General features: G+C 42.6%; 3 protein-coding genes across 4 annotated transcripts; 2 read left to right on the forward strand and 1 right to left on the reverse strand.

Moving 5' to 3' along the window:
- Positions 1-17,251: 17,251 nt before the first annotated feature.
- On the reverse strand, positions 17,252-62,639 carry esco2 (establishment of sister chromatid cohesion N-acetyltransferase 2). The gene is made up of 12 exons (XM_041187892.1): positions 62,563-62,639; positions 59,556-59,614; positions 57,927-58,959; positions 52,219-52,278; positions 50,490-50,565; positions 48,912-48,969; positions 39,931-40,069; positions 30,684-30,815; positions 26,226-26,315; positions 24,764-24,907; positions 20,983-21,167; positions 17,252-18,042 (listed from the first exon to the last, which is right to left on the reverse strand). The coding sequence occupies exons 2-12, from the start codon at positions 59,606-59,608 to the stop codon at positions 17,910-17,912; spliced, it is 2,103 nt and encodes a 700-aa protein (XP_041043826.1). The 5' UTR covers positions 59,609-59,614; positions 62,563-62,639; the 3' UTR covers positions 17,252-17,909.
- A 94-nt stretch (positions 62,640-62,733) lies between these two features.
- Positions 62,734-89,058, forward strand: ccdc25 (coiled-coil domain containing 25). Of its 2 annotated transcripts, XM_041187893.1 has the most exons (10): positions 62,734-63,263; positions 75,422-75,469; positions 76,561-76,600; positions 76,797-76,848; positions 79,739-79,814; positions 81,431-81,534; positions 81,918-82,120; positions 83,517-83,650; positions 85,262-85,307; positions 88,069-89,058. In XM_041187893.1, the coding sequence occupies exons 1-9, from the start codon at positions 63,239-63,241 to the stop codon at positions 85,279-85,281; spliced, it is 702 nt and encodes a 233-aa protein (XP_041043827.1). In that variant the 5' UTR covers positions 62,734-63,238; the 3' UTR covers positions 85,282-85,307; positions 88,069-89,058. The 2 variants fall into 2 exon arrangements, with proteins under 2 accessions (XP_041043827.1, XP_041043828.1); XM_041187894.1 differs by lacking the exon at positions 83,517-83,650 and having other exon boundaries at positions 62,737-63,263.
- A 50,317-nt stretch (positions 89,059-139,375) lies between these two features.
- On the forward strand, positions 139,376-142,470 carry LOC121277767 (60S ribosomal protein L37-like). The gene is made up of 2 exons (XM_041187404.1): positions 139,376-139,401; positions 142,170-142,470. The coding sequence occupies exons 1-2, from the start codon at positions 139,376-139,378 to the stop codon at positions 142,468-142,470; spliced, it is 327 nt and encodes a 108-aa protein (XP_041043338.1).
- The last annotated feature ends 1,709 nt before the right edge of the window (positions 142,471-144,179 follow it).

A 144,179-nucleotide genomic window follows, 5' to 3' on the forward strand; every position in this document is an offset into this window, starting at 1 on the left:
AGATCTGATTCTCCCAGTCTACATGTCATCCATGATTCTCCCGGTCTACATGTCATCCATGATTATTGCAGTACCTTTCTTAAGCATCACATATATTACTTCCTATATGCTTTGCCCTGCAGTCTAACTACTGTTAGGGGGCCTATAACCTACTCCCACAAATGACCTCTTTTACTATTTCTTATCTCTGCCGAAACTGATTCTACGCCCTGATCTTTCAAGATAAGGTTGCCTCTCAGTACTGAACTAATGCCATTCTTAATTAACAGAGCTACCCTGCCACTTTTTCCTAGCTTCCTGTTATCCCGATATGTCAAATACCCTTCAACGTTTAGGTCCGAGCCTTGGTCACCTTTCAACCATGTCTCTGTAATACCTATCAGGTCATAGATATCTTTCTCTATCTGTGCTAACAATTCAACCCTTTTGTTACAAATGCTACATGTATTCAGAAACAGGGCCTTAAACTCTGCTTTTTAACCATTTTTGCAATATCCAGCCTTATCTGCCAGTGCACTCTTTTGATTGTATGTTCTGTTCCTTCCTGCCACTCTCTGGTAATCATTATCCAAATTGTTGCCCTGCGCTATTACTTTGTTGTTTCCCTTTACTTTATTATATTTCCGCTCAAGTGATCCTTTCCTCCCACTATTTAGTTTAAAGCCCTTTCACCCCCCTAGTTATACAATTCACCAGAACACTGGTCCCAGCACAGTTCAGGTGTAGACTGTCCCAACGGTACAGCTACCACTTTACCCACTACTGGTACCAGTGCTCCATAAATCAAAACCCATTCCCTGCACATCAATCTTTGAACCACACATTCATCTCTGTAATCTTATTTACCCTACGCTAATTTGCTTGTGGCTCAGATGATATTACTCTTGAGATTCTGCTTTTTATTTTAGCCCTAGTTGCTCATCCTTCCTCAGCAGAACCTCTTTCCCAGTGCTACCTATATCATTGGTACTTATATCGGCCATGACAACTACATTGGTACTTACATCGGCCATGACCCCTTCCACTGCAAGTTCCTCACCAGCCCAGAGCAGATGTCCCAAAACCTGGCACCAGGCTGGCAACACAGCCATTTGGACTCTTGCTCTTGGCTACAGAGAACAGTGTCTATCCCCTCACTATACTATCTCCTATTACTACTACATTCCTATTTACTCCCCTCGCTTGAATTTTTTAAAAATTCATCCACAGGATGTGGGCTTCACTGGCTGGGCCAGTATTTATTGCCCATTCCTAGTTGCCCTTGAGAAGGTGTTGGTGAGCTTCCTTATTGAACCACTGCAGTCCATGTGGTGTAGGTACACCCACAGTGCTGTTAGGGACAGAGTTCCAGAATTTTGACCCTGCGACAGTGAAGGAACGGTGATATATTTCCAAGTCAGCATGGTGAGTGACTTGGAGGGGAACTTCCAGGTGGTGATGTTCCCATGTATCTGCTGCCCTTGTCCTTCTAGATGGTAGTGGTCATGGGTTTGGAAGGTGCTGTAGAAGGAGCCTTAATGAATTCCTGCAGTGCATCCTGTAGATGGTATGCACTGCTACTAGTGTGCGTCAGTGGTGGAGGGAGTGAATGTTTGTGGATGTGGTGCCAATCAAGCGGGCTGCTTTGTCCTGGATGGTGTCAAACTTCTTGCATGTTGTTGGAGCTGCACTCATCCAGGCAAGTGGGGTGTATTCCATCACACTCCTGACTTGTTCCTTGTAGATGGTGGACAGGATCTGGGGAGTCAGGAAGTGAGTTACTCATTGCAGGATTCCTAGCCTCTTGTAGCCACAGTATTTATATGGCTAGTCCAATTCAGTTTCTGGTTGGTAACCCCCCAGGGTGTTGATAGTGGAGTATTCAGTGATGGTAATTTCAATGAACATCAAGAGACACTAGTTGGATTCTCTCTAGTTGGAGTTGATCATTTCCTGACACTTGTGTAGCTCGAATTTTACTTGCCGCTTGTCAGCCCAAGCTTGAATATTGTCCAGGTCTTGCTGCATTTGGACATGGACTGCTTTAGTATCTGAGGAGTCGCAAATGGTGCTGAACATTGTGTAATCATCAGTGAACATCCCCACTCCCGACCTTATGGTGGAAGGAAGGTCATTAATGAAACAGCTGAAGATGGTTGGGCTGAGGACACTACCCTGAGAAACTCCTGCAGTGATGTCCTGGAACTGAGATGACTGACTTCCAACAACCACAACCATCTTCCTTTGTGCCACATATGACTCCAACGAGTTTTCCCCCGATTCCCATTTATTTCAGTTTTGCTACGGCTCCTCGATGCTACACTTGGTCAAAAGCAGCCTTGATGTCAAGGGCAGTCACTTTCACCTCACCTCGGGAGTTCAGTTCTTTTATCCATGTTGGACCAAGGCTGTAATGAGGTCAGGAGCTGAGTGGCCCTGGTGGAGCCGAAACTGGCATCAGTGAGGAGGTTATTGCTAAGCAAGTGCCACTTGATAGCACTGTTGATGACACCTTCCATTACTTTACTGCTGATTGAGAATAGACTGATGAGGCGGTAATTGGCCGGGCTGGCTTTGTCCTGTTTTTTGTGTACAGGACATACAATTTTCCACATAGCCGGGTAGATGCTAGCATTTTAGCTGTACTGGAACAGCTTGGCTAGGGGCGTGTCAAGTTCTGGCGCACAAGTATTCAGTGTTATTGCCAGAATATTGTCAGGACCCATTGCATTTGCAGCATCCAGTGCCTTCAACCGATTCTTGATATAACGTGGAGTGAATCAAATTGGCTGAAGACTGGCATCTGTGATGCTGGGAACCTCCGGAAGAGGCCGAGATGGATCATCCACTCAGCACTTCTGGCTGAAGATTGTAGCAAATTCTTCAGCCTTATCTCTTGCACGGATTTGCTGCCTCCATCTTTGAGGATGGGGATGTTTGTGGAGCCTCCTCCTCCAATAAGTTGTTTAATTGTCCATCAGCATTTGTGACTGGATGTGGCAGGACTGTAGAGTTTAGATCTAATCCGTTCATTGTGGGATCATCTCATTGCTGCTATCACTTGCTGCTTATGCTGTTTGGCATGCAAGTAGTCCTGTGTTATAGCTTCACCAGGTTGACATCTCATTTTTAGGTATGCCTGGTGCTGCTCCCGGCATGCCCTCCTGCACTTTTCATTGAACCAGGGTTGATCCCCTGGCTTGATGGTAATGGTAGAGTGGACAATATGCCAGGCCATGAGGTTACAGGTTGTGTTCAAGTACAATTCTGCTGCTGATGGCCTACAACGCCTCATGGATGCCCAGTCTTGGGTTGCTATATCTGTTCGAAATCTATCCCATTTAGGCGGCAGCGCCACACAACACGATGGAGGGTATCCTCAGTGTGAAGGTGGGACTTTGTCTCCACAAAGACTGTGCAGTGGTCACTCCTACCGATACTGTCACAGACAGATGCATCTGTGGCAGGTGGATTGGTGAGGATGAGGTCAAGTATGCTTTTTCCTCTAGTTGGTTCCCTCACCACCTGCCGCAGACCCAGTCTAGCAGCTATGTCCTTTAGGACTCAGCCAGCTCGGTCAGTAGTGGTGCTACTGAGCCAGTCTTGGTGATGGACATTCATGTCCCGCACCCAGAGTACATTCTGCTCCCTTGCCACCCTCGGTGCATCCTCCAAGTGGTGTTCAACATGGAGGAGCACTGATTCATCAGCTGAGGGAGGGTGGTATGTGGTAAGCAGCAGGAAGTTTCCTTGCCCATGTTTGACCTGGTGCAATGAGACTTCATGGGGCCCAAGATCAATGTTAAGGACTCCCAGGGCAGCTCCCTCCCGACTGTATACCACTGTGCTGCTACCTCTGCTGGGTCTGTCCTGCCGGTCGTTCAAGTCATACCCAGGGATGATGATGGTGGTGTTTGAAACATTATCTGTAAGATATGGTTCCATACGTTATGCTGTTGCTTGACTAGTCTGTGAGACAACTCTCCCTATTTTGGCATAAGCTCCCAGATGTTAGTAAGGATGACTTTGCAGAGTCGACAGAGCTGAGATTGCCGTTGTCATTTCCAGATCCTAGGTCAATTCTGGGTGGTCCATCTGGTGACTTTGTAGCAGTTTGATACAACTCAGTGGCTTGCTAGGCCATTTAAGGAATCAACCATATTGCTGTGGGTCTAGACTCATATGTAGGCCAGACCAGGTAAGGGTGACAGATTTCATTCCCTAAAGGGCATCAGTGAATCAGATGGGTTTTTACAACAATTGACAACGGTTTCATGGTCATCATTAGACTTTTAATTCCAGGTTTTTATTGAATTCAAATTCCACCATCTGCCATGACGAGATTCGAACCCGGTATGTTGCCTCCCTGGTGTAAGGGTCATGGATATCACCAAGTGGCTCCAGAGCATACTGTAGGGTGAGGTAGATAAAGGGATGAAGTCCTGCAGCTGAGTTCAGGGAGTTAAGAAAGAGATTAGCAAGCAAGACCTCAAAGGTAGTAATCTCTGGATTACCTCCAAAGCCATGTGCTAGCGAGTATGGAAATAGGAGAATACACCAGATGAACGAGTGGCTGGAGAGATAGTGCAGGAGGAAGTGCTTCAGATTTCTAGGGCGTTGGGACCGGTTCTGGGGAAGGTGGGATCTGTACAAGCTGGATAATCTACTTGAATAGGACCGGGATGAGTGTCCTTGCAGGGAGATTTGCTAGTGTTGTTGAGGAGGGTTTAAACTAGATTGGCAGGGGAATGGGAACCCGAGGGCAGATTCAGGGCAGGGAGCGGGAGACAGAAAATTAGTGGGTGACCCTGAAAGACAGAAGAAGCAAAAGTTAAAAGATTTACAACACAGGAATTTGGCAATGGAGCTGAGGGCACAGATAGGTACGGAGCAGCATGATGTCTTTGCTATAACGGAAACTTAGCTTAAAGAGGGGCAAAAATGGCAGCTCAATATCCCTAGATACAGGGTTTTCAGGCAGGATAGAGAGGGGGCTAAAAAAGGTGGGGGTGTAGCATTATTGGTTAAAGGAAATTACAGCTGCAAGGAGGGATTATATACTAAATGAATCATCAAATGAGGCCATATGGGTTGAGCTCAGGATTAAAAAGGGGGCAGCCACATTACTAGGAATGTCCTATAGGCTCCAAAATAGTGAGATAGAAGAGCAAACATGTAGGCAAATTTCTGAGTGCAAAAACAATAGGGCAACAATAGTTGGGGACTTCACCTACCCTAATATCAACTGGGAGTGTAGTGTAATTGGCACAGAGGGCACAAAATTCTTGAGCTGCATTAAAGAGAACTTTTTTAGCCAGTACGTAACAAGCCCAACAAGGGGGAGTGCAATTCTAGATTTAATGTTAGGAAATGAAGCTGGGGAAGTGGATGAAGTAGCAGTGGGTGACCATTTTGGAGATAGTGACCATAATATGGTTAAATTTAATATAATTATGGAAAAGAATAAAGACAGAACAGGACTAAAAGTTCTAAACTGGGGAATGACAATTTTTACGAAGCTGAGAGATGATCTGGCGAAAGTGAACTGGCTACAGCTTGATGGGAAATCAGATTCAGACATCTGGGAGCCATTCAAAAATGAGATTCTACGGGCACAATGTGTTCGGGGAAAATTAAAAATGCTAAAAGAGAACACTGTAAGAATTTACTGAAGAACACTTAAAATCTCCAGGCAGACATGGCTGCTAAGCATATTAAGAGTTGACAATTACCAGATGAACATTGCACAGCCTTGAGAGTCAGGCTGAAGACACAAGGAGGACATAAAATAGATTACGTGGACTCTCCTCTCGCATAGGGAAGGGGCAGATGGTTTTAGCTTAGATATGGAAAGATATACAATGGACAGAGGGGTCTTTGATGAAACACAAGCAGTCTTGAGTTGTGAGAACCAAGGTCTTTGCGTATGCTTTAATTTTGATTGAATAATATAATTATATACACACCCTTTAGAATGATTGGTTAGCAGAATCGCATGTTTATGTACTCAATAGGATAGTTTTAACATGGTACCCGTGTGTTGGTTACCAATTGGATATATTCAAATGTACTCAAATGTACTGTGAGAAGAAAAAGTACAAAAGTAATGAAATGTAATCAATCTGGGAGCTGGGTCATTTTCAGGGATGATTGCGGCTTGCTTGTATATGCTTGAATAAATCGGTGAAAGGAAGCCTGAGTCTCTCTGGTCGCTATGTGATCGGGGATTGTAATTTCTCCTCTTCAATTGGCTTATGTGGTAGTTGCAGTTTTGGAGGGAATACCCTCTTATAGTGAGAATGAGATAGAAGAGCAAACATGTAGGCAAATTTCTGAGTGCAAAAACAATAGGGCAATAATAGTTGGAGACTTCAACTACCCTAATATCAACTGGGAGTGTAGTGTAATTGGCACAGAGGGCACAAAATTCTTGAGCTGCATAAAAGAGAACTTTTTTAGCCAGTACAGAACAAGCCCAATGAGGGGGAGGCAATTCTAGATTTAGTGTTAGGAAATGAAGCTGGGGAAGTGGATGAAGTAGCAGTGGGTGACCATTTTGGAGATAGTGACCATAATATGGTTAAATTTAATATAATTATGGAAAAGGATAAAGACAGAACAGGTCTAAAAGTTCTAAACTGGGGAATGACAAATTTTACGAAGCTGAGAGGTGAGCTGGCGAAAGTGAACTGGTTACAGCTTGATGGGAAATCAGAGACAGACATGTGGGAGACATTCAAAAATGATATTCTATGGGCAAAGTGTATACATGTCCTCACAAAGAAAAAGGGCGGTACTGTCAAATATAGTCCCCTGGTTATCTAGAAGTATACAAGGTTAGATAAAGCAGAAAAAGAAAGCTTATGACAGTCACAAAAAACTTAATACTGTAGAAAGCCTAGAGGAGTATAGAAAGTACAGGGGAGAAGTAAAAAAGGTGATTAGGAAAACAAAGAGAGGATATGAAAAAAAATATTGGCAGGTAAAATCAAAGAAAATCCAAAGGTGTTTTACAAGTACATTAAGAGCAAGAGAATAACCAAGGAAAGGGTAGGGTCAATCAGAGATGTACATGGTAGCTTGTACTCTGATGCTGACAATGTTGGCAGGGTTCTCAATGAGTACTTTGTCTCTGTCTTCACTAAGGAGAGGGATGAAGCAGACATTCTAATTAATGACGAAGAGTGTGGAATATTAGATACAATAATAGTGAGAGAGGATGTACTGGAGGGACTGACATCCTTGAAGGTGGATAAGTCACCAGGGCTGGATGGATTGTATCCCAGTCTGTTAAAGGAGGCCAGGGAGAAAATAACAGATGCTCTGAGGATCATTTTCCAATCCTTACTAGATACAGGCGAAGTACCAGAGGATTGGAGGTCTGCGAACGTTGTACCATTATTCAAAAAGGGTGCAAGGATAGACCAAATAATGATAGGCTGATCATTCTGTGGTGGGCAAATTATTGGAATCAATTCTGAGACAGGATAAACTATTATTTAGAAAGAAATGGATCAATCAGGGATAGTCAGCATGGTTTTGTTGGGGAAGGTCGTGTCTTACTAATTTAATCAAATTTTTTGAGGAAGTAACAAGGAGGATTGATGTGAGTAGTGCAGTGGATGTTGGTCTTCATGGATTTTAGTTAGGCATTTGACAAGGTGCCACATGGCATACTGGTCAGAAAAGTAAACTCATGGGATACAAGGGAACGTGGCAAGTTGGATTCAAAATTGGCTCAGCAACAGGAAACAACAGGTAATGGTTGATGGATGTTTTTGCAAATGGAAAACAGCTTCCAGTGGCATTCTACAGGGGTCAGTATTGGATCCCTTGCTGTTTGTTGTATATATTAATGATTTGGACTTAAATATGGGTGGCATGATTGGGAAATTTGCAGTTGACACAAAAATTGGCCATGTAGTTGATAGTGAAAAGGATAGCTGTTGTCTGCAGAATGATATTGATGATTTGGTTGAGTGGGTGGAAAAGTGGCAGATGGAATTCAATCCAGAGAAGTGTGAGATATTGTTTGAGGGCAAACAAAGCTAGGGATAAATGGGAGGATACTGGGAGGGGTAGAGGAAGTGAGACTTCTTGGTGTGCATGTCCACAGGTCCCTGGAGGTGGCAGGACAAGGGGATAAGGTGGTCAAGAAGGCATATGGAATGCTTTTCTTTATTGGACGAGGTATAGAATACAAAAGCAGGATGTAATGATAAAGTACTGGTTAAGCACAGGTGGAATTTTGTGTGCAGTTCTGGTTATCATAGTACAGGAAGGACATAATTGTTCTGGAAGAGTGCAGAGGAGATTTACATGAATGTTGCCAGGGCTTGAAACTTGCAGCTATTAGGAAAGATTGGATAGGTTAGGGTTGTTTTTCTTGGAACTGAGAAGACTGAGGGGTGACATGATTGAGGTGTACAAGATTATGAGGGGCCTAGATAGAGGAGGCAGGGAAGCCCTGTTTCCTCTAGCAGAGAGGTCAATGACTGGGAGACACAGATTTAAGGTGATTGGTAGAAAGATTAGAGGGGGCATGAGGAAAAGCTTCTTCACCCAGAGGGTGGTGGGTGTTTGAAATTCACTGCCTGCTTTGGTGGTGGAGGCAAAAACCTTCAACTCATTTAAAAGGTACCTGGATCTGCACCTGAAGTCCCGTAACCTGCAAGGCTACAGACCAGGTGCCGGAAGGTGGGATTAAAATGGGCAGCTAGTTTATAAAATGTTTTTCTTTTTCGGCCGGCACAGACAGAGTGGGCTGAATGACCTCTTTCTGCGTTGTAACTTTTCTATGGATCCACCTTGTAAGCTGGCTTTGCATGTTAAGTAGTTTGTTCTGTCTCATTTCAAATTGCAGAATTTCCAGTCAGTTGATAGTTGAAAAAACATATTTTCAAAAATAAAGGGGCATAGCTTCATGACCCCTCCGCATCACAACGAATGAAATGAGATTAATTCTCCTTTCATTACAAGGCATAAAAAAATACAAAACAACAAAGAAGTCACTTCCATTCACTCTTTTAACTTTAGTCTAGATTAGCCCATCAGTTCCTACTGGGTCTCTAAGTTCTGGATAGGGCGTCTGCAATCATATTCGATTTCCCTGCAATGCGGGTGATTTTTAGGTGATATGGTTGGAGAAACAAACTCCAATGGAATAACCTTGCATTCTGAGTTTTGAATTGCTCTACAAAGGTTAGTTGTGGTCGATGTAGGCTGTGGTCTCTCTGAGATTTATGTCCAAAATGGGTACAATGTGCTTGAGAGCCAGTAATATACCTACGGTTTCTTTTGTTCTATTGTGGAACTCCGTTTCTGACGTTTATTCAGTCTCTCTATTCCTGATTCGTCCTCCTGGAGGAGGACAGCCCCTATCCCAATGTCAATAGCATCAATGGCTACTTTAAATGCTTGGTTAAAGTCTCACAGTATTAGCACTGGTTCATTTATTAAATTGGCTTTCAGCTTCTCAAAAGCTGTCTGGCACTTCTCGGCCCATATTACTTTTGCTTTTTTCTGTATTAGGTCTGTAAGTGGGGCAGCTACAGTGTTGAAGTTTGAGACAAACGTGCAGTAGAACCCACGTAATCCTAAAAATCTCATGATTTCCTGCTTTGCTGTGGGAATGGGAAACTGTACTACTGTTTGTCCTTTTGCAGCTCTGGGTAGTACTTGTCATTGACCCACCATGTCTTAGGTAGGTTAGCTGAGCATTAGAGAACTCACTCTTTGCAAGATTGTCCACTAGGTCTGCTGACTATAATTCCTGGAACAGGGCTTCCAGTTGTTCTTGAGTGAGTTTCCCAGGTGTCATTGTACACTAGGAGGTCGTCTAAGAACACTTGACAATTGGATAAGCCCACCACTATCTAGTTCATCAGCCTTTGAAAAGTGGCTGGGGCATTTCTGATTCCAAATGGCATGACTCGACACTCAAAGTTCATCCAGAGTCACAAAGGTGGAGATTTCCTTTGCAAGTGTGGTCAAGGGAACCTGTCAGTATCCCATGAGTAAATCTATCTTTGCAAGGTAGGGTACGTTACCTACCCTACCTATGCAGTCTTCCAGGTGGGATATCGGGTAGGAGTCAGCTCTGGTCACTGCATTAACTTTTTAACATAAGAACATAAGAACTAGGAGCAGGAGTAGGCAATTCAGCCCCTTGAGCTTGCCCCACCATTCATTATGATCATGGCTGATCTCATTTCAGCCTCAACTCCAATTTCCCACCCGCTCCCCATAACCTTCCAACACATTACTAATTAAAAATGTCTATCTCCTCCTTAAATTTATTCAGCATCCCAGCATCCACTGCACTCTGATGTAGGTGTGAATTCCACAGATTCATGACCCTTTGAGAAAAGTAATTTCTCCTCATCTCTGATTTAAATCTACCACCTGTTAGCCTAAAACTATGGCCTCTCATTCTAGAATGACCCACATGGGGAAATATTCACTCCACGTCTACTTTGTCTATTCCTTTCAGCACCATATATACCTCATTTAGATCTCCTCTCATCCTTCTAAACTCTAGCGAGTATAGGCCTAAACTGGTCAATCTCTCCTCATAAGACAAGCCCCGCATCTCTGGAATCAATCTAGTGAACCTCCTCTGAATCGCCTCCAGTGCAACTACATCCTTCCTCAAGTAAGGGGATCAAAACTGTGCACAGTACTCCAGGTGCGGTCTCACTAATGCCTTGTACAGTTGCAACAATACTTCCCTTTTTTTATACTTTATTCCTTTAGCAATAAATGCCAAAATTCCATTTGCCTTCCTTATTACCTGCTGTACCTCTATACTAGCTTTCAGCAATTCAGGCACAAGGACACCCAGACCTTTCTGCACTGAAGCATTCTGAAGTTTCTCTCCATTTAAATAATAAGTCGCCTTTTTATTCTTCCAACCAAAATGGATAACCTTACACTTTAGCCACGTTAAACGCCATCTGCCAAATTTTGGCCCATTCACCCAACCTGTCCATATCATTTGTAAATTTCTTATTTCTTCATTGCAACTTACTTTCCCACCTATTTTGGCATCATCTGCAAATTTAGCTATAGTAGCTTCCATCCCTGAATCCAAGTCATTAATATACATTGTAAATAGTTGGGGCTCAAGGACCAAACCCTGTGGCACCCCACTAGTTACAGCTTGCCATCCAGAAGAAGACCCATTTATCCTCTCTCTATGCTTTCTGTTGGTTAACCAATCCTCTATCCAAGCTAATATATTACCCCTAATTCCGTGTGATCTTTTTGGTAGTCAATGCAGAGCCTTGCTGAGCTGTCCAGCTTGGGGACAAGCACAACTGGGGAGCTCCAGCTACTGCTGCTAGACTCTATTATTTGGTAAAAACAAAAAAACTGCGGATGCTGGAAATTCAAAACAAAAACAGAATTACCTGGAAAAACTCAGCAGGTCTGGCAGCATCGGCGGAGAAGAAAAGAGTTGACGTTTCGAGTCCTCACGACCCTTCGACAGAACTTGAGTGAATCCAAGAAAGGGGTGAAATATAAGCTGGTTTAAGGTGTGTGTGGGGGGGGTTTGGGTGGGGGGTGAGAAGTGGAGGGGGTTGGTGTGGTTGTAGGGACAAACAAGCAGTAATAGAAGCAGATCATCATAAGATGTCACAGACAACAGAACACATAGGTGTTAAAGTTGGTGATATTATTTAAACGAATGTGCCAATTAAGAATGGATGGTAGGGCACTCAAGGTATAGCTCCAGTGGGGGTGGGGGGAGCATAAAAGATAATGGAAATATAAAAATAATGGAAATAGGTGGGAAAAGAAAAATCTATATAATTTATTGGAAAAAACAAAAGGAAGGGGGAACAAACAGAAAGGGGGTGGGAATGGAGGAGGGAGCTCAAGACCCGAAGTTGTTGAATTCAATATTCAGTCCGGAAGGCTGCAAAGTGCCTAGTCGGAAGATGAAGCGTTGTTCCTCCAGTTTGCGTTGGGCTTCACTGGAACAATACAGCAAGCCAAGGACAGACATGTGGGCAAGAGAGCAAGGTGGAGTGTTAAAATGGCAAGCAACAGGGAGGTTTGGGTCATTCTTGCATACAGACCGTAGGTGTTCCGCAAAGCGGTCGCCCAGTTTACGTTTGGTCTCTCCAATGTAGAGGAGACCACATTGGGAGCAACGAATGCAATAGACTAAGTTGGGGGAAACGCAAGTGAAATGCTGCTTCACTTGAAAGGAGTGTTTGGGCCCTTGGACGGTGAGGAGAGAGGAAGTGAAGGGGCAGGTGTTACATCTTTTGCGTGGGCATGGGGTGGTGCCATAGGAGGGGGTTGAGGAGTAGGGGGTGATGGAGGAGTGGACCAGGGTGTCCCGGAGGGAACCATCCCTACGGAATGCCGACGGGGGGGGGGGGTGAAGGGAAGATGTGTTTGGTGGTGGCATCATGCTGGAGTTGGCGGAAATGGCGGAGGATGATCCTTTGAATGCGGAGGCTGGTGGGATGATAAGTGAGGACAAGGGGGACCCTATCATGTTTTTGGGAGGGAGGAGAAGGCGTGAGGGTGGATGCGCGGGAGATGGGCCAGACACGGTTGAGGGCCCTGTCAACGACCGTGGGTGGAAAACCTTGGTTAAGCAAGAAGGAGGACGTGTCAGAGGAACTGTTTTTGAAGGTAGCATCATCGGAACAGATGCGACGGAGGCGAAGGAATTGAGAGAATGGGATGAAGTCCTTACAGGAAGCGGGGTGTGAGGAGCTGTAGTTGAGGTAGCTGTGGGAGTCAGTAGGTTTGTAATGGATATTGGTGGACAGTCTATCACCAGAGATTGAGACAGAGAGGTCAAGGAAGGAAAGGGAAATGTCAGAGATGGACCCCGTGAAAATGATGGAGGGGTGGAGATTGTGAGCAAAACTAATACATTTTTCCAAGTCCCGACGAGAGCATGAAGCAGCACCGAAGTAATCATCGATGTACCGGAGAAAGAGTTGTGGAAGGGGGCCGGAGTAGGACTGGAACAAGGAATGTTCCACATACCCCATGAAGAGACAGGCATAGCTGGGGCCCATGCGGGTACACATAGCCACACCTTTTATTTATGCCTGTCTCTTTATGGGGTATGTGGAACATTCCTTGTTCCAGTCCTACTCCAGCCCCCTTCCACAACTCTTTCTCCGGTACATCGATGATTACTTCGGTGCTGCTTCATGCTCTCGTCGGGACTTGGAAAAATTTATTAATTTTGCTTCCAATCTCCACCCCTCCATCATTTTCACGTGGTCCATCTCTGACACTTCCCTTCCCTTCCTTGACCTCTCTATCTCAATCTCTGGTGATAGACTGTCCACCAATATCCATTACAAACCTACCGACTCCCACAGCTACCTCGACTACAGCTCCTCACACCCCGCTTCCTGTAAGGACTCCATCCCATTCTCTCAGTTCCTTCGCCTCCGTCGCATCTGTTCCGATGATGCTACCTTCAAAAACAGTTCCTCTGACATGTCCTCCTTCTTCCTTAACCAAGGTTTTCCACCCACGGTCATTGACAGGGCCCTCAACCGTGTCCGGCCCATCTCCTGCGCATCCACCCTCATGCCTTCTCCTCCCTCCCACAAACATGATAGGGTCCCCCTTGTCCTCACTTATCACCCCACCAGCCTCCGCATTCAAAGGATCATCCTCCGCCATTTCCGCCAACTCCAGCATGATGCCACCACCAAACACATCTTCCCTTCACCCTCCCTATCGGCATTCCGTAGGGATCATTCCCTCCAGGACACCCTGGTCCACTCCTCCATCACCCCCTACTCCTCAACCCCCTCCTATGGCACCACCCCATGCCCACGCAAAAGATGTAACACCTGCCCCTTTACTTCCTCTCTCCTCACCGTCCAAGGGCCCAAACACTCCTTTCAAGTGAAGCAGCATTTCACTTGCATTTCTCCCAACTTAGTCTATTGCATTCGTTGCTCCCAATGTGGTCTCCTCTACATTGGAGAGAACAAACGTAAACTGGGCGACCGCTTTGCAGAACTTGCGGTCTGTCCGCAAGAATGACCCAAACCTCCCTGTCGCTTGCCATTTTAACACTCCACCCTGCTCTCTTGCCCAAGTCTGTCCTTGGCTTGCTGCATTGTTCCAGTGAAGCCCAACGCAAACTGGAGGAACAACACCTCATCTTCCGACTAGGCACTTTACAGCCTTCCGGACTGAATATTGAATTCAACAACTTCAGGTCTTGAGCTCCCTTTGTTTCTTCCCCCTTGCTTTTGTTTTTTCCAATAAATTATATAGATTTTTCTTTTCCCACCTATTTCCATTATTTTTAAATATTTTAAAATCTTTTATGCTCCCCCCACCCGCACTAGAGCTATACCTTGAGTGCCCTACCATCCATTCTTAATTAGCACATTCGTTTAGATATCACCAACTTTAACACCTGTGTTCTTTTGTTCTGTTGTCTGTGACATCTTTTGATGATCTGCTTCTATTACTGCTTGTTTGTCCCTACAACCACACCACCCCCCTCCACTTCTCTCCCCCCACCCAATCACCCCCCCTCCCCCCCCCCACACACACCTTAAACCAGCTTATATTTCACCCCTTTCTTGGATTCACTCAAGTTCTGTCGAAGGGTCATGAGGACTCAAAACGTCAACTCTTTTCTTCTCCGCCGATGCTGCCAGACCTGCTGAGTTTTTCCAGGTAATTCTATTATTTGGTGTTCCAACATATGGTTAATCTCCTCCTAAACCTGGGCTGGCTTTTCTGGACTTAGACAGTAGAGATGTTGCCTTATGGTAGGGGGCTTTCCCACATCCACATCACGTAGAGATAAAGTGGTGCAGCTTGGCTTGTCGCTACAGATGCTTTTAAATGCAGTGAACAGTCTTGTTAGATCTCCTCGCTGTTCTGCATTTAGGTGGGTGAATATGGTGTCCAGCCGTTAGAATTTTTGTGTTTGCTAGCAGGACGGTAGGAGGTTCAACGTGGGCCTCCCACATCTCCCTCTAATTCATCCTCACTGTTCCTTTTATCCTCCAGGTCTAAGGTTATTGAACAATCAGACAAATGTGCCAGGGCCAAACCTTTCAGCCAGGAGACAACCAATAAGGGATGAACCTCTAAAACTCAGGTTGTTACCTGCTTGTCCCCTTCTCGGCTGTGATATTATTTTATCACGCTGACATGATGCAGGCCTTTGCTTTTTCCTTGCGGTCTTGGGTGTCAGTTAAATAGTTTACCTCCTCATCCTTCTTTATTAGCCACTGAACCGGGCTTTTAGAGATTCACCTATTATTGGTAGGAGCACTAGCACCTAGTCTCCCGACTGAAAGGGTTGGGCCCTGATACATTTGCCTGCTTGTTTTTTCAGAGCTTTTTGGGAGATTTTTTTTAATGGTCTTGAGCCACATCACTGTAGTCTAACACGGAGACTTCTTCCTCCTTTTCTACAAATCTCTCCTTGATTAATTTCAGAGGCTCTCTCACTTTGTGTCTGTAAACCAATTCCAACAGAGTAAAACCAGGGACTCATTGGGTGAGTCCCTGGTCACGAACAGAAGAAAACTTGATCTCAGTGGGCAGTCTATACTGCATGTTATGAAGAGATATTAATGTATATAACATTATTGGAAATTATTTGTTTTTAAATCAAGGTTTAGTCAGTGTGTTAATTGGATTAAAGCCAGCTAGTCTGGATGCTTTGATGTATAGTAGTTTTGAGATGTAAATAGGAAGGTAGAGGGTTCATCTGCATTTTGTCACAATAGAGCATTCAAGAGTGAGAGTGAAATCTTGCACCTAGCTAGGAAATACCAAGCAATGTTTATATTGCTGATAAAATTAGTACTATGAAAGAGGTTCAAAGGGCCTGGTGATACAATGAAAATTTACATTCAAAGAGAAAGGCTGTGTATAACAGAAAGGAGTTTGTATGTGTAGGTCAGAGGCATGTAAAATCTAAGCCCGCAAGGTGAAAAATGCTTTGGCTGGTGTCTGTTTAAGTGTATTAGTTATTGTTGCTTAAGTGGAGATTAATTTGTTAAAAAGTTATAATAGTAATTTGTAGCCATGTGTATGTGTTTAATTTGTTGTAAATTAATCACTGTTTCATTTAGTTTGATATAAAAACTTTGAGAATTGGTGGTCTTATTCCTGCATATAGAGCTGCAACTTAAAACATACCAATAGAAAATATAGGTTATGTCAGTTGTTCAAAGTTTCCCTCTGGGATTTTAAATAACTCAGCCTTTACAAACTGCTGTGTCATAACACAGTGTAAAGAATTGCTTAATTTATTGGCCGCACCTCCACAAGGATGTAGTTAGGTTTTGCAGTTTTTAAATTGAAGGAACAATTTACTTTCCCCACTCCAATTCATTTGTGTCTGCAGGAACAATTCCAGATACGAAGCCCCAATTTTGTTATGGCCAGGTGAGAAGGGGTGAACTGACTCCCCTTTATTCAACCTCTTTGGTTGGTTACAACTAAAGTTCAAGTTTCTTTTTCACGAGGATGTGCTTTTTCCAAATCCAAATGTAACTAGTTAAGCTATGAGCAATATGGAACCAATAAAACAAGGTTTTCTTGAGTCAAAGAGAGCAAATTTTTTAACCATTAAACCAGAGGAAAAAAATAAAAACGTGACGTCAAACATTCAGCCCTCATGCAGTCATTCAGGCCCACACACAGGTAAAACAAAATACAGTTGTGCCTTTTGATTGTCCTTGAGGCGCAGATTTTTAACAACGTGGCCAATTTGGATTAGCTGGTTTCATGGATGTGGTCAGACGTGGAAGATGTTGCAATTATTACGAGATCCCAGTTCACTGGTAGATTTCTAGTAAAGTTGGCTTCCAAACTTATTAATTCACTTGTTCCAAGAGAGCCCAGCTTCATCCAGCTTCCTCTGAATTGGTTACAGCGTTGCCTGTTACACTTTACCTATTGTGTGTTTCCAAGGGGCTTCAGGCAGGCTTCTCTATGGTACCCATTGTTTCAATATCCAGCAATTTGCATTTTAATGTCTTTTCCTTAGACAGTGAAAAGTTTCAATGAGTCTCTGAATGATAGGAAATGTCTCTCTTTTCAAAATCCCCAGAGGGTGATTTGTTTCTTTTTCACCTTCACCTTGGAAGGTGGTTTTGTATTTTTAAGTAGTTTGTTCTGTCTCATTTCAAATTACAGAATTTCCAGTCAGTTGAATCATATTTTCAAAAACAAAGTGGCTTAAGCCTTGACACACAAAACATCGAAATAGTAATAGGAAAATAAAAATGACGATGAATACTTCATTAAAGATTTTATTGTGGTAGGACAAAAACGTTAATTTTTTGATCAAACAAGTAGAAAACCTAACAAGTAATTTTTACTGACACAAAATGTTACTTGAGAATTATGTTGGATTAAATGTTCTGAAGGACCAAAAGCTTTTAAAATATGCACAATAAGATATGGTCAATCTTCAGAAATTTACCAACAGTGGCAAGGCTATTATGCAAATATCTCAGTCTTCAAAACTAAATTTTATATTGGGAAACCTGCACTCAAGCAGCCTGTGCTATAGGCAGGTACTTTAATGGAGAGAAAGGTGAACAATAAAAACAAACAAGACCTATATTTACTTTTCCCGATCAATCCTTTCCATTTAGCATCTTAAAAAGTTTCCACAAACCCAGTTTAACATGGCATAATTAACATTCAGTAACCTTCAACATTGCAAAAACTCCCAAAACTTAATTTAAGAGAGCACATAGCAAACAGTGCAAAGTATGTCAAAAGAACAGTATATGTTTCTAAAATCAGATATTCAGAGATTAGTCTACATTTTATAAAGCCAAAGTGAGTTTTTTTCCAATAAATGTTATCCACAATATAACATGCAGAGGTAAAGCTGAATTCATCAGAAGGTAAATGGCTACTGAAAGCCAAACTTTAGTTTTTCCAGGTTAACCAATAAAATTATAAACAAGGAAATTTGGGGTTTGGCAGTATTTAGTTGCAAAAAGCTTGCCAGATGGTGTTGGGTCAGAGAAGGCAATTTCATTCTTATTTAGGCAAGTTCCATACATGAACGTATTTCTGAAAGAGATGGAAGTATGTTAAATTTAATTATGCAAAATTCAAGGTGCATTTAAGAAACAGAATAAGGTAATATAAAAAGAAAATCATTATTTGTAATGCTGCCAGTTTTAATTTAAAAAGGAAAAGTAATTCTCTGGCTGGTCATCAGAAAAGGATGAACAAGCTGGGTCTCTTTTTGAAAGAAGACAGGGAATCAATTTAATAGAAGTCATCAAAATTATGGAAGATTTTGATCGAATAGACATAGAGGCTGGGATTTTCCTGCCTCATTTTGGGCAGGACCCGCTGTGGGAGATTTGGTGGTCCAGTAAAAAGCCTGTTGACTTTCGGCAGGACCGGGCAATCCCAGCAGCGGGCGGGGGTGGAAAATACCACCCAGAGTGTTTCCACTTGTTGGCAAGAGTAAAACTAAAGGCCATCAATATAAGATGGTTACCAAGAAATGAAATAGGGAATTCATAAGAAACTTCTTTACTCAGAATGGTGAGAATATAGAACTCTCTTCCACAGGGAGTAGTTGAGGTGAATAGTGCAGATGTATTTAAGAGGATGCTTGATAAGCAAATAAAAAGCATAGAAGGCTATTCTGATAGGTAGATGTGGAAGAATGGGAGGGGGCTTAAGTGGAGCATTAACACCAGTATGGAGTGATTGGGCTAACTGGCCTTTTTTAATGGAAAAACTCAGCAGGTCTGGCAGCATCGGCGGAGAAGAAAAGAGTTGACGTTTCGAGTTAGGACTCGAAACGTCAACTCTTTTCTTCTCCGCCGATGCTGCCAGACCTGCTGAGTTTTTCCAGGTAATTCTGTTTTTGTTTTGGATTTCCAGCATCCGCAGTTTTTTTGTTTCTATTTTGGCCTTTTTTAATGTTTTATATCCTATATAATATGTGGGCAAACCTAGTGACCCTGAAATGGTGGAGGTGCTGTAACAGTTTTGATACAACTGAGCGGCTTGGCAAATCAAGTTAGGGGTCACTTAAAAATCAACCACGTAGGTGTGGGACTGGAGTCACATATAGACTTAAATCAGTTATGGGTGTGAAGTCTTCTTTCCTAAACAATATTATTGACCACTACCAGCATGGTAATTTGTTCCCTGGATTTATTAAAACTAGATTCCAATTCACAAAATAGCATGGTCGGAACTGAGCTCTTTTCTCTGGATTATTTGTCCAGACCTCCGGAATACTAGACCAGTAACATAATACAATTGTATATGACACCCGACTGTCAGGATTTATTAATTTTGCTGCTTTACTGGAAGTCCTTTACTGTGATAACTTATTCGTTGTGTGTGATGAGTTACTGGCTTAAACAGACAGTTTATTTCAATGAACTGAAATTGGCAGAATATGCTTAGGGAAGTGTGATTTCAGCAAGAACAGCAGACCGACCTACAACAATGAAGTAGGCTGGGGAAGAACCACAGATTTTTAAAATGTTGAATCAGCACCTGGCAGATAATATGTTTTGTGTTATGTTTCTTCATAATTCAAACCAACATTAGGAAAGGTTCTCAACGGTTCTATGTTGAGTTCTAGGGCATAAATATGATCATCCTAATATTTATGCCATAACTCCTTGTACAGAGGAACAAGCAAAACTACTAATTAAAATCTATTTACATCTGGTACACTTCAATGTACCTAACTGCTTAAAAGGAAAATACTGCGGATGCTGGAAATCTGAAATAAAAACGAAAATGCTGGAAAAACTAAGCAGGTCTGACAGCATTTGTGGAGAGAGAAAGAAAGAGTCAATGTTGAGCCCTTATGACCCTTCTTCAAAAGAAGCGTCAAACAGACACGAAATGTGAACTTTCTCTCTCCACAAATACTGTCAGACCCATTGAGTTTTTCCAGAATTTTCTGCTTTTACTCCTAATTGCTTCCCCAGTGAGAGGATTAAGTGAGGTGGTTTGTTGTTAGTTATCAATGGGTTCCATTTGGGATTGAAGTGGCTCTGGTCCTATGTGCATGTTCAGAGACTGTTCCAAGAAATGGCTCCATCGCACCTGATGCCGAAATAGTTGGCTGGTCCAAAACTTCCATTTGTAAAGCACCTTTAACATAGTAAAACCTCCCACAATGCTTCACTGGACTGTTAAGCAGGCAAAATTTGAAACCATGCCACATATTAGGGCAGGTGAACAAAAGCCTGGTCAGAAGTAGGTTTTAAGGAGTGACTTAGAGGAAGGAGGCATAGAGGGGTTTTGGGGAAGAGAGGGGATAGCAGGATTCCAGAGCTTAAGACCTGGGCTCTTTACCTGGCACTTTTTTAGCAGCAATTAGAAAAGTCAGAAGAGACATCACTAATAGGCAGCAGTTTCATTCATGCCTACTCCAGCCATGCTCTGTTAAGCAAATCCAGTTCTTTGCCTAGAGATGTACTCCCCAGCAATAAAGTTTATAAATCCTGCGTAATGTCTCATGCTAAAGGCAGAGAAAAGATCCTTTTGTACATTTGAATTAAGGTCAGCGATCTCAGCATTCATGGCAAAGACGCAGATTGCTGTTCAGATCACAAACTCTCTCAACACATGACAACATTCACAAAATTAAAGCAATATAAATGGAATGCACATTCCACAGCAACAGATGCTCATTTAGATATTCAACATAATTTGCCTTCAATTTAGTTGAAGTTCCTGCATTATACATGTTTTGGCAGTATGGGGTTAATTTTCCAAAAATGAGCTGGCAATAAGGGATGTCACCAGCCCTATCAGAAAATCAAGGGCAGGTAAAGTTCCTTGCTGGTGGTACGTGATTGAAAATTTGGATACCAGTAGTGCTCTTTGCATAGCTATTCTAAAGCAGATTGGTGACATTTGCAGGATACAATGACTTCAAAACATGTGAAAATACAAACATTTTAGCTATATGGACTAATCTGGGTTGAATTCCTGATACTGTAAAGCACACTGAGGGCTTACCTGACAATGTCAACCATTCTGCTGGCAATTTCTTTTCTCCGCATCAAACTGAAGACCCATATTCTGCTTATGCCACAGATAGCCTCTTCTGGCATTGTAGAACATCTCCAAGCACGATGATATTCAGATAGTTCATCGTTCTCAGAGTTTTTCTGATCAGTAGGCTCAGATAGCACTCGAAAGGCCTTTGGAGATACCACAGGAAGATTGAAGACTAAATTGACTCAAACAGTGAATCCCTAGAAATAGTACTCCCATCTCAACCATAGAAATTTACAACTGGACTTCCTGTACACAAAATAAGTTCACTGCTCAATTTTGGATAGCACATTGAAAGTTAAATCTCGTTTCAATAAACAGCAACAGAAGCAAACTCAGGATAACAAATTTTTTTCTTTAAGAAAACATTTTTTTAACGTATCTATCTAACCTTGATGTGTTGGTCGTCATTTTTGTAAATGTTAGTTGTGTTGATCAGATACATGAATTAATAGATGCCTTTGTTAACCAATAAAGGGGGGGACACAAGAAGAACTTGACACCTTTCACCCCCCCCCCCAAAAAAATACTTCTCATCTAGGGAGAAAAAAAAACCAATTCCACTCTACTACTACATTAATTGGGATATGTGCCATACTGCATTACCACTCTATCATTGTTTCACTTTTCATCTAACAGTCTTGCGCTCCATGACCAAAGTTACAGATAATGTACTGCTGTACTTAAGAGTCTTGGGAGAAGCTTGCCCAGGATCAGTGCACCTGACACAACCGAATAAAAAAAATGCAGCCTCCTTTGAAAGCTAGAAGATATTGGAGGCAAAGAGAAAACGCAAGGAGGGGAAATCCAGAGCCAGCAACTCATCCAAACACAGTTGTTTGTGGTATCCTTCAGCTGAACCTTCCAGGCTCAGATCAGCCTTAGCACTCACCTATGTACCCATCAAAACTCTATTAAACACTCCAGATGGTGCAAATGGTCATCTTTTCACCTCGAACGACGAACAAGGTACTGATGAAAAAATAAAGAATTTGCAAAATGTCCAAAGCACTTCAAGCCAATTAATACGACAATATGAAATAGGAGAAGTGGGTCATTCTGGAGACGTAGCAATATTGACACTGGACGAGTAATCCAGAGACCCAGGGTAATGATCTGGACACCCTGGTTCGAAACCCACTGCGACAGATAGTGGAATTTGAATTTTATCTTTTTCATTCATTTATGGCACGTGGGCGTCACTGGCTAGGTCAGCATTTATTGCCCATCCCCAATTGCCCTTAAGAAGCTGGTGGTGAGCTGCCTTTTTGAACTCCTGCGGTCCGTGTAGTGTAGGTACACCCACAGTGCTATTAGAGGGGGTTCCAAGATTCTGACCCAGCTTCAGTGAAGGAACAGTGACATATTTCCAAGTATGGATGGTGAGTGGCTTGGAGGGGAACTTACAGGTAGTGGAGTTCCCATGTGTCTTCTCCTTTGTCCTTCTAGATGGTAGCAATCATGGGTTTGGAAGGTGCTGTTTAAGGAGCCTTAGTAAGTTTCTGCAATGTATCTTGCAGATGGTACATACTGCTGCCACAGTGGGTCAGTGGTGGAGGGAATGTATGTTTGTGGAAGGCGAGCCAATCAAGCGGGCTGCTTTGTCCTGGATGATGTCAAGCTTGAGTGTTGTTGGAGCTGCACTCATTCAAACAGTGGAGAGTTTTCCATCAACTCCTGACTTGTGCCTTGTAGATCATGGTCAGGCTTTGGGGAGTCAGGAGGTGAGTTACTTGCTGCAGGATTCCTAGCCTCTGACCTGCTCTTATAGCCACAGTATTTATATGACTAGTCCAGTTCAGTCAATGGTAGCTCCCAGGATGTTGGTAGTTGGGGAGGGAGATTCAGTGATGGTAATGTCATAGGGTAACGGTTAGATTATCTCTTGTTGGAGATGGTCATTGCCTGGCACTTGTGTGGCGCGAATGTTACTTGCCACTCGTCAGCCAAAGCCTGGAAATTGTCCATGTTTTGCTGCATTTGGACACGGACTGCTTCAGTGTCAGAGTCATAAATGGTGCTGAACATTGTGCAATCATCAGTGAACATCTCCATTTCTGACCTTATGATGGGAAGGAGGTCATTGATGAAGCAGCTGAAGATGCAGTGATGTCCTAGAACTGAGATGATTGACCTGCAACAACCAAGACCATCTTCCTTTGTGCTAGGTATGACTCCAACCAGTGGAGAGATCACCCCCATCCGATTCCCACTGACTCCAGTTTTGCTAAGGGATGCCACACTCGGTCAAATGCGACCTTGATGTCAAGGGCAGTCACTCTCACCTCACCTAGAGTTCAGCTCTTCTGCCCATGTTTGAACCAAGGCTGTAATGAGGTAGGAAGCTGAGTGACCCTGGCAGAACCCAAACTCAGTGAGCAGGCTATTGCTAAGCAAGTGCTGCTTGATAGCACTGTTGATGACCCCTTCCATTATTTTACTGATGATCAAGAGTGGACTAACGGGATAGTAACTGGCCAGATTGGATTTGTCCTGCTTTGTGTACACAGGATATACCTGGGCAATTTTCCACATTGCCCGGTAGATGCCAGAGTTGTAGTTGTACTGGAACATCTTGGCTAGGAGACAAAGCAAGTTCTAGAGCGCAAGTCTTCAATAGTATTGCCGGAATATTGTCAGTACCTGTGGCCTTTGCAGTATCCTGTGCCTACAGCTCTTGATATCATTTGGAGTAAATTGAATTGGCTGAAGACTGGCATCTGTGATGCTGGGGACCTCCGGAGGAGGCAGAGATGGATCATACACTTGGCACTTCTGAGTGAAGATTGTTGCAAATGCTTCAGCCTCATCTTTTGCACTGATGTGCTGGGCTCCTCCATCGTTGAGGATGGGGATATTAGTGGAGCCTCCTCCTCCAGCGAGTTGTCTAATTGCCCACCACCATTCATGACTGGATGTGGCAGGAAATCCAAAATGGAAAATTCCAGCCTTTGTTTCTGTTAGTCTCTCCTCCTGCCTCTTGTCCCTTCTGCACACATTGTATATGGCTTCTGTTTCTTCAGTGATGTACAGTACTCAATATCCTACCAGTTAATAGTTCCACAGGCCTCAGTAAGATGGGAAGCAACACATACTGGGTTGGATTTGGGTCAGAATAATTGTGACAGTATATGAGTTGATGGCAGAGAAGGTTATGTTAGAAATTGAGTCAGGAGGGACTGGATTATACAGTAGGAAGGAAACAGGACAAAGTTGCTAGGGGTTGAGATAAACTGGAAGATGGTGGTGCAATAGGCATGGACTATGACCAGTCATGAGGAGTGGGAATGAAAGTTGAGATGTATAATTTGGAGTCTGGAGGATATCTGGGCTCTAACAGCACTCATATGAATGAGTGATCGAGGCATGAAAGTGATTGTGCTGTGGCTATGAAGTCTGAGAGCACAGTGGAGCAGAAGTATAAAAAGAGCTCAATTAAAAAATATATTTATTCTTGGGATGTGGGATGTACAGCATTTACTGTACATTTTAGCAAAAAAATTATGAAGATGAAGGCACATTAGTACATCAGCATGGTTTTTCTGCAGGTTTAAGCAAGTAGTTTAGTTAAGCCAAGTAATTTTGTTTTAATTTAAAACATTTTCTAGATGTTGATTTAACTTTAACACTACTTGACATAAATAATAGATTTTATTTCACAGCCCAGTTTCACCAACCACCATTTTTATGAACATGTACACCATCTCAGTTGTATGTGTACAGATGTGTATAGAAGCTTTACCTGTTTGATATGTTCCGCGATAAGACAGCCAACAATCTTCTTCTCATTAGACACAAACATGTAGGTTTTGCTGCGTCCTGGGTAGCTTAATGTGGCTTGCTGAAACCCCAGCTCATTATCGACCAACTCTCGCACTTCTTCTACCTTATTTAAAAAAAAGCATGCACATCTCCATCTTTGTTCTCTTAAATAAGAAGGAAGCAAACTTGATCTTACCATAGACACAATCAGCCAAGTGATCAATCATTAGATTTGGTTTGATCAGATTAAGCTTCTCTGTCCTACACTCTCTAAAACCACCAACTGTTCCATGACCATCTTGCAGATCAGTAACTCTTAGATCTTTGAATACATAACTACCTCCTCAAACTTATTTTTCTCCTGTCCCCTCTTATACCAAATGTGAGGAGTGCATTTATTTGTTTTTAAAAAGGAAACAATTCATGGAGCTACTTTGTTTCCCTTCTTCCAGGTCTCTTTCCTCACCCTTGGGTTGGTGGTATAGGCAGCAATCCACAAAGCTTGCTTTGAAGCGTCAGCTGAGATTATCAATCTATCCAAAAATCTAAGTTAACCTTTAACACATGGAAATAGGGGGTAGAATATGGAGTCCGGCGAGTGGCCAAGCGTAAAATGATGCGTGATGACGTCTGGCGAGCGTCCCAACATCATCGCATAGTCCCGTGATATTTCGTTCGGTGGGCGTGCACTGGAGTTGGCAGAATGCCCACCGACAATTAAAAGGCCTATTAAGGCCATTACAAAGGTAATTAAATTCAAACTTAAGCTGCCCGTCCAACCTTATGGTTGGCAGGCAAGTGAAAACGCTAAGCGGCCATTGCGCTTTTTAGGAAACCTCATCCATGGGCGGGATGAAGTTTCCTTAAGCAAATAAAAATTAAATTAACATTTCACACTTGCATTAAAAACATGTCCCTACTCATGTGAGAGTCTCATGAGGGGACATGTTTTATGACATTTTTATTTTCTTCATTTTTTTTAAAACAGCGCTTCATCTCCGAGGCAACCCGTCCTTCAGAGAGATTGAAGTGCTGTTTCGCATGCATGAGCAAAGTTCGCAAGAGGCCCACTCGCCTATTCCCCCCGCCCACACAGGCATTGCTGAGCTCTGCCGCTAGTGTTTCACACCAGGTGGGACTTAATTGGCCTGCCCGCTTAAAATTGCAGTGTGGTGTCGATCGTGGGTGGCAGCTGGCCCCACTGAGCACCCCTGCCAAGGACAAACTTCTGCCCAGGAAGTCAGTACTTATAAAACTGAATTATCAGCAAATTTGAACTAAATTATTTTGAACTAAAAAAAGAATAGATTGCATCAATTGATTTTATTCCAAGTGACATCAAGCCATTCTGTTGAAACCTGTGCTTAAGATTTATATTTAATCAATCACCAATATACTATAGGCTTTAGGAGCAAGTCCATCAATATGCTATTTTTTTTTACCTTTTTGAGAGCATATTTAGGGTCATCTGGCAGAATCAATATAATCTTTCCATCCAGATATTCTGCCACCACCCGCTCTTTCTTCCATCTCTGTCGTGTTGAATAGAAATATTTTTTATAAAACTGCAGTTTCAAGACTTAACAATTCAAAAGAATGTATGTTATAGTTAAGTGACATGGTGTGGTCCTCTCTTCATTCTGCTGACATTTTCTTCACACTTTCCTGCAGATAGGAAGGCATGTTTGTTTATCCTACCATAGTCTGTACCAGCCCTCTTAACATGTCACCCAATGGCACTACTTCATGGCTGGTCAGTTGACATTTGACTTTAGGGATAGTACAGCTAAATCTGATTCCATTCTAACCTATAGTTAACCACATCACCTTTGTTAAGGCTGTCACTGAATCCAAAGGTGGGGTTTTAGGCTCCCCGCCAGCACGTAGAATCCAGCAGGTGGCCTTCTCGGGGGTGGGGGCATGGGGAGGGAGGAGAGGACCATTGTAACTGTAAAATCCAGCCCTGAACTTCAGAACCTCACCAACAACAGAGCCAGGACCAATTAAGAACACACTAATTATTAACGCTAAAAATCAGAGTAATCCTGTCTTAAAAAGGCAGTTTAAGCCAGTCACCAGAGCAAGTTTTGTTGAGAACCATGCATAAAAACACTTCGTGACCAGAAATTAATGGTGTTGAGCACAAGACAAAATCAATTAATAAGAGGTTATCATAATCTAATATTAAATATCACACTATGGAGGCCGGGTGCTAACAATAATGGGAGAAAAAACTTTGAGTCAAGTTACACCCTAGTATTCCTCCACCATTTCCACCAACTCCAGCATGATGCCACCACCAAACACATCTTCCTTTCACCCCCCTGGTGGCATTCTCTCCGTGACACTCTGGTCCACTCCTCCATCACCCCATACTCCTCAAACCCTCCCACGGCACCTGCTCTTGCAACCGCAGAAGATGCAACACCTGCCCCTTCATTTCCTCTCTCCTCACTGTCCAAGGGCCCCAAACATTCCTTTCAAGTGCAAGCAGCATTTCACTTGCACTTCCCTCAACTTAGTCTACTGCTTTCGTTGCTCCCAATGCGGTTTCCTCTACATTGGAGGGACGAAACGCAGACTGGGTGACCACTTTGCAGAACACCTTCAGTCTGTCCGCAAGCATAACCCAGACCTCCCTGTCGCTTGCCATTTCAACACTCCACCCTGCACTCATAGCCACATGTCTGTCATTGGCTTGCTGCATTGTTCCAGTGAAGCTCAACGCAAACTGGAGGAATAGCACCTCATCTTCCACCTAGGCACTTTACAGCCTTCCAGACTGAATATTGAGTTCAACAATTTTAGATCATGAACTCTCCCCTCCATCCCCACCCTCTTTCCATTTCTTCCCCCTCCTTTTTGTTTTTTCCAATAATTTATATAGATTTTTCTTTTCCCACCTATTTCCATTATTTTTAAATGTATTTCCACCCATTGTTTATCTCTACCTTTTAGCCTTTTTAGTATTCCTTTACCCCACCCCACCCACACTAAAGCTATCTGTAACAAAATCAGAATTACCTGGAAAAACTCAGCAGGTCTGGCAGCATCGGCGGAGAAGAAAAGAGTTGACGTTTCGAGTCCTCATGACCCTTCGACAGAACTTGCGTTCGAGTCCAAGAAAGAGTTGAAATATAAGCTGGTTTAAGGTGTGTGTGTGGGGGGCGGAGAGATAGAGAGACAAAGAGGTGGAGGGTGTACCTTGTTTGTCCTGCTGTCTACCCTTAATTAGCACATTCCTTTAGATAATATCACCACCTTCAACACCTCTTTGTCCTTTTGTCTGTGACATCTTTTGGTTAACTCCACCTATTACAGGCTTCTTGTCCCAACAATCCTCCCCCTTAAACCAGCTTATATTTCACCCCTTTCCTATTTTTACTTAGTTCTGTTGAAGGGTCATGAGGACTCAAAACATCAACTGTGCTCTTCTCCGCCGATGCTGCCAGACCTACTGAGTTTTTCCAGGTATTTCTGTTTCTGTTTTGGATTTCCAGCATCCGCAGTTCTTTGCTTTTACACCCTAGTATTGATAGTCAATCATAGTAAACATGGTGGGGAGGCGTGGGTGAATCATGATTTCATGGGCTTTTATTTTAAACTAGGGGGTGACAGGTAGGGAGTGGGAGTGAAGCAACAAAAGCTTGCAAACCTTTAAAATCAAGAAGGATGATAAAACTGGTGCATGAAAACAGCATTACTTCCTAGTTCCCCAAGTCACACAGCATCCTGACTTAGGCTTACATCAACATTCCTTCATGGCCACTGGAACTTTCTACCTAACATTCTGGGAGCACTTTCACCATACACCTGGTGTGGTGATGCTGGATGAGGAACCAGCATTATCTTCTCAGGGGCAACTAGGTATAAATTATAAACATATTGCCAGTGACACACACATAACAAGCATTAATAAAAAGATGGACAAGAAAGGCCTTCATTAATCTAAAAACATTGATATCCCTGAATGTTCTAAAATCTGTTAAGTAAGAGACAAACAACAGTGCTCAGTAGCAAGATTATGTAAAAACAAGGTAAAACTAAGCTCAAGTGATCAAATTTTTTTTTTTAAGTAGTTTTACCTTTCAGCTGAAACTAAGCCCACTGAATATATCCAAACATTGTTATTCCCTGATCCAAAACTAATCTGTGCAACAAAACCCATTTTATAAAATCTACAGCTGCCAAATCTCTGAGTTGTTGTCACCAAACCAGCCACATTGGAAAATCTCCCCATGGTAATATCACTCCCTGTAAAAATGAGAAAGGAGGACTTTACCTCCAAGTTGATTTCCACATCGGGATGGCCACGGAAATCTTGTGAATTCCTATATGTCAATGTTATACCCTTTACCTTGTTCTGTCTCTATCCAGCTATACAGGATGGCTACACTTTCCACCACAAGCCTGGGACCACTGTCTTTGGCGTTCGCTTGCAGCCCCAAGCCTATATTTCCTAATGGAGATCTATGGTGGAATCATATCAGCTGCATAAAGTCTGAAGTGAGAGGACCGAGTGAAATTTGCGGCATGCATCAATTTCATGCACACCTTTTCCCAAATGGGTACCCACCTGCTACGCCCTCAGTTTTTTGGTCCCCTTGCTGCGTGTTTTTCATATTCCAACTATATTCTCATTCTGCTGAATTTGTGGTACACCTCTACAATCGGCAAGATTAAAACAGCTTACAGACTGAATGCAAGATTTCTCCTACACCTCACTCACCTCCATACCAATGATCTCTAGAGGCTTTTACTCATTTATTCTGAAATTGGGGCATACATTCTATAAGCAGACCACCCCTAGGGTGGAAGAGAGGGAACAGCTGAAGAAGAAAGGGTGCTGTTAAGAGAAAGAGGGAGTGGGAAAAGACAGACAAAAATAGGAAGAGTTTCTTTCTTTATGTAGGAAATATGGCAGCCAATTGAGGCATAGCAAGCTCCCACAAGCAGAAATGTGACAATGTCCAAATTTTTTCGTGATTTGATTAACGGATAAACTTTGACCACCAGGGACAACTCTCCTCTCCTTCAGAATAGTGTCATGGGATTTTTGCATTCACCTGACAGAGCAGACAGGGCCTTGGTTCAACATCTCATTTGAAAGCTGGCACCTCAGACAATATAAGTCTACCCCAGTATTTAAGGAGAAAGGCACAGGGGTCCTGAACATGGAGGGAAATACAGTAGCAGCACAGAATCATGGGTGACTGGAAGGAAGGGGGGGCAATAGGAAGGAAACTTATACGGATCTCACTTTTCCCCACAAAAGCAAGCAATCATAGCAACGTTTGTTTGCTTCATCATGCCATACCACTCACCAGCTTTATCTATGTCTCAATATTTATCTCTCAATCAACATCACAAGCACAGATTGTCTGGTCATCACAATGCTGTTTGTGGGAGACTGCTGCATGTAAATTGGCTGCTGTGTTACCTACCTTACAACAGTGACTATACTTCAAAAGTACATGATTGGCTGTAGAGTTCTTTGCGACAGCCAGTAGTCATGAAAAGTGAAAAATGTAAATTTTTCTTCTCTTTAACACCAGAAGCTGTAATAATGCTACCCAACCAATGGAGCACAGGGTTACTGCTGGTGTAACTGTATAATTAGAGTATGACAAATTTACAGTCATAGTTTCAATTATAAATGTGTACAAAGGAATTTATAGGATTAAGGACAAAATGCATGACTTTAAAATGGGGATTTGATAAAGCCTGAAAGTCTTTGTCCAATTATCCTAACCAATACTCACTCCTGATTCCTGGGCTCCACTTCATGGAGATCAACTAGTAGAATGTTACATTTTGGATATATTTTTGAAAAATTCAAAACCTGATTTTGAACAAAGTTGCATACAAAGATGCATTAAATTTAATAAAACCTTTCGTACCACGTAACGGAGCCCTTCTAGGAACCTTTGGTGATACTGAACATGTTGTGCTTCATCCTCAGGGCTGGCCGCTGTATAAATCATTCCACAGGACTTGCAGATGACAGCTCCAAAATGCTTTTGACCTGCATCCTGCAAAATAGCAATGACAAGAAATCAATAAATCTACCAAGGATAGCACTACAGGTGGCCATCAGCATTATTAGAGCTTCAAAAATTAATTAAAATACTTAAAATTCTCCTAGCTTTAATATTATTTTCTTTCCCTGATTAATTTCCTAAAATTGCTGAAATAACTTCGAGATTCTTAAAATATTGTATGTGTACTTATACACCAACTTTCATGTCTTCAGGATATCGCAAAGCACTTTTCATAAGTATTTCACTGACGGTGGTGTAATCATTGTTTGTCGGCAGGCAGAACGGCAGTCAATCCATACACACCATGGTCACACAAACAGCATTGAGATGCAAGACCAGTTTATCTGTTTTAATGATATTGGTTAACGGATAAATATTGGCCAAAACTTTGGAATAACTCTTATGCTCTTCTTCAAACAGTGTCATGGGACCTTTTACACCGCAAAAGGACAGACAGGGTTTGTTTAAAATCTCATCTGAATGAAATTGCAGCAATTTACTCAAGATCTTATGCTGGAGCAGTGTTTGCGTTTGCAATTCAGGACTAAGATGAGGAGAAATTTCTTCACTCATAGGGCTGTGAATCTTTTGGAATTCTCCACCCATATACTCAGATGTTGAGTATATTCATGGCAGAGATGGTTGGATTTTTGGGTAGTAAATTAAAGGACGTGGGGATAGTGTGGAAAGGTGGAATTGAGGTAGAAGATCAGCCATGATCTAGCCAAATGGCTGACTCAAGCTCCTATTTCTTTAGTATGGATTGTCAAACATTCCTTCTGTCTGCATTCAAGTGTTAGTGTAGAAGTGTTAATGTCGATTATGGGCTCAAATTCTAAATGGGGCATGGGCCCAAAAAAACTCAGAAGTGCCATGGATGATACTTGAGACATGCTTGAAAACAACAGGCCAGAGCACATTCTATGCTAACGTGGAAAGTTTTCTTCATTGAGTTCACTATGAAAAACCAAGGGCAGAATTCTTACCTCGATGGGTGGGCAGGCCCTACAGGTTCAGCGGCAGGCGGGCAGCCGAACCCCACTGCCATTTTGAGTGAGCGGGCCAATTAAGGCCCGCCCAGCGGCCTGCCCGATCAGAAGCACTATGTGCTACCAGTGTGTGTGTGTGTGTGTGTGTGTGTGTGTGTGTGTGTGCGTGCGCGCGCGTGGGGGTGGGTGTGGGGAGAGAGAATCCCCAGCTGTCTAAAGTGCGCACTGCTCTCTGCGGCAAAGTGCTGTCTCAGGGAGATTCGAGAGAGGTAAGTAAACTCTAAGAATAGATAAATATTAAAATTATTAACATGCCCCCCTCATGTGACAATGTCACACGAGATGGGACATGTTAATAATAAACACAAAATTTATTACATTTTTAAAAAAAGGACATGAAACTTCATCCCGCCAGTGGATGAAGTTTCATTAATAATCTGCAACCCGCTGGGGCTGCTGGCCTGCCCGCCAGCCTTAAGGTTGGCCGGGCAGGGTGTTTAATAAGGTTAATTAGCCTGTCAACGGCCTTAATTGGCCATTGACAGGTCAGCGGGTGGACAGCTGATTTTGCTGTCTGCCCGCCTTCGTGAATATTTAAAGGGACCGGGATGACATCGGGGGTTTCTCCCGACGTCATCCCATGTCATTTTCCCCTCGGCGAGCGGGTCGCGCCCCCAAATCACCAAGGGGAAATATTGGCCCAAGGCTTTATTGTGAAACTGCTTATTTGAATGGTTCCACTTTTCTGAAAATAGAAACTGGCCAATAAACAGAGGCATAATAAAATGTAAATGAAAATGAAGAGAGTAAAATTGCTCTCAATACTGCTCAGGTTGTATGCAAAAAGTCTCACGCTTTTTTAAAATTCTATCACGGGATGTGGGCATCACTGGCAAGACCAGCATTTGTTGCCCATCGACAATTCCCCTTCGACTGAGCGGCTTGCCATTTCAGAAGGCAGTTAAGAGTCAACCATATTACTGTGGATTACATATGTAGGACAGACCAGGTAAGGATAGCAGATTTCCTTCTGAGAGGACATTTGTGTCATAGAGATCTACAGCACAGAAAAAGGCCCTTCAGCCCATCGAGTCTGCGCCAGTCAAACAAGTACCTAATTATTCTAATCCCATTTTCCAGCATTAGGCCCGTAGCCTTGTATACCATGGCACCGCAAGTGCACATCCAAATACTTCTTCAACGTTATGAGGGTTTCTGCCTCTACCACCCTTTCAGGCAGAGAATTCCAGATTCCCACCACCCTATGGGTGAAAAAATTCTTCCTCACATCCCGCCTAAACCTCCTGCCCCTTACCTTAAATCTATGCCCCCTGGTTATTGATCCCTCCACCAAGGGAGAAAAGTTCCTTCCTGTCTACGCTATCTATGCCCCTCAATTTTATACACCTCAATCATGTCCCCCCTCAATCTCCTCTGCTCTAATAAAAATAACCCCAGTCTATTCAATCTCTCCTCATAACTAAAACTCATCAGCCCAGGCAACATCCTGGTAAATCTCCTCTGCATTCTCTCTAGTGCAATCACATCCTTCCTATAATGCGGATTCCATCTCTGCTGTATTATCCTCAACATCCAGGGTTCCCTGGATTTGTTGGTCCCACCCTTTGCCTTTACTGGAATACGTTGGCCTTGTATTCTCCCTATTTCCTTCTTGGATGAGTCCCACTGCTTTGATGCAGATTTACCTAAAAGTAGCTGCCCCCAGTCCACTCTGGCCAAATCATATCTGATCTTATTAAAATTGGCCTTCCTCCAATTTAGAACTCTGATTTCTGGCCCATCCTTGTTTTTTTCATAACAACCTTGAATCTAACGGAGTTATGATCACTATCTGCAAAATGCTCCCCCACTGATACCTCTACCACTTGCCTAGCTTCAATCCCTAAAATTAAGTCCAGGACCACCTCCTCTCTTGTACGTATCGGCTTAAAAAGCTCTCCTGGATGCATTTTAAGAATTCCACTCCCTCTAAACCTATCACACTATGACTAACCCAGTTAATGTTGGGGAAGTTGAAATCCCCCACTATTACCAACCTATTATTTTTACACTTCTCTGAAATTTGCCTACATATCTGCTCTTCTAGTTCTCTCTGTTTGGGGACCTGGTGAACTAGATATGTTTTTACGTCAATTGATGATAGTTTCATGGTAGTAATTTCAGATTTTATTCATTAAACTTAAAAACAGTCAACTGTTCCAGTGGGATTTGAACCCATATCCCCAAAGCATTAGCCTGGGCCTCCGGATTTATAATCTAGTCAAATTACCACTAGGCCATCATGGTGATTGTGCAACCAAACAAAAGTATCTGGATTCACTTGCCTTTGGGATGCCTTCACATGTCTAAAGTGGAATATAAGATACAGGAGGAGTAGGCCATTTGGCCCTTCGAGCCTGCTCCACTATTCAATAAGATCTTGATCTGGCTCTGGTCTCAGCTCCACTTTCCTATCGGCACCCCATAACTCTTGACTCCATTGTCTAATAAAAATCTAAATTTATTCAAGGCTGAATTAGGTAAAGACCCACCTGCCACTACCTTCTGGGGAAAGAGAACTCCACACTCTAAATAACAAAAAAATTCTCCACATGTCTGTCTTAAAAGGGAGACCTTTTATTCTTAAACTATGTCCCTGATTTCTCGCTTCCCCCACAAGAGGGGACATCCTCCCTGTATCCACCCTATCCAGCCCCCTCAAGATCTTACATGTTTCAATAAGATCACCTCTCATTCTTCTAAACTCCAATGGGTATTGACCTAATGTGTTCAAACTTTCCTCATAAGATAAGCCATTCATCCCAGGAGTCAAATGAACCTTCTCTGAACTTCTAAAGCAATTATATCTCTTTTTCAAAAAAGGAGACCAAAACTGTACACAGTATTCCAGATATGGTCTCACCAGCTGCCCTGTACAGCTGCAATAAAAAACTTCCCCACTTTTATATTCCATTCCTCTTGCAATAAATGCCAACATTCCATTTGCTTTCTTAATCACTTGCTGTACCTGCAATGCTAAATTTATGTGCTTCATGTACCAGGATACCTAGATCCCTCTGTACCACCGAGTTCTGCAATCTCTCATCATTTAAATGGCTTTCAGCCTTTTTATTCTTCCTACCAAAATGGACAAGTTCTCATTTACCCATGTTATACTCCATCTGTCAAATTTTTGCCCACTCACTTAACCTGTCTACATCCCTTTGCAAATTCTCTACACCCTCTTGACAACTTACTTTCCTATCTATCTTGGTGACATCGGCAAATTTAGCTACCAGACATTCAGTCCCTTCATCCAAATTATTGATATCCATTGTAAATAGTTGAGGACCCGCCACTGATCTCTGTGGCACTCCACTAGTTACAGCTTGCAAATCTGAAAAAGACCCATTTATCCCTACTCTCTGCTTCCTATTCAATAACCAATCCTTTATCCATGCTAATATGTTACCCACCCTGCAGTATTTGCTCTTATCTTGTGTAGTAACTTTTGATGTGGCACCTTATCAAATGCTTTTTGGAAATCCAAGTACACCACATCTACAGGTTCCCTTTTATACAACTTGAATGTTACTTCGTCAAAAGAACTTTTAATAGATTAGTTAAACATCATTTCCCTTTCGCAAAGCCATGTTGGCTCTGACTGATCACATTGTGATTTTCTAAGTATCCTGCTATAACATCCTAAATGATGGAATCTAGAACTTTCCCAATTTGCTAAGTTCATCCCTCCCTATCATCTGATTTTCAATTATCTTTGGGAAGTTTCCCAAGTCTTCTACAGTGAAGACAGACAAAATACTCATTCAATGCCTCCACCATACCTTTGTTTTCCATCGTCAATTCTCCAGGCTCACTCCCTAGAGGCCCAACACTAGCTTTAGTTTTTCTTTTTCTGTTCAAATACTTGTAGAAACTCTTACTATCGGTTTTTATATTACTAGCTAGCTTTCTGCCTCTTATTTTTTAAGTCATTCTTTGCTAGTTCTTAAGTTCTCTGACCTATCACTAATCTTTGCAGATTTGTACAGTGTTTCTTTCAATTTAATTATATCCTTGACTTCCTTATTTACCATGGATGATGCATCCTTCTCAACGAGCCTTTCTTTCTCACTGGGGTAAATCTTTGCCGAGTCAGTAAATGTTTCCTTAAAAGTTTACCACTGCAACTCTACTGTCCTACCTTTTAACCTAATTTCCCAGTTCACCTTAGTCAGCTGTGCCTTCATAACCTCATAGTTACCCCTTTATTTAGGTTTAAAACACTAGTCATGGGCCCACACTTCTCAGTTTCAAAATGAACATGAAATTCTACCATGTTGTGATTGCTGTCACTTAGAGGCTTTCTTTACCATGAGGTCATAGGATTAATCCCATCTCATTGAACATTGCCAGGTCCAGGAAAAGTCTGCTCTCTGGCTGGCTCTAGAACGTACTGCTCTAAGAAATTGTCCCAAAAACATTATGAACTGAGTGCAACCTCCATCCACATCTCTGAAATTTCCTCATTGCTTTTCTTCTATGTAAGCTGACCATCTAAAACATCTCCTGGTTCTCACGAAAGATCACTGACCTGAAACTGATCTTCCATTCTCCAGATGCTGCCCAGCTTGTATTTATTTCATTTTTTTCCTGGTTTTGCAAATTGCTTTTGGATGATGCATCCCATATATTATGAAATAAAAGCATGTTGAATTTATCAGCTTGAAAGGCACGTTTCTTACATTGATTTCAACTGACCTAGGAACATAGCTGCCAGATAATCAGAAATCAGGGCCCCTGCTTCACAAATTGAAGACAGGTCAGTGATTAACACTAAATAGCTTCCAATCCGATAAAAGTTAAAGAATGCGTCAGAGCCAAACCTAGAGATCTACCTGTGAAATCAGCAAGAATGGATTTCTGTGAATATATTTTTGCAGAATGAGATTCTTTAATCCTTATACAGATTTTATTCCTGTAAATTTCACACAATGCAGCTCTGTTTTCAGTTACAGTGTGAATCGAAGTCAGATGAGAAAACTATTTAAGGTTAACCACCAATCTCAATCTGACATTGAAAGGGACTGCAGAGGAGGGAAGACCACCCACAAAGCCTCCTATCCAACTGCTAGAAAACAAGTGCACGCTGCTTCAACTGGGGTTGCAAGCAAACCAACATGCTTTCCTGAATACCTGCCTAACTCGTTTAGTAGATTTTTTTTACAAAAAGATCTAGAAAGCTGTTAAGCTTGTTTGGCTTGGGGGAGAGAGAGAGAGAGAGAGAGAGAGAGAGGAGAAGAGCATTGTCAAATTTTTATTTAGTGGTTATCTTTTTAAAATTCAAATCATTTAAACATAGGGAGCCCAAAAACCAAGTCAGAATTGTTTTTTTTTTAAATTCCTTCATTGGGTATGGCTATTGCTGTCTAGGCCAGCATTTATTGCTCATCCCTAATTGCCCTTGAGAAGGTGGTGGTGTGTTGCCATCTATCCTGACATTTTTTCATCCTGATGTGCCGCAGTTTAAAAAAAAATAGCCTCCTCAAAAGACAGTCTAACACAATTTCCACTATACACTGACTTTGGTGATTGAGTCTAATGTAAACTGAACCATTCTCTTTTTGAATACGAGTGCCTGATTTTCAAAATCCACTCTTTTCTGGATATGTAAATGGAGCTGCTCTATTTAGAAGAGCAGCTGGCATTTGGAAAGTCTCAAGAATGATAGCTCAGGAGACCAGCTGACCCATCATGTGAGCCAAAAAACTGGCAGACATGAGAGGAGAGAGTTTGGCATTAACAAAGGCAGGAGGTGCCTTCCTGCAGAGATCCACTTCCTGACACAGGGCCCCTCTCTGCCTCCAAACTTGCCTTCGAGTGGGGGATGCATTAAATTCCACCTGAAGTTGCAAACATATAAAACTTAGATTATTTGCTTAATGTGTAATAAATTTAATTTATATTTTAAACTTTATATGAGACTTTGTGAAATGTTATCGTTTGGGAGTGTGGATAAGGAATTCTTCAGATCATGGGGTAATGCTGTAGTTTAAAGCAATTACCAAACAAGGTTGGCTATTCATTTATCCAAGTGTGTCACCATAAACATACCTAGATCTTAAGGCAAGGATAGACACTGAAAAACATGGGTGGCTGTGATTTACTCAAAGAGATGGATTCAAATTATTTAAAATATGGAGATCTCCAAAAAGATAATGGTCCTAAAGATTAAATCAATACCCAACTACTATTTGCCTACTTAGCATCATGCCTCCCACCTTCACCCCCCCCCGCCCCCCAATAAAAAGAATTCAGATAAAGGATGAAAATATTTTCACGAACTAAAATGGATTAAAAGCATGCCCTGGCTCATTATTCTGTTTTGCTCAACTGGTACCCTCAGGCCTGGAAACAGGCAACCCACCTTCAGCTAAGGTGCAGAGACAATGATGGAAAATATATTGAACCAGCTTCTTACATCTCAACCATCATGTACATATTTGTCTGAATCAATTTAGCTATAGCCAAACAGGTTTGACTTCACAATACCTCAAAGAGTAGTTGGAACATTGGTTGAAAGATCAGGCAAGGATCAGGCCAGTTTATCGGAATTACAAAATGGAACAGGCCATTTGGTCCTTTGTACCTGTGCCACAACTTACTATTTAGCAGGTGCTATCTATTCTAAACTTGTTCTTTGCTTTTCTATAATCTCAGATTCCTTCCTTTACGAACACATCACTTTTTCTTAGATGGTTTATGAATCTGTTACGATTACTGCTTCGGTTTCTACTTAAAACAAAAGATAAAAACTAACTTAATCCTGAGTTTATGCCCACTTAGCATCCATTCACCAGTGAAAATAGTCTTCCATTTTTTTCTATCCTCTGAATACCTTTCATAATTTTGAAAGATTTCTCTTAACCTCGAGTTCCAGCGAAAACAATACAGTAACTTTAAAGACAACGGCCCAGATCTTCCAGTTACTGGTAATTGGGGAATGGATGTACGCTCCCATCCCCTAACAAGATGCGCTACAGGGCCCCTCCGAAGTCTTAAAAGAAATGACTCCTGGGAATTGTCCAGGAAGTTTGAACTTCCGATGGACAATTCCCCTGCTCCTTGGGAGTTGAGAAAGTCTCCATTTCTGAGTTAGAGTTGTAGGTTTGAGACAGTTCTAACTTTCTAACCTGCATAGTAAGCCAGGAAAAATCCTAGTCTAACTCCTGGGTAACTATACAACTGAAACAACCACCACTAACCCCAACGCAACTCCCCCGTCGAACTCCCAATCCTCTTCATACCATACAAATCCCCACCCCAACCCCTGACTCGACCTGACACTCTCCCCCACCATCCAACTAACCTCCAAAGCCCTGATCTGACTCAACCTCACCATCCGACTCCCTCAATCACTACCCTCCTCCCCCAAAGCCTTCGACTTTCCCCACAAACCAAGCTGACACCTCACCCCTGACTACCCATCCTGACCACCCTACTCAGCCAGCACCCTACCATCTTACCTTACCCACGCTACCTACTTTGATACTTACCTTCTCTCCATAGCTTTTCAAAGCAGCTTTGGGATATTTAAACTCCCTACTTACCAGAATACAGCAGATAATGCCATAAAAAGGGAACATGGCTCCTGCGTGGATTTCCTTGGCTGATGTCTCTGAGGTTTCCAGCAGAGTGCGTTTGAAAGGATCCTCTAACAGAAGATTGCCCAGAAAATTAGAGGAAGTTAAATGGGTATTCTTTTGTCTGATCAGGGTTGGAACCAGGGGTTTGGAAAATTTGGACCATGATTTAACTACCAGCTCCTTCAAAACTATTCTGCTCTAAATCACTTAACTTGTATGTGACATAGGTGAGTACACTACAATGTTTTTAGCTGGCTAAAATCTATTTTAACTATACCAAGTAATCCAAGCACAGGTACATAATACTATAGCAGGTTTTCTGCAAACTGGATTAAAATCTGAGCAGAAGAATTTTCACTGTCTTTGATAATCCCATAACCAAATCTCAAATTATGTTTATTTTTACTCATTATTTTAAAATAAAAATTTGCAGGCATCTTCACTCTTTACACTATGCTAATTCAAGCTTACTATAATAAGCTGGTCGCTGAATGCTTTGTCAAAATCTTTTCTTTTGTTCTTCTGTAGAGATAGAGGTGCAGGGCAGGGCATCCCAGGGGCAGCAGCAAAAGGGTTATTGGAAGTAGTCTCGTCTTTCAACAGCTCATGTCTACACAAGTAAAAACAAAATTACAATGAGACACAACTTACAGAAATAGTTCTTACTTTCATGTTGCAATTATAATATTAGCATGTAATCAATAGGGGAAAGTAGGAATGACTCTTCTTAATAAATAGTTATGTGACCTCCCTCCTCCCCACTGCACTGTCCAGTTGTACCTCAGTTTCTTTTAAAAGCCAAAATATGATTCTTTTTGTTGTCTTCACTTCCCTTCACCCCCAAGCTGCCACTACCTTACTCCTCTTGTTATCCTTCCAGCCATTAGTAAATTTATTTTGTTCATTAATCCTATGCTGTGGTTCTCCAATTCCCCATTTCCGCACCCCACCCCCCCACTTCCATCACCAAGGTGGCTCCCAGCCACCCAGCTTTCCCTCCTTAACTACAAGCTCACCACCACCAACTTACCCCTATTCTCACTTCTCAGCTAAGATCAAGTGTAGCACCTGTTTGGTCCAAGTTGCAAGTTTTTTTAGTTTCTTTTTATTCTTAGGTAGATCACATTGTGGGTTTTGGCGTAACGCCCTAACAACAATTGGGCTCTCCTCTGATTGATGGATCATCATGCTTGCTCAAGCCTAACACAAATTTAGTAAATACTTAATGTTTGGCTTAATGTTAAGTTGCATGGCAGAGGCTACTGTCAGGTCAACAGTTAAGACAATGGAAGGAAGCACGTGGATGGACCGCACTTTCTTCATAAAGATACTCTTAGTTGGCTGCTGTGGATTTCCAGCCACAGACTACTTCTGTCTGCAAGATTTCCCCAGTAACAGATATTTCAATGTTACTTTCAAAAACACCGCATATGTCATGAAAATATAATAATTCTCAATATTGTGATTTATTGTAAAAATAGGTTAACAGTGAGGTTGGATAGTTTGTGTGCGCACATGTGCGTGTGTGGGATTTAACTGAATTGGAGACAGCTGATCTGGAGGCTTTGATTCATCAAAAGAAGCTAGGTTTGAAATGCTAAATACGTAAACATGGCTGAAGTCTTAGAGTGTAACGTGAGGAGAATTTACATTTTTAGATAAATCAAGGCAGTTTGAATTGCAAAGAGATGGTAGGATGTTTACAGCTAGCCAGAGAAGTTAGGCCAAGCAGTGTGTTTACCTTCCCCCAAAGGTTACTTACAATATTAGCACCATGAAAACGTATATTATGAGAAAAGTAAAGTTCCAAAGACATATGGGAACAATGGAATTAACATTAAAAGGGAGAAACATGTATAAAGGAGAATAAGGCTGTGTTAGGGAAGGCATTGTGAGAGAAGCCTCCAGTATTTATGCATTAATCTACAGAAACTGAATCTGGGAAAAGCCATTTTGAATTCTAATGTCCAGGGTACTGTGTTGGCTTGCCCGGATCTGTTTAAAATCTTTTTCTTACTGTTGCCTTAATGGAAGTGTAACTGGGAGCCAGATTAATTAGGGGTTTTAGGAGTTGTTATTATAGTAGTAATTTGTAGACCTATATATGTGCTTGAAATCTTTTCTTTTGTTAATAAATATTTAATTTAGTTTTCTAAAAATCTCTGAAGTCTTGGTGGACTTATTGCTTCTGAATTCAGGGCATGCATCTCGAAATACAAATTGCAAAACCATTGTGATAGTGTGATCAAGTTTCCCTTGTGGATTTGATCCACCTGGTATAAATCATCTGTCGCATCATGACACAGGATGCCTGAAACTTCTGCAAGCTTTCAAGGACAGCAGAAATGAGGCACTGCTGTTGATCCCAGCTGCAAAGCCACTATTTACTTTGGCATTGTAACAACATCATATTGTGACAATCCATCTGTATAACCCACATATATCTCTTGTGGATGTGCTCAGACTCCTCACCAGTACAATGAGGTGGTAAGGAACAGCATGGAGGTCAATGACCTGTTTGGACCATTAAGCAGCAGATCAAAGTAACCTTGTAAGTGGAGGGAAACATCCTCCTTCCAGCTTTGCTACTGGAGAATTTGAGGCTAATTGTTCTATGTGGGGCAGCCGACAGCTCATCACAACTGAGGAACATGGTGGCCAACTGTAAAGCAATCATCTGCAAGCAGGAAAGTCACAATACAAAGGTCTACAAGCAGAGTAGATGTTGCAACCTGTGTGGTGAGGTAGGCCACCCTTAGAAGGCCTGGCCAAAAGAATGTCATCTATTCACAGGCAGGTCCTAATATATGGACCACAAAAAGTTAGCATGTAGGTGCAGCAGGTGATTAAGAAGGCAAATAGAATGTTGGCATTTATTGCAAGTGGAATGGAATATAAAAGTAGGGAGTTTTGCTGCACCTGTACAGGTCCTTGGTGAGACCACATCTGGAGCATTGTTAGTTACTGGTTCCTTGTTTGAAAAAGGATACAATTGCAATAGAAACAATTCAGAGAAGGTTAATTCCACTCATTCCTGGAATGTAGGGCTTACCTTATGAAGAAAGGTTCAACAGGTTGGGCCAATACCCATTGGAGTTTAGAAAAATGAGTGGTGATCTTATTGAAACGTACAAGATACTGAGGGGCCGGGACATGGTGGAAACTTAGGATGCTTCCTCTTGTGCGGGAGACCAGAACTAGGGGACACAGTTCAAGAATAAGAGGTCTCCCTTTTAAAGACGGAGATGAGGAAAATCTTTTTCTCTCAGAGGGTGGTTGGTCTGTAGAATTCTCTTCCCCAGAAAGCAGTGGAGGCTGGGTCAATGAATTTATTCAGGGCTGAGTTAGATAGATTTTTGATAGACAAGGGAATTAAGGTTAAGGGGAGTTGACAGGAGAGCAGATCAGCCTTGATCTTACCAAACAGTGGAGCAAGTTCAAAGGGTCAAATAGCCTGCTCCTAAGTCCTATGCTCCCAGCAAGGATCAAGGATGTGCGTGACAAAGGAACAGTAACAATCATCTCCGAGGAGATAAACAACCCTCATCCCACCAAGACCCCCAGTGATAGAAACAGGAGAAAGGAGGGACAAAGAAAAAGGCAAAGGATACCTCAGCAAGCTGCCAAATGCCAACACCATGCTCTGTGCCTCTTCTCCAGCAGACAGAATCCATGGAAAAGGAACCAGCATAGGGACAATTGAGGAGATGGCTGTTAAGAGGAAAACCATAAAGACAACCCAAAAAAGTGAACAAACCACCATCCAAACTAATGGTAAGAAGTGGCTCATGTCTCAAACTGACAGCAGGTACTCCTCATCAGGTGAGGAAGGCAAGAAAGCAGCAATTAACAAAAATGTGGCAAAAAGTAAAGGTAAAGTAGAAGACCACCTCACTGCAAAACACGAACCAGCAAAGAGCCCAGTGCACACCAACCCAAGGAAACTGGGAGCAACAATGTCCAAGATGTGGGGAAAGATAGCACCAACTAGAGACAGCTTAAATTTCCTGGGTTACATGCCCCTTCTACCAAATCTAGTGTCACCCCAACAGAACAACTCACCAGGAGACCAGGACTGGTATCTCAGCATGATGGTACAACCGTTTGAATACAGTTTACTATGCAGGAACATGCCTAAGGGTTAAGACCAGCACTGATAGCCAATTGGTCTGGTGAATTCTACACATACTAAATTAGTCTAAAGATTACCTCTATTCCATGTTAAGGCCACTACTCAATGTGTTACAATCTTGGAATATCTCGACAAAGTCAACTTGCTGTTTCTGCAAGTGTGAACGACCACACTTCAGCACCTACAGGCAATGGTCATAACGGTACTTCCACAGGTCATCAATCTGGTCAGGAAGAAAAGATTGCAATTCCTTCAGCCTGTGTAGTCTGCTACAGAGAGCCAACTGCACCATCATCTAAGTTAAGATGCTGGTGGACAGTAGCCTCCACATAGCAGGTGCTCTGAAGAACCAGCAGCTAGCCAATTTCCAGCAGCTCCCATTACTGCTGTCAATGCCCAAACTGGTTATTCTAGGTAGTAACTTCAAATACAGTGTTGATACAACTGGATGATCTGACAGGGCCAACAATAAACTGGACATTATATCTAGAATTTTGATACAAGTGGTAAAAGACACCAAGCTGAACAATGCCTTCAGCTGACAGAGCACCAGGAAGGACGTCTTGTTTTTGTCCCAAGCACTCATGATCAGATCCACTAGCATCAAGTTGGTGTTTGACTTTGATCACTGCCGCCTACTGGCAGACTATCACCTACAGTAAGAGCAGAAAGTTGACAGGAGGATATAAAAGTTGGAAGCAAAACTGTTAAGCCCCAGAAAACAAATCAAGGAAACCAAAATTGATTACAAAGTTTGGAGAACCATGAAACCCCTCTTTGGATCCCCCATGCACTGGTGGAAAGTGAACGAGACAAAGGTCAAGAGGCTCTTTATCCTCAAAGGTGTTCAGAACATGAGCAGGTGAGTCAAAGGGAAATGTCCCAATTCCAGAAAAGCATGCAGAATCTGTTCCTGCTGCAGTCAATGGAAGTTCATGTCAGGGAGGACCTCCAAGAAATGAAGAACCAGCAGGCCTAACTTTTGCCAGAGGCCTCCAAGATCATCCGGTCCACATCCGCTCCATAAAGCGGGGCAAGATGTGCTCACATTTCAACTTCCAAAAGTTAGAAAGCAAGCTCTGAGATTAGCAGTCTAAAGGTAGATGGCTTGGTTACATCATCACAGCCTGACATACAAGGATCGGGGGGCCCTTGTACGGCATGAAGCCCACAAAGTCCTTCCTGTTCTCTATCAGAGATTTTAGAAGGCAGCAAGTGGGAAAGTTTAGACAAACTGCTAATTCTGGACAAGCTGACAGAGCAGTCAGGTCCTTTGAGATGAGTAAAACTCCCTGAGCGATGTTTACAAGGTGACTCAGTAGGACTGGATTGATCCAGGCCTGCTGGAAAGGTATCAACATCCTCATCTACAAACAGAAAAGAGAAAAGGGAGTAAATGAGAAATTGGTGGCCCATTTCACAGCTTACTGTGCACTAAAAAATTATGACCCGATTGCCAATGACCTTGGACAAGTTGCTCTGGAGTTGGTAGTTAACTATGATCAGGCCTACGTTGTACCTGGTAAGATGGTCTCTGATAGCCTTGCACTACTCAGAGATACAATCACTCATGTAGAGGACAGGAAGTTCAACATCTACTTCATAAGCTTGGACCAGGAAGGCAACCTTTAACAAAATATCTCACACCCATATGATGGATGAGCTTTCAAAAAAAGGGTTTGGGATAGGAATCTGAAATTGGATCCAACTACTCTACACAAACATCAGTAGAGAAGTTTCAAGCCACCAGTGGGAATCGGGAAGCTTCCCAATCAAATTGAAGCCAGGCTGTCTTCCTTCCTGTCTTGTTCGTGTGCTGTTCTGAAATGTTTGCTGAATCCATCAGGAAGGATATGGGCATGAGAGGGGGGTGATGATCCCAGGCAGCGGAGGTGCTCAAATCGAAGCCTCCCTGTCTACGGATGGTGTCACTGTCTGCTTCTCAGATCTGGTGCAGGTCCTGGTTCAGTCTAACGTAGCTGCAACTAATCTGAACAAGTCTTGGGAGCCAAAGTAAATTGTGATTAAGAAAGAGTGAGGCCATGTTCTTTGGGAACTGGGTCAACTTATCATTTGTTCTGTTCACTGTCAGGTCAGGTTACCTGAAGGTGCTGGGAATGTGGTTTGGAGGAGCTGGGACATCTGCCAAAACTGGGATAAGTGTACAGTAGTGTTGCCAACTCTGGCTGGACATACTCTGGGAGTCGTCAGAAGTGATGTCACAGAACGCCATCAAGTGTGGAGTGAGCAGGTGATATCAGAAAAAAGGCCAATAACACAGTGAGAGCGAATGAACCTGTATCTACTAAATTCCACCGAGTATGAACAATTCCTTCCCCTGCGAGTTGCTCTCGGGGGACGGAAACCACAGTGCACCACTGTCCACCCGGTCATCACCAATGCATTCCAACACTAAATAACACATTATAACACTAATTAATCACTATACAAACATCTAGCCAGTCTCAGCCAAGCCTAACCTTGGCTCAATCAGCACCCTCTCCTCCAGCTCTGTAGCCCAAGCGGGCATCGCCTCAACTGACTGGAGCTCTGATCACACAATCTGTAGGCCATTTGGAAATCTCCTTCAAGTGGCCTCTGCCAACCCAGCGTCGGGCTTTTCTACAGGTGGGGGAAAGGTTCCTGAAGTAGGGAAGGTCAGGTGGTACCCAAACCTGGAATGCGACTGGTCGGCGGCTGGTACTATCTACCATTGCTTGGAGCTAATGTGCTCCTGGAATGCCTTGTTTAGTCGCCAGGAGATTGAGACCAATTCTAGGGGACTTCTGGCCATTCCAGGAGGGTTTAAAACCTTAATGTATAGCCAAGGTGAAAGAGAAACAGGTCATATGGTGTGGGAGTGACACTCCCTCTCCATTGCAGTTAAGAACCTGGTCAACAAGTACCAGGTGTACTTGTTGTTGTACAGGTCTGACCCATATCCTGCTCCTGCTCTTCCATTTCATCTCAAGATCAAAATGGACCATGTCTGCAGGGTTACAATGTGCAGATCTTTAGATATGGTGAGTGGTATGGGAGGGCAAAACATACCCAACATCATCCTCATACTGAAGGCCGCCTTCGTGTATGGTTGCATCAAACTGTGCGTAAACCCTCTTGGTACACAAACACCAAGTATCATTACATGAAGAAGTTCTATTCATCCTTGATGTTGTGAAGGATGTATCTGGCCATGTTGCCATGGAACACTCATTCAGTTGCACTTTCCCACAACAACCATCCCTCATGGAAAATTTTGTGCAGAAAAATACCTGTGACCACAAATTCATCAAGCAGTGATCCACATGCAAGGTCCTCCAGTTCTTGCAGGAAAAGATGACATTAGGTCCTGCTGGGTGGCTCCCTGACTATCAATCTTTGGCAGAATGCCTCATCGCCAAAGCTTTCAAACAAGAGGTAGCTTGGCTGGTGGTGAGAATGACTTTCTCCATCAAATTCTTCATGCACACCTGGAGAGTCTGCACCACTGCTCACTATCGTCAGGGCAGCTGTGGTAGGATAGCAAGTGCTGCTGCCCTCCTTCTGAAATGTGCCTTTGCAAAGAGGCTGTAGAAAGAGATGTAATAGTTTTTGTCAAGGTACATCCTAAGCAGCTCCATAACACAGGAGTCTGCTCTACAGGCTGTTCCAAGGGATGCACAATAAGGCAAACATCAACAGCTGCTGGAGGATCATGAACTTGATGAAAGATGCTCTTTGGTCCGCCAGAAATTTGCTAATCTTACATTGCAAAGAGCTATCCAGGTTAAAGACTAGCACATTTCAAAGTCCAGGACTACATGTGGAGGGACTGAACACCAGGAAAAATCATTGGAGGAAGACCTTCCTGCCGTAGTATACACCAAGGAGCTAGAAGTTCCATAAAACCCCCTCTGTCTGTATGCACCAGGGAACAATTGGCATGAAATATATATTGTAAACATGACCTGGAGCTGTAATTGTAGTGAGGCACTTCAGTGCCACCTTGAAAGAAATTGAACTGTATTGCACTTTACATTACAGATTGACAGTATATAATGTGCTTCTATGAAATTTTATGAATGAAGCATTATTTTTGTGAAAAAACCTCCCTATTCCCCAGCACAACATTTATAACAAAAGTCACTGTCATTATAACCTCAACCCCTTCAACTTTATTTCTCTGAAGTCCTGGAACATGTCGTTGCCTCACGGGTTACACTTCTACCATTTCTTGTTCCAAGGTCCTCTAAACACCGACTACTATTTTCATTTAAAAATTTTAAGCTAATGGATTCTTACGCTTGCAGCTTTTAACTACACTAACAAGGGTAAGAATAACTAACTTTTTACTTCCGAAACACTACCCATGACAAAATTAATTTGAGTAAAGAATGTAAGAGACAATCACGCATGAATTATAGAATGACATTCAAGAATGTAGAAAAACAGTAAATTAGCAGCTTTTTTTAAAGAAAAGTAGATACAATTTATCAACAACACTAATCCTGTGGCTGGATTTCAATTCATAATTTTAAGACATGGTGTCATGAAACTAACATGTTTTTCATTTTATTATTGTGGTTTATTATAAGGTAGGTTTATGGGTGCGTGTGGATGGTTGTCTGAGCAGCTGACTTAATTAAATTAGAGTCAGGTAGAGTGTAAGCTTGAAATTATCAAAAGTTAGGGGTAAAAGGCATTTGAAATGCTAATGAGTAAAGATGGATGAGGTCTTAGCAAGTAAGGTATGAAGGAAATTTGCATTTTTAGATAAGTGAATTAATTGTCTTCTGCACCCAGACAACCTGCAGTTTAAGGAATGAAAAATTCCATGCAAATTGAACAAAGACAATTTTATTTTTGATATTGTGCTAGTAGTCGCTGATCAGTGCATTGCACCAAGACAATGTTTACTGCAAGACATGGGACTTCCAGGTACTTCGAAATTTATGATAGTTAATGTTTGCTTTATATGCCTTATTAATCTGCATCACTACTGTTAGTGATCAGTGTATCTGTATCCCCAGATGCCTTTACTCCTCTATAACAAATAGAGGCTCATTACCTCATGCTTATTTATATTGATTAAATCTAGAAGGAACATCGCCTAAAATTGCACAATAGGATATTAGCTTTTGGTCACTAATGTATTTGTTTCCAGTTCCTGCCTCTGCAACTTTAGCAGAGACAGTAACCTACTGAAAAAAATATTTTCAATAAAATAGTAGAGACAGGAATTTAAGAGGACTGTGTTATTTATATGCTGGTATATCACATCATAAACATTATGCATATGATGAAAATTTAATGCCATGCACACATTATCACAAGTTTGTACCTTTTACTGGCAGTACACGGAGTACTAAAGATGGGATAGATAGCACCAGCTGATGAGCCTAAAAAAAGACAAACATGCTCATTATATTTATAAAATGGTGCTTAATAAATGAAAAATAGCACCATCATAAAACCCAACACTTTTGTAAATATAGAAATGACAATTAAAATATTTGTTTGAATATTTACAACACATTCGCCTGGATCTTTCAACTAGAAGCAAAGCAAGGGTACTCACCACTCAGCTCAAACAAAACGGCAATGAGAGATCTCACGATCTCTTAATAGGATTGTAACACTCCTTTATGTACATTTTCAGCATGGAGCTGCCGTGATATCATCAGGTTGATCAGTCAGTCAATCACGTTAATGAATTCTCACAGATAGCTAACCAGGAATGGAATGTACTAGAATCAAACCACTTTTTAAAAATTTAACAGAATAAAATTAAGATTGGGATATATATTGGAGAATAGTCCAGGAAGGTGGAGTTGAGGTAGATCTGTCTGAATGGCAGAGCAGTCTTAAAGGGCCAAATGGCCATTTCCGCCTTAATGTTGCCATGCACTAAATCCTGAAGCTGCAGTCAGTTTTCAGCAGGCTAATGACAGCGATCATATACAGGTCACTGACAAAGTTCTCCCCACCCATGTTAAAAACCTGGCCCAAAGTATTTTAACTGGTCAATGGGGTGGAAAAAAGTTCCTAAAATAAAAGTTCACTTGTTCTATTTAAGGATAAGATGCCAATCTTTCCCAACTCACAAAATAGAACTAAACGCAATCCATAAGATATTTTATCCTTGCATTTTGTCCATTTAATGTTTTTTCCAGAGCATCACTGATACGATCTTTGACATAATTCAACAGCTTTATATGAAGAATTCTGCAAATCATTCCACCCTTTAGTTCCCTTTCTATGAAAGGAATATCTTTGTTTCCCATCCTGTTTTACTTTCACTCTCCATTTTCTAATCTTATTGAACTGCTTGTTTTTGCTAGTTGTCAGTTTCTATAAAGACATATCTTTTCTCTTTACAGATGCTGAGCAACCTGCCCTGAATTTACAGCAGCTTCAATTTTTACTCCAAGTGCTTCATAATGATCAATAGATTTTTTTGCTGACTGTTGCATTTACAACTACAATGCTGAAAGGTTATCCAAAATTAGAATTGAAAGCATATTATCTTACTATAGCAATTTTGATTGCAAATCTATCATTTTCAGTTGTATTTTGAATACCAACAGGGTAATTTGAGAGATAAAGTCTCATTTATTCTACCCATCCATGTTATCATCACCTCTCTTAAAAAGACTGACTCATTGTTATTCTTTATCATCTTTCTCAAATGGACATTCTTAGAGAGATTGGGTGTTTGTGGGCATCACAGCAGAGCAGTCACGTTTTCACTCAACAACCATACACGTCCATTTTTAAGGAAGGTATCAATGGGTCTAAAGGGGAAATAGACTCTTTCAAAAGTGGACATCAGTACCTTAACCAATCCAAGATTAGCACTAGATGGACCACTATAAATTATCATTCTATATTGAGCTCTAGTCATGACTGAATTGATTACCTTCATTTTTCTCATTATTTCCTTCAGAGGTGCTCCCATCTTCAAATCCCAAACCAGTTTCATGAGTATTAAAGCTCTTAAGTTGAAAGACAAAATGCAATATGATAAAGCTTTTTAAAAGTAAATGAACTCAAAACTAAATGTTTAGAAGGTCCAAAATCGATGTTATCAAGTAGAGCATCTATGAAAGGAATCAGAATATCCAGAATGTGAAAGATGCACTTTTCTTCACTCAAGTATTAATAAGGAATGTATTACAACCATTAATATATAATTCCTTTCACAGAAACAAAAGTTTCATGGAGTTCAGTTTAATCTAAAAACAGATACTGGCTAAAATCCAACTCAAATATTAAAGCACAAAAACAGCACAATAGAAAATGCCCCTTAATGTGAAGATATAAGATTTTTTTAAAAAAGAGAAATCATGGTAAAGCGATAACTTTGTTAGTGAAAGTGAAGCAAACTGTCACAAATGCCAAACCTCTTGATAGAGGCACAGATCAGTTCCACAGTTACTTATACTTGACATGAGAATGCCAAAGCTTCCTAGATGTTCTGAAGGTCCCAGATTGTACAAGGGATGCAATTTAAAAAGCTCTTCTTCCAAGACCTTACATTGTCATTAGCTGAAGTTTAGTAAGGCCATGCCCTATCAAAGGATTAATGTGGCAATAAAACATCCCAGAATGGTAATGTCTTTTCCTGAAAAATACTTAATTATTGCTGGCAATGCATAGCAGTCCACTTTTAAATTAGGGGGGCTGAAATAGACAAAAAGTAATGTTTTTGAGAGGGGGATGTGGAAGAGAATTAATGTCAATAAGGTTAATCACATCAGCTTGCCACCCAGTGATGGTATCAAGCATTCAGAGGTCAGACATAAGGCCAGGTGCACAGTAAATATCCATATGCTGCTCCAACAATATATTTTAATTCCTGTCAATCAAAAGCACTGTACTGGCATATCTTTCTCCTCCACTTTTGTTTATATAGTATTTTCAACATAATTAAAATGTCTAAAGGCTCTCTCTCTCTCTAGGTACCATGTACTAAGAGGGCGTGGCAACCATAGACTTCCATCTGTTGGTCCAGGGTTATGCTCGGCAAGGTACTGCAACAGTTTGCCGTTACTTCTGCAGGTTCTGGCTGATCAGGAGACTCTCCAGCTCTTAACACTTGCCACAGACATATTAGAAGGCCTTACAGGTTGGTAATCAACCTGTTTGGCCATGTTATGAATGCACCTTCCATGGATATCAAGTTCTGGAGTGGGACTAGAACCTGGAGCTTCTGGCTCAGGCAAGAGTTTGTAACAAGGACTAAAGACAAACACTTTTGCCTTCTCAATGTTTCATTGGAGGAAATTTCTGTTCATTCTGTAACGGATCTCGGACAAACAGAATTACTATTTAGAAACAGTCATCCAAATGAGACACACACAAAGCAAAATCTGTGGATACTGGAAATCTGAAATTAGAAACAGAAAATGCTTGAAATTGTTTTTCCCAGTTCTGATGAAAGGTCATAAACCTGAGACATGAACTGTTTCTCTCTCCACAGATACTCCGGACCTGCTGAGTATTTCCAACCTTTCCAGGTTTTAATCCAAATTTGTGAATTTCATATAAAAGTAGTCAAAGCACTCATTTCACATAGAATCCTCACAGTCCAAGAGGCAGCTTTTTCATCAGTTCAAGCTTGATTTCAACATCATGTTACAGCTTACCTCAACATTCAAAATTTGTTTTTCCTTTCCAGACTCTGAATCATGAAACTGGTCAAACCACTGTAACAATGAACAGCCAACACATAATTGTCAATTGTAGGTAAAAAACTTCAAACCAACAATATATGGTTTATATGTAAAAATATAAAATTTGGTGTATTTTTCACAATTCAACCATAATTAAGTTAAAATCTTTGGAATATGACAATTAAGAAAAGTTATTCAACATCATAATGTCATTATTCATGCCACTCTATCTTGATGGGAAATCATATCACATCAGCTGGTCAATAAACTAAACAAGCAGCTTGTTTGGCTATTTACCTGCTTCAATACATCAACCAAATGCACCATACATTTTATTAGTCTGCTAGCACAATCGGCACAAATGAAGGGATGCTCGGCTGTGACAGACAATCTAATATTATTCTTAGGATAATATGGTGACAAAATGATCAGGACTTAACAAGGTAGCGAGTGTACGCACAGCAAGGTTCCCCAAACATGATAATTAATCTACCTACTACCCAAAATCCACAAACAGAACTGTCCCGGTAGACTGATCGTGTCAGCCTGCTCCTGCCCCACGGAACTCATTTCTCGTTATCTTGACTCTCTTCTCTCTCACCTTGTCCAGTCCCTTCCCACCTTCATCCGTGATTCCTCTGATACCTTACGTCACATCAACAATTTCCAGTTCCCTGGCCCCAACCGTTTCCTCTTCACCATGGACGTCCAATCCCTCTACACTTCCATCCCCCACCAAGATGGTCTGAGTGCTCTCAGCTTCTTCCTCGAACAGAGGCCCAAACAATCCCCATCCACCACTAGTCTCCTCCATCTGGCTGAACTTGTTCTCACACTGAACAATTTCTCCTTTAACTCTTCTCACTTCCTCCAAATAAAAAGGTGTGGCTATGGGTACCTGCATGGGCCCCAGCTATGCCTGTCTCTTTATGGGGTATGTGGAACATTCCTTGTTCCAGTCCTACTCCTGACCCCTCCCACAACTCTTTCTCCGGTACATCGATGATTACTTCGGTGCTGCTTCATGCTCACATCAGGACTTGGAAAAATTTATTAATTTTGCTTCCGATCTCCACCCCTCCATCATTTTCACATGGTCCATCTCTGACACTTCCCTTACCTTCCTTGACCTCTCTGTCTCAATCTCTGGTGATAGACTGTCCACCAATATCCATTACAAACCTACCGCCTCCCACATCTACCTCGACTACAGCTCCTCACACCCTGCTTCCTGTAAGGACTTCATCCCATTCTCTCAGTTCCTTCGCCTCCGTTGCATCTGTTCTGATGATGCTACCTTCAAAAACAGTTCCTCTGACATGTCCTCCTTCTTCCTTAACCGAGATTTTCCACCCAGTCGTTGACAGGGCCCTCAACTGTGTCCGGCCCATCTCCCGTGCATCCACCCTCACGCCTTCTCCTCCCTCCCACAAACATGATAGGGTTCCCCTTGTCCTCACTTATCACCCCACCAGCTTCCGCATTCAAAGGATCATCCTCCGCCGTTTCCGCCAACTCCAGCATGATGCCACCACCAAACACATCTTCCCTTCATCCCCCAGCGGCATTCCATAGGGATTGTTCCCTCCGGGACACCCTGGTCCACTCCTCCATCACCCCCTACTCCTCAACCCCCACCTATGGCACCTCCCCATGCCCACACAAAAGATGCAACACCTGCCCCTTCACTTCCTCTCTCCTCACCGTCCAAGGGCCCAAACACTCCTTTCAAGTGAAGCAGCGTTTCACTTGCATTTCCCCCAACTTAGTCTACTGCATTCATTGCTCCCAATGCAGTCTCCTCTACATTGGAGAGACCAAACATAAACTGGGCGACCGCTTTGCAGAACACCTGCGGTCTGTCTGCAAGAATGACCCAGACCTCCCTGTCGCTTGCCATTTTAACACTCCACCTTGCTCTCTTGCCCACATGTCTGTCCTTGGCTTGCTGTATTGTTCCAGTGAAGCCCAATGCAAACTGGAGGAACAACACTTCATCTTCCAACTAGGCACTTTACAACCATCCGGACTGAATATTGAATTCAACAACTTTAGATCTTGAACTCCCTCCTCCATCCCCACCCCCTTTCTGTTTCTTCCTCCTTCCTTTTGTTTTTTCAATAATTTATCTTTTTCTTTAATGATTTTTCTTTTCCCACCTATTTCCATTATTTTTAAATATTTTATGCCCTGCTAGTCTTTCCACCCCACCTCCACTCGAGCTGTACCTTGAGTGCCTTAATTAGCACATACGTTTAGATAATATCACCACCTTCAACACCTGTGTTCTTTTGTCTGTGACATCTTTTGATTATCTGCTCCTATCACTGCTTGCTTGTCCCTACAACCACACCAACGCCCCCACTTTTCTCCACCCACCCCACCTTAAACCAGCTTATATTTCACCCCTCTCCTTATATTCACTCAGTTCTGTTGAAGGGTCATGAGGACACGAAACGTCTCTTTTCGTCTCCGCCGATGCTGCCAGACCGGCTGAGTTTTTCCAGATAATTTTGTTTTTGTTTTGGATTTCCAGCATCCGCAGTTTTTTGTTTTTATCGCTATGATAATTAATCTGTTTTAATGATGTTGGTTGAGAAATTAATAGTCTAAAACACTATGAGATTTTGTACGATCACCCAGGAGGGTAGTGTGACGAGCATGTTATATCAGAATGAAACATCAATTCTTTGCAAATTTGATATTTGTGGCAAAAAAAGTACCATCACATCTTCATAAATTAGTTTAAGCGCCTGATAATTAGTTCTTTAGCTTGGGTGCTGATAGATAAAGCAGAAAACAACATAGCAAGGCAATATAAAGCTAGAACATGGTGTAACTGAAACAGTTCTTTTGGCAGAGCCTTCTTCAGGGATCTTTGTAAAGTCAGATTAATTTGGAATAAACATTTTGAATTGAAATGTTGCTTACCCCATAACCACTGCCAATACAGATAAATATATAAAATCAACCATTATAATTCGCATTTGTTAGTGAAGTTCATTCACTATTGTTCTTGTCTCTTGCAAGTTGCAAATGCTAATTAAATGCATTGTATCAACAATAACTGAATTTATATAGCACCTTTTAATACAGAAAAACATCCTAAGATGCATCAGTGAGAAAGACAAAACAACCTGCCACCCCAAACCTTTAGACAACCAGCAGCTTTACTGGGGTCTCCGGACTGCATTATTTGCTGTTAATTTAAACACTAACTGTTAGCAAGGAAGGCACTCTGATATCAGAAATATTTATTAGTGACAAATCCTGTGAGACTAAAACACTTAAAAGTTTAAATAAGTTTGAATGTATCTTTCTGCTTCCCCTTTCTTCCCATTCTATTATTTACTATTTAAGTTTTCAGCCTTTCCTTTCAAGTGTTTGGATCCCATTTTCCATTCTAGGGATAGGACCCTCAACTAAAATTGCCACTTCTCAAGTGATTGAGCCAAAGATCAGTTTATGAATCAAAACTGAAGCTTTTAAAGATTGACCACTGGATATTGATGTGTCCACAATTTCTGAAGCGTATAGTGAATCTCCAGGGTAATCCATGCCATGAAAGTCAGTTTGAAGATTAGACATTGGAAAAGAAAAAAGCTAAGAATCAGTTTGGTTCATGGAAAATTAAGTGTTTACTTAAAGGACGGAGTAACGTATAACCATAGAGGGAGATTTTCAGTTACTTTAAATATTAAATGGGGATCACTTGTGTAGTTTAGACTACAAGTTGCCTCCTAAGATAGTGTTTGGTCAATGCTGCCTTTAGATTGTGCATTACAATAAAAGTCTTAAAACTTGAAATCTTGCTGTGGAATTCTTTTGGCCATTCAAAAATGAACTTTAATTTATTTTTTAAAGTTATGGGTCTATAAGGTGGGGGGGGATCATAATGGATTTAAACCTTATATATGTACTATTTCTGATAAAGTTAGTTACTGGTCCAATAAATGATGGGATACCATAGTCCCTTTAGATGCACATCCCATGCTCCACATGGGAATCGGCAACCACACACGTAGCAAGTCTCATCAGTTGGAAGAGCTCAAATCCTGGGTTTCAGGGCAGGAAGGAGGTTGGGAAACAGTCGCTTGGTGGTACCGAAACTGAGTACTACCAAGAGATGCGTGCTGTCAAAGCTTTTTGTCTTGCACTCATCAGGACAGACACAAGAGTGCCAAATTTCAAAGGGAACAACAATTTACATTGCAGGAAAAAAGGGGAGCTAATTGGTTGGCAAATCAGCTCTGATTGATCAAGATGTTGCCATGCTAAATGCACCAATTAGCATCCCTTTGCTCAAGCAGTATAAATTGCTGTCCCCTTTGAAGTTTGGCAGTCTTGCATTTGGCCTGATGAGTGCAAGATAAAAAGCTTCCACAGCACGTCTCTTATCAGCAATACTCAAGATTAGGAAAGCAATAGTGAGAGGGGATAATATAGTTAGGCTAACATGTGATCCTATGACTACAGATGTAATTCCAGGATGCTGTGTTGCCTCCCATTTGCCAGGGTCATGGTTGCCACCGAGCACACTGAGAGGGAAAGGATGAATAGCCAGAGATCATGTTTGTGTCAATACGAATAACATTGGTAGAAAGAGGAATTAGATATGCTGGACCTCAAAGATAATAATCTCCAAATTGCTCCCAGTGTCACGCGCTAGGGAGTACAGAAACAGGAGAGGGCAGATGAATGCATGGCAGGAGAAATGGTGCAGGAGGGAGGGATTCCTGGGAAATTGGAACTAGTTCTCAGGGAGGTGGGACCACTACAGGTTGGATGGGTTGGACAGAGCAAGGACCAAAGTCCACAGAGCTATCTTGGGGAGAGTTTAAACTAACTTAGCAGGGAAATAGAAATCAGGTGCAACATTAGAAAGAATAAAAAAGGTTCACAAAAGAACGGGAGACACAGATCCAGCACTAGAGCAAGAAACAGTAAGGCGCTACCAAGGATGAAGATGCTGCTAATGTCATAGTGAAAAAGGAGGTTGCTGAGATACTAGAATGGGCTAACATGTGATAAACAGGAGGTACTGGAAAGGCTGGCTGTACTTAAAGTTGATAAGTCACTAGGACCGAATGGGGTACATTCAAGAATGCTGACAAAAGGAAAGTGGAACTTGCAAAGGCGCGGACCATAATTCCCATTGGCAGAACGATCAAGAACCAGAGAACACTCATTTAAGGCAACTGGCAAAAGAATCAAAGGAGACATGAAGGAAAACTTTTTTTTTACACTGCAAGTGGTTAGCATCTGGAATGAACAACCTGAGTGTGTGTGGCGGAGGCAGATTTAATAATGGCTTTCAAAAGGGAATAGGATAAGCACCTCAAAAGAAATTGCAGAGCCGCAGGGAAAGGGCAGGGCAATGGGACTAGCTGAATTGCTCTTGCAGATAGCCAGCATTGACACAATGGGCAAATTCCCGCCTTTTGCGCTGCAACTATTCTATGATTCTACATCCCCAGGGTTCTATGGTGCACAACAACATGGCCCATGAAGACAAAAAGCTTCTGGATCTACATCTTCAAATAGGAGCCCTGCAAAAAAAAGTAGTCAGTAATTAGGCTAAGGTACTCATTGAATAACCCAAGAAGCACATTTAAGAACTTAAACATTGATGGGAACAGGCAAAAAGTCACAAAAAATATAATCAAAGTTCTTTATCTTACTTTTGTTGTCAAATCTCCCTGTTGCAATGGCTTCTCCCTGGTTATTGAAACTGGATGCTTAAGTTGTGCCACTCCAATGCTTTGAACTACCACTTTCAACTCTCTTGTAAGCAAAAGTTTGACCATGTTGGCAGACAGGTGTGCATATTTTTCAGCTTTTCGCCCCACTTCTGGTTCAGTTCTCATTTCATAAGTGCTCTTTCTTACCCCATTACTGTTATTAACTGCTTGAAGAGCTTCCTTGTTAGTTTTCTTGACATTATCTTTCGCGTTGCTTTTGCTATGCTTATGCTGGACGCTACAATCAGATGAAAATGATTTGGCATTGGGGTTTGGCAATTTCTGGTTAAGCAACAATTGGGGTTTTCTGCCTGTGGAAAAGAAAGCTGCACCTAATTGGATTCGAGGCTTTTGCTGCACCTTTAGACCATTCACTTTTGAAGTGAAAAGAAGTGTCCTCGTTACAGATCCGTAATATGCATTTTGGTTCTGACGGGTCGGTCCTGTAGGGCCATTAGATTTGACTTTTTGTTTTATTCGAGTTTCCTTTGCATTCAATGGAGCTTTAGAACTGGGGCCAATTGGCAGCTTTACTTTTGCTTCAATTTGCTTCTTTGTTTGAGACTTTGCACTTTTCATCTCTGGTTGTTCATCTACAATGTCACACTTCGAAAGCTTGTTTGCAACAACCAATTTTCTTTCAAGAGGTGTGAGGTATAACTGCTCCCCCTTCCTATAGAAAGATGTTGCAGGTACAGCAGGTTTTTGCAGATCGCCCTTTATGTTGTAAGACAGCCCAGGGATTTTCTTCTGTGAATCACCTTGACAATGATTAACAGATTGCTTTTGTAAAGCATAGTTGTCATGATTTTCTTTATCAGAACTAAAAACTCTTTGTGACCATCTTAACATTGCTGGAGTAATTAATTCAGGGGAAGATATTTTTGATGAATAGGCAACACTATCAAAATTGATGAATCTTTTCTTTGTTGGTGTTCCTGATATTGCTGCATTGATGGGGGTATAATCCTGGCTGTTGAAAACAAAAAATAACTTAGTGATGGTTAAATCATACAAAATCAATATTTATATTGAAGCTTTACTTCAGTGCGAATTCAGTGTCTTGTGCACATGCATAATTTCCAGCACCAACTTGGCACAGCAATAAAACTGAGGTGTAACAAATGAACAAAGTTCAAAATAAAAGACTTGGACATTTCCATCACATGTATCCTTGAGAAATCCCAACTCATCATTTGAAACTGTGTACAATTGAAATGTTATAGTCCACTTAACAATGGATGAAAACAACTGTCTTCTTTTTCTAATAGGTTACGTTTAAAAAAAACATTATGAACTCTCTAGGGTCGCCAAAAACATATTTGGAACATTTAACAGAGAATTAAAACGCCATGTGTGATCAGTTCCCATTAAATTAGAATAATGGTTTAAGGATTTTTTTTAGTCTTTGTTTTGAATATGTAATATTGATAGAATAGGTTATGGTTGTTTGTGAAAGACAATAAATATTTTCAGTTACCCTGGAGCAGAGATACCTCCAAAACCTGTGGTTTTAGGAATGAACTATCCTATATTCAATTTCATAAACTGTGAAATGTCACAACTTACCAATCATCTTTTGGAGAGCTATGCTTCCTCTTTCTTGGAGTAACTGCAGGCATTTTTACCTCGAAGACAGAAGAGAAATTGAACAAAACTAAATACGGCACTACGTAAAAAAAAGCAGGCAGAGAATACATGAAGTAATGAGACACAACTGTATTCTATCTACTACATGATTCATTGTCACAAGACACCTTAAATCTAGTGTGTACTGCATCCTATCTACACACTTTGTTACTCATTAATCCCTGCATAAATTAATAAATCTTGACCGGCTACTTGGCATTTTCTTTCATACGGATCATAGATGTCCAAAGATAGTAGCTAAGTTCATGATCTTAAAACGACCCTTTCGTTCTAAGATACACTGTTATAGCAGCATCAATCTATAGTGGTAATGTTTCCCCTTGAAATTCAATGGTATTACCATCGCTGAATCCCCCACTAACACCCTGGGGCTACTATTGACCAGAAACTGAACTGGACTAGCCACACAAATACTGTGGCTACAAGAACAGGTCAGACTTTAAACTCTGCGGCGAGTAACTCACCTCCTGACTCCCCAAAGCCTGTCCACCATCTACGAGACGTGTAGTCAGTAGTGTGATGGAATACTCTCCACTTGCCTGGATGACTGCCGCTCCAAAATCGCTCAAGAAGCTCAACACCATCCAGGACAAAGCAAACCATTCGATTGGTACCCCATCCACCACCTGCAACATCCACTCCCTCCACCACTGTGGCAGCAGCGTGTACCATCTATACATGCACTGCAGCTACTCACCAAGGATCCTTCGACAGCCCCTTCTAAACTGTGACTTCTACCACCTAGAAGGACAAGCTTAGCAGATGCACAGGAACATCACCCCCTCCAAGCCATACACCATCCTGACTTGGAACTATATCGCTATTCCTTCACTGCTGCTGGGTCAAAATCTTGGAACGCTCCCTAACTGCACTGTGGGTGTACCTATAACACATAGGCTTCAACAGTTCAAGAAACTCACCACCTCCTTCTCAAGGGCAATTAAGGATTGGCAATAAATGCTGGCCTAACCAGCTTTGCCCACATGCCACGAAAGAATAAAAATGTTACTGGGCTAGTAACTCAGGGGCCTAGACTAATACTCTGGAAACAAGAGTTTAAACCGCACAACAGCAACTGATGGAATTTACATTCAATTCATTTAGAATGAAAAGCTAATGTCAATAATGGTGATCATAAAACACTTGACTGTTGTAAAAATAGATCTGGTTCACTAATGTCCTTCAAGGAAAGAAATCTGCCATCATTACCAGGGAGGCCTATGTGGGACTCTAGACCCACAACAATGTGGTTGACCCTTAACTGCCATCTGAAATTACCTAGCAAGCTACTCTGTTGTATCAAAACTGTTATAGAGGCATCTACAATAACAAAACCAGATGGACCACCTGGCATTGACATCAGCACCGGAAATTGAGGCATAATAATAAAAGCAAAATACTGCAGATCTGAAATAGAAAATGCTGGAAAAGTTCAGCAGGTCTGGCAACATCTGTAGCGAGAGCAGAGTTAATATTGAGTGCAATTTCTTCTATTGAAAAGCTTGAGTCTATGCACCCTATGCATTAACTGATGTCACTGACCTACTAATTTGCTATGTTAATTCATCAGTGTTGCTCCATTTACTTCACTGCTCGAATATCAAATATAATACATAAACCTACTAGATACACAATGTTATACACACATACATACAACATCTCCACCTCTCCCCTTTACAGGAAGTACTGTGAATAAATACAAGCGTACAAGTTTACTGAGTTCACTTATATGGACACACAAGCACATTTGCCTACCAGGTACATTTTATACAACGACTTGAATTTATATAGCATCTTTAGTTTAGAAAAGCACACCAAGGTCCTTCTGTGTTACATAAATGGACATTGACCTAAAGGAAATGTTAAAGAGGTGACCAAAGAGAGATGAATTTTAATGAGTAGGAGGAGGGGAACAAGGGAGTGGAGGTGGAGGAATTTCAGAGCATGGACAGCTGAAGACATGATTGCAAAGGTGGTAATAGCTATATAGATATATGGTTATATAAATTACAGCTCATCCAAGACTGAACAGCAGACAAGCAGCCTGTTAACAAAGACGAGGAGTCAAGAGATGATGGAGAGGAGTAGATATTGTTGGCGTTAGATAATGCTAAGCTCATGATGGGGCCAAGGGACAGCATACAGATGAGGAAGAGGAGGGGGCTGCAGGGGGCACTAGAAGTGATAACTGCAGAACTAGAAGAGACGCCATTGTTGGAGATGCTTTGGCTATTTTTAGCTAATGTAACCAAGCACGGATAATTGCACAGAGTGGACAACAAGAAACAAGAGAAGGGCATTGAAGAAGGATGGTGTGATCAACCATGTCAAAAGCCCGAAAAGCAGTCAAGGAGGCCAAGGAGTAACAATGAGATATACTCCAAATGATGTAATTTGTGGTAAAAAGAAAAAATGCTGGAAATATTTAGCAGACCAGGAACGACCTTTCCCCAGAATATAATCTGTGACTTTGATTAAGGCTTTTGCAGCGCTGTGACAGGGATGAAAAAGTGATCAGAGAGATATGAAAAAGATCAGGAAGGATTTAGGAAGCAATATAAAGTCATGACCGAAATTTTGTTTGAAAAATCTCTTTAGTGAGGCGCCCAGGGATGTTTCACTAGGCTATATAAATGCAGCTTGTTGTTGCTACAGGAAAGATGCTCTTCTCCATAGAGGGCCCTTACCTTCCTACCTACCTGCCAAACAAACAAGCAACCCGCCCACCCGTCAGGGTTCATCCACTGACTTCTCCAGCGCAAACACGAGCAACCCGCGGTTTTTCAGCTCCATCCTCACCTCATGCACTCAAGAGAGGCGGCACCGATCCTCCCTCCCTGAGCAGCCGCCGGGCGGCTCTAGCTGAAACTCAGGCTCAAACCGCCACCCCGACCCCGCGAGCTCGCTCGCTCGCTCACTCACTCACTCGCGGTTTCTGGAATCCGCGCCTTTCACCTGAGACCTCCCCCCAGCCTCGCTGATTGACGCGATCACACCTCCGCCCCACATGCACTCTTTCCATCGATCATTGGATGTGAAACCTGTCAATCTGGAGAAAGGTCCAACTCGGGTTCGCCTAACTTGAAGTCCCGCCTCTCCATCAGTACAAACTGCTGCTGAAAGGGAAGTAGGGCTGAAAATATAGGATCAGAGTCAAATTAGAAATCTTCAATGGCAATATTGGAACCGAATCAACTTTCAGAGCTCTTCCTGCCCCGAATTCTGGTTTTGCAGTTAGAAACGTTTGGGTTGATATGGGGCAGAGAGTGAGTTATTGAGGAAGTTAAAACTTCTGGAAATGCGTAAGAAGAAATGAAAGGTTAACGTCCGACCTACTGTGCATGTCTTCAACTCGATTGTTAACCAAAAAAAGATTATAAGTACCACAGCATTGGTGCATTTTAATAATTGCAAGATACTTCGCTGATAGGGTTTTGGTTTTGCTGCGTTGTTTTATTTCTTCTCTCTTGAATCTTGTGTGAAAAATCTGACTCCAGCTCCCAGAGCTGCCTGCAGTGATCACGTGTCCGCAGCGCCGGCTCCGCCATTGACTTCCCGGTCAGCCGGAGCCTGAGCCCTGAACCTCCATCTGCTGCTCCACAATGGTTTACTACTTCACCAGTAATGGTAGGTACACCGGCCTGTGCCCACTGGAAACCTCTCCTGGTCTTTGTCAGTGGTTTGGAAGTGGTTCAGAACATTGATACGGGTCCCCCGTAGAGGGGGGGAGGGGGCTCGGCATTGAGCACGGCCTAGTCGGTCTTTCAACAGCTTCTCTCTCTATTAACTGGAATTGGCTTTTTCCACGTTTTCTTTTGGACGAGTTTCCTTTCATTCTGATAACGATTTCTTTTTATGGCGTAACATGGCTTGAGCACGACCACTTGACTCGAACACTTTTTAATGATCTTTAAGAGGAGCACAATTCGTGTTTAGTAAAGCAAAATACTGGAGAGCTTGTCGGTGGCTTCTCGTCAGAGTCAGAACACCTGATAACGACGTCAACTCTCCCCCTCAAATTCGTGCGCAGGTTTGGAATCCCCCGCCCGAAACTTGGATATTTTTATTTGAAAGCATCCAACAGTGGTAAACTAAATTAAGCTTTCCCTATGTGGTTGTGTCATGTAATTTTCATCCGTGTTCAGCCTCTGTAAATAGTCCAATTTGGACCAGAATTGTTGAGCTATTTGCAACAGATTTTAAAATGCTTAGCACAGAAGCAAGTTCTTGCATATGCTGATCAACCTTCTGTCATTATCTTTTATATCTAATTTTTCCTCCTGTGTAATTTACTTCATATACATGTGTATATTCATCAAGAAAAGCGCAACAACCATTCTGCTTTTTATTAATCTTTTCACGTGTGCCTGTGCAAAGTTTTTAAAAAAGATGAATATTTATTTAGAACGAACTAATGTGTAATTAAGCCAGGTAGTTGAAGATAAGGGAAGAAAGGGATATAAGAACTGTGTGAGCACGTGTGCTTCAGACAGACTTTTGTGGAGATAACACCAACGCACTGGTTGAATCGCACACTGTTTCAGTTCAACTATTGTGAAGAATCTAGTTATCAGAAGTAAAAGCAAAATACTGCTGATGCTGGAGATTTGAAATAAAAATGTTCTGGAAAAACTCAGCAGGTCTGGCATCATCTGTGGAGAGAGAAACAGTTAACGTTTTGAGTCCAATATGACTTCTCTCTCCACAGATGCTGCTAGACCTGCTGAGTTTTTTAAAGCACTTTGTTTTTATTTCTCAAAAGTAAGAATGTATGTATGTGTGTGTGTGTGTGTGTGTGTATATATATATATATATATATTCTCAGGATTAGCTCAATAATGGATGCAAATCAACATAGATCTGTTCAATTGTAATTAATAAAGGTGCATGAGGAACATGTGTGTTTGCTGATGGACATTGGGGGCAACATGTCCCAGGTCAGCATTTATTGCCCATCCATAATTGTCCTTGTTCAGAGGATATTTTTAAAAGTCAACCACATTTCTGTGGATCGGGAGTCACATGTAGGCCAGACCAGGTGAGGACAGCAAATTTTCTTCCCTAAAGGACATTAGTGAACCAGATGGATTTCTGTGACAATCGTTTCATGGTCATCATCAGACTTTTAATTCCAGATATTTATTAAATTCAAATTCCACCATCTGCTATGGTGGGATTTGAACCCCGGGTCCCCAGAACATTACCCTGGGTCTCTGGATTACCAGTCCAGTGACAATACCACTACACCACCGCCTCCCTCTCATCATATCACACCCCCTCATCCCAGGACCGATCTATCGAACTTTTGTTGTATGCTTCAATGCAAGTATATCCCTCCTTAAATATGGAGACCAAACCTGCACATACTATTCCAGATGTGGTCTCACCAAAACCCTGTACGTTGTAGCAAGATTTTATTCACTACCTCTTTCATAAGTAAGTTTAAGTCCGAGATCGATAGTTTTTGGATGCGAAAGGAATCGAGAGATATGGGGATAGTGAGGGAAGGTGTAGCTGAGGCCGATGATTGGCCATGATCTTATTGAATAGTGGAGCACGCTCAAGGAGCTGAATGGCCAACTAATGTTAGTGTTTTTTTTTTGTTGTATTTCAATGCGACCCTACAATTTTTACAGTGGCAGTAAATCTGAGGTGGCTAGCTGATGATTTGCATCAAGAGTCTTGAGGAATGAAGATGGTACTATCTCGTGCTTGGTGTTGGGCTGGTTTCCCTTTTAAGGCAGCCGACTGTTAATGCACCTTGTATGTCATCATATGGAGAACAAGTTAGGTTTCAGAAAGCATTCTGAAGCTCTTTGGAAGAATGAGATCTGGTGCTGGAAATTAAGTATTTGTCAGAGTCTCCCACTGCATGTTCAGCTGTGAATAAAGGAACATGTGTCCGAGAATGAATAGGAGGAGTGGGTTGAAAGTTAGTGATGCCATCAGCGTGTAGGCAGTAAATTGCAGATGGTGTTTGATGCAAGGACATTAATAAGGCTGCAACCAAAAAACACGCAGTGTTGTATGGTATGATTTACCCCCTGTTGTCTAGACTTCCATGGAATATTAATGAACAATTTCTCTCACTGAGTAGCATACAAAGTTTTCCAGAGTCAGTACTCATTGCCAAGACTGCTGCCTTCCACACATTGGAATCATATCCTGTCATGCCTTCCCTTTGAGTCAAAGTTGTCTTCCTTTCTGATGGGTGGCGGAACCAGCATTTTAGTGCTGCTTCAAACTGAAGGGGTTTAAATTAAATCTGATTTCAAGTAAGACTATTGCAGTGAAGATTTTTTATTCCACTTAAGTGTTAGGACTCGCCAGAACAAAGCCAATATCCCCTTCCAGGGACTGAGTGTAAAGTCACATCACTTGGTGGTCAAATACTTATGGAAATATGCAGGTTATAATTGGGGAAAAACACCGCACAAACCAGAGAATTGCCACCACCAGCAAATTCCCCTCCAAGCCACACACCATCCTCACTTGGAAATATATTGCCATTCCTTCACTGTTGCTGAGACAAAATCCTGGAACTCCCTTCCTAACAGTATTGTGGGTGTACCTACACAACATGGACTCGAGTTTGAGGGTGACTTGCCAACACCATCTAAACATTGCCAGACTGCCCTGGCTTCCAATTTTCTGTGTGAAAGCTCCTGAACTCAGTAACTAAAGGTCAGACTTGCTTGTGGCCATTTATCTACATATATATGCTTAGTTTATCTCAAGTTTGTTAGAGGCAAAGAGTTGGAATCACACAGTAGAAGCCTGGTAGAGTTTTAATTAGCCAAGCAAAACTGAGGATATTTCTTCTCAGCATAATATACCAAATGTCCTTGTCCCCTGCGATTTCAATCTCTCTCAATTTATTGTGTTCTCTCTCCTGAATTCACTGCTCTCTTATCCTTGCTAAATCTCTCTATCCACGTGAACTCCCCAACCTATATTCACAGCCACCCTTTTAACCTTCCATCTCCCATAGTTTGAATCAGCGTCTCTGATCACTTTCTTGTTTCACATACCACCCACACCCCTGTTCCAGTGCCCCAGCCCTGCCATCTCCTGTATCTGTCCTTGCAAAAAAAAAAATTGCTTATTGCACATTCAAAATTTCAACCATTTAGCCTTTGGCTGCCAGTTCACCACAACATTTCTGCAGCTATTGATTCAGTCAACTGTGCCATCACCTCAATGAAATCATTACTCTTTTTTTACCCTGGTCTGGCCCTCCTCTCCACTAATTTAAATCCAAGGGATGCAGACTTGAAAAGATATGGTGCACAACTGGTTTAGCCATCCACCATCAGGTGTGGCTGAATGACTTAAAACACTACTGGGTCCTGCTCTCTTTTAAAACTGCTGATTATATCTGGAGAATGCAAAGATTCCTCCCCCCCCGGCTTTTGTTTCTCACAACTGCAGTTCATTGTAAAGCCTTCTTGTTTGTCCTCGCCACTCTTGTCTCTGACGACTAAGTCTGAGAAGCTCTTGGACTTCTTTGTCATTAAGATTGAGACCATCTGATTAGCTGCCTCTGCCATGTCCATTTTCCTTCCACTAGCCTGTTGGGCCAATCTTCCTTACCCTAGCCTTGAACTTGCATCTTTCTCTCATTTCTCTCCTATCTTCTGTCATGCCCTTTCTGAGCTCATCTTGTCCATGAGATGTGCCTACTATTTCCTCAATTCTCTTTCCAATAAACTGTAGATCATCCAACTTCCTTCCCAGCCCCCATGTTACCTGATACTGTAAATGATTCTTTCTGTTCAGGTATTATTCATCTGAGTCTGCTGTCATCACCCCGCTCCTCAAAAACCAACCCTTGTATCCTCTGTCCTTGCAAACTACAGTCCCTTCTCCAAAGTCATTGAGCATGTTGTTGCCTCCCAAATCCATTTTCATCTTTCTCGAAGCTCCTTGTTTGAATCCCTCCAAACAGACTTCTGCTCCTGCCACAGCACCAGAACAGCTCTTATTGAAGTCACAAATGGCATCCTATGTGACTGTGACAAAGGTAAACTTTTCCCCCTTGTCTTTCTCAACTTGTCTGCAGCCTTTGACACATTTGACCACACCATCCTCCTTCAGCACCTCTCCACTGTCAGCCATCTGCGTGGGATTGCTTTCACATGGTTCCATGCTTATCTATCTAATCAGAACCAGAGAATTGCCACCACCTGCAAGTTCCCCTCCAAGCCACACACCATCCTCACTTGGAAATATGTTGCCGTTCCTTCACTGTTGCTGAGACAAAATCCTGGAACTCCCTAAAAGTAGTGTGGGTGTACCTACACAACATGGACTCGAGGAATTCAAGATGGTGACTCACCACCACCTTTTAAAGAACAATTAGGGATAGGCAACAAATGCTGCCTAGCCAGCTATGCCCACATCCCATAAAAGGCTAAAAATAAAATCGCTTGCAATGGCTTCTCTTTCTGTTCCCTCATCTTTACCTCTGGTGTCCTCCAAGGATCAATTATTGGGTCCCCTCATGTTTCTCATTTACATGCTGCCCCTTGGCAACATTACCCAAAGGCACATTTTCACATGTATGCTGACGACAACCAACTCCATCTCCCCATCACCTCTCTCGATGACTCCACTGTTACTAATTTATCAGACTGCTCATCTGACATCCGGTACTGAATGAGCAGAAATTCCTCCAACTGAATATTGGGAAGACTGAAGCCATTGTGTTCAGTCCCACTCCAAATTCTGTTCCCTAACTACTGACTCTTTCCTTCTCCCTGGCAACAGTCTGAGATTAAGCCAGTCTATTCTCACATTTCACCTGAAATTAGCTTCTGACCTCATTCATGCCATCACTCTAAGACCCCCTATTTTCACCTCTGTAAGACCGCTTGATTTCACCCTGTCTCACCTCATCTGCTGATATCCTTCACCTGTGTCAACTTCACCTCGAGACTCAACTATTCTAACACATTCCTGACTGTTCTCCCACATGCTACTTTCCTTAAATTTGAGGCCATCCAAAACTGTTGTATGTCTTAATTGCAACAAATTCCATTCACCTGTCACCTCTGTGTTTGTTGACCCACATTGGCTCTCTGTCAAGCAATGTTTTGATTTTAAAATTCTCATTCTTGTTATTCAATTCCTGCCATGGCCTCACTCTTCCCTATCTCTATACTCTCCTCCAACCCCCCCACCCTTTTTGTGCACCATTGGTGGTCATGCCTTCTGTAGCCTAGATTCCAAGCTCTGGAATTCCCTCCAGCACCTCTCTAGCTCTCTACCTTGCTTTCTTCCTTTAAGACACATCTTAAAGTCTACCTCTTTGATTAATCTTAATATCTCCTTATGTGGTTTGGTGTCATACTTTGCCTTATAATGTTCCTGTGAAGTGCCTTGGGACATTTCATTTCACTAAAGGTGCTATATTTATATAAGTTCGTTGTGTAAATCAACGGTTTGTCAGGTGAAATTCTTGATGGGAATAAATAACTGTGCTGTTTGAAAGGACATTTTTATTCTGGGGAAATGTATCAGTTACATTTGAATAGCGTTACATATTCTATGTACATTCAGACTATAATTTTGTTTGTGACCATGCATGAATGAATACAAATTTATTTTTTCAAGTTTACATGATCATTTCTTTTTCAATGTTTGTACCTTTTGCCTGTAACATAAAACAAAATTCAAAAAATCAGGGAAGGAAACTTTGTAGTTTTATTTGTGAAACATAAAACAGATTTAAAGCCATGTTGGCGAACCACTTAATTTTGATTGTTGTCAATGCAACACGTTTAGTATCAAGTACAGCTAACTACAAGAAATGAATGTACACTATGGACAATGTGGAATTATCAGTTGACCAAAGTCTGGTTTAGCAAAAAACCTTTTTAATTAATACAAGTTGTAGCAAGTAATTCCCCGCTGCCGTTCATTTGTAACTGTACCTATACTTGGCGAAAGAATGATTTAGTGCTTTTGTTAAGCTTTGTTTTAATGGAAATGTAAATTGTTAGACACAGATTGCTGTCCTTGTGCTTTTAGCCAAATATCTCTGCAAAAATAGGTGTGTCATAATCATAGAGGTCCACAGCACAGAAAAAGGCCCTTCAGCCCATCGTGTCTGTGCCGGTCAAACAAGTACCTTACTGTTCTAATCCCATTTTCCAGTACTAGGCCCATAGCCTTATATGCCTTGGCATCACGTGCACTTCCAAATACTTCTTAAATGTTATGAGCGTTTCTGCCTCTACCACCCTTTCAGGCAGTGAGTTCCAGATTCCCAATCCCCTCTGGGTGAAAAAATTCTTCCTCACATCCCCTGTAAACCTCCTGCCCCTTATCTTAAATCTGTGCCCCCTGGTTATTGATCCCTCCATCAAGTGGAAAAGTTCTTTCCTGTCCCTCATAATTTTATACACCTCAATCATGTCCCCCCTCAATCTCCTCTACTCCAGGGAAAATAACCCCAGTCTTTCCAATCTCTCCTCATAACTAAAACTCTCCAGCCCTGGCAACATCCTGGTAAATCTCCTCTGCACTCTCACTAGTGCAATCACATCTTTCCTATAACGCGGATTCCAAAACTGCATGCAATAGTCTAGTTGTGACCTAATCAGCATTTTATACAGTTCCCGCAGAACCTCCCTGCTCTTATTTCTATGCCTCAGCTAATAAAGGCAAGTATCCCATATGCCTTCTTAACCACCTTATCTACCTGTCCTGCTACCTTAAGGGACCGGTGGACATGTACACTAAGGTCCCTCTGATCCTCTATACTTCCCAGGGTCCTACCATTCTTCATGTATTCCTGTGCCTTGTTTGTCCTGCCCAAGTGCATCACCTCATACTTACGCTGATTAAATTCCATTTGCCACTGATCAGTCCATCTGACCAGCCCGTCTATATACTATCTAAGCCTATCCTCCTCACTATTTACAATCCCAGGAATTTTCGTGTCATCTGCGAACTTACTGATCAACCCTCCTACATTCACGTCGAAATCGTTTATATATACCACAAACAGCAAGAGACCCAACACTGATCCCTGTGGAACCCCACTGGACACAGGCTTGCCTTGGATCCCATGGGCTCTTACCTTCATTATCAGTCCCCCATGTGGGACCTTATCAAAAGCCTTGCTGAAGTCCAAGTAGACTACGTCAAATGCATTGCCCTCATCATTCAATCAAATTGGTCAGACATGACCTCCTTAACAAAACCATGCTGACTGTCCTTGATTAATCCCTGCCTCTCCAAGTGTAGATTAATTCTGTCCCTCAGAATTGCTTCCAGTAGTTTCCCCATCACTTGAGGTTAGACTAACTGGCCTGTAGTTCCCTGGTTTAACCCTTCCTCCCTTCTTGAATAACAGTACCACATTGGCTGTCCTCCAGTCCTCTGGCACCTCTCCTGTGGCCAGGGAGGTATTGAAAGTTATTGCCAGCGCCCCTGCCATCTCCTCCCTTGCCTCACTCAACAGCCTGGGATACGTTTCATCCGGGCCTGGAGATTTATCTACTTTTAAGCCTGTCAGACCACTTGGAACCACCTCCCCTTCTATGCTAATTTGTTTAATTATATTGCAGTCCTTCTGCCTGATTTCCATACCCACGTCATCCCCTCACTTGTGAACACTAACACAAAATATTTATTTAGAACCCTACCTAAGTCTTCCGGCTCCACACACAAATTACCACTGGTCCTTAATGGGCTCTACTCTTTCCCTATTTATCCTCTTACTACTAATGTACTTGTAAAATAACTTTGGATTTTCCTTTATTTAACCTGCCAATGTTTTTTCATGCCCCCTTTTTGCTCTCCTAATTTCCTTTTTAAGTCCTGTTCTCCCCCACCCCCACATTCTATACTCTGGGGCTTCTGCTGTTTTGATCCCTCAGAATCTGCCATAAGCCTCCCTTTTTCTCTTTATCCAATCCTGTATAAGCCTCGACATCCAGGGTTCCCTGGATTTGTTGGTCCCACCCTTTGTCTTTACTGGAATATATTGGCCCTTACACTCCCTATTTCCTTCTTGAATGAGTCCTACTGCTTTGATGCAGATATACCTGAAAGTAGCTGCTCCCAGTCCACTCTGGCCAAATCATATCTGATCTTATTAAAATTGGCCTTCCCCCAATTTAGTACTCTGATTTCTGGCCCACCCTTGTCCTTTTCCATAACAACCTTGAATCTAACAGAGTTATGATCACTATCTGCAAAATGCTCCCCCACTGATACCTCTACCACTTGCCTGGCTTCATTCCCTAAAATTAACCCCAGGACCGCCCCCTCTCCTCTATGTACTGGCTTAAAAAGCTCTCCTGGATGCATTTTCAGTATTCTGCTCCCTCTAAACCTATCGCACAGATGAACCCAGTTAATATTGGAGAAGTTGAAATCCCCCACTATGACTACCCTATTATTTTTATATTTTTCTGAAATTTGTCTACATATCTGCTCTTCTATTTCTCTCTGACTGTTTGGGGGCCTATAATTACACCCCCAGCAATGTGGTTGCTCCTTTTTTGTTTTTCAGTCCTACCCATATGGCTTCTTTTGAGGAGCCTTCTAAGATGTCGTCCCTCCTTACTGCTATAATTGATTCCTTGATCAATATTGTGATAGCCCCTCCTCTTTTACCTCCTCCCCTGTCTCACCTGAAGATCCTATATCCTGGAATATTGAGCTGTCAATCCTGCCCCTCTCTCAACCATGTCTCTGTGACAGCAATGACATACTTCCATGTGTTAATTTGTGCCCTCAACTCATCTGCCTTATTTGTCAGACTCCTTGCATTAAAATAAATACAATCCAACCTTGCCTAACTCCTTTGTACCTTAATTGGTCTTTCATTTCTATGCCTTCCAGACTCACTTGCTCTCTCTTCTAATTTTGGCTGTGCATCTCTCCCTGCTGAACCTGCTCTCAGGATCCCACCCCCCCTGCCAAATTAAACCCTCCCCAACAGCACCAGCAAATCTCCCCACAAGGATGTTGGTCCCATTCTGGTTCAGGTGCAATTAGTCCACCTTATATAGGTCCCACCGCCCCCAGAAACAGTTCCAATGTCCCAGAAATCTAAAGCCCTCCCTCCTGCACCATCTGTCCAGCCACGCATTCATCTGGACTCGCCTCCTATTTCTATACTCACTAGCGCGTGGCACTGGAAGTAATTCGGAGATTACTACTTTTTGAGATCCTGTTTTTTAATCTGCTCCTAGGTCCCTAAATTCTACTTGTAGGCCCTCATTTCTCTTTCTACCTATGCCATTGGTACCAATACGTACCATGGTCTCGTCGGTTTTCCCTCCCCCTTTAGAATGCCCTGCAGCCTTTCAGAGACATCCTTGACCCTGGCACCAGGGAGGCAACATATCATCCTGGAGTCATGTCTACGGCTGCAGAAATGCTTGTCTGTTCCCCTTACTATCCAGTCTCCTACCACTATTGCTCTTCCCCTCTTTCCCTCTTCAATATTAATTTCCCTTTTCTGTTCATTCATTTATTACCCATAATCTCTATAGTCCTTTCCTGAGAGGTAAATATTTCCATCTAATCTCCCTTGTTCGCAAATTGAACACAAATCAGCATGCTTTGCCCCAAACCCATCAATTTCAAATAAATTTTACAAACCCCAGTGATATAGAAAGAGTTAACAGTTGCCATTGCCTGTTTGTAGAAAATAAACATTGATAGCTTGCTTAAACGTTAGTTACGATCTTTGTAGAGGCGGATAACTTTTTAAAAAGAAAGGAATCTCCCAATGATTCCAGTGGAAAGAAACTGCTGGACAAGATTTCACTTTTTAAAACCTTTACTATAATAATCCAACTAAAATTAACACAATTCAAACATTAATTAACAGACGAAGGATAATTCAAAGAGGTAATTTTTTTCTTCTTTCACGGGATGTCCGCATCCCTGGCAAGGCCAGCATTTGTTTCCCATCCCTAATTGCCCTTGAATTGCATGGATTGCTAGGCCATTTCAGAGGGTAGTTAAGAGTCAACCATATTGTTGTGGGTCTGGAGTAACATGTAGGCCACACCAGGTAAGGACAGCAGATTTCCTTCCTTAAAGGACTTTAGTGAACTAGATGGATTTTTTGTAACAATTGTTCACCATCATAGTCACCATTACTGAGACTTGCTTTCAATTCCAGATTTTATTAATTGAATTTAAATTCCACCAGCTACCATGGTGGGATTTGAACCTCTGTCCCCAAAACATTAGTCTGGACCTCTGGATTGCTATTCCATTGACATTACCATTACACCATCTCCTCTTCATTTTAAATAGTTGATTCAACAAATATACATCTTACTTAGTTACAGGCGTTTTTGTTTTTGTTTTGGATTTCCAGCATCCGCAGTTTTTTTGTTTTTAACCCCATTACATCCCTTGTGAATATGGCACCACGTCCAATCTCAGTCTTGCTATCTTGGCCTCCACTGTGTCGGACCTCTCACTGCCCATCCAAAAACTTTGGCCCTTGAGTCATATTCCTCAGTTCCACCTCCATTATATTTGTTGTGTTGAATTATTTTTGAGGCTTAATTTGTCTTGTCATAAACAGCTGATTATTGTATTTGTTATTTAGCTGCACACCAACTAGGTGGTGGACTTGGAAACTGTCAAATTACTTATACAAGCAAACAGTATCCATTTTTCTCTGTTCCACAGCATAGCTTCTTCATGTGGAGCATTTGGTGTCTGTATTAAGTCCATATACAAGTAGTTTCCAATAGCCATGAAACACTTCTGAAATTAGGAATCTCAGCTATTGCCCTGGCACTATCTTAACTGAGAAATCAGCTAATTCACTTAAGACAGCAGACTGTACTTGGATTTTTACTAATCTGAAAGTACCAGATGAGCAGAAATTTCCTCCAGCTAAATATTGGGAAGATCAAAGCCCTTGTCTTTAGTTCTTGCCACAAACACCATAGCCACCCACTCTCTGCCTGGCAACTGAAGTTGAACCAAACTGTTCGCGACCTTGATCTTGATCCCGATATGAGCTTTGGACCACACATCCAAGCTGTCACTAAAACCACCTATTTCCGCCTCTGTAACATTGCCCGACTCCATCCCTGTGTCAGCTCCTCTACTGCTGAAACTCCATCCATACTTTTGGTAACTTCCCTCTTGGCTAGCCTCCTGCATTCTAAATGTGGTCATCCAAAACTATGCTATCCATCTTCTAACTTGCACCAAGTTCCACTGATCCAAAATGCAGATTGACACTCCAGTGCAGTATTAATGGTGTTCTGCATTGTCAAGAGGTGCCACCTTTCAGATGAGATGCTAAACCATATCTGCCCCCTCAAAAAGATGTAAAAGATAACGTGGCACTATTTCAAAGAATGGGGAGGTCTCCCCCATGTCTCCAACCAACTTCACCAAACCAGTTATCCGGTCTTTATTGCAACCACTGTGGGGAGACATTGAGCAAAGGCTAAGCACCTTCAGATAGAATGAAAATAATTAAACACCCTTTAAATTTTTATCTCGGCCTCTTTTACACATTACTAGCACTGCTCTATTAACCAAGGAAATGAGACCTCCACCTGACCCCCAATCTATCAGATGAATACTTGTGGAGTAAAGGAAAACAAAACTGGATGCAGTAATGTCCTACAAAAAAAATGTGTATAATTAATGTGATAAAAGATCATTAGAACTTTAAACTTTTGAGATTATATGGTTAAATCTGGTGATTTTGCAATTAATTATAGCCTTTTATAGATTGCTTTCCTACTTTTCATTTTTTTATATTTTCTATTTTATTGCAGTTGTTTCTTCACCATATACAATATATATGGGAAAGGATAAATATGAAAGTAAGTGCCTACTTTCTTTTCCCCCCTCTGATAAATGGTTTATAGATACTGGCTTAATCGCTTTCATTATCTCAAAGGAAACTGGATCAGTTAAATATAATTTTAACAAACTAGATTTGGTACAAGTTGGCTGATAAGGGAATGCCAGTCAAAATGTAAGAAAATACTTCATCACTGTGGGTCTGATCAGATTTTGGAATAGCTTGCCAAAGGAGGCAAATAGGAACAAATAGCTTGGCTATCCATGTCAAATTGGACACACATCTTTGAGAAGCATGTCAGTTATAACTACTAAGTCAGAAAGGCGTACTGCATGAATCTACTGATTCATTGACTTTGAGATTTTTGTGTGATTTTTGAGATCTGCCCTCAGCTAGCCTGCCTACGTTTGCCTACAATCACTTGCAGGGCTTGGCCTAAATAGCCAAGTGGTTATGGTACTGGGTTTGTAACCCCAAGATCAAGAGTTCAAATCTCACAATGGCAAAACTATGAAACAATATAACTTCATCTGAAACAGATGGAAACAGGTTTGTACTTGAAAGAGTTACAATCACTTGCACTATTCCTCACAATTTGCCATGCCTTCCCTTTGGTATCATCAGCAAACTGTTCCACTTGTTTCTATGATAATGTGTTTCTTGAGTTAATGAAATCTGTAAAATTGATGTGTAAAACTCTGATGTTTAGGTGGATAGAGTTCCTTTGACATTTGGCCCAGTGCGCTATTTTTGGCTTTGATAAAATAATGATCGGCTGCACTGTACCAACTGGAACTGAGGAAATTCTGCAGGGAGAGATTACTTCCATTATAATTTCAGCTGCTGTTTGCAATAGTCTAACTTTTATGGCCTTTTACCTAGAATTAAACAGGAGTCCTTCATGGCCATAGGAAGAGTGATGAATGACTTGGATACACTCTAATGACTCTAAATTCTAACAGTATTAGCAACTCAACACTACCTTTAAGCATTATCGAAGAGTATTTAATGGTTTGGGTGAAATCATCTAGATGGCTAACAAAGTGGCAGAAGTTTTAAGCATTTCAGCATTGTGCAGCTTATTATGTAATTCTTTTCTTTACAACATAGATGAAGACCTAATAAAGTACGGGTGGCCAGAAGATGTTTGGTATGTCAGTTAATATCGTTCTGTTATTCCTCTGCATTTTTATCCAAATTTCTCACACTTTTCATTACAATATTTTGGTACTGCTGATGGTCCTTTGTGTTGCAATTAATGATGTGCAGATAATATTTGCACTTCTGAATTTGCATAATACATTATTTATTTTAGTTACCCCTTGTATATCTGGAATTTTTTTTAGGTTTCATGTGGATAAATTGTCTTCAGCTCATGTATACCTCCGACTATACAAGGTATGGTCAGAACTGAATCCTTTTCCTTTGAATAAAGTGGCTTTAACAGTTTTTGAAATTAACTACTATAGTATGTTACATATATTATGATACTCTTCAAATTTTCAAACTGGATTAATGGTAACCCATGAGTTTAAATTTACATCCCACAAATAAGAGTGCCTGATCGCTTGCACATTTATCACTTGTGGTTAACTATTGGTGGGTGCCATATGTGAAATATGAATTATCTCTTTTGGGTCTAAATTTTGCTTTCTGTTTCACATATCTTGGGGTGCAGGGTGGAATAGGTCACTGAGACATAGAGCTCCCAAACTTGATATCTGCTCTGTACTGAAATTGTTCACATCAAACATGGTTCTGGGTGTTGGGAGAGTGATGTTTGGTATTATACATGAGCTAGGGAAGGGATAGGTCCACTGGAATTCCAATGACCCATGACAGCTAGGGCGTGTTTGTAGCCTTTGTGCAAAGGTAAAATCAGATGTTCTACATTTGAATATCTGTTGACACATTTATCCAAATGGCCATTTGAGTAAGAAAAGATATTGAAGAGCAGCTAATGCATATGGAACCATATATCAGTTGATGCCTTCAGGTGGGTGGACTTGGAAGAACAAAGAAAAGTACAGCCCAGGAACAGGCCCTTCGGCCCTCCAAGCCTGCACCGATCATATTGCCCGTCAACTAAAACATTTTGCACTTCCGGGGTCCATGTCCCTCTATTCCTATTCTATTCATGTATTTGTCAAGCTGCCTCTTAAACACCACTATCGTACCTGCTTCCACCACCTCCTCTGGCAGTGAATTCCAGACACTCGCTAACCTCTGCATAAAAAACTTGCCCCGCACATCTCCTCTATAGTTTTCTCCTCTCATCTTAAATCTATGTCCCCTAGTAATTGACTCTTCCACCCTAGGAAAAAGCTTCTGACTATCTACTCTGTCCATGCCACTCATAATTTTGTAAACTTCTATCAAGTCGCCCCTCAATCTCCGTTGCTCTAGTGAGAACAATCCGAGTTTCTCCAACCTCTCCTCATACCTAATAACCTCCAGCCCAGGCAGCATCCTGGTAAACCTCTCCAACGCCTCCATATACTTCTGGTAATGTGGTGACCAGAATTGCACGCAATATTCCAAGTGTGGCCTAACCAAGATTCTATACAGCTGCAGCATGGCTTCCCAGCTTTTATACTCAATACCCCTGCCAATGAAGGCAAGCATGCCATATGCCTTCCTGACCTTATCCACCTGCGCTGCCACTTTCAGTGTCCTGTGGACCTGTACACCCAGATCCCTCTGCCCGTCAATGCACTTAAGTGTTCTTCCATTTACTGTATAATTCCTGCCTGTATTAGACCTTCCAAAATGCATTACCTCGCATTTGTCCGGATTAAAGTCCATCTGCCATTTCTCCGCCCAAGTCTCCAACCGATCTATATCCCGTTGTATCCTTTGACAATCCTCTTCACTATCTGCAACTCCTCGAACCTTAGTGTCGTCTGCAAACTTACTAATTATAATTAGCCCAGTTACATTTTCCTCCAAATTATTTATGTATACTACAAACAGCAAAGGTCCCAGTATTGATTCCTGCGGAACTCCAGTAGTCACAGCTCTCCATTCAGAAAAGCAGCCTTCTACTGCTACCCTCTGTTCTCTATGACCAAACCAATTCTGTATCCATCTTGCCAGCTCATCTCTGATCCTGTGCGACTTTACCTTCTGTACCAGTCTGTCATGAGGGACTTTGTCAAAGGCCTTACTGAAATCCACGTATATAACATCCACTGACCTTCCATCGTCGATTATCTTTGCCACTTCCTCGAAAAACTCGATCAAGTTAGTGAGACATGACCTCCCCTTCACAAAACCATACTGCCTCTCACTAATATGCTCATTTGCTTCCAAATGGTAGTAAATCCTGTCACGAAGAATCTTTTCCAATAATTTCCCTACCACTGACGTAAGGCTCACCCGGCCTGTAATTTCCTGGATTATCTCTGCTACCCTTCTTAAACAATGGAACAACATTGGCCATTCTCCAGTCCTCTGGGACCTCATCCGTAGCCAGTGAGGATGCAAAGATTTATGTCAAGGCCCCAGCAATCTCCTCCCTTGCCTCCCTCAGTACTCTGGGGTAGATCCCATCTGGCCCAGGGGATTTATCCACCTTAATATTCTTCAAGATGCCTAACACCTTTTTTGATCTCAACATGATCCAGGCTATCTACACACTCTTCCCTAGACAAATCGACCGCTAAGTCCTTCTCTTTGGTGAATATTGATGAGAAGTATTCATTTAATATCTCTTCCATTTCTTCCGGCTCCACGCACAGATTCCCACCTCTGTCCCAGAGTGGGCCTACGCTTTCCCTGGCTACCCTCTTGCTTTTTACTTTTGTAAAAGAATAAGAAGATTGGGATACTGCAGAAATATGATGAATTTTTTAATGTTATAAAGATCTATGCATTAGTAAAGAGTGTTGTAAATAATTAAGTGCATTATGCTTTCAATAGATGAACATCTATTTTTCATTGGATCATTTTCAAAAGATTAAAACCATTGCTCAGATGAAATGATCTCTTGCAATATCTGATTAACAGTGTATAACAGATGTTTCAATTTCATGTTTTACTTGATCACAAATTGAATTTTACTCGGACGTGTTGAAGTACATAAAACAAAGGTGCAGGTAGATAGATTCTTCTTAGGTGAGGGAATCAAAGGTTATTGGGGGTAGATGGGAATGTGGAATTTGAAACAAACAGATTATCCATGATCTTATTGAATTGTGGAGCAGGCTTGAAGGGCCGAATGGCTTACTTCTGCTCCTATTTTGTATGTCCGTAAAGTGTGTTAATATATTTCATTTTTGTGTCCTAGGGTCAGGCAATTGATGGCATCCCCAAGGAAGTACTAATTGACTGTGCTCAACTAGTAAAAGCCAACAGCATTCAAGGTAATGATTGTGGGGCTGTTTTCATTAGAGTAAAGGGGGATTGTAGGGTGATCTGCTAGAAATATTTAAAGTTATGAAGGATAGGACAGAGTACATAGCAGACAGAAATAGACTGATGCCAGTGATTGAGGGCTCTAGAACAAAAGAACAAAGATATGTAAGATTTTAAGCATGTTCTTACATAGAGGATTGTGAGGCTGTGGAATGCACTAGCAGCATCGGTAAAACCGCTCATGTACCACAGAAGCTGGCCATGTGAAAGATCTATCCAATTAGTTCCACTTCCTCCTACCCCATTGCCCCTATATATTTTTTTTTCCTCTTCAAGTACAGCATAGATCTCCTTTCGAAAGTTTCTATTGAGTCTGCTTCCACTGCCCTTTCAGGTAGTGCGTTCCAGCTTGGAAGAGCTCTAACTTGTCCATCCTGTTCTTTTGCCAATTATCTTAAAATCTGCCTCTTCTGGCCATCGAAGCTCTTGCCAGTCTAAGTAATTTCTCCTATTTGCCCTATCAACACCTCTATTAGAACTGAGAAATTTAAGGAGAGACCTGATGAGAACCACCCCAGCTTCGCTCATCTTTCCACATAACTGATGTCCTTCGTTTCTGGTAACATTCTAATAAGTTTCCTTTGTTTGCTCACCAAGGCCTCAACGTGGTGCCCAGAATTAGACATCGTACTCCAGCTGAGGTATAACTAGTGATTTATGATGGATTAGCTTAATTCCCTTGTTTTTCTGCACATGTAACTACCTATAAAGCCCAGGACTATAAACTTGTTTAACAACCATACCAAATTGCCCTGCCACCTTCAATGATTTTTGTGTGTGAACTTCCAGGTCTCTCTACTCCCTTCGTATTTGTATCATTTCATTTACCTTGACTCTCTCATTCTTCCTTCCAAAATGCAACAGTTTACATTTCTCTGCATTAGATTTCATCTGCCATGTGTCTGCCCATTTGACCAGTCTTGTGGCCTCCTGAAGACCCACTGTATATTACATTTCCAAGTTTTGTGTCATCATCTGCAAGCCATGAAATTATGCCCTTTTTTTATCCACACCAGTGCCTTAAATCTTAAATATATAATGTCGAACTTTTATCAAATGCCTTTTAGATGTCCATATACACATCAGCTGTAAACTGACTTTACCTATGTAAACCTCCTTTTCTTCTGAAATCTTTGTTTGAAAGGAAGACAATACCAACATGTAAAAGAATTGATCAGAGAAGTAGTTGAAGGAAAGGGGAGTGAAGCGACATAGAAATGGCACTTGGGTACAGAATTATTGTATGCATGGAGAATAAACATCAAAATAGACTGACTGGACCTGTCGCATTATAATTTATTCCTACTGTTTAAGACTATGTGCTTGCGAAAACATTTTCTGCAGTAATTCTATGAAAAATCATATTCTGCTGTCTTTAACACTTCTTGGGTGTTTATTTCCTCCCTTATTGGTTTGTGACTGGTTTATGTTTGCTATGAACCACTGACCAAATAAGAATCGGACCAGCCACGAGGATGATCTTCTGTTCAAAATATTAATGATAATGTATTGTTATTGATCATAACTACATGTACCTATAGTGATTAGATTTTCTTTTTATTAGGATGCAAAATGAACAACATAAATGTTGTGTACACTCCATGGTCTAATCTGAAGAAGACTGGTGACATGGACGTGGGACAAATAGGATTCCACCGACAAAAAGAGGTAAGTACAACACTCGCTGCTGAACCAGTGCGAGCTAGCATTCAAGGCCTTGTTTACTACTGAACTGTTAGTGGTGAATGTTAAGAGGAGCGTTAAACAAAAATGTGGCTTTTCTTTTTAAAAATTCTCTGTCCGCAAACTGAGGTATTGAATTCTGAAACTTGGAATTATCAAAAAAATTGCTGCATTGAATAGTTAAAGTAAATTGGGCACGAAATAAAATAGTATTAAAAAGAGCATTTTGTCTCTGCAGTTGAGTTAAAGGTTCACTTACATACTAACTGCATAGCCCATGAATGGTAATTGTGTACAACAACTTTGTGCCATCTTCAGAGGAGCTACTATTTTAGTTGTCATTTGCACAATTTAATTTTTATCATTAGGTAAAGATAATTACAGTAGAGAAAAAGATAAATGAAATTTTAAACCGGTTGGAGAAAACCAAAGATGAGCGATTCCCAGATTTGGCAGCGGAAAAAGAATCCAGGAACAGAGAGGAACAGAATGAGAGAAAAGCACAGATTCAAGAGATGAAGCGAAAGGAAAAAGAGGAGATGAAGAAGAGAAAAGAAATGGAAGATCTTAGGTTTGTATGGACATGGTAGGAGAGAGCACATGTTTTCTCTAATTGCTCCTCATTTTATTTTTTTTTAAGGTGCTTGATCAATGTCTTTCCTGCCCAGAATCTCTTGGAAAATAAATTTTTGTTTCTCTTGTGGACAACACCTTCTTCCTCCATCGCCTTTCCGCTACTGTCCAGCTGGTGGGACTACAGTCTCCTGGTTCCATCTTTATCTGCCGAAATGTAGCCAGAAATTCACCTGCAAAGACTTATCTTCCTGCACCTGCACTGATTCCTCTGCCTCTGATGTTCTCCCAATCCTTGGCACCTCCCACCCCATTTCCTATCTACACGCAGCCCCTTAGCGACATCATCCAAAATGCAGTGTTAGTTTTCACGCGTACACTGATGACACTCAGACCTATCTCATTGCCACCTCTTTCAACTCTTCCACTGTCTTTAAATTATCAGACTGTATATCTGACATCCAATAGGATGAGCAGAAATTTCTTCTAATTAAATATTGGGAAGCTTATTGTCTTTGGTTCCCTAGCAAACTCCAGTCCTCTCCCTGATAACTATCTGAGGCTGAACTAGACTATTTGCAACCTTGGTGTTATAACCTGACATCAAGATGAACTTCTGAAAACATAGTCACACCATCATTAAGATCACCTATTTCCACTTCTATAAGGATGCCCGGTTTTGTCCCTACCTCAGCTCATCTGTTGAAACACCTAGACTTGTCTATTCTAATACCCTCCGAACAAGCCTCCCACTTCCTACCCTCTATAAATTCGAGGGTGTCTGAAAACTTTGCCTGTGTTCTAACTGGCATCAATTTATGTTCACCTAAAACCCCTGTTTCGTTGGCCTACGTTGGTTCCCAGTTAGGCAACACCTTGATTTTTAAAATTCTCATTCTTGTTTCAAATCCCTCCATGGTCTCACCACTTCCTATCCTTGTAATCTCCTCCAGCCACACAGCCCTTTGAGATATCTTCTTCATTGGTAGCCATGCTTTAAGCACTGAGGATGGATATAATCCAGAACATTAAGTAGCAGGCCAGGTGCTAGATTTACTCCATTAGGACATGGTTACTTAGAGTAAATAAAATGGCACTGCCTGCAGCACCAGTTTACTGAATGAACCACAAGGTCCAAATGGACTATTTTTATTCTGAAGATGATTTTGGTCTGTTTCCTTTTAGAAGTGCATTATTTTGTTAAGGATCAAGGTTTATTAGAACTACATGGAATGAGTAAGCCAAATATTTGCTTTTCTAAGATGAAATCCTTGGCCTGGTCAAAAAAAAAACTTGTATTTATAAAATGCCTTGCAAAACCTCAGCTGCAAGCTCTAAACTCTGGAATTTCCTTGCTAATCCTCTTCACCTGTATTTCTCTTTCCTCCTTTAAGATGCCCCTTAAACCACCCTTCTTTGGCGAAGATTTTAGCCATTTGCCCTTACATGGCTCAGTATCAAATTTTGCTTTATAATGCTCCTGTAAAGCACTTGGGACATTTTGCTGCATTAAAGGCCCCATATAAATGTAAGTTATTGTGATAGTGAAGAATCAATCTCTCACTCACTTTTCCAGAACTGCTTTATCCAATTCAGGGTCACAGGAGTCGGAACCTATCCTGTCAGGCAATGGGTGCTAGGTGGGGTACACCCAGGATGGGATACCAGTCCATCACACGCATTGTAGGACAATTTTACCGTAGCCGATCCACCTAACCAGTATGTCTTTGGATGGTGGGAGGAAACCGGAGCACCCAGTGGAAACTCACGCAGACACGGGGAGAATGTGCAATCTCCACATAGACAGACACCTGAGGTCAAGATCAAACCCGGGTGCCTGGAGCTGTGAGGCAGCAGCACTAACCACTCCGCCACCGTGCTGCCTCAAGAATCAATTTATTGCAATTATGGAAGAACTTGTAATGTGCAATGGATTTAACATTTTGTCTGAAATCAAGAAGCGAGATGGTATTAATGATGGTTTCTCCTGAAAAAAGAAAATTCAGAACAGGATCCTTACTGGGAGAGTAACTGATGCTGTTCAGTGAGGTTTAAAATAATGTAGAGGGAAAACCAGATGGAAAAGAAAAAAAACAAAAGGATGAGGAAAGCTAAAAAACAAGAATAAAATATCAGATAGAGGAGTTAAAAATCAGGACTGTGTAATATCTATAATGAATGCATCCATCATCCAGAACAAAATTGAAGAGTTAAAAGCAGTAATGACAGTGGAAGGATATGATGTAAAATTACAACAGAAATGTGGCTTCTTTTTGGATAGGACTATTTGTAACATTTTCAAGAGTTTTTTTTTAAAAAGGGGAAAGTTACATGGGATAGAAGTATGAAAGATTCTATCACAAAACTAGAGTATAACAAAACGTTCTGAAACAAGAATCCAGATGAATAGAGTTAAGGAACAGGAAGGAAATAGTTGGTCTGCAATACAATTAATTTGTACGAAATGGTTGGTTGAGATGAAAGAGTTATAGACAGTTTAAGAACAGTGGGGCAATAGTGATGGGTAGCTTGAACTATCTGGAGATGAGCTGGAATATTTTTTATTTATTTATTCATTTACAGGATGTGAGTCTTGGTGGCTAGGCCAGCATTTATTGCCCATCCCTAATTGCCCTTGAGAAGCTGGTGGTGAGTTGCCACCTTGAACTGCCGCAGTCCCTGTGGTGTAGGTACACCCACAGTGCTGTTAGGGAGGGAGCTCCAGGATTTCGACCCAGTGACAGTAAGAAATGGCGATATAGTTCCATGTCAGGTTGGTGTGTGGCTTGGAGGGGTACTTCAGGTGATGATATTTCCATGAATCTGTTGCTCTTGTCCTTCTGGATGGTAGTAGTCTTGGTTTTGGAAGGGTTTGGACCTTGGTGTGTGGTCACAGTTGGAAATGCTTTCTGGATCATTATATTTATGGTCCAACAAGATAATGTATTCTTTTATTTAATTCTGGGACATGAAATGGAACAAATAACCAAGTTGGAGAAAAGTTGTGGAACTAACCACATCATCAAAGACCAAGGGTGCTGGATTGGGAAAAGGCAACATTTTGTAATACTAGAAGACATCCGGCCCAAGCACTACAGTAAAGTTAGTTATGTTTATCCTGTTTGTATTAACTCCTTAGGTGCTATTCTACACTTATGAAATCTGAAAACATGAGCAGCAATCAGGTAAGGAAATATAATTACAATTGACTGCAGTGCCGATCACCATGGCCCAAAAATCATGTTTCTCCATAGCTTGCTGTTAATTTGGTCAGAATACATTTTTTCACATGATGTTTCTCCACCTTTTTCCTGTTCTTTTCTGAAGACATTGAGTAATACTGGGTTACAGTTTCTGTAGACATAGGTGTCTGGTAACCTCCTTCCCAAATGGTTATTTCGCATTTGAATCCAGATTGTTAGTATTGGTGAATCTGAGAGAAAATCTTGCCTTCACCCAACACTCCTGTGTGAATCCATATACTCTTTCCAGCAGGATTACTGGATAGTACAGGAGCCAAGCTGATTTCCTATACTAGTCCATGGTTAAAGTTCTGTAAATCACTTGAACCTTTATTCGGGTTCTTGACAACAAAAGGTTGGCAGACAAATTAACAGGAATTTTTAAGTAATAAAGCAATACTTAATAGCCAGGCAATAATATGAATCACACACAGCTTTTACCCTCCAGAGCAACTCTGACGAAGGTTACTTGTACAATTCGTAACCCAATCAATATGATCAGTACACCATTCACAGTTACATCAATAGATCATCAATATGCTATTCACAGTTACATCAATACACGATAGCTACATCCTGAACTACAATTAACAAAGTTTAAGGTATGCAGATGATTTTGAGTCTGAATTGTTCTTTGTGTTAACAAAAGGTGTTAACAATCAGAATTTAGCAATACAATCAAAAATGCAAAAATTGCTGGAAAAACTCAGAAGGTCTGACAGCATCTGTGGAAAGGAAGACAGAGTTAACGTTTCGAGTCCACATGACTGAGTTCTGATGAAGAGTCATATGGACTCGAAACATTAACTCTGTCTTCCTTTCCACAGATGCTGTCAGACCTGCTGAGTTTTTCCAGCAATTTTTGTTTTTGTTTCAGATTTCCAGCATCCGCAGTATTTTGCTTTTAATCAAAAATGCAAATTGCCTAGCCATTTCAAACCCTTTACCTGTCTGTTATTATTAATTTGTACATTCCAAAAGAGAAGACTTTTTTTATTCATTCATGAGATTAGTTCATCCCTAAATTGCCCTTTTTTGCCAGAGGGCTTAAAAACCACGTTTCTGTGGGTCTGGAGTCACATGTAAACCAGACCAGTTAAGGACAGCAGATTTCCTTCCCTAAAGGACATTAGTGAACCAGATGAGTTTTTACAATTGGCAATGGTCATCATGAGACTTAATTCCAGATTTTTGTTGAATTCACATTTCATAACTTGCCGTGGTGGGATTTGAACCTGGGTCCCCACAGCCTTCCCAACCATTTTAAACTTCTCTCATTCTATTATATCATTCTGAAATGTTCTAACTTCCCTTTGTCTCTCTAAATGTCCAGTTTGATGCAACTATCCCTAATCGGTTGCTGGTATTTAAAGAGCTGATTGCATTGATTAGATGTAAATAAAGGATGTCGTTCAATGATTAGGGATAACTCTTTGCTTAACAAAAGCTCATGCAAACATTTATAAAGTACAGTACCTAAAATTCATATTACAAGGGTTCTCAGTGGTCCCTGAGACATTTGCATAATCTTCATTGCATCTGACTGAGATCAGCTAACTCAGCACTGAGAAAGGAAAAAATCTGGCACATTAAGTAGCAGACCAGGTGCTAGATTTGCTCATTAGGACATGTTTATCTTGAGTAAATAAATTGGTACTGCCTGCATCACTAATTTACAGAATGAACCACAAGGTTGAAATGGCCCTTTTTATTCTGAAGATGATTTTGATCTGTTTCCTTTTGGAAGTGTAAGTCATTCTTTTATCAAGAATCAAGGTTTATTAGAACTACATGGAATGAGTAAGCCAAGTATTTGCTTTTCTGAGATGAAATCCTTGGCCTGGTCAAAAAAAAACTTGCATTTATAAAATGCCTTGCATAAGCTCAAGACATCCAAAGTGCTTATAGTTACTTACATACTTTTGAAGTGTAGTCCTTTTGTAATGTAAGAAATGTGACAGAAATTTGTATGCAGCATGGTGCCACAAAAAGCAACATGATAATTGTCAGGTAATCTATTTTAATGATGTTGGTTGAGGGACAGATATTGACCAGGAAACCACGGAGAACTCCCCTACTGTTATTTAAAATAGTACCATGGGATTTTTGCATCAGTCTGAGAGGGCAGAGTCAGCTTAGCATCTCAACCAAAACTCTAGCATTGCACATTGAAGTGTCAGCCTAGATTTTGTGCTCAGATCTTTTGAGTGAGACTTGAACCTATAACTTCTGATTCAGAGAAGAGGGGCTACCATTGAGCCATAACTGGTGACCAAAAGTTATATCTAGTGAGATGAATGCTTTTGAGGAATGAAAATTGTCTAGGCTACCTCTTATAAAGCCTTTCTCTCTCCATGCCCTACCCCCGTGCTCCTTTACAATGCAGTAGCCCGACAACTTTTACAATGTTGATGTGCTGCTGCATTTATTAATTCCAGACCTTTAGATTTGTTTCACTTTAGATTTGTTTCACTGTGCATTCCCTAGTGTACTGGTTTAGAAGTACCAATAGCTATTGTGTTCCACTATGCAACCAAAAGCTAAGATTGAGAGTCATTTCTTGATCTCTTTCTTGTATGATTCCTCCGTTTCTACCATATGAATCTGTGGAACTGCCATCGAAGTAGAAAATTCAGCATGTTTTATTTTTTGTTGTTGTTCGTGCAAAGTTGTCATTTGCCTAATCCTATTTTTCTTTGTTTAGGATTGTGGTTATGACTCTGATGATTTCATGTAAAGTCCAATGGATGTTAAGTTATAGACATTTTGAAATGGAGGTGCAGGCCTGCCAAAAATTCTCTTTGCTTTTGACTATAATTGATTGCTGGACCAGTACCACTGAGTTACAAGATATCAACCTGTGATCAACCAAGTGGAAAATGACATTTGTAAATTTTTCTCCATTTGATTTGAAATTTGAACGTGAAAATGCAATTTTGAATTGAGCTATGCATGGGTGCTTTGAGGGAATGGCTTATTGCTAGGAGTATTATAGCTCGACTTTTTAAAACACGAAGGGAGTCAATTAAAATAACAGAAGTCTCATCCATAAATATGTAGATTATTTGGGTGATGTTCACAAGAATTTATGGTTTGATTTATGTTGTAACTGGCATAAAGTTCAAGCAGTGAGAGATTATCTACATGAAATGTCTTGTCTCTTTGTGCTTAAAAGTCAAATAGGCAACTAACTCTGAATTACACTGTTATATTTGTTTTGGATCCACTTAGCATTGGTGTAAAACTGCAGTATGAGTGCACCCTAAGTGTGTATAACTAAAAAGAATTGAAATAAAAACACTTGAAAATAGATGAGTGATGCAGCTGAAATGTTAGCCCATCTTTGCTTCATAGATGCTGATTAACCTGGTGTCTTTCTATAATTTTCCTGAAATGTTTTTATACAAAATTATCATTTGTCTAATTCCTTGTTTCAGGATTGTGGTTATGACTCTGATTTTGTGTGAAGTCCACTGGTTGCTATGTAATAACATTTGATGTGTTTAGTCTCTTTTCATTCCCTCCAAACTAGATATGTGACTTGGATCTTGGTAATATGGCCTACAAAGGCAGTAAGAGCCCCCCGATTTACATTGTGGTGTAGCCACATGTTAAGACATACTGTAAATTTTATTTTGAGTTGTTGAACTTTATCCTGAACACAATGAAAAGAATAAACACCTGAAAACAAAAATATTTGGCCATGTATGAGTTCTTTCCTGGTTTTAAATGGGTGTGCTTTTTTGACTTTTCTCCACTATTTGCATTCCCAAATGTTGATTTTTAAAAACACACCATTTTTCCAGACTGGTTGTGGTTGAGTTAATAATTGGGAAATCCTATTCCAATCTGGGGAAAAAGATGCTCTGGACTTTGAGCACAGTAAGATTGTTTGCATTCATTTTCAATTGTTCAGTGAGCCTTGATTTGGTGTTTCATAGAACATGTATAATATTTATAACTATACAGTGAAAGCTCAGTTGCCACATTTAATTCACAGTTAAGCACAGGATAAGCATTCACAAGAGCTAGATGATCTCATGTCTTTACAGGTTGCCTTGTTCAAACCCTTTTGTTTGACCCACGTTCATGCAGTGCTTTGGGGGAACCAATAGGACACTGGCCCATCAAGATCATGTGGACAGATTTCTCTGATGTGTCAAACCATGATGACCAGCACCATCTTGTCGCAGCAGCCGCTGAGACCTACAGTCTTTTGCCTGCTCTGCCCTTGAAGAATTTTTGGATCACGCTTTGGCACTCTGTCCCGACCTTGCTGCTATGTGTGGCCCTACCAGGAGCAAGGGGCTTCTCACAACATTCCGTAAAGGACTGTTGGAGCACACAACCCTTTCCACACATCAAGGTGGCAATCCACAGGAGGCAAATCCAGATATTGCCATGTACCAAGCTCTAACACTAACAAAGAAGAACGTCAGCAACTTGAGGCTGTTTAAATTTTTGTCTTATACATCCACGAGTGACTAAATTGTCATTGAGTTTTTACTGCATTTCTGAATTTGTCCAAGGGTAAGGACAACATTTGGTGAAGTTTCAGAAAGCATTGGACAATTATGTCCAGCATTGGAGTTTATAGGTAGATCATCTGAGACCTTGGCTGCCATGAGCATATCAGAAAATTGCAGGCCAACTGCCCACAATTTAATTATTAAATGTATCCACAAAGTTTTGATCTGTGCTCAGTAGTGGGCCAGACATCTTAATTGTCACTGATAAGAATTCAAAAAATCTACCTACAGATTTCAAAATGGCAATTGCCAAATGGGCACAGCAATTTTCAATGAATTAATCATATATGACTTCCACTGGTTTCATGACATATCTGGAGGTGGCAAAAAACTTAAATTAGCATTTACATCTACAATATTAAATTGGCTACTTCTAGAATTTACAAGTACATAGTGTTTAACCAAATTCTCCTTGGCTTTTGGAGTGTGGTGAAATCAGTGACTTGAATGTCTCAGGTTTGTAAAGTCAAGTTGAAAACTGGATCTCTAGAGGCATAATTGTACTGTACTAATTGCGCTGATGAGTTTGCAGGTGGAGGGACCTGTAAAATTTCCCGGGTGGCCGCCTCACCACCCTCCCTCCTTTACCTGACCTGTCTATGATTTTAAGTGGAGTGGGCAAGGCCTAGAGCGGCATGATTACTGTTTTCAATCAAAGACTAGGTTTGCCTGAAGATGTTACCATAGAAGAAATATAGAAAACCCCTTCAATGTTTAAAAAAATCAATGGATATTAGCTTTTACCAGTTCAATTTATTCAATCATATTGAAAACTGAATTTTTGACATTATGTAACTTACAGAAATGTGTGATTTATCAAATATTGCAATATAGTTGGTATTGCAGCAGATATTTTAGGTTTGAAATTTGCTTTAATCCTAATTTTCATGAGTTCATACAATCTCAGGCAATTGGCAGCTGTCCCTTTATACATCTAAACTCCACAATTTTTGAAATTCCCTCCCTAATCCCTTCTCTGTGTTAATACTCTAAAGTCCACCAAGCTTCTGGTCATCCCTTATTATATCTCCTCCCTTAGCTCATCCCTTGCTTTTGAATATCCCTTTGTGAAGTGTCTTAAGATGATTACATTAACGGTGCGGTATAAAAGCAAGCTATAGGTTAAAGTTTTCTGTGGTTTGCCCCATTCTCTCTCTGGTGATTGTGTTACATGTACAATAGTCTATAATAGAAACTCCAAGGCACTGTAGAGAAGATCCAGGAACCTGGTCTCCAGTGTCAGTAAAAAGACCTATGAAGAACAACTTGATGAACCAGGACACTTGAGCTTTTCACAACATATCTTGGAGGTAACCTTGTACAGTTACATAGGCGACTTAATGAAATAGAGAAAAAAAATCTGAAACAATCCTTTTAGACACCAGGCAAGAGAACAAAAATTTAGGATAGATGTTAAAAAGCATTTCTTTATATTGGGTGATCAATAGCTGGACTGTTGCCAGGAAATGTAATTAAACCAGGGCACTGGATTCATTTAGGAAACTAGATGGTGCAATTGGGAAACAGCATGGTTGCAATTCTGAAATGACGAGATCAAATAGGCTGAAAGGTCTTCATTATCTGATCCTATCTTGTGAATACAATAAAATAGGTGCATATTAATTAACACGTGTATTATAATATTCTACTTATTTAACAAAGCCATCACTAGTACTTTTGATTTTTTTAAGACCTTCCTACATAATGAATTACTACATATGATATGTACTGGCATCCTTGAAATGCATTTGCAGAGGTCATGCAGCTTTGTTGCCATTCAAAGTAGGCTGTGTCAGACAGGATGAGGCATGTGCAGATGATCTTGTGTAAGTAGAGTTCCTGATGCTTTCAGAACACTTTAGTAATCACCTGGAAGAGTATAACTAAATTAATTGCAAATGGAAAAGTAGATCAAATGTAGTTCAAAGACTATTTTGAATAATAGAAAAAATAGCTCTGAAGTATTATGAGATTTTTAAAAATCAGAATTGATTGCAATATCAATTAATATGCTGTCAAGAACATCTAGACTCATTGAATGCTTACCAAGATTGTAACTTCTAATTGGCTGTACAATAATATACTTACCTGCTTGGCTATTTTGGTCTATAGTAGAGACGTGGGATTGTTCTTCTTTGTGGATATCTACCAAGGTAGATTCTTGAATTTTGGTTCTTAGTCTTTGACGCCTGACACCGTAGGCCTAGTTTCTGAGCACTATGGACAATAAAGACAGCCGCAGAATTATTTTGGTGTAAGGGACTTATCTAAAATTCTGTTTTTCTATGAATATGAATCTCATACTGAACGCTGTCTAGATAGAAGAGGAAGTTTATAGGTAAAGAAAATTTCACACCTTCCCTCCCCCTAGCCCTCTGAATTTGTTTTGATCCTCCACTCTATGAAATGACCACTGCAACAACTTGGATGAAAATCAAAGTGCATGGCGCTATTTTTTTTTTTAAATAGTTGTCCTTAAAAAAAAAGTAATGGAAATAAATTTATTTTATTAATAGCAGATCACTGAAACAAGGATTTCTCTTGAACTAGATAAAATAGTCATCAGAGTCCAATTTATTGAAACCAGAATTAAAACCTTAAACGTGTGAATTAAACAAGGTTTTATTTCCAAACAACGTCCGTGAAAAAGGCAATGAGGTAATTCACTGTTCATTGAGACTGTGCCATATAAGTGACTAAGCAGACATGACCTTCTTTCCTATTTTACACCCTGTGTTGCAGCTGGCGATTTGAGAGCTTTGATACATTATCTCTGTGCCCTCTTTTTAAGAAAAATAACTGTCGTGTTTAGAATTTATTTATTGTGCCAGAACCAACTAGGAAATCAGCACCATTCAAAACAAAGAAGTCTAGCCCTGTTTGTAACATACATCAATCCAATGGATGAAAAATTCCCAATGTTATTTCCCGCCACACACAATTCTATACTCGGACCAATAAATTGCTCTTTTCTGTTGAAAGTATTGAGTGGTTACTTTTAATTAAATAGCTAAAACCGTGATCTTGCCGTGTAGTAAATAGGGAGCCATCCTACTCCATGATAAAGGAGAAAGTGTTGAAAATGCACAACAACATTGATGGAAATAAACAGCAGATCCATCAATTTCTGGCTTTATTTCAGACTTCCAGTATTGACATTTTTTAAATCTTTCTTGGGCTGTGGGAATTGCTGGCAAAGCCAACATTTGTTGTTGGCCTTCTCTAATAGCCCATGAACAAAGTGGCTTGCTAGGCAATTTGAGGGCAATTAGGAGTCAACCATTGTGGGTCTGGAGTCACATGTAGGCCATCCTTCCCTAACAGGCATTAGTGAACCAGATAGGGTTTTACGACAATCAATGATAGTTTTGTGGCACCATTATTGAGATTAACTTACAATTAATTAATTGAATTTAAATTTACCAGTCATGGTGGAATTTGAACCTGTTTTTCCCAGACATTGGCCTACGGATTACTAATCCAGTGACACTACCCCTCCACCATCATCTCCCATTTCTATTTATCTCTATCCTGCTTTCTATTCAAGGTTAGCGCCCCAACAAAACATGCCAAAGCATTGCTGTCTATAAATATATATTAATAAAAACTTTTTTTTTTCAACTCTAGTCTATCTGTTGTAAGTGCTAAAGCCAAACTAAAGGAAAGACAACCAAGCTAATTGCAGTTCAATTGCAATAATTTGATTGGAAACATGCTGTGTTGGGAATCATATTATAGCACAGTATTTTCATACAATATGATGTACCACCATGTTACACAAATATTAAAATATAAACAAGTATTAAATAATACATCTTCCTATTTGCAATTCTAAAAATCCAAACAATTGTTGCAAGTCTGAAGTCACAATCTGCAGTTTTAAGATTTTTATTCCTCATTATTTTTAAAAGGACTTCAATGGACTTTCTCAAATCAAACATTAATTTTGTTGTTTCATTGATTGCTCTATACAGTAGTAGCCCACTGAATTATTTCACAGGACGTTGTCAAAGTAATCACAGGGAGTTTGTATTCATTATCAGACACAAAAAGCAGCTCGAAGAAGGAACTGATGAAACAGTCATTGATCATGGGTGAAGGGAAACGTTAAAATAAAATGACACTATCCTCATAACTGAGATTTGTTGCATTTTATACTGAGACCTGCACTTTCCTGTTCTGTTCTGTTCTTTTCTTACCTTTCATTGCTTGCCAGAGGTGAATTAAGTTTTGAATTTCTTTTATCTTGAATTAAGCCCACTGCACAGGCACCTTTTGAAGCAGATGTTGCTTCTGTGAAACAATATACATCTCTTAATTTTTAACTGGTACCATAAACAAATCCATCATAGCCTGAAATTGAGAGCTTTGGATCACCACAACCCAACTGGACATCCGCAGTGAGTGGATTCAATGGATACTGAATCTCCCAGCAGAATGCAAGAGTGATGCCAGAGTAGGGACAGCAATTTCCATCAGGATTTGTCCAGGGCTCAGTACTCAGCCCACTCCTGTTCCTCATTTATGTCAGTGAAATATCAACACTTGATTAAAGGGCTGGGGCTTACAGAGAGTTTTCTGAGGACATCACAATTTGGATATCCCCATGAGCTCAAGAATAGCATCAGGGAAATGCCACTTGTGTTGATGACCTGGAGGAACCAATAAACTCTGGTGGTAAGTTCTGATGAGCCCCCAAAAAAAACTATATTTCAGCCATTCTCCAAAAGAAGCAAGCACAAGGAACAGATGTGAGAATTGAGCTATTCTCAAAGTCAGGCCAGCAGAGAGAAGTTCCAGGGTATAATATTCCATTGTAAAATGCCTTGGACAGAGCCCATTGACAATGCCAGCATCACGACATCAGCCAGGCTGAATTATCTATGGAATGAAGAAGCATGGAATCAGCTCCATCTCCGAACACTTTCTTGAGAGGAGCCTGGAACCATCTGTGGTTCAGAAGCTTCAAATGGAGAGCTTGACCATTGAAACAATCACTATATTCATTGATTGGCCTGCACAAAATATAGTGCTGTACCTTGCAAAAACAGAAGCCAAAATTTACTATGTATGTTGTGGCCGACAATAATGAAGGCAATGGGTAAGTTATTAAGGGCGGAAATACTTAACATTTATATCTCATACTTACGGGGTAACAACGTTTTTATAATAGACTCGTGAAATTTGGTAGACATTTATTTACAAATATACCTAATGTCTTCAATTTTCTACTATTGTAGAATTATATGGAATTTTGGTATGGTGCAACTTCAACTTGCTTCAAAGATGGAAGCCTGACTCGAGCCATAGGTGTAGGAGGAGGGTGGGAGAGTGGGGTTGGGTGATGGTGTTAGAACACTTCCTGAAATTTCAATGGTTATTTTTATTGGACTGGTCCTTTTTTCAAAACAAGACACTTTAGACCATTTATAGAACACAGAAATAACAGATGTTCTTCTAGAGCTAGCCAGGTCAATTTGACTAATGAAAACTGATTCATTGGGCTTATACTTCTAAATGTTCACTGGAATATTGCATCGAATAGTGGAAGTTATTGATATACTAGCGGCACAGAACTACTGCTTGGACTTGTGCTTCAGAAATGTTATCTAACAAAACTTTTTCTTTTCATTTGTTTCATTTGATATGTTAGATTAATGGAAGTAACTAGATTTTCTATTTGAACCTCATTGTGAAATTCCTATTTGAAAAATAGACTTTTTGAAGTAATTTTTATTGGTCTGGCAAATCTTTATCCAATAATCCCTGAAATTTGATGGAACAATTAGCTGGAAAATAATGATCAACCTGACAAAGGTTGGTGTTAGCTGAATCATATTGCATGATTGTGCTACATAAATTTCAGCTCAGAATTGTATGGCCTGTGCACACCTTTCAGTTCCTGTAATTGCAAAGTAATAAATTACCATTTACCAGATGAGTTATGATCATGGCTATTTATTGGGCTAGCATCACTCAGATGATCTCCGCAGCTTTGTCTGCTATAATTTGTTCCGATGCTTCAGAACAATGGATGTGTTAACTTCCTTCAATATCACATGGAAAACATATAGACTTTTTTCTGGTATTGTTTCTTACTGATGCATGGTTTGGATCCCAGTTCAATCAAATTTTGACTATTTCTGGGGACTTCATAGAGATTGCAGAGTTTTAATTCTTTGTATGATCAAATGCAAGGACCTAGTCAACAGGTTTTATGTAAACTAAACAAGAACCACAAAATGATAATTTTAACAATTGGAAAATTGCCAGTAATAATTGCACAAATATGCTTTTTGTATGATTGTAAACAAATGGCTTCCTATTTTCTATGCCAATCTTGAAGAAATCATATCACTGTTAGGTCACCAGCTCCTTTATTTCCCAGCAGCATCTGCAAGGAGACAGGTGGCTAATCAGGAAAATAAAATTGACTTGAATAAGCACAGGGGGTGAGAGTTATGAATTTTTTTAAAGTACTGTTTTAGCTAGGGTAGACAGAGAGCAGTGCAAATGGCTCAAGAAGTTCCTGGAAAATGATGATTAAGAGCATAAAAAATAGGAGCAGGGGTAGGCCATTCGCCTCCTTGAGCCTGCTCTGCCATTTAATAGAATCAAGGCTGATCTGATTGCAGCCTTAACTCCACTTTCCTGTGTGTCCTGCAAAACCCTTGATTCCCTTGTCAATCAAAAAATCTGTCAAATTCTGCTTTGAATATATTTAATGACCCAGCCTCCACTGCTCCCTGGGGAAGAGAATTCCAAAGACTAATGACTCTCCAAGAGCAGAATTAATTTCTCCTCACCTCAGTTTAAAAAATAAGGAGTATCCCATTAAAGACTGTGTACCCTAGTTCTAGATTCTCCCAATAGCATTTATCCAGTCAAATTCCCTCAGAATCTTTTATGTTTCAATAAGATCACCTCTCATTCTTCTAAACTCCAATGACTATCAGCCCAGCCTGCTCAACTTTACCTCATAAAGCAACCTCTTCATACCTAGGGTGGAATTTTATGGCCCCTCCTGCCAGTAGGATTTTCCGGTCCCACCAAAGTTAATGCAGTTTTGAACAGCTTGCCATGTTTTCCGGCCCCGCGCCTGCCACAATAAGGCTATAAAATTGCGCCCCTAGTGAACTTTCTCTGAACTGCCTTTCTTCCCTCAAAAAATATATTTTATTCATAAAATTTATAAAAGTACATTACATGATCAAAGTTGACATGACATAAGGTGAAAATCATATCAGTTCCTTCCAATACTGTATGTTAGTCACAACATTTACAATTACAGTCAATGTTCAAATAATGAATATTGTAAATATATGAATTAGGAACAGGAGTAGGCCAAACATATGTCAAACATACAGCCCTTGGACCTGAATCATCTGGTCAGCTTGCTGGGGCAGGTCCTGCTTGCTGACGCGTAAAATGAGATGCGGTGACGTTGGGCGTGCGTCCTGACATCACTGCGTGTCATTCCGATCTTCAGTTCGGCGCGCGTGCACTGGAGTCAGCTGCCTCCAAAGCAAGTAGATCCCTCCTTGAGGATTCCAAAACTGCATACAAAGCTCTAGGTGTTGTCTCACCAATGCCCTGTACTGTTGTGGCAAGACTTCCCTACTTTTATACACAAATCCCCTTGCAATAAATTTTGTGTTCCTAATTGCTTGCTTGTAGTAATTGTAGCTTTAAGGAATGTAGTGACTGTAGCTTTAAGAATCATTGTGTTGCATAGCATCACATGACAGTGTGAACGAATCAGTTCTAAGCATGGGGAACTTTACAGTGCAAGTTCTTCTAGTTGTGGAGCTTAATGGAAGCATGTAACTGCTCCAGCAGCCTGTAAATAAAGTTCGATGTTTCTAATGAGAAACCCATCTGGAAAATCAAGGCCATAACATTGCTGTACATGGATGCTAATTTTTTGTGATCCATACACAAGGACACCTTAATTCCACAGCATTCTGCAGTCTCTCACCAATTATATAATGTTCTGCTTTTCTATTCCTCCTGCCAAAGTGGACAACCTCACTTTTTTCTTTTTAAATACTTATAAAAGTGTTGATGTCCGTTGTTATACTTCTTGTTAAGTTTTCTTTCATACTCCAATTTCTCCCCTTTTTTAGTCATCCTTTGCTAATTTCTAACATTATCCCAATCATCTAGCCTACCACCAATCTTTGCAGCATTGTAGGCCTTTCAATTTGATAACATTAACTTCCTTAGTCAGCCATGGATGGTGCATCCTTCTCATAGAATCTTTCTTTCTTAAATGTCTGCTGCTGCTTCTATACCATCTTACTTTTTAACCTATTTTCCCAGCCCACTTTAGCTAACTCTGTCTTCATACCCTTGTAATTGTCTTTATTTAAGTGTTAAGCTTTTATACTTAGTTTTTTTATTAGCTTGGAGGTCAGGAACTCTTGTTCAGGGTTTTTTTTAAGTTCATCCAGCAGGGGATGCACAGAAAAAATAAACAGGACAGTGCAAAAATGTAGATCTGGAACAGAGTGGCATTATTTAGTAGGTGTCCCAGGGAGCGGGACACAGGAAGGGGACGGAGAGAAGGTCCCAAAACTGGGAGGGGGACAAGGAGAGGTCCCAAAAAGGTAATCCCAGGTAAGGGATGAAGACAGGACAGAAATAAATCCTGCCAAGTAAATTTATAAGAAAGGGGCAGGGTAATAGACTCCAAATTCAAGAAAGAGTTGGCTGACTACAGTTCACCTGTTAATTCACCTGTATCTCACATTTACCCTGAATATTAGAGTAAATTGTTTTATTTTTCCGAAATTGTTTGTAAGTTTATTTTTGTTTGTTCAAAACCCTTGGAATCTTGTGGCTTTTTTCATTTTGCAAGCATCTTGACTCTCAAACTTTATCTACTTTAGACAAAACATTATTTGTCCCTAACCAGATCTCCCTCTCATTCCTGGAGTCTGGCCAAGGATCATAACATAGGGGAGAATTTCCTCCACATTGGGTGGGCTGGTTGGGAGCGGCTGGGGAGCCAATGGCCGCCTGTGATTAGCCGCGCACTGCCATTTTACGTGGAAGGGCCAAGTAAGGCCTGCCCAGCATGACACGTGCACGCGAAAGAGCACAGAAATCCCCCTGAGGCACAGAGCTGCCTGAGCTTCATCATGAACAAAAGTTCCCGATCTCTGAACTAATAAAAAAGCTAAGTATAGTTTCTTAACACTTAAATAAAGGCAATTACAAGGGTACGAAGACACAGTTAGCTAAAGTAGACTGGGAAAATAGGTTAAAATGTAAGATGGCAGAGAAGCAGCAGCAGACATTTAAGAAAGAAAGATAATGGCCAGAATTTTCCGTTTGTCGGTCGGGTGGGCCCAACCAACTTGGCGGCGGGCGGGTGGCCGATTGCCGCTGGCGAACCAGGCCGCGCCACCTCTTTCCGCGGGCAGGCCAATTAAGGCCCGGCCAGCGGGTTAGCGACTCCCGTGGAGAACGAGAAAATAGTTGCCGGGGTGGGCATGTTCAGACTGCCAGTTCCAATGGGGAGCCGACAATCAGTATAGAGTAGCCAGGCAGCCTCCTTGAGGCAGTGCACCATAGCCACTCATGGAGAGAGGGAGGGAGGTCCGAATGGACAGCAGCATAAGCAGTAGACTGGGGGGGGGGGGAGCAGGCTGCAGGAATGGCCAGTTGGGGGGGGGGGCACTGTGCCCCCTGATTTTCCAATGCATGCCTTCTTGTCCTCCTGCAAGAGGTGTCTATCTATTGGCACATTCTATATTTGGAGGATGGGAGGAGGAGGGCCTCCCATGTCACCAGCCAGGCGTGGAAGGAGGTGGGTGACGCTGTAAGTACCCATGATGATGTGCAGCGCACTGGCACACAGTGCAGGAAACGATTCAATGATTTGCTGCGCTCTGGAAAGGTGAGTACCATGTCTGTCTTGGCGATTTGACCCAGAAGGCAGCCTTAGTCTTTGAGCCCCCCCCCACCATGTCTTGCTGTCGATACTGCATAGGGCATCTGTCGCACGCTGGGTGGGCAAATGGGTACTGACCATGCTTACATCAGCCTTGGTGGTTGAGGAGAAGAAGGGTTCTCCCCACAGCATATGTTGGTCTTTGTGGCTTTTGAGTGGTCTGGGGGCTACTCTTGACTCTTTTCCACCTCACCAATGTTCGTCTCCTTCGGGTCTTGAAGGGTGAGCGACTTATGAGGCTGGGGGGAGCGATGGGATGAAAGGTTTAACTGACTGTACGCTAACTGATGCACTGTGCTTGTTGTTAATTTCAGCATCAGCACCGCATGGCCACGCCCATAGACACCGCAGCCCCCCTTCACACCTGAGGCCCAACATGTGCAACTTGTGGCACATCATTTCAGCCAGCCAGGCATCAGCGCAGACACACACACCTCGGTGGGGACTTTACCATTGGCTAGTGTCCCGGGTCACAGTGGTGAGGACACATCATGATCGCTGGAGGAGATGGTAGAGGCAGAGAGTGCTGATGGCTCCAGCAGCTGGAGGGCTGCAGGGGATTAGGCACATGCTGAGTCCAGCACTGATGATGTGCCTCTGGAGTTGTCCCCAAAGCAGCAGCTGCAGGACAGGTGGCAGGGAGTACGTTAGCATCTGGCAGGGTTGCAAGAGAAAATGGTTCAGTTGCTCTCTGCGACGGAGGAGTCCAGGCAGATTGCACGTGAAGGTTTGACCCTTAAGGCAGAGCTTCAAGCTTACTCCAATGAGAGATTGGCAATTCTCATAGAGAGAGGGTACAATCGGATGGAACATTTTATGATTGGGATACGCTCTGACCTGCAAGCCCTCACAGCAGTACTGGCCATGGTTGGTCATTCCCAATGTGGGATATGTTGTGGACACCAAGCATCAGCACTCGGTGCCCATGCATCTGCGATGAGCAGGGAGGTTGAAAGGGACCTCACGTCGCGCAACAGCTGCCTGTCATTGCTGCGAGCTCCTCTCAGGGCGCTCCGGATGAGGGCAGCAGCTCCTCCGCCCTTCTGCCAGTCAACGTTTCTTCCGTTGAGGCTGTGACAACTGGGGAGATGCCAGATCAGGAACTGGCCACTCCATCTCAGGTGGAGCCATCACAGGCTCCACGGGCCAGAGGACCCCCGCCAAGGTCATCAAGGCCAATAAGACAGCAGAGTCAGCAGGCTGTCTCTCAAGCCACTCTGAGCGATGGGGCGGCACCTAGACTTAGCACCCAAAAATATAAGCATAAGGCACCTTAGGCACTCCACGGATATGTCACTGGTGATATACATGACTAGTGGAGTTCCGCAGGGGTCAGTGTTGGGACCACAACATTTCACTTTATACATTAATGATCTATATGAAGGAACTGAGGGCATTCTGGCTAAGTTTGCAGATGATACAAAGATAGGTGGAGGGACAGGTAGTATTGAGGAGGCGGGGAGGCTGCAGAAGGATTTAGACAGGTTAGGAGAATGGGCAAAGAAGTGGCAGATGGAATACAAAGTGGGGAAGTGTGAGGTCATGCACTTTGGTAGGAAAAATAGAGGCATAGACTATTTTCTAAATGGGGAAAGAATTCAGAAATCTGGAGTGCAAAGGGACTTGGGAGTCCTAGTCCAGGATTCTCTTAATGTTAACTTGCAGGTTGAGTCGGTAGTTAGGAAGGCAAATGCAATGTTGGCATTTATTTCGAGAGGACTAGAATATAAAAGCAGGGATATGCTGCTGAGGCTTTATAAGGCTCTGGTCAGACCACATTTAGAATATTGTGAGCAATTTTGGGCCCCGTATCTCAGGAAGGATGTGCTGGCCCTGGAGAGGGTCCAGAGGAGGTTCATGAGAATGATCCCAGGAATGAAAGGCTTAACATATGAGGAATGTTTGAGGACTCTAGGTCTATACTCAATGCAGTTTAGAAGGATGAAGGGGGGATCTGATTGAAATTTACAGAATACTGAAAGGCCTGGATAGAGTGGACATGGGGAAGATGTTTCCATTAGTAGGAGATACTAGGCCCCGAGGGCACAGCCTCAGAGTAAAGGGAAGACCTTTTAGAACAGAGATGAGGAGAAACTTCTTTATCCAGAGAGTGGTGAATCTATGGAATTCATTGCCACAGAAGGCTGTGGAGGCCAGGTCATTGATTGTATTTAAGACCCAGATAGATAGGTTCTTGATTGGTAAGGGGATCAAAGGTTGTGGGGAGAAGGCGGGAGAATGGGGTTGAGAAACTTATCAGCTATGATTGAATGGCGGAGCAGACTCGAATGGCCTAATTTCTGCTCCTATGTCTTATGGTCTTATGGTGAATTTTTGTTGCCCTTAGAATAGGGACCCAAATTTTTCTTATTGCAATGGGGTGTTGTTTGCTTTTCTTTTGGACAGAATAAAGTCCACCTTTGTTACCATGGCTGAGGGTCTTCTGTTTGTAGTGCATTCTTCTTTTTCACATAGTTATCAAGAGTGTTTGAGTGGAACATTGATGTCTCTGTACTAAGCCCTTATTTGCAGCTGAACAGGTGGAAGATATGGCACCTAAGTGCCACCTGAGGAAGTTCCAGGCAATGCTGTTCCTGCTGATCCATGTGTGTGGAGCTAGCTGAAGGTTCTTTGGATTAAATTGTCCCGGGTGTCCCTGCCTCCTTGGTGTAATTGCAGGTTGTTGTTCTGCCCCTCATCATCACCCTGTGCTTCCTCATCCTCTGAGGCACTGCTGGATTCATCCTGTGTAGCCTCATCCAGGGTGTCAAGGTCTTCAGCTAATTATCCAGCAGCCAATTGTCCAGCCGAGCCAGAGCACTGAAGAGCCCCGGCAGCTGGGAGTGTCTGAGGATGTAGGTGTCATGGGAGCTGCCTGGGTAACTTGCACAGACTTGTAGAATCAGCATCCTGTGATCACACACTATCTACACGTTCATGGAGTGGAAGCCCTTCCTGTTGACAAAGACACCGGGCTCACCTGCTGGCGCCTTGATGGCCAGGTGTACATTCTATAGCACCCTGGACATGGGGGAAGCCAGCAATGGCCGTGAAGCCTCTGGTTCACTGTGCCTGACTTGCCTGGTCGCAGCAGAAGTGGACGAAGGTGGATACCCGTCGGAACAGAGCATCTGTAACCTGCTTGACACAAGTGTGGACAGTTGATTGGGAGACACCGCAAAGATTACCCACTGAGCCCTGGAAGAAGCCAGAGGCATAGAAGTGGGGGGCACCTGTGAGCTTCAGAGCTGCTGGCATGGGGTGTCCAGCCACACAGTTAGGGGAGATCTCAGGGCCAATCATCTGACAGATATAGTTGACTGTCTCCTATGAGAGTCAAACCCTCCTTCGGCACTGCACCTCAGTCATATTGAGGCAGCTGCTTCACCACCTGTATACCCTGGCAGCAGGATAGTGGCGTCTTCTGTGGCCCCTTCCGCCTTGGACAATTTCTTGGCCCTACGCCCCAAATGCCTGTGCCTAGCCACCCAAATGTGGCTCCACTGGAGGCTGATTGTCCAGTCCTGGCCTCCTCCTTATTCTATCCCTCCCTTCCTCCTCAGAGGAGCTGCATCCAGTGGAGAGGTCAGAACCCATACCCCCCAGGCTAAATGGAGGCCTCCAGAAAGCTGCAGGCCCGAGAATGATAACTGTCTGCAGATTGGTTTCAAAGTACACAAGAAGCTCTTGGAAATCGATGTGAACCGCTAACAATCACACAGGCGACTTTTAAACACTTGCAGCAATTAAAACTTCGTGTAAAACATGAACAACCCCTCTGAGTCCACATATCCTGCCAGTGCATTAGTTTTCTTAAAAAAATCTCCTACCCTCCTGCCTGTTGGGCCCATGCGCCAATCCAAAGTTCGCACGGGCCCCTCAAAATCCAGGACAATTGGCAAGTTAAGTGCCTTAACAAGGCCTTCAATTAATGGTCGGCGAGCGCCCCACTGCTGAGCACGCCCTCCGCCAAAATATCACGATGTCACGCGCTGACGTCAGCACAATCGCGTGATGTCAGCGCGCAACATTTTAAGCGCTGACGCGCGGACTCCGCCACCCGCACATCAGCCAGAAAATTCTGATCTATGAGAAGGCTCGGAACTGCCTCAGGGAGATTAACTTAAGTTTTAAACTTGGAAAAAATAAAAAAAATAAAATTATTCAGACATGTCCCTCATGTGACAGTGTCACATGAGCTGGGACATGTTTATGAATTTTCATAAAAAGTTTTGTTTATTTAATGAAATCTTCATGAAACCTCATCCTGCCTGTGGATGAGGTTTCATGAAAAAGCAAAGGCTGCCTGGGTTCTTTACCTGCCTGCTAACCTTAAGGTAGGATGGGCAGCTTTCTCAATAGAGTTAATTAGTTTATTAATGGCCTTGACAGGCCTTTGACAGTTCGGCGGTCGCACAGCTGGCTCAGGTGCACGCCAGCCAAATGGAAGATCAGAATGATGTGCGGTGACTTTGGGATGCACTTCTGAAATCACCGCGCATCATTTTATGTATCAGCATGTGAGGCCCACCCCCACACGCCGAACAGAAGATTCTGGCCATAAGTTTAAGACACAAGTTACAGACCCACATTTTTCACTCTCAATGTGGATGTGAATGTGAAGTTCTCTAATGGTACAATCACTCTTGCTTAGAGGATCCTTCAATATGAGGTCATTGTCATGATAATAGCCGATTGTGGTTGTGGACTCCAGTATGGTACTCTGTACTATATATATGGGGTCACCTGACCTGGGGGCTGAAGGTCAGATAGCACATGTTGGAACCTGTCTTGATAGAGTTCAGATACTGCAGTTAAGTGTTCATATTAGGAAAATGCGTCATCAATAAAGTTAGCTCAGCTACAATGTCAAAGGCCTATGTGTATCTTTAAAAAAAAGAAACAATAAAACATGACATGGTGTCACAAGTAAACTAAACACAGCAATAGAGGTTCTGAAACCTCCAACAGACCTCAGCTTGGAGGGCAATCTCGTTGAAAACTGGAGGAGGCTCCGGCAGCAATTTAAGCTCTACCTCACAGCAACAGGCAATGATAAAAATGACTGTCAGGGACAGTCTTCCATCTTTCTTCACGTAGCAGGGGAAGAAGCCCGAGAAGATTGTCACACATTCATGTTTGAATGTGATGAGAACCAAAATGACTTGAAAGAAATAATTCAAAGCGCAGCCCTAAGACAAACATCATATATGAAAGATACCAATTTTTTATGTGCACGCAAGGCAGCGACAACATTAGTCAGTATGTAAATGAGCTGAGAAAATGAGTTAAATCATGTGAAGTTGGAGAGCTTGAAGAATCACTCATCTGAGATAGAACAATTTGTGGGATCGCAAATGACTCTTTGAGGGAATGGCTTTTGAGAGAAGTTGTTCTTCGTCTGGAGAAATCAATAAATATCTGCAGAGACAACGAAATCCCAGATTAAACAGATGATAGAAGATGATAAGCTGCACATGGTCAAGCAGTTAGATATAGTTAAACAGAAACAGCCCTGGGAAAGAACAAATAGACAGTTTGATCGTAAAAAGAACAAAACTGTTATTAAAATATTTAAATGTTGCTGATGCGGAACAGAGCATTTACCTCATAGTTATCCAGCTCACGGAAAGCAGTGTAAGAATTGTGATAAACTTAATCACTTCACTAAGATGTGTAAATCAAAGAAAGTGCACATGAATGCAAATAATTACACAGACACCGAAACTGAACTTTTCATTGGTGCCATCACAACAAATTCCAAAGACAAATGGAAGGCTGATTTAAAAATTGCCAACATGATGGTGAATTTCAAGCTTGACACAGGTGAACGAGCAAATGTCATTCCCATATGCTTGTATTGTGAGATAAGCAAAGAAAACAGCTAACTAAAATAAAAATGAAACTGTCTACTTACACAGGTGAAAAAATCGCTGTAGAGGCAAATGCACGATTAAAACAGTCTCAAGCACTTCCGTTCATAGTGGTGAAGACTGATGCAAAACCCATTCTTGGAATCAAAGCTTGTGAAAATCTAAAGCTAATCAAGGGAATAATGACTGTCATTATGTCACTGATGACATCCTGAGCAAGTATGAAGATGTGTTACAGGGGATTGGCTGCCTAAAAGGAGAACACACCATCAAGATTGACGAAACTGTGAGACCCAAAATACACCCACCCAGGAAAATGCCAGTAATGCTGAGATACCAACTGAAAGCAGAGATGAACAGAATGGAGAAACTTCACATCATCAAGAAAATTGAAGAACCGACAAAGTGGGTTAATCCAATTGTAATTGTAGAAAAATCAAATGGGAACCTGTGAGTCTGTCTGGATCCCTGGAACCAGACAGTACAAAGAGAGCATTACCAGCTGCTCACAGTAGAAGAAATCTTGTATGTGTAAGCTAGCTGATGCTAAATGCTATTCAGTCTTGGATGTGAGTTTAGGCTTCCGGCAGGTCAACGCAGCTTCTATCTCTGTACCCTCAACACACCATACTGGTGATACAGGCTATTATGTTTACCTTTTGGTATTAATTCAGCTCTGGAGGTGTTCCACAGAACAGTGAAGTGGCTGTTTGAAGGGTTAGAGGGTGTGAAAACCTATATAGACAATGCGCTGGTCTGGGGAGCCTCACAAGAAGGACATGACCACAGACTGAGGCATGTGCTGGCCAGAGCTAGAAAAAGGAACCTCAAGTTGAGGAAGGAGAAGTGCAAAATAGGTCTTCATGAAATCAACTACTTGGGACATGTGCTAACAAGTGAGGGACTGAAGCCGGACCCAAGTAAAATCAAAACAGTCGTGAACATGCCACCCCCAGAATGTAAGAAAGACTTGGAGAGGTTTTTGGGAATGGTGGCCTATCTTGGGAAATTCATTCTGAACATGTCAGACCTGACAGCACCTCTCAGTGAACTTCGACAAAATTATGTGGAAAAGTACTGGGAACAAAGTCACCAGGAAGCTTTGACCAGTCTGAAAAGAACACTGACCCAGGCACCAATGTTAAAGTATTACGATGTCAGTCAGCCAGTCAAGATCTCAGTGGACACTTCAAACACTGACCTGGGAGCTGTCCTCTTGCAAAATGAGGCACCAGTGGCTTATGATTCAAAGGCAATGACCGAGACACAGCAGCGGTATGCCCAAATGGAGAAATAAATACTAGCAAGTATATTTGGCCTAGAATGCAGTTTGTCTATGGCAAAGATATGGAGGTAGAATCTGATCATAGGCCTTTGGAAGCTATACTTACAAAGCCCCTGGACTGTGCACCACCAAGAATCCAAAGATTACTAATGCATCTGCAGAAGTACCAGGTCAGAGTTAAATACAAATTGGGCAAGGAAATGTACGTCACAGACACCCTGTCACTTACATACCTACCCATCACGGAGGAAGAGGATAAAGAAACGAAAGCACAGGTTCACATGTTCACAAAGAACTTACCTGTGGCTGTAACCAAACTGGATGAGATCAGGGAAGTGACCAAGAATGACACCGTTCTGAGAAAACTGCCGCAGATTGTGCAAACTGGCTGGACCACACATCGGAGCGGAGCCCCTTCTGCTGTACAAGAGCATTGGAACTTTCATGAGGAACTTGTAGTAGAAGGAACACTCTTCAAGGGAGAAAAGATCATAATTCCTGCAACACTGAGGAAAGAAATGCTGCAGTGCATACATGAAAGCCATCTCGACATCGAAACACGCAGGAGAAGAGCTCAAGATGTAATATATTGGCCTGGAATGGGAGCACAAATCAGGGAAATGATGAAAGCATGTGCAGTGTGCCAAGAGTGCAGGAAATCACAACAAAAAGAACCGCAGTGCTCCAGCAACTTGGTCACATTTGATAACAGTGAGTACCTACTAGCAGTAGATTATTACTCAAGGTTTTTTGAGTCTGTGCTGCTAAGAAATGATAGTAAGAGCATCACTGTAATAAATCATTTAAAATCAATTTTTGCTCACCATAGCATACCTGAAGTGCTCATCTCAGATAATGGTTCACAATTCTCAGGCACTGAGTTTTGCAAATTTGCACACAGAACTGGGAATTTTGCCACATTACGTCAAGTCCCAAATATCCACAGACCTCAAAACACCTGTTGAAGAAGGCAAAGGCAGATGGAAGAGACCCCGACCTGGCCCTGCTGGATTTCAGGAATACTCCATTAGAGGGCATTGGAGCATCTCCAGCAAAACTCCTGATTGGGAGAAGACTAAGAACTGATCTTCTAACTGCACCCCAACTGTTATTTTCACAGCTAGTGAGCTACAGCACGCAGGACCTGCTGAAACTGAGACAGCAGAAGTAGAAATAGTACTTTGATCGAGGCGCCCGGCCTCTGCCTGACCTGAACATGGGAGAGACAGTGAAGATTCAGCGTGAAGGGATCTGGAATCCTGTTGTTGTCACAGGAATCACAGGAGAACCAAGGCCTTACATAGTGCAGACTCCAAACAAACAACAGTACAGGACAAACCGGAAATTCTTATGGAAAACAAATGAAATGCAACCCTGCCCTGAACCAGAAAGTGTAGCTGAAGATCAAAAACCAGAATGCACCAGTGAAGCAACAAATAACCAGATAAAGCCTGAGAGTCCTGAGAACTATCCAAGGGGTGATAGTGACACAGAGCTGGAGAAGGCCTCTTGACCTTCAAAATCACCTCTGTCCCCATTCAGAACATCCAGTGGAGGAATTGTAACAAAACCACACAGATACTGAGATGAGTAAAAGACAAAACAGAGTGAGAAAGAATAGATAAGAGACTTTGTGTACTGGAGTTGTATAAAAGTTTTTTTAAAAAGGGGAATATCATGATAATTGCTGGTTCTGTAGTGGACCCCAGTATTAGATACAATACGGTACACTGTACTATATATGGGGTCACCTGACCTGGGGCTTGAAGGAAGATAGCACATGTTGGAGCCTGTCTTGATAGAGTTCAGGCCTGCAGGTCAATCCTTTGTCCCCTTCACCGTCAGGGCTAACAGCCTGAAGGTGCTGGGGATATGGTTCGGAGTGATCAGAGCATGCATTAGAAACTGGAAGGAGAGAGTGTCTATGGTGAAAAGGAAACTGGGCATGTGGGAGCAACGCTCCCTCTCCATTGCGGGTAAGAACCTGGTCATCAGGTATGAGGCACTCTCGCTGTTGCTGTACGTGGCGCAGGTCTGGCCCATTCCACACTCCTGTGTGGTGGCGATCACCCGAGCCATCTTCTGCTTTATCTGGAAGTCGAAAATGGATCGTGTCCGCAGGGACAGGATGTACAAGCCTCTAGATAAAGGGGGAAAAAACATGCCCAACATTGCCCTCATACTGATGGCCACCTTTCTGTGCGGCTGCATCAAGCGGTGCGTAGACCCTCAGTACGAAAACACCAAGTGTCACTACATGTTGAGGTTCTGCCTGTACCTGGTGTTGCGAAGGATGGGTCTGGCCACGCTGCCGCGGAATGCTCCAAGTAGTTGGACTGTGTCGTACCACCTGTCCCTCGTGGAAAAATTTATGCAGAGAAACAGCTTTGACCATAAGTCCATCAGGCAGTGGTCGGCACGTAACATCTTAGAGGCCCTGAGGGAAAAGGAGAGGGTGGATCCGGTGGGATGGTTCCCCGAGCAGACTGTCAAAGTCATTTGGCAGATTGCCTCATCGCCAGAACTTTCCAACAAGCACCAAGACGTAGCTTGGCTGGTGGTGAGAAAGGCCTCCCCGTCAGATCCTTCCTACATGCCAGGAGACTCACTCCCTCGGCACATTGCCCTCAAGGTGGCTGTGGTGGGGAAGAGACCGTTGTTCACCTCCTTGCAGGTTGTGCCTTTGCAAAGAAGGTCTGGAGAGAGATGCAATGGTTTCTGTCGAGGTTCATCCCGAACAGTTTGGTGACACAGGACTCTGTGCTCTACGGGCTGTTCCCAGGGACACACACCGAGACAAACATCAATGGCAGCTGGAGGATCATCAACTTGGTGAAAGACGCTCTTTGGTCTGCCCGAAACTTGTTGGTCTTCCAGTACAAAGAGTTGTCCCCGACCAAGTGTTGCAGACTGGCACAATCCAAAGTCCAGGACTACGTGCTGAGGGACGCACTAAAGCTTGGGACAGCTGCCACAAAGGCGTAAAGGGGAAAGGTCGCTGCCTAAGACCTTTCTGCCATAGTACACCGAGGGACTGGGAACTGTTTAGAACCCCTCGGGTGGTACAGCTCAAAATGAATGCCTGCAAATGATTGTAATATTCATTGATTGTATTGATGCATTTCGTGATACATGTTGTAAAAGTTGAACCTGATTGTATTTTTGTGATGGTGATTTTGAAATGTTTTGGAATGTTGTTGAAGATATTTTATGAATAAAGTATATTTTTGCAAAGAAAGTTCAGGCACTGCAGATATGTGTTCGTGTTAGGAAGATGTGTTATCAATAAAGTTAACTCAGCTACACTGTCGACGCTCTGTGTGCATCATTAAAAATAAGAAAGAAGAAACGAGACAGCCATTAATTAATCCTGAGAAGTAATTGAGTATCCTGTGGATGTATTGTTATGGTGAAAGTTTAAGGATAATCTGGGTCAATACTGTATCAATGTTGCAGTAATATTAAGATCCTACAGGTGGCAATCTTGAGTTTGTAGAAATTTGATGATTAGCATATTTATTCAAAAACAAAGGCAAATCCCACTACAGGTCATTTTTGGCAAGCTCTTTTTATGTGCTTGAATAAGTTTCTTAATTTTACATTTTTATTTTGTTTGAATTTTCAATTGTAAAATATTATACAGATCCTAATGAAAATTGGAGCAAAATCAACTGAACACGAACTTTGGCACTTATTCGTGTGCAGCTTTATTCTCTCTCCTTTGTGTATAACACATTAAGATTAATTGGCCTTTATCCATAAATTACAATGAATGAAAATCAAAACGGCAGGTGCACATGGTGTTGTAGATGCCTGCATATGACATGAATTTAGAAGCAGGAAGGAAAGAAAACCAATCGATCATGACTCCCCTTAAAATACACCTTTCATAATTACAAATGGCAACATTTCTTTCTAAGTGAGCTGAGCACTTTTCAGCAGGGATTAACAGGAAGCAATCAAGACCAACACCTTTGATTATTTTCCTTCCATCTCCCAGAGAAGCTAGGGCCAACACTACAACTTCCAACTGCCGCACTTAGATTTGTTAACTCAGTACATAGAACAGAGATTAATCTGGGACCACCCGAGCATGATCTATACCATAACTGCAATGCATTTTTGCATTCAAAGTACATTTGCTGCTTTCCTTACCAATGTTCCTGTAGTTGCTCTTGCATTGTGAAAATACTGCTTCCCTCTTAATTCCTGTTGCACATCTATTCAATTCTTTATTACTCTCGTGGTCAGTGCAAAAGAAAACTATGTGATTCCTAACTGGGATATGACTGAAACCTTCTTTCTTTCTCAGTAACTGAAAGAAAAGGCACATAATTAGTTCTCAGTTGATTGTCCTTAGATGATTACCCTTTTAAAAAGAAAAATCTCACAAAGAGTTTTGATTAGCTTTAGATATTTTCAGTTTTATTCTATGCCAGTTGTTTGCCTTTAAATATTTTACATTAAATAGTAAGTGTCAGACGAACTCACTAGAAGTTAACAGTGGCAGTAGGATAGTGAGGGATCAGACGTATCAAACACAAAAGATTGCTGGACCACCCAGGGTGATAAATCAATTGAATTTAATCTCGCTCCTTCTAACTCCTATTTGATCGCAGCTCATCCATAAATTTTCCTTATCTCAGCCATGCAAAATCTATCGCACAAATGAATAAATTTCAATCTGAGGTTAAATCCAGAACATGCTCACATACTTTGCAGTGTGACATTGCCAAAGTGCTGTGAACATGTCCCACATCCTCCCTCATAGATGGGAATTGTTGTTACGAACCAATAATTAGATAAAGCTGACATTTAAAATTGTTTTGGAAAAATAGAATTCATAAAGCTCACTCTTTTTGGACTAGTACGAAATTGCCACTGTCATTCTCACCTAAGGACACAGCCTGACTCAGTGTAAAATACTATCATTTGGAAAATACCTTATTTAATATGTGGCTTGTAAGATGCTGGAGATACTTACATGAGAATTCGATTGTTCTTGTAATTTCTCAGCATTTTCCATTTGTTTCACTTGCTGTAAAAAACAGTTGTTCCAGTCTATAAGTAAGAGTGTAAGGAAGTATAGAACAAGTAAAGGCCATTTGGCTCATTTAGTCTGTTCCTTTTGCAGTGCATGGAACTCCATGGATTTGACCTGTTTAATCTCTTGAGGAAAGGTTCCAGTTTCTCCCTGTCTTCATGTAAATTGAACATATGAATAAGGAGCAAGAGTAGGCCATTCGGCCCCTGGAGCCTGCTCCGCCTTTTAATAAGATCATGGCTGATCTAATAGTAACTTCAAAATCTGCATCCTTTCTACCCTCAATAACCTATCATCCCCTTATTTACCAAGAATCTATTCACCCTGCCTTAAAGTATTCAAAGACTCTGCTTCCACAGCCTTTTCAGGAAGGGAATTCCAAAGATTCACGACCCTCTGAGAGAAAAAGTTTCACCTCATCTCTGTTTTAAATGGGTGACCCCTTATTTTGAAAGAGCGACCCCTAATTCTAGATTCTCCCACAAGAGGAAACACCCTCTCCACATCCACCCTGTCAAGTCCCCTCAGGATCTTATATGTTTCAATCAAGTTGCCTCTTACTCTTCTAAACTCCAGCAGATACAAGCCTAGTCTGTCCAACCTTTCCTCATAAGACAACCTGCTTCTTCAAGGTATTAGCCTCATAAGCCTTCTCTGAACTGCTTCCAACGCATTTACATCCTTCCTTAAATAAGGTGACTAATGCTGCACACAGTACTCCAGATGTCGTTTCACTAGTGCTCTGTATAACTGAAGCATAACCTCCCTACTTTTGCATTCAATTCCCCTCACAGTAAATGATAACATTCTATTAGCTTTCCTAATTACTCAGATGAAACCCCAAATTATTTATCTATTTCAGTGCTTCTCAAACTGACATCCCAGGATCCTTAGAGACACCCCAGGGTGGAGGCAGCAGCAGAACACGACATGTCACGTATGCAGTGTGAATTGAGCTGGCTGTCTCACCTCGGTGGCGTGTAGGAGTGCTTAGGGCAGCAGGGAGATTATCTGGCATACCACAATTAACTAAGGCTGGTGGTGGGCACCAGGTGAGTTCAGCCTGGTTGAGAGAGGGGAGTTTTTGTAAAATACTTAAGAACATGCTGATTAAATTCAAAGAAAGGGTATCAAATATAAATTCATCCAGGTGTTATGAGTATTATCTACCAATATCATTGGGATGATCTATCTAACCATTGCATCATAATTTATTATACATGATTTGTTAGCTTCCTTGGTGTGGACAGTTCTATGGTTCAGTCAGCTTACAAATCATCATGCTTCAAACAACATTTAACAAACTCCTTAAAATTTTGAATCCCATTTTAACCTTAACCATTTTTAAGGAGCTAAATCTTTAAAGAATACAACTTCTGTTCTGCAATTTTCTTCTTGTTAGCGCATGCATCTAAACCAAAAATATGGAGGAGCTCCTGTCATATAATAACATAACTTGCTAACTGTAATGACTGAATAGTTGACTTGTAATGCCTAAAATTAAAAACAAAAATCATAGATAAAGAGAATAGACTTTCTGTCCAAGTGTGATATAGAAGATTGAGCATGAGCTTCTCTTTAAATATGAACATAGTTGAACATATATTGCATCCTTGCCACCATTTCCTCATCAGTTGCCAAAATAAATATCACATAACACATCAGAGAGTATAAAGTTCAAAAGCAACAATGAGAGGGGAAGAAACAAGGCATAGCGCGAGACTTTGACATTACTGTCCATACATTCCTGAATGAGTGCATCTCCAACAAAACTCAAGAAGCTCGACAGCATCCAGAACAAAGCAGCCTGCTTGTTTGGTACCTCATTTGTATCTTAAACATTCATTCCCTCCAATGCAGAGTGGCAGCAGTGTGTACCATCTACAAGATGCATTGCAGCAACTCACCAAGGATTTTTCGACAGCACCTTCCAAAACTGCGACTTCTGCCATCTAGAAGGAAAAGAGCAGCAGATGCATGGGAAGATTACCACCTGCAAGTTTCCCTCTAAGCCATTCACCATCCTGACTTGGAACTATATCATTGTTCCTTCACTGTCATGGGGTCAAAATCCTGGAATTCCTTTCCTACCTGTGGATGTTCCTACAGCACATGGACTGCAGCGGTTCAAGACAACAGCTCACCACCACCTTCAAAGGGATATTAGGAATGGACAATAAATGCTGGCCTAGCCACTGGTACCCACATCCCATGAATGAATCAATATTTTAAAAAGTCCATTTCCAGCATCCTTACAATGTATAAATGCACCTTCTTTGATGCAAAATCAATTCTTTTGAAAAGTTTACCCTAACAATCAGAAAGTGAGCAGGCATTTTTCACAGCAAACAAACCAGTCTCATCTTAAGCATATCAAAAACAGAAATACCTGGAAAAACTCAGCAGGTCTGGCAGCATCAGCGGAGAAGAGCAGAGTTGACGTTTCGAGTCGTCATGACCCTTCAACAGAACTAAGTAGAAATAGGAAAGGGGTGAAATATAAGCTGGTTTATGGGGTGGGGTGGGGGGGAAGAAGGGTGGGGTGGTGGGGGGGCTGTTGGGACAAGCAAGCAGTGATAGGAGGAGATAACCAAAAGATGTCACAGCCAAAAGAACAAAGAGGTGTTGAAGGTGGTGATATTATCTAAAAGAATGTGCTAATTAAGACTGGAGAGCAGGACAAGCAAGGTAGCTGTAGTGGGGGTGGGGTGAAATAACCAATGGGTGGAATACATTTAAAAATAATGGAAAAGGTGGGAAAAGTAAAATCTATATAAATTATTGGAAAAAACAAAAGGGAAGGGGAAGAAATGAAAAGGGGGTGGGGATGGAGGAGGGAGTTAAGATCTAAAGTTGTTGTACTCAACACCCCCCCCCCCCCCCACCTTCTTCTTCCACCACCACCCTCCTTAAACCAGCTTATATTTCACCCCTTTCCTATTTCTACTTAGTTCTGTTGAAGGGTCATGAGGACTCGAAACATCAACTTTGCTCTTCTCCACCGATGCTGCCAGACCTGCTGAGTTTTTCCAGGTACTTCTGTTTTTGTTTTGGATTTCCAGCATCCGCAGTTTTTTGTTTTTATCTCACCTAAAGCATGTTCACATCCTCCAATTAAACTGACTGACACATGATACTAGAGGACATTAGATTTGGAGATAAATCATCAGGAGGAAAATCACAACCCCCAAACTCAGCCAGTGGCCAGTGAGCTCCAGCTGATACCGTTAGGTGAGATATTTCCTATTAAATGCCATGATTAGGTCTAACTGTATGATAACACGCATTGGCCACTAGACATTACAAAGAGACCTTTGGTTCTTCTGGACCTTCCGGAGGCATAGCTAGCAGAAGCCAAGTTGTTAAAGTTGTCTTACCCTCATCTATTAAAGCCACATAAAACAAAATTATGATGCTGGATAAGGAGAAGACACAATGAAATTCATAAGCATATTTTATCTGTTCCTACAAAATGGCTGTCCATACTGTCCTTGATTATTTTAAAATTACAAACATATATTTCTACTAGAAATACAAAGTAGTTATAGCATCACATTGCCATTTCTAAACAGTCAGCATGCATTAATGGAAACAAAGCAGAGAGCAGCATGTAACATACTTCATTCTAATGACAGCTCTGAGCTTTACCTTTGCTGTTCTTTCCACCAGACGTTCCTGAGCAAACATTGGGATTCCTCCATTGCTGCGATTTGCATATTGGTTCACAAATGGTGTATAGCTCTTCAGGACCATCTGACTCATCTGTAATTTGTCAGTTGACTTGTTATTTTACAAGAAAAGCCTCATTTAGTTGTTCAAATTTATTTCACTTGGCAAGAGACATTCTGAAAATTCCTTTTATTGGATCTCAAGAATGTGTTTAAAGATATTAGCCTGATAATCTGTGGCAGCCACATCTTGGAATAAGTGCCAGAATGTACCTGCCAGCACTGACCTCAATAAAGCTTGTGTGGTCAGGAAGAGGTCTGTCTCTTTATATTTAAATGGCAGGCGACCATGCCACCAGGGATGCATTTATGGCAACTGTCCAGAGGATTTAACATACTGCGGCAATGCTTGCAATGTCCTACCCCCACCCTCAGAAAGTACTCTCAACCCAGGCACCTCAGAGATTGTTCAATATATTGTTGGCAAAATTGATAATATTTGAGAAAACACATTCAGGCCCAACTACTTCCAACAGAACTACCACTGCATTGCACCCCACCAGATATTCTAATTATAGCTGAATCTCCTGCGACTCTATGTGACAAACTCAGTAAAATATGTCAGCATTTACCTGCTTAGTTCTGTGCTTGCCCATCTGACGGTTGGAGAGGGCAGGAAGAGTAGACCTGACTTTTGAGGGTCTTTGTATTTTTTTCTTCCTTGTCTTAGAATAAAATGTTACCTCTGATTCAAAATCACTATTGCTGTCTTCACTTGTCCTGAAAAATGTGGATGCATTTTCATTCAGATGTTAATCCATTTAGTCAGAAATTTCTGTTACAATGGCATTGATAACCCCATTAACAAAGAGAAATAACATTTTTTCTTCTACTTCAGATCATTAGAGTGCCTCCTAAATTGTCATCTGGTGGCAAAACACTGGTGTTACAAAAGGAGTTATTTTAAGTCAGGTCCTTTTATGAAATTTTGTTTGCCTCAAATGCCAATGTCTGGCTTGGGTTCTGTGGTTTATGGCAAATTTAATTCAATGTTTCTGATTTCAATAGTACTGGCTTGAGGGGATTTCAGTGACATAGGTCTGAATTTGCAGCTAGGTGGATGGGTGCGATCAGCAGGCCCAGAAGTGGTCAGGAAATGGACTGTTGACCATGATTGGCCCCCGACCACGATTTAACGCTGGCTGGCCAATTAACGGCGAGTCAGCGTGAAGCGCACACTGATACAGTCAGCATTGCCTGGGTTGGGGGCGGAAGGAGGGCAAGCACTGAAATCAGGACGGACGCAGGGGAGCGTGGAATGAAAGCTTCCTGAAGGCAGAGACCTGCCTCAGAGAGCTGAAGAATTTAAATGCAAAATATAAAGATTTTAAAAATCGGGAAAAAATGCCCACACATCAGAATCAGTCATATGGATGATGAAAATTCGGTACAAACATTTTAATTTTAAAAAATTAATATCGGAAACCTCATCCCAACCCTGGGGACAAGGTTTCCTGGAAAATGTAAAGGTCACCTGGCCAATATGCCCACCCGCAAACTGTAACTTTGGATGGGCAGCAAAATGGGCTTAATAGCCTTCTTAATCTTTGGCAGGCGCACTTCTGAGTTTAGTGCACGCCTACCAACCAAAATATCGCGTGAGTGTGCGATGACATTGGGACACTTGCCTGACATCGTTGCGCGCTATTTTATGCTTGAGCATATCGACTACGCACCCACACGCCGAGCGAAAAATTCTGCCCATAGTGATGATTAAATATCACATACACAACATACAAAAAGTAATTGTGATAAAGCTGTAGAAACAAACTAATAATCATGGGACTAAAAATCCAAGGAGGCTATCAATGTATGCCAGGTCAACGGGGATGTCCCTTCATTACCATGGCAATAATGGGTTTGTACACCTCTGGAACTCTTCTTGGATAGTTGCCAGCCCTATATATACAAAATATGGCACAGGAGGGTAGCTCCAGGAGAAAGCTGATTTCCTAACTTCCAACAAACAGACAGAAATAACCCTTTGTTCCTTTATCAGGGGGGTGCCAAAATGTCATCACAAAATTACCTCGACCTTTGGAAGTCCAGGTCATGATTGAAAAAAAATCTAGACCTGGAATGATCTGCCTGGTGAATTTGGTTTATTCACGCATGAGATGTGGACATCATTTATTGCCCATCCCTAATTGCCCTTGAAAAGGAGTGATGAGCCGCCTTCTTGAACTGTTGCAACCTATGTGGTGTAGGTACATCCACAGTGCTGTTAGGAAGGGAGATCAGGGATTTAAACCAGTGACAGCGAAAGAACGCAGATATAGTTCCAAATCAGCATGGTGTGTGACTTGGAGAGGAACTTGGAGGTGGTGATATTTCTATGTGCCTGTTATCCTTGTTCTTCTAGGTGGTAGACAGCATGCATTTGGAAGGTGCTGTGGAAGGATCCTTGGTGAGTTGTAAATGAAATTCAGGAGTTCCTGGCAGATATATCTGGGTCCTTCTGTTGCACCACTTCACTTCTGTCAGAATTACACTGCGAATTTATTGGAAGGGTGCATTCTATATACAGATACATGCAACTTATAAAAACAACACAAAGTTATAAATCTTAAAGTCCTTTCACCATTTTATGCAGCTTTAATGTGTATTGAATTCTTACAGTGAACTGAATACATACTCTGACTCGAGCACAGATTCAGGCAAGTTCATCTGGCTTAGCAGTGTGTAGCATTGCTGTATTGAATCCAGTGACATCTTGTCTTCTAGCTGAAGAAAATTCTTTGCTTTTGGATGCTTTAGCTGATTTGTCAAGTCATTCTATGAGAATGTAATAAAAACAGGACAATAGGCACATGAAGTTGTTAAGTTATTCACTTGACAATGCTTGTCATAGGCTTGAATATCTGATATATGGGGAGATCTGGCAGTTTGTAATCTTAATGAGTTTGTAAATCCTGAACTAGATTCAATATCTTGGAGCAAAAATGTACCCCAGACAATTAAGGAAACAAACCTCTGGAATTGAAAGCTCTTGGCCATGATAGAAACAGGTAGAACTGAACAAAATGAAACTAAAACCACCCAACCCAAAGTAAAGCAGGAAAGGTGGCGAAACCATGGCTTACAAGGGAAATTCGAGATAGTATTAGATCCAAGGAAGAGTCATACAAATTGGCCAGAAAAAACAAGAGACCTGATGATTGGGAACAGTTTAGAATTCAGCAAAGGAGGACCAAGGGATTGATTTAGAAGGGGAAATAGAGTACGAGAGTAAGCTTGCAGGGAACATAACAACTGACTGTAAAGGTTTCTATAGGTATGTGAAGTGAAAAAGATTGGTGAAGACAAATGTAGGTCCCTTACAGTCAGAAACAGGGGAATTTATAATGGGGAACAATAAATAGTTGACCAACTAAGTACATACTTTGGCTCTGTCTTCACAAAGGAGGACACAAATGACATACCAGAAATGTTGGGGAACACAGGGTTTAGTGAGAGGGAGGAACTGTATTAGTAGGGAAATGGTGTTGGGGAAATTGATGGGATTGAAGGCCGATAAATCCCCAAGGCCTTGACAATCTACATCCCAGCGTACTTAAGGAAGTGGCCCTAGAAATAGTGGATGCATTGCTGGTCATCTTCCGAGATTGTATAGACTCTGGAACAGCTCCTAGAGATTGGAGGGTAGCTAATGTAACCCCACTATTTAAAAAGGGAGGTAGAGAGAAAACAGGGAATTATAGACCAGTCAGCCTGACGTCGGTAGTGGGGAAAATTTGAGAGTCCGTTATAAAAGATTTAATAGCTGAGCACTTGGAAAACAGTGGCAGAATCGGACAGAGTCAGCATGGACTTACGAAAGGAAAATCATGCTTGACGAATCTACTGGAATTTTTCGAGGATTTAACTGGTAGAGTTGATGAGGGGGAGCCAGTGGATGTAGTTTATTTGGATTTTCAGAAGGCTTTCAACAAAGTCCCACATAAGAGATCGGCATGTAAAATTAAAGTGCATGGGACTGGGGGTAATGTATTGAGATGGATAGAAAACTGGTTGGCAGACAGGAAACAAAGAGCAGAAATAAACGGGTTTTTTCCCGAATGGCAGGCAGTGACTCGTGGGGTACCCAGGGATTGGTGCTGGGACCTCAGCTATTCACAATATACATTAATGATTTAGATGAAGGAACTAAATGTAATATCTCCAAATTTACAGATGACACAAAGCTGGGTGGGAGGGTGAGCTGTGAGGAGGATGCAGAGATGCTTCAGTGTGATTTGCTGAGTGAGTGGGCAAATGCATGGCAGATGCAGTATATTGTGGATAAATGTGAGGTTATCCACTTTGATAGCAAAAACAGGAAGGCAGATTCTTATCTGAATGGCTATAAATTGAGAGGAGGAATGTGCGATGAGACCTGGGTGTCCTCATACACCAGTCGCTGAAGGTAAGCATGCAGGTGCAGCAGGTGGTAAAGAAGGCAAATAGTATGTTGGCCTTCATAACAAGAGGATTCCAGTACAGGAGTAGGGATGTCTTGCTGCAATTATACAGGGCCTTGGTGAGACCACACCTCACCTGGAATATTGTGTGCAGTTTTGGTCTCCTTATCTGAGGAAGGGAATGCAGCAAAGGTTTACCAGACTGATTCCTGGGATGGCGGGACTGAGACTGAGTCAGTTAGGATTATATTCGCTGGAGTTCAGAAGAATGAGGGGGGATCTCATAGAAACCTATAAAATTCTAACAGGACTAGACAGGGTAGATGCAGGAAGGAAGTTCCCAATGATGGGGGAGTCCAGAACCAGGGATCACAGTCTGAGGATACAGGGTAGACCATTTAGGACTGAGATGAGGAGAAATTTCTTCACCCAGAGAGTGGTGAGCCTGTGGAATTCGCTACCACAGGGAGTAGTCAAGGCCAAAACATTGTATGTTTTAAAGAAGGAGTTAGATATAGCTCTTGGGGCGAAAGGGATCAAAGAATATGGGGAGCAAGTGGGAGAAAGCTACATTGAGTTGGATGATCAGCCATGATCATAATGAATGGCGTAACAGGCTCAAAGGATTGAATGGCCTACTCCAGCTCCTATTTTCTATGTTTCTATGTAATCTGAGTCATTTAATTAGGCCCTTATTTTAAACAGCAAAAATGTATAAAACAACTTGGCATTTATAGTATATTTGATCATTACCATTTAAATTGAGCCAACATTTATAACTTTACAAAAATCCAAAATGATCTCAATTAATTCAAAATATACTTCAAAATGATTTTGGAACAAGTGAAGAGGACACCCAGTAAAGCACATTCCTCCATGACTTTGTTAACTCAATGTCATTACAGTATTCAACTCTCCCTTGAAGCTTTTCCCAGCTAGGGTGATGCTTTGTAACTACAAAGTTGAAAAAATAAATCTTTTTATTTCACTGAGGAGGCTTCAGGTCAATCCATATTCAAAAACCTGCTCTGAAAACTCTGCTCACATTTTGACAGCTACGACAAATTCCACCACAACATCTGAAACAATCCACAACATTCTAAGACAATCAATATTCTAAAAAAAAGTCAATTCACCCAAACTCCCAATGTCAATGTATCCTTTAAAAGCTTCCAGGATCCAGATCCAGACCCTCATCACAAATTAATCAGTTCTTCCTTGAGCCTTACCCTATCGGTGTACCAAGTTCTGTTGAAATCCATCCGTTAGTTTTTGAGATGTATTTTTTACAAATAGACTAACAGAGTAACAAACAGGAGCAAAAACACTGGGCTGTATTCAAACTAGAGTCGGAAAGAGATGACCCACAGGAATTAGAAGAAATAAATACATACTTATCTGCCCTTGCAAATTACACTGACACTTCCAATTGCTGAAGCTGTTTAAGGCTTGTATCAAAAGACTCCTCACAGGCTCTGCCAAGTGCAGCTCCAGTGGATTCAAGAAGGGCATACCCCCTTTTTTACGGCTCTGCTGCTGTAAAGCAGGTAAGTTTAAAGGGCCCAGTGAAATTGCCAGGCCAGGGAGAAGGAAAATGTCTAAGGGAAGTGGATAGGATTTGGGGAGTGTAGGGGGGAACCGGAGGGTGAGGGGAGGGGGTGTAGGGATAAATTGGAGGTCGGGGGATGGGGCTGTCGGATGTCGGGAGGTTCGGGTGGGGGTGGGGAGGTCAGAGGTCAGGGATTTGGGTCGGGGGAGTGGAGTGTTGGATGTCGGGGGTGCAGGCCTGCGGGGGTGGTGGGGTCATGGGGAAGGGTGGGTGGCGGTGTAATCCCTGTGGGGGTTGGTCAGGGGTGTACCAGTGCAGTGTACCAGTGAATTTCGGTTATCCAAACTTGTTGGAATATGTGATTCAGTCATTTAAGCAAAATCTCCAAGCGTACTTTCTTAGGGTAGTGCATTTGGTTTAACATTAATGAAATTTGAACAGGTGGATTGAATGCGCATCTATATCTTCTCAGTATGGTTCTTCTCTACAGATGTTGAATAAAACCATTGAATGAACTGATCATAGTTGTCTTTGACCATATCTAAGGCCTATGCATTCAGCCAACAGGAAGACAGAAGTGTATTCAGAATTAATCTTACAATAATTATTTTATTTATAAATAACATTATAAATATTAAATAATTAACTATTCAGTTCTGTTATAACATAATAAATTTAGCAGCATCAATTGTGTGATTAAAAACTGCTAAACATTTAACAGGAAACAGGATCTGCATCTGCAAAGATACTAGCAACAATGAAATTCACCTGTTTAGACTGACAGAGCAGTACAATTTTGTTACCATGCCTCACCTCTTCATTATGGCTGTTTAGTTTGGAGCTTCCTTTTACAGTATCCCATTGAATCAAGTTAGATTCTGAATCTGAAATAAGAACAGAACATTTTTGTATGTCCTCCCAATAACAAGAGGTATTACTTTAATGTTGCTGGCTTTCCCAAGGCCCAAATGACAATAAACAACAGGTATTTATCCCTTATTTAATTTCATCCTTTAGATGTTCAGGTGGGTATGTAAACAATGGAACAGAATAATACAAGCCAACTAAAGTTTTCTAGCAGCTGTAACAACACACTTGTTCTAAGAAAAGGTCTAAGAAATATCCCAGCTGCCTTCCAGGTAAAAAACATGTTCAGTAGGCTCTGGAGTCAATGACACAGGGGGCAGAGTGTTTGGGAGAGGGTAGCCATGTAAATAAGCAGAAGACTCATGGGACCAGTGCTCACATACGTTCCCATCCAAAGTGAGAAGTGCATCTTGATGTTAAATTCCTGCAATGCTGCTTGTGCTGGGTCCTAGATCTGACTGCCAACTGAGAGTTAACCAAATAAACAGGCATTCCAGATTGACATCCACCCTCCCACCCGCTCCCCCGCCTGCCGCACCCCTCGCCCACCACCCCCCATTCCCCCACTGCAGATCTCAGGATATGGTTGGAATCATTCACCCCATAAGATTGCACAAGGTCTGAGGCCAGTAATGTATGTCTTCTCTAGGTTGATGAATAGTACATAAGCAATAATGTGATGAGGTTTATAGGTGTCTGGCTTTCTTGCCCATTTACTTTCTCCTCCTCCTCAGCAGCATCCTGAAATATTTCATCCAGAGGAAGAGAAGATGAAGAGGTGTTGGATGATTAGACAGAAAATGTGATGTGTGGAGTGTAGCATGTGAATGGGCAACAGCAGGTTGCCTACACATGTGTCTGTACTCTTAATCAAGGAAACAGGGCAGCTACAGATGCGCAAGACAGACCAACAACTGTTAATGGCCCTTCTATTTTTACTTCCCCAATATCAGCCGTAATGTGTCACTCCGGAAACTTCAGTGCTTCATCCTGATTTAGTAGAAAAACACCACGTTGGGAGAACCACCATATATGGCTTGAGATTCATCTGTATGATGTGCATCTCCGAACCTCAGGTATGATATGCTGAACGGACAATCTATTCTGGAAAGGATAGAAACACAAGCGGAGAGCAAACCCCAGATCCTCACTTAAATATCTTCACTTATAGTGTAACTAGCAGAGGCCCAAGAGCAGGTCAGTTACTCTGAGCTGTGGAACATTGCATGGCCTGGCTGATGATAATAGCAAGGGATTTAAAAGGGGGAAGGAAGAAAACAATGGACTATGAATGTTACATTACTTATGGTACAATTTACAAGTGGAGCAAAAGAAAGATTCAGTAAGGTTAAAGAGTAGTAAGGACTGAAAACAGCTCCAGGCTCAGAGAAAAAGGAAAGGAAAAAAGAAAGACTTGCATTACGTAACAATTTCATGACCACCAGTCAGTGAAGAATTTTTGCAGTGCAGCCCTTGTTGTGATGTAAGAAACACGGCAGCTAATTTGCAGTGTGAACTCCCACAAACAGCAACATGATAATGACTAGATAATCTATTTTTCTGATGTTGATTGAAGGATAAATATTGGCCAGGACCCTGGTGATAACAGCCCAATTCTTCTTTGAAATAGTGCCATGTGATCTTTTACATCTGTCCAGACAAGCAGAGGGGGCCTTGTTTCAACATCTCATCCAAAAGACAGCACTTCCAACAGAGCAGCACTCCTTCAATAGTACAGCTGTGGAGAATCAACCTTGATTTTGCACTCAAGTCCTGAAGTGGAACTTAACCCAGAACCTTGTAACTAAGAGGTGAGAGTGCAACAAACTGAGCCATGGCTGAGGCCCAAGAGAATTCTAATTCAGACATATACCTGTTTAAATGTAGAACAATTTCAAAGTTTTGAATTGTGTGCATTTTCAAAGAATACCAGATCCCTGCTGAAAAATAACAACAGCCCACCAATGGAAGAATTCCTAACAAAATATACAGATATGTGGGAAGGAACGTGCTGCTTGATATCACTTTGTTCTTCAATATTCACAGTATAGGTTATGCCAGTAGCTAAATATGGTTCACAATTAGCCTAAATCTATTAATAAGCACACTGCAGTTTTCATCTTTCTCTCAGTTCTTGCTGTTCATTTTAAGATTTTGAAATGAACAAATATGAGTAATTTAGGTTGTCATTCACAGGACACAGAATAAGCCCAGAGCTTTTAGAAACTGCCAAAAACACACTCATTTAAAGGAACACAGTCAGTATGAAAAAAGCATTTGACAAACTTTTCTTAATTTGTTTGTCAGCACAGATTCGAATTATGAAAACTGTATCAAAATGCATCATTGTACTCTAGAGGGCGATATCATTCTGATAAAAATGGAACTTGGCTCTTCTAGCCCTTTCCTTCCTCACCAACAAATGATTTTCTCTGTTACTTCTTTATGACGCCATTGATGAAAATGTCAGTTAAGGTGGTCAAAACTTTCTTGACCAATATTTCAAAGCTTGCATTGCCACTGATTGTTCTGAATTCACTGTCTCAACTTCTATTAGTTACATTGCTTGAATTTAGCTTGATAGCAGCAGCCTCTTAAGCTGAATCATTGTGGACTGATCATTAGTTGCAAGCTCTTTGTTATTTAAAAAATATTGTAAAAGTTCAAGTACAAGTCCTAAGAATAAAGTGGAAGAAATCAGAATTTTGACGCTTTAAAAATTTTAATGATCCCATAGAGACTGATAATATTTAAAAAGAAACTTCATCTTTCAGTTAATAGCTGAAAAGGATGACATAACAAGATTTCATGTTTTAACATTTTTGCTGTAATAAATTACTAAAAGCACTGTAGACCAAACACTACTTTCTCTTTGTGGGCAACTTATGCTTTAAACTACAGAAAAGAACATTCTCTATTATACTTATTACCCACCAAACTCTCCACAGAATTACAGTCCTAATAGCAAACAGTCCACAGTTGCTCAACGCTTCTAATGAGACCGCATTTCCCCATATCACTGAGTAGTAACTTTGAGTGACTACCTCCAGGCACTTCCCTTAGTTTTTGGAGAGTTTCCTAAAACCACTACCAACAGTAAAGCCCGTCACAATTGTTCTTCTCCTCTAGCCTCATCAAAAAGTATCTCCTAGAATCCTTAGATAGCTACAGGATGCAACTCTTTGACTAGAGGTCATTTCCCTCCAGCATCTGGCTGTGGTAGTTTGCAAAGCCATGCAGCCTCTTCTCTCTACCAACCACACAAAACTGCTATCTGTCTGTGATATTCATTGATTTGTAGGGAAGCCTATAACCTGATCTCAAAAATGACTTACTCTGCACTGTTCCCCATGGCATTGCACCCAGGTTGAAATGTTGATTGGCTATTCTTAGACCCAACTCTCTTCCATCTTGGAAGTAAATGGACAGTTTACAGCACAACTATTTACAACCTGATACTTTCAACACTTTTCTGGAATTTTGGGAGACTGAGTCTACCCAATGTGAACTCAGAGACTGCTGCCATACACCATGGCCTCCCTTTGATCTTCAACTGTCTATGCCCACTGTAATGCAGGCTTCAGAACAGGTCACATAACTCCCTTCATTTGCCTTTAATTTAAAGACACAACCCAAAACATAACCTTATAAATCTCATAATTGTAGCAAAATGAAAGGTATGTTTATCCAAGACATGCAGGAATGTCTTTAAAATGCACAAAGTGTCAGTCTGAGGACAGAAAGGTTACTGCACCAATCTGCATAAAAATGCTCTTGCTATATGTTAAAGGTTGGAATAGAAAAAGTGGCTATTTATATACAGACTGAAGCATAATAGGCCAAAAATATGACAGGCAAGAACAAATCGACATAAAAACAAAAGGTTTCAAAAAGTACTCAGCAGAAAGGACATCGATCTGAAATGTTAAACCTGTTTCTCTGTGCATTGAAGCTTCCTGACCTGCTGAGTATTTCTAGCTTTTTCTGTTTTTATTTCAGATTTCCAACATGTGCAGTATTTCGATTTTATTGATACAAATTACAATAAGGTGTAAAAGCATTTTACAGCCATTTCCCTCAGGACTGTATAAGTGTACCTAGTACTCAAACCAGACCTGAAGCCTTTTTTTTTTGCAAAAATATACTTTATTCATAAATCTTCAACAACATTTCAAACCATTTCAAAATCACCATCACAAACATACAATCAGGTTCAACTTTTACAACATGAATCACAAGATGTATCAGTACAAACAATGAATATTACAATCATTGGCAGACATTCATTTTGAGCTGTACATCCCGAGGGGCTCTTTACAGTTCCGAGCCCCTCAGTGCACTATGGCGGAAAGGTATTAGGCAGCGACCCTTCCCCATTGCACCTTTGCGGCGGCTGCCCCAAGATTTAGTGTGTCCCTCAGCACGTAGTCCTGGACCTTGGAATGTGCCAGTCTGCAACACTTGGTCGGGGACAACTCTTTGCGCTGGAAGACCAACAAATTACGGGCAGACCAAAGAGCGTCTTTTACCGAGTTGATGATCCTCCAGCTGCAGTTGATGTTTGTCTCAGTGTGTGTCCCTGGGAACAGCCCGTAGAGCATAGAGTCCTGTGTCACAGAACTGCTCGGGACGAACCTCGACAGAAACCACTGCATCTCTCTTCAGACCTTCTTTGCAAAGGCACAATCTATAAGGAGGTGAACAACCGTCTCTTCCCCACCACAGCCACCTCGAGGTCAACATGGCGAGAGGGTGAGACTCCTGGCGCGTAGGAAGGATCTGACGGGGAGGGCCTTTCTCACCACCAGCCAAGCCACGTCTTGGTGCTTGTTGGAAAGTTCTGACGATGAGGCATTCTGCCAAATTACTTTGACAGTCTGCTCGGGGAACCATCCCACCGGGTCCACCCTCTCCTTTTCCCTCAGGGCCTTTAAGACGTTATGTGCCGACCATTGCCTGATGGATTTGTGATCAAAGGTGTTTCTCTGCATAAATTTTCCCACGAGGGACAGGAGGTATGGCACGGTCCAACTACTTGGAGCATTCCGCGGCAGCGTGGCCAGACCCATCCTTCGCAACACTGGGGACAGGTAGAACCTCAGCATGTAGTAACACTTGGTGTTTGCATACTGAGGATCTACGCACCGCTTGATGCAGCCACACACAAAGGTGGTCATCAGTATGAGGGCGATGTTGGGCACGTTTTTTGCCCCTTTATCTAGAAGCTTGTACATCGTGTCCCTGCAGACACGATCCATTTTCGACCTCCAGATAAAGCGGAAGATGGCTCGGGTGATCGCCACCACACAGGAGTGTGGAATGGGCCAGACCTGCGCCACGTACAGCAACAGCGAGAGTGCCTCACACCTGATGACCAGGTTCTTACCTGCAATGGAGAGGGAGCGTCGCTCCCACATGCCCAGTTTCCTTTTCACCATAGACACTCGCTCCTTCCAGTTTCTAATGCATGCTCTGATCACTCCGAACCATATCCCCAGCACCTTCAGGCCATCAGCCCTGACAGTGAAGGGGACAAAGGATTGGTCAGCCCAGTTCCCAAAGAACATGGCCTCGCTCTTCCCACGATTTACCTTGGCTCCCGAGGCCAGTTCAAACCGGTCGCAGATGTGGATCAGTCTGCGCACCGACAGGGAATCCGAGCAGAAGACGGTGACATCGTCCATGTACAGGGAGGCTTTGACCTGAGTGCCTCTACTGCCTGGGATCGTCACTCCTCTTATGCCCAGATCCTTCCTGATGGACTCAGCAAAGGGTTCTATGCAACACATGAAAAGAACAGGCGAGAGAGGGCAGCCCTGCCTGACTCCAGATTTAATCGGAAAGCTATCTGATTCCCACCCATTGATAGAGACTGCACTGCTGATGTTAGTGTAGAGCAGTTGGATCCAATTGCGAATTCCCTCCCCAAACCCCATTTTGGAGAGCACATCCACCATATAGGTGTGCGATATTCTGTCAAAGGCCTTCTCCTGATCCAGGCTGATGAGGCAAGTATCCACACCCCTGTCCTGTACATAGGCAATCGTATCCCTGAGCAGCGCGACGCTGTCAGAGATCTTCCTGCCCGGCACAGTGCAGGTCTGGTCAGGGTGGATCACCAATTCCAGAGCGGATTTGACCCGATTGGCGGTGACCTTGGACAGAATCTTATAGTCTACATTCAACAGTGAAATGGGTTGCCAATTTCTAATTTCCTCCCGTTCCCCCTTGTGCTTGTAGATGAGGGTGATAATGCCTTTCCTCATGGATTCTGACATACTGCCGGCCAGGAGCATACACTCGTTCACTTCTAGCAGGTCCAGGCCGATCCAGTCCCACAGAGCCGATTACAACTCCGCCGGCAAGCCGTCGCTTCCAGGAGTTTTACTCATCTCGAAGGACTCAAGGGCCTTAGTCAGTTCGTCAGGAGTTGACGGTTTGTCCAGGCTCTCCTGTGTACTGTTGTCTAAGACCTCCGTGATAGAGGACAGGAAGGACTGGGAGGCCGTGCTGTCTGTGGGCTTCACATCATACAATCCGGCATAAAAGGATTTGCTGATCCTCAAAATGTCAGACTATGATGACTTTACTGAGCCATCTTCTTCCTTCAGGCTGCTGATCACAGAGCTCTCTCTGTGTATCTTTTGGAAGAAGAAACGTGAGCACGTCTTGTCCTGCTCCACGGAGCGGACTCTGGAACGGAAGATGGTCTTGTAGGCCTCCGAGACAAAGACCGAGGCTTGCTGGCTCTTCACTTCTTGGAGTTCCTCCTTGACATCGACCCCCGTTGACTGCAGCCGGAGCAGATTCTGCATGTTTTTCCGGTATCAGGACATTTCCCTCTGTTCCTTTCTTGCTTTCTGGGTGCCTTTGAGGATGAAAAACCTCTTGATGTTTCCCTTGATCACTTCCCACCAGTGTGTCAGTGAATCAAAGTGGGGTTTCACAGTTCTCCAACCTTTGTAATCCCCCTTGAGTTCCTCAATGTTCTCTGGGGTCCGCAGTTGTACGTTTAGCTTCCCATGCCTCCCTGCCCACCCTTTGGTCTTCCTCTAAGTGACAGTCAGCCAGTAGGAAGCAGTGGTTAGAGAAGAACACCGGCTTGACTTTGGTGGATCTGACTGCGAATGCACGGGACACAAACAGGAAATCTATCCTGGAATGGATGGACCCGTCAGGCCGCGACCAGGTGTATCTACTCTGTGAAACGTCTGCAGGGTTGCTGAAGACGTTGTGCAGCTTGGCATCCTTTACTGTTTCCAACAGGGATCTGGATGTAGCGTCCAATCTGCTTTCAGCCCTGCCGGATCGTCCAGCCGCATCGATGATGCAGTTGAAGTCACCGCCCAGAATGACCGGCCTGGAGGTTGCCAGCAGCAGTGGGAGCTGCTGAAAAACCTCCAGCCGCTCAGCCCCTTGTGACGGGCGTACACGTTAATTAACCGGCAGAGGAGCATTCTTGTACATTATGTCTGCTACGAGGAGGCACCCGCCCACCACCTCCTTAACCTGGGAGACGGTGAAGCTGCCTCCCCGCAGCAGAATCCCCAGGCCGGAGGAACAAGTGTCGTTTCCTCCCGACCAGATCGATGGCCCATGGGACCACCATTGTGACCATTGACGGTAGGAGCTGAGGTGCGGTATCGCACACTCCTGCAGAATCAACAGGTCAGCTTTGACCTTGGCAAGGTAGTGCAAGGTCGCAACACATCGCGGAGTAGATTTAATGTTACACACATTTATGGATACAATCCTTAAACCCATTTTAAAGCATTTAGTCTCTTACCAAAACTGTTGTCTCTGAGAGTTCCAGACCTTTGGTCTGCTCCTTCATGCCAGTAGTGTGCTCAAATTGCCTCACTTTGGATGGGCTGAGGAAAGCATCCTGAACCTCCCCATTGGCGGTGTTCTGCTCGGGTGGCATCTGGGGGTCCGTGCAGATAGCGGGGTTTGAAATGTCCTCTGTTGGAGAAGCTTCTCTAATCCTCTTCCCCTCTGGGGCGTTGCTGCTCCCGGCTTCCCGGAGCTGGGGTGCGCTGAGCGCCTCACTGCTCCCAGATTCCTGGGGGTAGGGTACACTGGCCTCTTCGGGTTGTGGGCAAAGTTGGGGTGCGCTGGTCTCCTCATTGTCTCCAATGTTCTGGAGCTTGGGTGTCTCATCCGCCAACTCCCTAGCATTTTGCCGCTTCTTCTGTCGATGCAGCCCTGGCCCTTCTTCGTCCGAAGAGCTGCTGCTCTTGTTATCCGTGTTGGATGGGAGATGCCTCTTGTCTGGGAAGTGGCTTGGTTTCTTCTTAGCCCCTTCTTCCTTTTGGCTCTCTTCACCAGCTGCCACTCCCCCTGCTGCTTTCCCACTGCTGCCTCCTCCTGCTCCGTTGATTGGCTCTCCTGAGGAGTGGGAGGTTCAGGGGGCAGTGTTGTTGATTGGCTGTCTGTTGCCCCAATCTTTTCAGGTAAGACCTGAAGTCTTTTTTTTTTGCAAAAATATACTTTTTTCATAAATCTTCAAAAACATTTCGAACCATTTCAAATCACCATTACAAAAATACAAACAGGTTCAACTTTTACAAACTAAAACACAAGGTGTATCAGAAAAAAACAATGAATATTTCAATCATTGGCAGACATACATTTTAATCTGTACAGCCTGAGGGGCTCTTTACAGTTCCCAGCCCCGCAGTGCTCTGTGGCAGAAAGGTCTTAGGCAGCGGCCCTTCCCCATTGCGCCTTTGCGGTGGCTGCCCCAAGCTTAACTGTGTCCCTCAGCACGTAGTCCTGGACCTTGGAATGTGCCAGTCTGCAACACTCGGTCGGGGACAACTCTTTGCGCTGGAAAACCAACAAATTTCGGGCAGACCAAAGAGCGTCTTTCACCGAGTTGATGATCCTTCAGCTGCAGTTGATGTTTGTCTCGGTGTGTGTCCCTGGGAACAGCCCGTAGAGCACAGAGTCCTCTGTCACAGAACTGCTCGGGATGAACCTCGACAGAATCCACTGCATCTCTCTCCAGACCTTCTATGCAAAGACACAATCTACAAGGAGGTGAACAACGGTCTCTTCCCCACCACAGCCTCCTCGAGGGCAACGTGCCGAGGGGTTGAGACTCCAGGCGTGTAGGAAGGATCTTACAGGGAGGGCTTTTCTCACCACCAGCCAAGCTACATCTTGGTATTTGTTGGAAAGTTCTGGTGATGAGGCATTCTGCCAAATGACTTTGTCAGTCTGCTCAGGGAACCATCCCACAGGATCCACCCTCTCCTTTTCCCTCAGGGCCTTTAAGACGTTACGTGCCGACCACTGCCTGACGGACTTGTGGTCGAAGGTGTTTCTCTGCATAAATTTTCCCACGAGGGACAGGTGGTACGGCACGGTCCAACTACTTGGAGTGTTCCGCGGCATCGTGGCCAGACCCATCCTTCGCAACACCGGGGACAGGTAGAACCTTAGCATGTAGTGAAACTTGGTGTTTGCATACTGAGGGTCTACGCACCATTTGATGCAGCCGCACAGAAAGGTGGCCATCAGTATGAGGGCAATGTTGGGCACGTTTTTTCCCCCTTTATCTAGAAGCTTGTACATCGTGTCCCTGCGGACACAATCCATTTTCGACCTCCAGATAAAGCGGAAGATGGCTCGGGTGGTCGCCACCACACAGGAGTGTGGAATGGGCCACACCTGCGCCACGTACAGCAACAGCGAGAGTGCCTCACACCTGATGACCAGGTTCTTACCCGCAATGGAGAGGGAGCGTCGCTCCCACATGCCCAGTTTCCTTTTCACCATAGACACTCGCTCCTTCCAGTTTCTAATGCGTGCCCCGGTCCCTCCGAACCATATCCCCAGCACCTTGAGGCCATCAGCCCTGACAGTGAAGGGGACAAAGGATCGGTCAGCCCAGTTCCCGAAGAACATGGCCTCGCTCTTCCCGCGATTTACCTTGGCTCCTGAGGCCATTTCGAACTGGTCACAGATGTGGATAAGTCTGTGCACCGACAGTGGATCCGAGCAGAAGACGGCGACATTGTCCATGTACAGGGAGACTTTGATCTGAGTGCCTCCACTACCCGGGATCGTCACTCCTCTTATGCCCGGATCCTTCCTGATGGACTCAGCAAAGGGTTCTATGCAACACATCTGCTTGCCCCAGCAGGAATTAAATCTAAAACTAATTAAATTGCGTAAGCATGGTTATAACTAGACCGTCCCCATTTAATACACTATTGTTTTATAACTTACCAGCATCTGCAGCAATTTCTCCATATTTCTGTCTTTTATCTTTTGCAAGCCAATTGAAGTCTGAACTGACTGTAGGAATGCTGTCCTCTCTTTGATTTGTTGTTATCGAATATGTCAAATTCAGAATTGCTTCATTAAGTTTCCTTAAAAAACAAATTAACAGATTAAACATTGGCTATTAACATATTAGTAGTACATCGTAAGAGAGATGTAAAGCCTTGTCTCAAAATTACAAGCCTACCAGTAAATATTTATGCAAATGAGCACATGTTAATTAGCAATATTATAATATTTAAATTAGATTTTGAATTAAAACACATTAATGTGACAGCATCATTTCTAATCTCTTACAGGGAAGAATGCTGCTCAAAATAGATTAGTTCTTTTCCAAATATTTATATTTTTAAAAATAAAGGGACAGCTGATTGTAAAATGAAGAGAGTTCCTTAAAAATGAGGCTATGAACATATAGGGGGGAGGATTGAAATAAACAGATTAACGCATCTGCTGAAATAGTAGTATAAGCCTGGCTTATAAGGGGAGAGACCTTCATCGCGTTTCTGCCAGGGAAAGAGCAATGGCTATCACCAGTCAAACCCCTTACCATGGGGTACCTAACACCATCCGAGGCATGGTGAAGGGTAGCGAGCAAGGAACAGGAATGAATAGGACCTTCTTCACGAAGAGGATCTTATTCAAGCTGTGTGGTTTTGAGGCTGCGGATGTCTACTGCCTACAGGATTTCTCCAGCGCTGGTTTCTTTGATGTGACCTTCAAGCAAGTGGCAGCTTGTGTCAAACTCCTGAAGGTGTTTGAGGAAAAGAAAGACCTGCCAGAAATGAAGATCCTGATGGCGGAGCCGCTCTTTGTTCTACCTTTGCATCGTGAATGGGTTGCGACGGTGCATCTGTACAACCCCTACGTCCCTGTCGCTGACGTGCTCACCTTCCTTACCAGGTACTTCGATAAGGTTGGGAGCTGCACTGAAGTTAAAGATAATTTGGGGATCTGGACATGTAAACGCCAGGTTAAGTAACGCTCAAGACCGACGGTAAAGGAGCCGTTTTCCACCCCCCTTCCAGATTCGCTATCGGGGGAAGCCGTGGTTACCTTGTCTACGCTGGGCAACCCAAACTTTGTCGCTCATGCGGCAAGTCTGGTCATGTGGCGGCCAATTGCAGTGCTGTCCTCTGCAAGAACTGCAAAAAGGAAGGGCACCAGACAAAAGATTGTAAACAGGCTAAGTGCTGCAACCTGTGTGGCGAGGCAAGTCACCTCTACAAGACCTGTCCCAAACGTTGCCGTACTTATGCACAGGCAGCTAAAGCCAACGAGGGGGAAGTAGAAGAAATGCCTCGTGTCACACCAACCACCAAGGCCCCCAGGGAAAACATCGGGACAAAGGAGGACACAGAGAGAGACAAGGTGGAGGAAAAAATTGAGGCAGCAGACAGCCAGTCAACAGCACTGCCCCCTGAACCTCCCACTCCTCAGGAGGAGGAGGAGGAGGCAGCAGTGGGAAAGCAGCAGGGGGCGAGGCAGCTGGTGAAGAGAGCCAAAAGGAAGAAGGGGCTAAAAAGAAATGAAGCCACTTCCCAGACAAGAATCAAGAGGCGTCTCCTATCCGATACGGATAACAAGACTCAGCAGCTTTTGGAACGAAGAAGGGCCAGGGCAGCGCCAACAGAAGAAGCGGCAAAACGCTAGGGAGTTGGAGGGCGAGTCACCCAAGCTCCAGAACATTGGTGACAATGAGGAGACCAGCGCACCCCAACTTGGCCCACAACCCAAAGAGGCCAGTGCACCACAACCCCAGGAATCTGGGAGCAGTGAGGCGCTCAGCGCACCCCAGCTCCGGGAAGCCAGGAGCAGCAACGCCCCAGAGGGGGAGGGGATTGGAGAAGCTTCTCCAACAGAGGACATTTCAAACCCCGCTCTCTGCACGGACCCCCAGATGCCACCCGAGCAGAACATCTCCAATGGGGAGGTTCAGGACGCTTTCCTCAGCCCATCCAAAGTGAAGCAATTTGAGCACACCACGGGCATGAAGGAACTCTCAGAGACAACAGGTTTGGTAAGCGACTAACTGCTTTAAAATGGGTGTAAAGATTGTATCCATAAATGTGCGTAGCATTAAATCTACTACGCAATGTGTTGCGACCTTGGACTACCTTGCCAAGGTCAAAGCTGACCTGTTGTTTCTGCAGGAGTGTGCGATACCGCACCTCAGCTCCTACAGGCAATGGTCACGATGGTGGTCCCATGGGCCATCGATCTGGTCTGGAGGAAACGACTCTCATTCCTCCGGCCTGGGGATTCTGCTGCGGGGAGGCAGCTTCACCGTCTCCCAGGTTAAGGAGGTGGTGGGCGGGCGCCTCCTTGTAGCAGACGTAATGTATAAGAATGCTCCACTCCGTTTAATTAACGTCTACGCCCCGTCACAAGGGGCTGAGCGGCTGGAGGTTTTTCAGCAGCTCCCACAGCTGCTGGCAACCTCCAGGCCGGTCATTCTGGGCGGTGACTTCAACTGCATCATCGATGCGGCTGGACAATCCGGCAGGGCCGACAGCAGATTGGACGCTACATCCAGATCCCTGATGGAAACAGTAAAGTATGCCAAGCTGCACGACGTCTTCAGCAACCCTGCAGATGGAGCGCAGCGTAGATACACCTGGTTGCGGCCTGATGGGTCCGTCTGTTCCAGGATAGACTTCCTGTTTGTGTCCCGCGCTTTTGCAGTCAGATCCACCGACGTCAAGCCGGTGTTCTTCTCTGACCACAGCCTCCTACTGGCTGACTGCCACTTAGAGAAGGACCAGAGGGTTGGCAGGGGGGTATGGAAGCTAAACGTGCAACTGCTGACCCCAGAGAACATTGAGGAGCTCAAGAGGGATTACAAAGGTTGGAGAACCATGAAACCCCACTTTGAGTCCCTGACACACTGGTGGGAAGCGATCAAGGGAAACATCAAGAGGTTTTTTGTCCTCAAAGGCACCCAGAAAGCTAGAAAGGAACAGAGGGAAATGTCCCGACTCCAGAAAAACATGCAGAATCTGCTCTGGCTGCGGTCGATGGGGGTCGATATCAAGGAGGAACTCCAAGAGGTGAAGAGCCAGCAAGCGTCACTCTTTGCCTCGGAGGCCTCCAAGATCATCTTCTGTTCCAGAGTCCGCTCTGTAGAGCAGGATGAGACGTGCTCACGTTTCTTCTTCCAAAAGGTACACAGAGAGAGCTCTGTGATCAGCAGCCTGAAGGAAGAAGACGGCTCAATTAAGTCATTGCAATCTGACATTTTGAGGATTAGCAAATCCTTCTATGCCGGATTGTATGACGTAAAGCCCACAGACAGCTCGGCCTCCCAGTCCTTCCTGTCCTCTATCACGGAGGTCTTGGATGACAGTACACGGGAGAGTCTGGACAAAGCGCTAACTCCTGACGAACTGACTAAGGCCCTTGAGTCCTTCGAGAAGAGTAAAACTCCCGGAAGCGACGGCTTGCCGGCGGAGTTGTATTCGGCTCTGTGGGACTGGATCGGCCCAGACCTGCTAGAAGTGTACGAGAGTATGCTCCTGGCCGGCAGTATGTCAGAATCCATGAGAAAAGGCATTATCACCCTCATCTACAAGCACAAGGGGGAAAGGGAGGAAATTAGAAATTGGCGACCCATTTCACTGTTGAATGTGGACTATAAAATTCTGTCCAAGGTCACCGCCAATCGGGTCAAATCCGCTCTGGAATTGGTGATCCACCCTGACCAGACCTGCACTGTGCTGGGCAGCAAGATCTCTGACAGCCTCGTGCTGCTCAGGGATACGATTGCCTATGTGCAGGACAGGGGTGTGGATACCTGCCTCATCAGCCTGGATCAGGAGAAGGCCTTTGACAGAATATCGCACACCTATATGGTGGATGTGCTCTCCAAAATGGGGTTTGGGGAGGGAATTCGCAATTGGATCCAACTGCTCTACACTAACATCAGCAGTGCAGTCTCTATCAATGGGTGGGAATCAGATAGCTTTCCGATTAAATCTGGAGTCAGGCAGGGCTGCCCTCTCTCGCCTGTTCTTTTCGTGTGTTGCATAGAACCCTTTGCTGAGTCCATCAGGAAGGATCCGGGCATAAGAGGAGTGACGATCCCAGGTAGTGGAGGCACTCAGATCAAAGTCTCCCTGTACATGGATGATGTCGCGATCTTCTGCTCTGATCTGCTGTCGGTGCACAGAATCATCCACATCTGCGACCATTTCGAACTGGCCTCGGGAGCCAAGGTAAATCGTGGGAAGAGTGAGGCCATGTTCTTTGGGAACTGAGCTGACCGATCCTTTGTCCCCTTCACTGTCAGGGCTGATGGCATGAAGGTGCTGGGGATATGGTTTGGAAGGACCAGGGCACGCGTTAGAAACTGAAAGGAGTGAGTGTCTATGGTGAAAAGGAAACTGGCCTTGTGGGAGCGACGCTCCCTCTCCATTGCGGGTAAGAACCTGGTCATCAGGTGTGAGGCACTCTCGCTGTTGCAGTACGTGGCGCAGGTCTGGCCCATTCCACACTCCTGTGTGGTGGCGCTCACCCAAGCCATCTTCCGCTTTATCTGGAGGTCGAAAATGGATCGTGTCCGCAGGGACACGATGTACAAGCCTCTAGATAAAGGGGAAAAAAACGTGCCCAACATCGCCCTCATACTGATGGCCACCTTTGTGTGCAGTTGCATCAAGCAGTGCGTAGATCCTCAGTATGCAAACACCAAGTGTTACTACATGCTGAGGTTCTACCTGTCCCCGGTGTTGCGAAGGATGGGTCTGGCCACGATGCCGCGGAACGCTTCAACTAGTTGGACCGTGCCGTACCACCTGTCCCTCGTGGGAAAATTTATGCAGAGAAACACCTTCGACACAAGTCCGTCAGGCAGTGGTCGGCACGTAACGTCTTAAAGGCCCTGAGGGAAAAGGAGAGGGTGGATCCTGTGGGATGTTTCCCTGAGCAGACTGACAAAGTCATTTGGCAGAATGCCTCATCACCAGAACTTTCCAACAAACACCAAGATGTAGCTTGGCTGGTGGTGAGAAAGGCCCTCCCTGTAAGATCCTTCCTACACGCCAGGAGTCTCACCCCCTCTGCACGTTGCCCTCGAGGAGGCTGTGGTGGGGAAGAGACCGTTGTTCACCTGCTTGTAGATTGTGTCTTTGCAAAGAAGGTCTGGAGTTGGATGCAGTGGTTGCTGTCGAGGTTCATCCCGAGCAGTTCTGTGACAGAGGACTCTGTGCTCTACGAGCTGTTCCCAGGGACACACACCGAGACAAGCATCAACTGCAGCTGGAGGATCATCAACTCGGTGAAAGACGCTCTTTGGTCTGTCCGAAACTTGTTGATTTTCCAGCGCAAAGAGTTGTCCCCGACCGAGTGTAGCAGACTAGCATTTTCCAAGGTCCAGGACTACGTGCTGAGGGACACAGTTAAGCTTGGGGCAGCCACCGCAAAGGCGCAATGGGGAAGGGTCGCTGCCTAAGACCTTTCTGCCACAGAGCACTGCGGGGCTGGGAACTGTAAAGAGCCCCTCAGGCTGTACAGATTAAAATGTATGTCTGCCAATGATTGAAATATTCATTGTTTTTTTCTGATACACCTTGTGTTTTAGTTTGTAAAAGTTGAACCTGTTTGTATTTTTGTAATGGTGACTTAAAATGTTCGAAATGTTTTTGAAGATTTATGAATAAAGTATATTTTTGCAAAAAAAAAAGCAGTATAAGCCTGGCAGGGGAGAGACCTTCATCGCGTTTCTGCCAGGGAAAGAGCAATGGACACCTGCCTCATCAGCCTGGATCAGGAGAAGGCCTTTGACAGAATATCGCACACCTACATGGTGGATGCGCTCTCCAAAATGGGGTTTGGGGAGGGAATTCGCAATTGGATCCAACTGCTCTACACTTTTTTTTTAAGTGCAGTCTCAGTCAATGGGTGGGAATCCGATTAAATCTGGAGTCAGGCAGGTCTGCCCTCTCTCGCCTGTTCTTTTTGTGTGTTGCATAGAACCCTTTGCTGAGTACATCAGGAAGGATCTGGGCATAAGAGGAGTGATGATCCCAGGCAGTGGAGGCACTCAGGTCAAAGCCTCCCTGTACATGGACGATGTCGCCGTCTTCTCCTCGGATCCCCTGTCGGTGCACAGACTCATCCACATCTGCGACCAGTTCGAACTGGCCTCGGGAGCCAAGGTAAATCGTGGGAAGAGCGAGGCCATGTTCTTTGGGAAATGGGCTGACCGATCCTTTGTCCCCTTCACTGTCAGGGCTGATGGCCTGAAGGTGCTGGGGATATGGTTCGGAGGGACCAGGGCACACGTTAGAAACTGGAAGGAGCGAGTGTCTATGGTGAAAAGGAAACTGGGCATGTGGGAGCGACACTCCCTCTCCATTGCGGGTAAGAACCTGGTCATCAGGTGTGAGGCACTCTCGCTGTTGCAGTACGTGGCGCAGGTGTGGCCCATTCCACACTCCTGTGTGGTGGCGATCACCCGAGCCATCTTCCACTTTATCTGGAGGTCGAAAATGGATCGTGTCCGCAGGGACGGGATGTACAAGACTCTAGATAAAGGGGGAAAATACGTGCCCAACATCGCCCTCATACTGATGGCCACCTTTGTGTGTGGCTGCATCAAGCGGTGCGTAGACCCTCAGTATGCAAACACCAAGTGTCACTACATGCTGAGGTTCTGCCTGTACCTGGTGTTGTGAAGGATGGGTCTGGCCACGCTGCCGCGGAATGCTCCAAGTAGTTGGACCGTGCCGTACCACCTGTCCCTCGTGGGAAAATCTATGCAGAGAAACACCTTTGACCACAAGTCCATCAGGCAATGGTCGGCACGTAACATCTTAGAGGTCCTAAGGGAAAAGGAGAGGGTGTACCCAGTGGAATGGTTCCCCGAGCAGACTGACAAAGTCATTTGGCAGAATGCCTCATCGCCAGAACTTTCCAACAAGCACCAAGACGTAGCTTGGCTGGTGGTGAGAAAAGCCCTCCTCGTCAGATCCTTCCTACACGCCAGGAGTCTCACCCTCTCGCCATGTTGACCTCGAGGTGGCTGTGGTGGGGAGGAGACCAATGTTCACCTCCTTGTAGATTGTGCCTTTGCAAAGAAGGTCTGGAGGGAGATGCAGTGGTTTCTGTCGAGGTTCATCCCGAGCAGTTCTGTGACACAGGACTCTGTGCTCTACTGGCTGCTCCCAGGGACACACACCGAGACAAACATCAACTGCAGCTGGAGGATCATCAACTTGGTAAAAGACGCTCTTTGGTCTGCCCGAAACTTGTTGGTCTTCCAGCGCAAAGAGTTGTCCCCAACCGAGTGTTGCATTCTGGCACATTCCAAGGTCCAGGACTATGTGCTGAGGGACGCACTAAAGTTGGGGCAGCCGCCGCAAAGGCGCAATGGGGAAGGGCCGCTGCCTAATACCTTTCTGCCACAGTGCACCAAGGGGCTCGGAACTGTAAAGAGCCCCTCGGGATGTACAGCTCAAAATGAGTGTCTGCCAATGATTGTAATATTCATTGTTTGTACTGATACACCTTGTGATTCATGTTGTAAAAGTTGAACCTGATTGTATGTTTATGATGGTGATTTTGAAATGGTTTGAAATGTTGTTGAAGATTTATGAATAAAGTATATTTTTGCAAAAAAAAAGCAGTATAAGCCTCTCGGGATGTACAGCTCAAAATGAATGTTTGCCAATGATTGTAATATTCATTGTTTGTACTGATACACCTTGTGATTCATGTTGTAAAAGTTGAACCTGATTGTATTTTTGTGATGGTGATTTTGAAATGTTTTGAAATGTTGTTGAAGATTTTTTATGAATAAAGTATATTTTTGCAAAAAAAATTAGTATAAGCCTCTAGATAAAGGGGGAAAAACGTGCCCAACATCACCCTCATACTTGAGTGCCCTACCATCCATTCTTAATTAGCACATTCGTTTAGATAATATCACCAACTTTAACTTTAACACCTATGTGTTCTATTGTACTATTGTCGTTGACATCTTTTGATGATCTGCTTCTATCACTGCTTGTTTGTCCCTACAACCACACCGCCCCCCCACCTCTCTCTCTCTCTATCTCTCCGCCCCCCACACACACACCTTTAGCACACACACACAGCTTATATTTCAACTCTTTCTTGGACTCGAACTCAAGTTCTGTCGAAGGGTCATGAGGACTCGAAACGTCAACTCTTTTCTTCTCCGCCGATGCTGCCAGACCTGCTGAGTTTTTCCAGGTAATTCTGTTTTTGTTTCGCCCTCATACTGATGGCCACGGTTGTGTGCAGCTGCATCAAGCGGTGCGTAGACCCTCATTATGCAAACACCAAGTGTCACTATGTGCTGAGGTTCTACCTGTCCCCGGTGTTGCGAAGGATGGGTCTGGCCACGCTGCCGCGGAACGCTCCAAGTAGTTGGACTTGCCATACCACCTGTCCCTCGTGTAAAAAGTTATGCAGAGAAACACCTTTGACCACAAATCCATCAGGCAGTGGTTGGCATGTAACGTCTTAGAGGCCCTGAGGGAAAAGGAGAGGGTGGATCCTGTGGGATGGTTCCCCGAGCAGACTGTCAAAGTCATTTGGCAGAATGCCTCATCGCCAGAACTTTCCAACAAGCACCAAGACGTAGCTTGGCTGGTGGTGAGAAAAGCCCTCCTCATCAGATCCTTTCTACACGCCAGGAATCTCAACCCCTCACCATGTTGCCCTCGAGGTTGGCTGTGGTGGGGAAGAGACCATTGTTCACCTCCTTGTAGATTGTGCCTTTGCAAAGAAGGCCTGGAGAGAGATGCAGTGGTTTCCGTCGAGGTTCATCCCGAGCAGTTCTGTGACACAGGACTCTGTGCTCTGCGGGCTGCTCCCAGGGACACACACCGAGACAAACATCAACTGCCAGCTGGAGGATCATCAGCTCGGTGAAAGACGCTCTTTGGTCTGCCCGAAACCTGTTGGTCTTCCAGCGCAAAGAGTTGTCCCCGACCGAGTGTTGCAGACTGGCACATTCCAAAGTGCAGCACTACATGCTGAGGGATGCACTAAAGCTTGGGGCAGCTGCCGCAAATGCGCAATGGGGAAGGGTTGTTGCCTAATACCTTTCTGCCACAGAGCCCCGAGGGGCTGGGAACTGTAAAGAGCCCCTCGGGATGTACAGCTCAAAATGAATGTTTGCCAATGATTGTAATATTCATTGTTTGTACTGATACACCTTGTGATTCATGTTGTAAAAGTTGAACCTGATTGTACTTTTGTGATGGTGATTTTGAAATGGTTTGGAATGTTGTTGAAGATTTTTTATGAATAAAGTATATGTTTGCAAAAAAAAACATCGTCATTTGGTAAGAGGCGGAACATGACCCACACTCTTTGCCGACGATGTGGGGCTAAAGCATTTCACCTGCAGAAATCAACTTGCGGCAAATGTGCCTACCCTGCCAAGAGAAAGAGGAAGTATAACTGGAGTGCCAAGGCCAAAAGGAGAAACATAACTGGTACAGGCCGCATGAGGCACCTGAAGGTGATGTATCGCCGATTCAGGAATGGATTCCGTGAAGGGACCACCCAGCAGCCCAGATGTTTCACAATGCCTTCCTCCAGCACTGCATAAACTACCAGTGTATCTAAACAACAAATAAAGCTATGCTTTGGAAAGTTAAAAAAAATGCAGTATTAGTTCAAAGTACAAAGAGTTGTCCCTGTTCGGGCTGTTCCCAGGGACACACACCGAGACAAAAATCAACTCCAGCTGGAGGATCATCAACTCGGTGAAAGAAGCTCTTTGGTCTGCCCGAAACTTGTTGGACTTCCGGCGCAAAGAGTTGTCCCCGACCGAGTGTTGCAGACTGGCACATTCCAAGGTGCAGGACTATGTGCTGAGGGACGCACCAATGCTTGGGGCAGCTGTTGCAGAGGCGCAATGGGGAAAGGTCGCTGTCTAAGGCCTTTCTGCCACAGTGCACCAAGGGACTGGGAACTGTTTAAATCCCCTCAGGCTGTACAGCACAAAATGAATGTCTGCAAATGATTGTAATATTCATTTATTGTATTGATGCATTTCATGATACACGTTGTAAAAGTTGAACCTGATTGTATTTTTGTGATGGTGATTTTGAAATGGTTTGAAATGTTGTTGAAGATATTTTATGAATAAAGTATATTTTTGCAAAAAAAGAGACTTATCACCATTCGCGGTCAGATCCACTGATGTCAAGCCGGTGTTTTTCTCTGACCACTGCCTCCTATTGGCTGACTGTCACTTAAAGGAAGACCAGAGGGTGGGCAGGGGGGCAAGGAAGCTAAACGTGCAACTGCTGACCACAGAGAACATTGAGGAGCACAAGAGGGATTACAAAGGTTGGAGAACCATGAAACCCCTCTTTGAATCCCTGACATGTGTTGGGAAGCAATCAAGGGAAACATCAAGAGGTTTTTCATCCTCAAGGGCACCCAGAAAGCTAGAAAGGAGCAGAGGGAAATGTCCCGACTCCAGAAAAACATGCAGAATATGCTCCGGCTGCAGTCGATGGGGGTCGATGTCAAGGAGGAACTCCAAGAGGTGAAGAGCCAGCAAGCCTCGCTCTTTGCCTCGGAGACCTCCAAGATCATCTTCCATTCCAGAGTCCGCTCCGTGGAGCAGGATGAGACATGCTCACATTTCTTCTTCCAAAAGGTACACAGAGAGATCTCTGTGATCAATAGCCCAAAGGAAGAAGACAGCTCAGTAAAGTCTTCACAGTCCGACATTTTGAGGATCAGCAAATCCTTTTGTGCTGGATTGTATAACATGAAGCCCACAGACAGCACGGCCTCCCAGTCCTTCCTGTCCTCTATCACGGAGATCTTAGACGACAGTACACGGGAGAGCCTGGGCAAACCGCTAACTCCTGACGAATTGACTAAGGCCTTTGAGTCCTTCGAGAAGAGTAAAACTCCCGGAAGCGACAGCTTGCCGGCGGAATTGTATTCGGCTCTGTGGGACTGGATCGGCTCAGACCTGCTAGAAGTGTACGAGAGTATGCTCCTGGCCAGCAGCATGTCAGAATCCATGAGGAAAGGCATTATCACCCTCATCTACAAGCATAAGGGGGAAAGGGAGGAAATTAGAAATTGGCGACACATTTCACTGTTGAATGTGGACTATGAGATTCTGTCCAAGGTCAACGCCAATTGGGCCAAACCCGCTCTGGAATTGGTGATCCACCCTGACCAGAACTGCACTGTGGCGGGCAGGAAGATGTCTGACAGCCTAGCACTGCTCAGGGATACGATTGCCTATGTGCAGGACAGGGGGTGGACACCTGCCTCATCAGCCTGGAT

The sequence above is a fragment of the Carcharodon carcharias genome, chromosome 5 (genome assembly GCF_017639515.1).
Source record: "Carcharodon carcharias isolate sCarCar2 chromosome 5, sCarCar2.pri, whole genome shotgun sequence".
Taxonomy (NCBI): domain Eukaryota; kingdom Metazoa; phylum Chordata; class Chondrichthyes; order Lamniformes; family Lamnidae; genus Carcharodon; species Carcharodon carcharias.

What these genes read in the sequence shown, in the direction of transcription:
- ccdc25 (XM_041187893.1), top strand. Translation starts at nt 63,239, where the DNA reads ATGGTTTACTACTTCACCAGTAATG. An exon ending in AAAAGCCAACAGCATTCAAG is followed by an intron (nt 79,815 to 81,430) that starts GTAATGATTGTG and finishes TCTTTTTATTAG; the next exon opens with GATGCAAAATGAACAACATA. An exon ending in ATTAAAGGCCCCATATAAAT is followed by an intron (nt 83,651 to 85,261) that starts GTAAGTTATTGT and finishes TTAACTCCTTAG; the next exon opens with GTGCTATTCTACACTTATGA.
- esco2 (XM_041187892.1), bottom strand. Translation starts at nt 59,608, where the DNA reads ATGCCTGCAGTTACTCCAAGAAAGAGGAAGCATAGCTCTCCAAAAGAT. An exon ending in AACAAATTTTGAATGTTGAG is followed by an intron (nt 50,566 to 52,218) that starts GTAAGCTGTAAC and finishes TTTCAACTTAAG; the next exon opens with AGCTTTAATACTCATGAAAC. An exon ending in AAATAATGAGAAAAATGAAG is followed by an intron (nt 48,970 to 50,489) that starts GTAATCAATTCA and finishes GTCTTTTTTTAG; the next exon opens with GCTCATCAGCTGGTGCTATC.
- LOC121277767 (XM_041187404.1), top strand. Translation starts at nt 139,376, where the DNA reads ATGGATCGTGTCCGCAGGGACGGGAT. An exon ending in CGTGTCCGCAGGGACGGGAT is followed by an intron (nt 139,402 to 142,169) that starts GTACAAGACTCT and finishes TTATGAATAAAG; the next exon opens with TATATGTTTGCAAAAAAAAA.